The 140,097-nt window shown below is 50.3% G+C and overlaps 4 protein-coding genes across 10 annotated transcripts; 1 reads left to right on the forward strand and 3 right to left on the reverse strand.

Moving 5' to 3' along the window:
• Positions 1–16,131: 16,131 nt before the first annotated feature.
• RYK (receptor like tyrosine kinase) lies at positions 16,132–62,451 on the reverse strand. 2 transcript variants are annotated; one of them, XM_005529590.3, is made up of 15 exons: positions 62,172–62,451; positions 49,109–49,230; positions 47,300–47,399; positions 46,833–46,967; positions 46,198–46,254; positions 45,398–45,542; positions 41,503–41,603; positions 40,258–40,383; positions 37,717–37,803; positions 26,102–26,171; positions 24,498–24,630; positions 23,606–23,715; positions 21,538–21,697; positions 18,044–18,180; positions 16,132–17,165 (listed from the first exon to the last, which is right to left on the reverse strand). In XM_005529590.3, exons 1-15 carry the CDS (start codon positions 62,449–62,451, stop codon positions 17,054–17,056), a joined length of 1,875 nt encoding a protein of 624 aa, XP_005529647.3. In that variant the 3' UTR covers positions 16,132–17,053. The 2 variants fall into 2 exon arrangements, with proteins under 2 accessions (XP_005529647.3, XP_087917399.1); XM_088061273.1 differs by having other exon boundaries at positions 40,258–40,391; positions 41,502–41,603.
• Positions 62,452–81,603: 19,152 nt separating this feature from the next.
• On the reverse strand, positions 81,604–89,213 carry AMOTL2 (angiomotin like 2). 3 transcript variants are annotated; one of them, XM_014258351.2, is made up of 10 exons: positions 89,139–89,213; positions 87,315–88,105; positions 85,820–86,042; positions 85,197–85,341; positions 84,967–85,059; positions 84,126–84,421; positions 83,732–84,024; positions 83,394–83,605; positions 82,969–83,109; positions 81,604–82,788 (listed from the first exon to the last, which is right to left on the reverse strand). In XM_014258351.2, the coding sequence occupies exons 2-10, from the start codon at positions 88,016–88,018 to the stop codon at positions 82,730–82,732; spliced, it is 2,166 nt and encodes a 721-aa protein (XP_014113826.2). In that variant the 5' UTR covers positions 88,019–88,105; positions 89,139–89,213; the 3' UTR covers positions 81,604–82,729. The 3 variants fall into 3 exon arrangements, with proteins under 3 accessions (XP_014113826.2, XP_087917295.1, XP_014113825.2); XM_088061169.1 differs by having other exon boundaries at positions 82,969–83,112; XM_014258350.2 differs by having other exon boundaries at positions 82,969–83,124.
• Positions 89,214–102,157: 12,944 nt separating this feature from the next.
• Positions 102,158–111,589, forward strand: SENP2 (SUMO specific peptidase 2). 2 transcript variants are annotated; one of them, XM_088061334.1, is made up of 17 exons: positions 102,158–102,285; positions 103,482–103,537; positions 104,226–104,353; positions 104,576–104,642; positions 104,909–104,987; positions 105,628–105,757; positions 105,884–105,987; positions 106,397–106,485; positions 107,107–107,164; positions 108,205–108,268; positions 108,625–108,768; positions 108,930–109,061; positions 109,410–109,613; positions 109,718–109,797; positions 110,472–110,556; positions 110,805–110,900; positions 111,373–111,589. In XM_088061334.1, exons 1-17 carry the CDS (start codon positions 102,158–102,160, stop codon positions 111,448–111,450), a joined length of 1,722 nt encoding a protein of 573 aa, XP_087917460.1. In that variant the 3' UTR covers positions 111,451–111,589. The 2 variants fall into 2 exon arrangements, with proteins under 2 accessions (XP_087917460.1, XP_087917459.1); XM_088061333.1 differs by lacking the exon at positions 102,158–102,285 and adding an exon at positions 102,492–102,736.
• A 763-nt stretch (positions 111,590–112,352) lies between these two features.
• IGF2BP2 (insulin like growth factor 2 mRNA binding protein 2) lies at positions 112,353–134,517 on the reverse strand. Of its 3 annotated transcripts, XM_005529520.3 has the most exons (18): positions 134,213–134,517; positions 133,666–133,726; positions 124,355–124,403; positions 123,971–124,022; positions 123,390–123,453; positions 121,999–122,071; positions 121,799–121,866; positions 118,185–118,319; positions 117,913–118,035; positions 117,404–117,539; positions 117,102–117,230; positions 116,328–116,351; positions 115,711–115,779; positions 115,317–115,433; positions 115,011–115,085; positions 114,670–114,801; positions 114,289–114,402; positions 112,353–113,854 (listed from the first exon to the last, which is right to left on the reverse strand). In XM_005529520.3, exons 1-18 carry the CDS (start codon positions 134,400–134,402, stop codon positions 113,759–113,761), a joined length of 1,707 nt encoding a protein of 568 aa, XP_005529577.3. In that variant the 5' UTR covers positions 134,403–134,517; the 3' UTR covers positions 112,353–113,758. The 3 variants fall into 3 exon arrangements, with proteins under 3 accessions (XP_005529577.3, XP_014113810.2, XP_087917033.1); XM_014258335.2 differs by having other exon boundaries at positions 116,328–116,348; positions 121,799–122,071; XM_088060907.1 differs by having other exon boundaries at positions 121,799–122,071.
• Positions 134,518–140,097: the final 5,580 nt, after the last annotated feature.

Below are 140,097 nucleotides of genomic sequence, written 5' to 3' on the forward strand. Positions count from 1 at the left end.
TCTTCATCTCTTCCCTCCATTTCCTGGGAATTGAATTATCCCAGAGCCCTTTGCAATTCACTCAAGGGGATCTCTCCATAAACATATCCCAGGCTGCCCAGAGCAGCTGTGGCTGCCCCATCCCTGGAATGTCTAAGGCCATGTGGATGGAGCTTGGTGCAACCTGGGCAAGGTGCCTCTGCCCATGGCAGGGGGTGGAATGAGACGAACTTGAAGGTTCTGTCCAAGCTAAACCAGTCTGGGATTCTGTTCCACCTCTGGGATTCAGTGTTCCACCTCTGGAACCTTACCAACACACAGGCAAATGTGGCAAGGTGGGGTCAGTGCTGGTGGCTCAGGCACAGGAGGGGACACTGCCTGCCCTGGAGCTGTCTGAAATGGAAGAAGCCATGAGGAGAAAGGCTGGGCTGAGTTCTCAGCATCAGCTGCGCTCTTCCCAGAGCTGAAAGAACAAGAGAAAGGAATTGTGTGTTGCAAAACAATTGGAGTTCGCAAGGACATGGCCAAGACTGACCCAGCCTGACCCAGGCTTTGCTCAGAGGGAGCCCTGTGACCAAGGTGGGTGGCAGCAGAACCACAGCTCCTGCATTCTCAGATGTCAGCTTTTCAGAACCTTTCTTCCATGGAAAATATTTGATTTTTGATTGGAAAGAGCCCAAAGGAGCCAGCTCTCAGGCAGACAATCCCTGGCTCCTGGGGCCAGTGAAACAATGGGAGCTCTTTAGGAAGCAGATGTGCCAATGGTTTTTGGGCTGTCAGTGATTCAAAGAGGGGTTTGGGACCCCTGGTCCTTCACCACCAGGGAGGTGGCATCTGCCCCTGTGGCTCAGAGAGAAAGCCAGATGCTGATGGTGCTATTCAGCCGTGGAAGCGATTAGGTGACTCTCCCTCCACAGTGATCCAGCCAAGGCTGGCAGCCCCTCCTGGGGAAGGTGTAGGCTCAGCCCAAACCCCACCTGGGGGTGTTTTGGAGAGGGAACAGTCCAGGATCCCCTCAACCTCTGCAAACCCAGCTGCACCAGCAGCAACCTGACCCCCACACCACTCACAGGGGTTACCAAGATGAGCCCAAAAGCAAAGCTGAAGCACAGATCCCACTTTTTACTGGACAAAGGGGTTCAGGGATTCCGGAGAAGACCATGCCCCCCTCTGACCCCTCACCCTTGTGCCACCAGGCTGCATCTTTTCCATGCAATTGCTCAGTTCCCTGTCTCAGCTTCCCTGATGCTTCAGGTGAACACAAATTTTGTAAGTCATGGCTGAAGTCATAGTATGTGCCAAGGCTGTGGTCATTGGAGCAGTAGGTTGGGTCTGTAGGAGAAAGCAGCACCTTTTATTGGTATTTTAACCAAAACATCACATCTCCTCCTCAACCTCATCTTGCTAAAAGTGTGCACAAAACTTCTCCTAAGTCTTCCCAGCTGAGTTTCTAGGGAAGCTTCTGGTAATTTCCTCTGATTTGTCCATTATTTTGATATTCAAACTGCCTTTGGCATGGTCAGAACTGATGATGGGTCTCCAAAGCCTGGGCTGGGCTGCAGAGCATGTCCTACACACCCAGCTACAGAAACGTGCACACATGAAGTCTTGGCTGGAATATTAGACAGAAAATATCTGTTGGGATATCAGCTGGAAAATAGTGGGATTTGCCACTGCTCCCTGGGGAAAGGTGGACAAGAAGACAAGGTCATACACAGAGGGTGCTCGTTTAAGAAAAGTGATCACAGGAGGCTTTTTGGGCAATCAGGTGCAATTTTTATCTCTGCGAAGGAAAACTTGAGTTATACAGGCCAAATGTGCCCTCTGGAGCAGAATTTCAAGGAAGAGAAACTCCCTGCATACTTTTGGATGCCTCACTTACCGAGAGAGGGCTGAATCACAGTATTTGACTAATCACAGCGAGGAATCCAGCTTTCTCCAGAAAAACTTACCGTGGCACAACTTGGGCTACTTCCCCTCTCTGGACCCAGCCACAGATGATGTTTTCCCAAAGATCTGAAAACTGAGACACTTTGCTAAAACCCTTGCCTGGTGGATATCATCCAACTTTCAGTTTCCAAGGCCTCAAAAATATGTGCTCAGGAAGCAGCACAGCCCCATGCCAGTGGTGCAAACATAACCAAAGGCAACCTAAGGCAAGATGTCGAGTAATTTACTCCAGGGTTACTCAGGTTCTTTTGTGCTGACAGGGGTGTGGGGCAGAAGAAAACAACTTACATGCAAGAAGTGGATTATTTACAGGGTTCTTTGACCCTCCTGGCTTCCAGCTCAGGACCTGGAATGGCTTCCAGGGTTTTCCACTTCCCAGGTATGACCCAGGTTGAGCTTCAGCAGAGTTGCCACCAAGTAGCTTTCTAAGCCAGGAAAAAACAAAATCCCTTCGGAGGTACTTGTGGTAACTCCTGACTTCCTCTTCTTTTGTCTCCTCACTCCCTGAGTTGCTGCTGCCTTTTTTTTTATTATTATTAATATAAAATACTTTTAAGGATGTTAAAGCAGAGCAGCCCAGCCCAGGGAGTGGAGCAGCCCGTGCCAGGGGTGGCTGCCCCGTGCCACAGGACAAGAGTGATTTCCCTGCAGGAAGGGTTGACTGCCTTGGCCAAAGACCTCGAGCTGCTTGGGGAGCGCGAGCCCTGTGGCAGAGCAGACAGGATTTCCAGCTTGGAGAACAATTGCCATCAGGATGTGTTGCTAAGGTCACAAGTGGAAGCAGCAATGATTTCCATGCCAAGACTCTCCAGAGAGCTTTATCCAGGCTCCAAAGATAAGTGGGGCTCTGCAAGACTGACACAAGGAAGCTGGACCTAGACTGTTCCTGCCAGGAGAAGCAATGGATGCTCAGTGTTCCCCAGACCAGTGAGTACCACATGGATCACCCTGGATACCTGTGGATTAGTGGAGGAAGGATCAGCCCATAGGAGACACAGGGTCTTGTTTCCATAACCTATTCACAGGACACTTTTCCTTCATGAGGAGAGCAGCAGAGCTGAGTTGACCAAAGCCAAAAGTGATGTGGGCATGGCTTGCAAGGAGCATCCTGAAATGTTCCCTTGAGGCAGGACAGTAATGCCCAAAGCTGGTGCAATCCAGAGCAGCTTCTTTGATGACATAGAGTGAAGGGAGGGACAGATCCACACCTGTTCCCTGAGCCTTGAGACAAGGATGAGAGGAGAGCAGCTATCACCCAGCAGTATAGACAACATCCAGCTTCCCACAGCAGTGGTCCCAGCTGGCCCCATGGGATCAGGAGGGCAGGCCAGAGGCTTCCAGGGCACATACAGACCCTCAGCATGGGTGGGGAAGGGAATCCAGCAGTGATTCCTAGCAAGCTGGACACACAGGGTAGCGTTTTCCTGCATCAGTGATGGTGCCCAGCCAGGCAGAGCTGGCTGTGAGTCAGCAGAGGAGCGGCGTCCCTTGGCACTGCACCCCATGTCCTTTCTCCAGCTCCTCCTTCTCCATCTCCTCACTCTCCCGCTGTGGTTTCAGTGTGATATTTTCCTGCTAAGCCCACGTGTGCGGAGACTTGCCCATTCTTCCCCCAAAGCCCCCTGAGCCATGGCATTGACGTCAGCAGCGCTCCAGCTGTCAAACAATGGAGATTAAGGCTTGGCAGGCGGTGCCAAGCCATGGAGTGCGTGTGCCTCCCCGGGCAGGTGAGCAACATTCCCTGCCGAGCAGGAACAGGCACATTGCATTAACTCATCTGCTGCACCTGGACACCTGACCCAGCCTGATCCCCAGCCTGATCCCTGGCAGGGCTGGGTCCTGCCCAGGAGCCCCCAGGGCTCGCTGGTCCCTGTGCTCACCCAGCAGGACCCACCGTGGCCAGGGCACAGGGCTGGAGGAGGCACAGCCCTGGCAGGGGCTGCTCGTGGCTCCAGCCCATGGGAGGGTTATCCTACGTGCCAGGAGATGTGCGGTGCCGGGAACAGGCCCTCCCTGTTCTGCCCAGCACAGGGACAGAGAGCCACGACGTGCTGCCTCTTGCAGAGGAGTGGCACAGCCAAGGCCTCGCTCCCTGCTCGGGAGGCTCAGCCATGGAGTTTTTCCTGGAGCAGACAAACATTTTCAGGACACAGTCCCAACCCACAGCAAGAGCCTGGGCAACAGGGAATGTCTGGGACACGGCCAGGCTGGCACTGACTTGAAGGAGCAGCCGGAAAGACTCCTGGAAAACAGGAAGGGAGCTGCTTCCGGTCATCATGCTTGACCATCCCATTGTCCTGGCTTTGCATGCCAACCTTCCCATTCCTGATGCAGGCACAAGGTACCCCACTGCCAGCAGGGATGCCAGGACCTGTCTTTTCCCAAAATAAAGGTGGGAGAACTGCGAACATCAAGGTCACCCAGCACTGCCAATGTAACTCAGCTCCCAGGCTGGGCTCAACAGGGAGCTGGGGGTCCTCAGGGCCAGAGCAGAGACACAAACATTCCTTGTTTCAGCAGAGCAGAACTTGAGCCACCAGCAGGACACCAGCCTCCCTCCCGACCTTCACTCCTCACCAGAAAAGCAGAGCCAGGAGGGCACCTGAGGTCAGAGAAACGTGATCTACAACACCCAGAGACAGGAACCCACAAGGGTGTGACAGCTCCAGCACAAGCTACAAACCCTGTGGGGCTCATGCCCTGCTTTCTGGGAAGGTCTCCCGACTTGGTGTGCCCCTCCAGCTGCAGGATCCCAGCAGCAAACTGGGTCTTGCCAGGTGCAGGAGGGAAGCACGTGGCTCACCCAGGTGGGACAGACAGGGGACAAGGGCACAGCACACCCATGCACATGGCCAGTGTCCAGGTCCTGCCCGCTCCCTCCACACCAGACCCCAGGCACCAACAGGAGAGTCAGGCCCTGGCATCTCCTTGCACCAGGGCTCCTGTAACTCACCCTCCCCATGGGAATACCTGTTGGTGAGGTCCTGCCTCTAACCAAGACACCAGGGGATGCTCCCTCTCCCAGGCTTCCTTTCTCCAGGTCCAAGGACCAGGTCAGGCCCAGCCCAAGCTGTGTTTGCTGGAGTCCCTGCTCTACAGCCCAGCCAGGGCTCAGAGCAGAAGACAGAGGTGCCCAGGGCAGGAGGTGCAGCAGGCTGGCAGGGACAGCACTTTTTCATGGGCTCTGTTAACTCCTCCCAAGTGGTCCCTGGTGTGGTGGGATTCAAGGGGCCCCTGTGTGCTGCCCCCTCTCACGCCCTTCACACCAACCCTCCCAGGCAAACCTCGCCTTCCACCCACCCTTATCAAGGGCCCGGCCCAGCATGGCCGGATGGGAGGGGAGCACACGGCCTGTTTGAGTCCTTCCCATTTGTTCTCCCTCAAGAGACCCTCAAAGGAAAACCCTGGAAGTCATTGTTCTATTTTGGTCCAGCAAGGGCATCCAGCATGGCTCACGTCAGGAGGGGCTGTGCTGGAGGAAACGGCTCCAGGAGAAGGCTCCGACCAGAGGGGCCCAGGGGGAACCTCCAGCACGAGGCCCAGACAACCACAATGTGCCCACCTTCCTGGAGCACCTGCCCAGGGCTGACAAGACACTTCAAACACTTCACCTCACCCCCACAAAGAAGGTTCCCTCCAGGAGCTGGGATGGCAAGAGGGATGAACAGTGCCATGACTCAAGAGCCAACATGAGCCAGGCCTTTTCCTCACTGCAGGGACACCACCAGGGCTGCTGGACACCCATTCCTGGAGGGGACAAGAGCAGAGGAACAGAGCACTGGGAAGAGCAGCAGCTGCCACCAACAAGCTGAGAGAGCTGGGGGTGTTCACCTGGAGAAAAAAGTTTGGGGACACCTTTTTGCAGCCTTTTGGTTCTTACAGGGGTTTACAAAAGAGAGAGAATGTATTTTTACACAAGAAAATAGTCATAGGATAAGGGGAAAGGGTTTTAAACTAAAAGAGGAGAGATTTAGTTTGGATAGTGGGAAAAAAATTGTTTCCTGTGAGTGAGGTGAGGCCCTGGCACACATTGTCCAGAGCAGCTGTGGCTGCCCCATCCCTGGAAGCATCCAAAGCCAGGCTGGACAGGGCTTGGAGCAGCCTGGGATAGTGGAAGTTGTCCCTGCCTCTGACAGGGGGTGGAATGAAAGGGGCTTTAAGGTCCCTTTAAAGCAAACCATTCTGATTCTACAAAAAGCCCAGGGTGAGATTCTTCACAGAATCCTACACCCTACCAAGACACCCTGCAAGGAACACCCACTGTGCCCACAGAGCCACAGTGTGACACCCAGCTCTGCCCTTCTGGCTGGGCTCTGGGTCACTGCAAGATCCTCACAGTGCAGGAGACCATTTTCCAGCACCACCTCTGCTGCTGAGGCCCTTTTCCTGCCCCCATGGCTTCCTGGATGGAGATCACTTACTGCAAGGACACAGACTAGGATAGGACAGGCTGACCCATCCTGACACAGCAGCTCAGCAAACACCTGGCTCCATCCTGGGGTGTGGTGGGGACAGGTGACAGGCAGCCACCCCACCCTGGCACTGTGTCACTCAGCTCTGACAGTCACTGCTCCTCAGCTCTCCCTGCATATCCTCAGTGGTATCTGAATTTCTCCCAGGTCCAACTCCCTGCTCACACCAGGAGGGTTGGTCTGGATGCCCTTTAAATGTCCCTTACAACATAAACCATTCCATGATTCCCTCGTGTGTTCCCCGCTGGGTTTGTGATCTTCAAAATATGCAAGCGTTTTGGTCTCATCCAAGTTCTCCGCCACCTTCCAGGATGAAGTTTTCCTGCTGGCCCCAGGAGATGGCCCTGTTTCAGCCCTGGTCAGTGCATCCCACCACCCCTGAAGCACCTGCACAGAGCCCCAAGTCTTCTCTGGGCGCTCCTCCTCTTCTGCAGCAGAGCTTTCCAGGAAAAAGCTTAACCGAAAATCTGCGGCAATGTGGACTTCAGCCAGAAGGAAAGCAACAAACAAACATAAAAATACCAACCAGGCCCATCAGCATTTCCACTAAACGCCAGGGGTGAAGGAAAGAGGAAGGACTAAGGTTTGTTTTCATTCTCATGGGGTTGTGCAAGAGCCGCAGCCCCACGTGCGGCCAAGCCTTTATCTCCGTCAGCAAGCAAACCACCAAGTGACTCCACGGGGAGGATGTTCCACAGCTCTGCCTTATCCTGGAGCACACAGAACCACCCCACTGACGTGAGCCCAGCCTGGAGCCAGGGATGCCAGCAGGGCACGGCCTCTCGAGGTTCTGTGGCACCAGGGAGGTCCCCAGGGATGGCCCGGCCGTGCAGGTGGCACGTGCCTGCTCTTGCCAGCCCAGTGTGACTGTCCCTTGTGCTGCTGGGCTGGAGGATCACTCTGCCAGAGGCAAGCTGATGACCTCTGCGTGATGGGGGAGCATCCTTACTGCCCTGCTCCCAGCAGTCACGGAATCCTCAAGGTTGGGAAAGTCCTTTGAGATCACCAAGTCCAACCATCAACCAGCACCAGAGGGTTCACCACTAACCCATGGCCTCAAGTGCCACATCCATGTGTTTTGGGAACACTTCCAGGGATGGTGACTCCACCACTTCCCTGGGCAGCACATTCCAATACCTGACAACCCTTTCTGTGAAGAAATTTTTCATGATTTCTAGCCTACTTTCTTCTTCTGGAACAGCCTTGGACACAGCAGCAGGGACAGGTGACCCAATGTTGTGCTGGAATCCTGGGGTACATTCAGGAAGCAAAGCCAGCTCATTCCTGGGGACACCACACCTTGCTGGGGTCAGAGGGTAATGCACACATGTTTTGCTTTGGGTTCTGACATTCCTGGGAGCTTAGAAAAGGTGCCTTAGAAACCTGCCAGCCCTTTTGACCCCTTGCTGCCTCCAACCAGTGTTGGCTCACCTTCCACTACCCCAGGTTGCTCCAAACTCCGTCCAACCTGGCCTTGGACACTTCCAGGGATCCAGGGGCAGCCACAGCTTCTCTGGGCACCCTGTGCCAGGGCCTCAGAACCTTCACAGGGAAGAATTGCTTTCTAACATTTAATCTAAACCCACTCTCTTTCAGTTTGAAGCCATTCCCCCTTGTCCAAAGACCTTCTCTGGCTGTCAGATAGTGAAAGACCACAACCACCTTCTCTTCTCCAGGCTGAACAATCCCAACTCTCCCAGCCTTTCCTCCCAGCAGAGCTGCTCCATCCCTCTGCTCATCCTGGTGCCCCCTCTGGACTCTCTCCAGCAGCTCCACGTCCTCCCTGTGCTGGGCCCCAGGGCTGGGGCAGCTCTGCAGGTGGGGTCTCACCTGAGCACAGGGGCACAGGGGCAGAATCCCAATCCCTTTCCTGCTGCCCATGCTGGGGATCAGCCCAGCACTGGGGGGTTTCTGGGCTGCACAGGGAAAGAATGAAAACTTGAGATTAGGAAATTAAAAGCAAACTCTGAGCAATTAATCAACACTTAGAACTGCTTCCTCCACCAAATGGCCTCCCAGATTACTGTATTTTTGCAGTCAAACACAAACAATTTTCCTCTTTCCTGTGCTGGGGGTGTCCAAGCTCCGGGTGATGCTCAAGGACTGACACGTTACTGGCTTCTGTGCCACACACGGGGGAAAATAGTTTTCCTCCAACATGGAAAAAAACTCCAAAACTAATTAAATCTTTTTTATAAAATGACATTCATGAAGGCATTTTCTCTATTAGAGCCCATTTGTTTTCCAGGTTTTGGTTCTTCAGGGCTGGCAACTTGCTGCAGCACCTCGATGAGGTGTTCACATAAGGACAGGACTCCACACCGTGACATTTTTAAGGGAGAAAATTAAAGCAATGCTACAAAAGCCCCATTTGGAAGTTTTCTGTGGCTCTGACATCCAATCTGTGGCGGCTACCATAGGCAGCAACATCAGCTCATCAAACCTGGGCTCTGGCCTTGCAGCCACCTCACCCCACAGGGACAGGAAATCCAGGAAACCCTCAGGTTTTGGAACCCTAAGGACCTGCCCAGCACCAATATCAGATGAAAGAAGCCCATAGGAACTTTGGAAGTGGTACAAGATGTTGTTCCTGGATGAGGAATGTACCTGGGGGGGCCAAGTTCTAGATGGGGGTCTGACCACCAAGGCCCTTGGAACCACGACTTGACTGCCAGCAGCGAAGGGAAGGGAGAGTTTGTGCTCCAGGGAACTGAAGGAAAACACAAACCTGTCCCAAATTACTCTCAGATGAACTCTGCCAGGACACAGGAAGGAGATAAAAAGAAGTGGCAGCACTAAAGCTTCCTGCAAATCCAGAGCATCTCATCAACGACTTGCTAGGAGGAAATATATTCGTGGGAGTGGTGGCTGCTTAACGTGCTCTCCCACCCACCTCCCCTTCCTATGGCTCCCAATTTCCCCCCTGGGATTTGGCGTCTATTGAGCAGACACGTTGAGAAATAGGATATTAATTCCCTAAACACCAGAGTTTCAAACTGCTCTGGTCCAAATTAAGCAGATCTTGGGAGGGGATAATGGTAAGAGATTCCTGTGTTTCAGTGATCGTGGATCCAGGCAGTCTGGTCCCACACTCAGAAGCACCGCCTGACAATACATGTAAAAACTGCTTTAATTAACTTCATTTTTTCCTTAAAGCTCATAGATTTCAAGATTAGAGACACACACCCAGCATGGCTCGGGCTACCCAAAGGAACAAAGGAGCTTTGAGAGAATTATGTGTTTCTGTAGACTCGGAGACAATATCCACAAGTCTCTTCTTGCAGCAAACCCCTGTGTGTACAACTTAGGGCATTAAGCTTTTCATTATTAAAGTACTTTTTCCCTTGTTTGGGAGTCATGATGAAGCTTCCCAGTATGGATAATTGTCCACAGTGTGGGGCACTCCTCATTACACCAGCGTTACACAAGGGAAAATGACAAATCTAACACCTGGGTCAGGACCTGCATTAATTTTAATTTATCCCTAAAGACTTACTGTAATTCCAATGCTCCATGACCATGTCAGTCACTCCTCACTAAGGAGCTGAATGTGAGGTGCTGTGTGGAATGGAAAGGAAAAGGGAATGGAGGGGAAAAGAGAAAAATTTTCATTGCAGTGATAGGTAAATCCGGAGTTTAATTCCCACACCAGGAATTGCATGGATGTTTATGGCTCCCTCACCCTTTCTGTGAAGAAATGTTCTCCTAATATCCAACCCAAACATCCCCCAGTGCAACATGAGGCCATTTCCCTGGGAGCAGAGACCAAACTCCCCCAGCCCCACCCTCCTGTCAGGGAGTTGGACAGAGTGAGAAGGTCCCCCCGAGCCTTCTTTTCTCCAGTCTGAGCCACCCCAGCTGCTCCTCATCACACTTTTGCTCCAAAAATTACTTGGACACTAATTTTTAACATCCAAGGGAATGGGATTATATCTGGTAAGTCAAGTCAGAACGAGGAGCAGAACAACAGAATCTCCTTTGCAGGACCAGGAACCACACCAGGGTTAAGGAGGAGAAGCCACCCCGGAGGTGACCCCAGCCTGGGTCACCACGAGACTCCAGACCTGCTGCAGCAATGCAAGGGTGGCTGTTTCTATCCCAGGAAGTCTTCCTGTTTCTTGGAAGCAGCATTCCTGCTGCTGCCATGTTCAGCTTTCTGGCTGAGAGTCATTGGAGAATGCATCCCAAAAGCCAAGACTCTGATGTTCCACAGCGCTGGCACCACAGCGGGATTGGGGAGCAGCCAACACCGTCCCAGGGCACCGGCACCGAGGATCCAGCACAGATCCCCCAGGGCACAACAACTCCCTGCAGACACCCAAACCCAGCTCTGACGTGTGATCCTGTTTTCCCAAAAGCTGAGCAGAGCTGGAACTCACAGCTCTTCCCAGAATCCATGCTCTTTGCTATATCCCAAAACAAAAAGCTGGGTGCCAAAACAAAGTTAGGAATGGCCTCTGCAGGTAGGACCAAGATATCCTGAGGTAACATAACATCAGAAAAGGAAGGACTGACGTGGCATCACTTGAAGCTTCACTTGTCTTCCAAGAGCAACAACTAAGATTTCTGCTGGACACTGGCACTGGAAACACCTTTTTTATGGAGATGGCCCTGATTTCCCACCTGAGTTGCTGCAATCACCCAGGCTACAAAGGGCATTTGTAGACCAGCTCAGCCCACAACTCAGCTGCCAGCACCATCCTTCTGCAGAAAAGGATCAGGCCAGCAAACTTTTCAGTGGGTTTTCACCATCCCTTCATGGTTTTGTAAGAATTCAAGGCCAACTGTCTTCTCAGTTCCTCAGTAAACCACTCCTTTGCTTCAGAAGTAAAATCTGGCAGTTTATCTACAATGGCACCCCAGCTCCTGATGAAGAGTCCCTCTCTGGCTTCCCTGCAGTACCCTCAGATCCTGGAAGGCTGTTCTAAGATCTCCACACCTTTTTCTCCTCCAGGCTGAAGCCCCAACCTCCTCAGCCTGACTCCAAAGGGGAGGTTTACACTCCAAAGGGGAGGTTACACTAGCCCTGGCCTTCTCCTGGCTCAGAAACAAGGCTTGGAGGGAGCTCTACTTACAAGTGCCACCAGCTCTGCTCCATTTGGAAAGGAAGGGTTGAGAACAGCTGGATTCTCTGTGGGTAAGGGGCTTCAAGAACCAAGACATGCTCACAGCAGGTGACTGACCCAAGGCTGCCTGGAATGAGGTGGGACACAGAGGGCTGAGCAGTCTCAGTTCCAGGTAAGCTTGAAAACAGCTTTATATGTTGGCTGCAGCACTTGATTTGCATCCTGCACAGGCTATGGCATCTCAGGCACATCTCAGACTGGCTTTCATCCCAGTTTTGTAGCAGAAATGCACTCAGCACTCACAGCTTCAGCTTCCAGCCTTCTCCAACTCCAGTCCTCTTCCAGAGGCTGAAGCATCATAAATACATTGGAGCCACCTCGTCCAACTTCCACCCTTAGAGCAACTGGCTTTTACAGGGCAGGCAAGCCTGGGACCTGCACAGAACTGGGATTTCAGACCCATTCCAACAGTGAAAATGCCTCGTTTGAAGGTGTTGGACAGCTCCAAGAGCAAGCCTCAAGTGCCAGCCTCTGCTCTGGGTCTCTCCCACATCAGGACAGGTCCCAGACATCTTGTCATCTCCAGGGTGATGTGAGCAGAACCACACAGATCATTCTCTTACCATCTGGTTCCAGTCTGATCCCATGAGCCAAATTCCTTGGGCTGGGGGACTCCTTGCAGCCCAGCCAGGGTTTCTGGCTGCTTACTCTGTGTTTCCGCTCCACACGGATGCAAGGCAAGGCAAGAGTTCTTGGATCCCAGAGGGTTTCTCCCAGACATAACCCAGCTCACCAGGTCCAAAGCTATGGGATTGGTGACACAAATGAACAGCCTGAGATAAAACTTCCCAAGCAAAAAAAAAGAGCTGGAGTAAAGTAAGTCATCCTGTTTAAGAAACCCAAGCTGAGAGTTTGGAGCTGCAGAAGGGGCTGGGGGCAAAAAGGAGGGAAAGGAGAAGACAGGTTGATGATTCAGCCTCTCCCACCCTAGGTATGCACAGAAGCTGGCATATAGATCAAAAACACACTTGGGGATGTTATTTTGTTTAACTACGTCTAACTCTTGGATTTCGTGGTGGAAGAATGTTTTCATTGGAAGCTTCTGGAAAGCCACTGTGTCTGGCAGCAGGACATCAACATCAGCCACGTGAGAACATGCCAAGCTCTGCTGAGTCCAACACTCAGTGCCAAATCAGGCCAGAAACTGACCTAAAACTCCTCCCAAAACTTCCAGCCAAACTTTGCCTCCCGCTCAGAGCTGCTAGACAGCAACACAAGCCCCTTCTCAGCAGCACTTATATGTTGCTCCAAGCAAGACCCAGCCTGAGGTCAGGACAGGCACAGCACACTCCCTGCAGGAAGGGGTGAGCCATCAGGAATAAAGCACATTCCCTCCACCCCAAAACACTCCCTCTCTGCAATGCCACTTCCATCTGGTATTTGCAAGGCACTCCCAGAGCAAAGATAGGTTCTCCACATCCTCACCTGTGAGGAAGCAGCAATTACCAGGAGCATCACTGTGTGGAACCCATGGATGGCTGCAGGAATGTCCTTACCCGGTTGGAAGAATCTGGATGTGCCAGGTCATTGAGTGCCTCACTCCACCAGCAGCAGCTTGACAGATTCCAGCTGCCAGGCTGGCTCCTTATTGGGCATTCTGTGGCTCCAGTGGAGCTACTTGGATCCCTCACACCAGTTCTCAGAGCTCTTTCACATATTTTAAACACAGTTCTTTAATTTCCTCCGATGGCTCCTCACTGAAATTCCAGTGCTGAGCTCAAACAGCATCCTGTGATAATCCACTGGCACCACCAGGAATTCACCTGACAGACAGGGATTTCTCAAGCTGAGTTACCACAGCCTCAAGCACACAAATCCATGGGTCATTTGCACATGGGTTGTGCTGAAAAAATACCTGATGTGAGGCACAAAACACTTCAAGGGTGATGCTTCCCAATGGGATTGCATGGACACCCTTCATCTGCCAGGTGAGAGTTTTAAGACTGGCATTTGGATTGGTGACTTTTTCTCCTTATTTTTTTTTAATCTTCCTTGTCTTTGAAATGATTCCCATCCATCAGCTACCACAAAAAATGTTTAAACTCAATGCCCCGACAGGAGTTCCACCGTTTTGGCAGTATTTCCACTTGCCTCTGACAAGCACCAGCTGACCTTTCCACGCTGCACTTTAGAGCACACAACACATGAGTCTTTCCAGACAAAATAGCTGGAAGCCTTCTCAGGTCCCAGTACAAAGGTTATTGAACACTCTGGGGTGGTGATTCCAAGTGTTGAACTCCAGGGAAGAAAATAAATTAAATAAAACAAGGTCACCTCTTCATTCCCATCTTCTTTTGCCGTGTCAGCCTCATTCTTTGCTGCCAATCTGGACACAGCTACAGTGGGAAACAAAGGACTTGAGGCTGAACAAGGAAAGTGTTTTGATCCTCCAAGGTGTCTTGACAAACATGGAAAAACCACAGAGCAGCCATTCTCCGAGTGCTGTTCTCCAGGTGCCCTTCATCTCCCTGAACATCTCCACAGCTCTCAACACATCACTTATGAAGCCCTGTCTGCTCTCAGCCTTCTCCTCTCCCCATAGTTTGATCCTTCACTCCCGAGTGATCACTCCTCCATCTGATTCCACCCAAGAACTCTGCCCTCTGTCCTCAAAGGGACTCCCATCCTACCCTGCCCTTCAGCCAGCTTCCCACCTAAGCCACCAACTTAATTAATGCTCAACCCCTGTTGCCTTTTACTCCTTCATGCTTCATTTTTACTTCTGGCATTACCCTCCCAAGAAAAAACCTGGGAGCCTAAATCTTCCTCATTTCTTCTTTTCTGTAACCACAGATTTCCATTCTTAATAGCTTTGCCTCACTTCCCATCCACGCTCTATCCAGCTCTCCCCAGGGTCACACTGAGACTTTTCCACGTACTTTAGGACTAGAAGTTACCAACAATGTTCTTCTTCCAGGAAGTCTGTCTTTCCAATCTTCTGCCCAAGTGACCTGCTCCTCAAGAGTTTCCCCAAAAGCCCATGGAGCTAAGGTACAGCACATGCAGCAAAATCCCTGCAGGAAAGCTATTTGGTAAAACAGGTACAACAAATTCCTGAAAGGATTCTACTCAAGGTAGCTTTGCTACCAGCAGAATGCCAATTGTAGAATCACTGAATCATTAGGGTCAGAAAAGACCTCCAAGATCACTGAGTCCAACCTTTGACCACAGCCCACTGCGCCTAACAAACTGTATCAAGAAGGGCCACATCCACCTGTTTTCTGAACACTTCCAGGGATGGGACTTCACCACTACCCTGGGTGGAGCAGGTGTCAGCCTCATCCCTGTAAATGAACCCTGATTAAATGAAAGCAGATTTCCACAATTAAGAGTTGTATCTGTACCTTAAACTGCACTGAACCACTTCTCAGTCTCTGAGGATGAAAGCAGGGGAGAAGCAGCCTAGGGAAGGGAAAGTTGACGCATTTCCCATTCCCACAGCTCTGAGCAGAGCAGGTTCACGTGCACCACATCCCTAAGCCATGTCCAGCCCACTGTGGTCAGATGTCACCTGTGACACCCCTGGGGTGTGAGCAGAGCTTGCACAATGCACATCCTGTGTGCACATGACTCTGCCCTGGGCACATGCAACAGGTGGATCGTTTTCACCCTGGGCTGGTCTCCAATCTCACTTTTAGAGCTGTGATCTCCGCAGATCCTGTTGGAACACCCACCTGGATGTCAGGGACTGCCACTGCTGACTTCAACACCCACGTCACCATCAAGTCCTGCTGCTGGTACCAGCTGCCCAGGTCAGAATGGAAAGACCAGACACCCAAAGCCCTGCTGCTGTCCCCAGACTCAGCCACTCCAAACTCAACCAAACAAAACCAGTTCCAATTCTGTCAGGCAAGCACAGACCATCACTACATGCCCAAACTTGAGCCAGCAGGAAAACTTCCTGCCAGGATAATGCAAGGCTTGGGTCACTGGCCACAGGTAACAAACCCTGGAGCAGAGACAGGAAAGCTCTGGCAGTTTGAGGGACACAGACCGCACAAGGCTCTGCCTCATATGACACTAATTAGAGAGGATTAATTGTCTTCAGCAAGGTTCACAACTCTGGAAAGAACAGAAGCTGCACATCTGCATGACCCAGCCAAATCCAGCTGCTCGTACTTGCACAGCAGTCTCCTAAAGCACTCTGATGGCTCCAGAGCCTGTCAGGGCAATGTCCCACCCCTGCAGTTGCACAAACACTCGAAGCAGCGGGTGCTCAGCTGCAGATGGTGAGAGACAAAAGGCAACTTTTCATGTCCCACATTGTGCTGAAGCACAACCCCCCTCGTGGTGCCACCAGGCAGAGGATGCAGCCTACAGCTCACCAGGAGAACTGGGAGCTATCCTGTTACTTTGTTACATATAGAAAAAGCCTAAATCTATCACACATTTTGCTGAAAACACGTTTAGCCCTCTAATGTTCAACTCAAAACAATCCGGGGTGGAATGAGTCTCTGGGTTAAGGAAGACAGCAGGGTAATACCTGAAGTCTCAGGGAGCAGTTCCATAATCCACCTTCCCTTCCTGCCAACTCAAACCTAACCACCACCATCCTGCACAATCCACACACAGGGCAAGGTGAGGGACCAAGCTTTCACATTAGGTGTAATAGAAAAACATTCTTTACTCTGAAAGTGTCTTTACAAATATATATTTATATATTTAAGCCCATTTCAGGCCATAAAAGCCCATAAAAAACAACCAGTACCTTTCTGAAGAAGAGAAACTGTGAGGCAGAAGCCTGAGATGACAGACTCCCACCCAGGGGCTGCTCTGGCGCTTCTCTGAAGGCCTTTAGTTAGCACACAAAACCATCTCAAAAATCCTTTGTTGTGAAAGGAGGGGCACCATTCTTACCCCACTTTCACCACTCTCTATATGAGGTAAACTGGGATCACTTTCACATCATTGCTTTAGAAAGGAGATGTTGTATCCTGAAGACCAGCTTTTCCAAAGAACATTTGTGAATGGGTTAAAAAGGTAAGATGTGTGGATCCAACCACAATGTGCTGTTGTCTCAAAATAGAAGAAGTTGATACTAAAAAGCTATTCCAGATACATACAAGTACAAACACTAGAGCTGGTCAGAAAAATTCAGTTTCAACATTTTTTTAAAAGCAGGGAAAATTTTCTGCAGTGTGGCTTTTCATTTCCCCTCTCCTCACTTTTCTACCAGTTCCATAAACCCTTCTGAAAAAAATCACGTGTCTGTTGTCAGAGTGCAAAGTCCATCCAAATCTCGTGTTTCAGTTCACTATCTCTACACTTTACAAATCCTGATGGCAAACCAAAAGGTCTCAATTTAACTTAGCAAAAGTGATATCTAGAAAATATTCAACACCAAGAGGTCTTACAAAAAAACTTGAGACTACTAAGGCATTCTAAGGCACAGTGTTTTGGAAGAAGTGCTTTCTCCCTGTAGTGTTGCTTTATACACATCATGTGTGCGAGTCCGAGGGATGCATGGAGCTGCAGACGGATGCCGTGGCTCCTCCCAAGTGGGGAATTCCATCTTCTGCTGCTGTTTCAAACGTAGGCTCCCAATGCTGCGTGAAATTCAGTGAGACATTGCACCAGCTGCTGAAACTTGGGTCTCTCCTCAGGATCCAGGGCCCAACAGCAGGCCATCACAGCAAACCTGCAACAGAGAGGCACATGGAGCACAAGGGAATGTCAGCCAGACAACCACAGCCCCAGCCTGAAAGGCAAAACAGCATTTGCCACTGGGAAACTGAGAGAGACAAGGAGCCCTGGATCTTATGGTTCATAATGCTGAACAGCTCCTTCCAAGGATGGACACCTGGAATGATGAGCAAAGAGGCTGTCACCAGAGGTCCTGGCATGATTTAGGGTATGACCTATGGCAATCCAGGAAGGAGCAGTACATAGTTCACTGGAAATTGCTCAAATGCTATAAAAGCATGGAATGGTTTGGGTTGGAAGGGACCTTGAAGATTATCCAGTCCCACCCCCTGCCAGGGGCAGGGACACCTTCCACTATCCCAGGTTGCTCCAAGCCCTGTTCAGCCTGGTCTGGAACACTTCCAGGGATGGGGCAGCCACAGCTTCTCTGGGCAACCTGTGCCAGGGCCTCACTGCCCTCACAGGGAGGAATTCCTTCCCAATATCCCACCTAACCCTGCCCCCTGGCAGTGGGAAGCCATTCCCCCTTGTCCTGTCACTCCACCCCTTGTCCCAAGTCCCTTTCCAGCTCTCTTGGAGCCTGTTTAGGCCATGGAAGGGGCTCTAAGGTCTCTCTGGAGCTTTCTCTGGTCCAGGCTGAGCACTCCCAGACTGTCTCCAGAGCAGAAAGGGCTCCAGCCATCAGAGTATCTCCATGGCCTCCTCTGGACTCACTCCACATCCCTCTGACGCTGTGGACCCTAGAGCCAGAGGCATTGCTCCATGAGCAATGTTTAGCCCAGGGTTTGTCTGACAGGCAGAACAAACAGGCAGGGAAAGGCAACCCTGGCTCTCAATTTAACACACCAAACACAAACCAGCAGAGGCACTCACAGTTCATCGGGGCAGTTGATGGGCTGAGCTATTCGATAGCCATCCTTTAAATAAGCTGCCATCTCGAAGGGGTCGATGTCCACGTAGGGGGTCTGTCCCAGGGTCATCAGCTCCCACAGTGTCACCCCAAAGGCCCACTGCAAAGGAACAGTGCAGGCATTAACACAACATGCTGAACCCCCAGAGCTCCTCCAGCCAGGGCACAAAATCAGCTGTAAGAAGATTACACACAGTAAGAAAGCTTTACATAAATGCTCCATATAACCAAATTCAACATGTCTTGAACTGGATTAATTAAGAATCACAGAACTGGTGTTAAATTGCCCAGGGAAGCTGTGGCTGCCCCATCCCTGGAAGTGTCCATAGTCAGGCTGGACAGGGCTTGGAGCAACCTGGGTTAGAGGAAAGTGTCCCTGTCCCTGGCAGGGAGTAGGATCCAGATAGTCTTAAAGTCTCTCCCAACCCAAACCAACCTGTGATTCTATGAAGTCAAACTGAACTTAAAATCTTACTGCACTAAGATATTAGTGCTAAAAATCAAGCCTTTTTAAACATGACATTACAGAACACCTAAATCTAAACAATACTGAGCACTGAATAACTGCTTAGTATAAAACTGTTACTTATTTTTTTACATTTTACTTCCTCAAAAGTCCTCAAAAAAGTCTGAGGATCAGAAAAGCAAACTGAATGAAATTACAATTGTTTGATTCCAAATAATCTGTATATTTGGAGAGTATGCTCAGGAATAGGACTCAGGAAAAAAAAGAGATTTCATCTCAGTAAACCTGACACCTGGATCAGCATTCAATACATTCAGCCAGCAACCCTTGCCAGAAGGAGCTTAAAGTGATTAAAAATTCCTCAATTAATCCACACACAAACCGAACACAAGGAAAATGATTTATTATCTGTTATCCAGAGATCCAGGAGACCAAACAGAGATGGGGCTGATACTGCACGCTAGTGACTCACTACTCAAGTTACACATCATCATTCATTAAAAAGGGGCAGAGTCCTGCAAGGCTCACACAATTCCTGTTTTAATCTAGAGGAATCCCACCACTACCTTGATCCAAGCCTTAGGGGGAAGGGATTTTTTCAGGTGGGAAGGGTAGAGAAGGGCAAGAGCACAGATGTAAATAACCTGTAATGGAGAAGAGTGCTGAAGGACAAGGGGTAGTCATGAAGATGAGATAGAGAGTGATTCAAGCAAAACCACTCTGGAAATACAGCTGTTCTAATTCCATAGGTAGCTTCATAAAAATGGCACAAAGAGATGCAGAGCTTCATGTCCAACAGCAGGAAAACCATGGAATTAAGATTCAGCAGGAATCATGGTTTGTTTTCCTACACTCTGGCTGACCGATAGAGCTGTTGGCAGGGGAGCAACACATCATTGGGAAAGTTTCAAGCCAGCAAACAAATTTGAAAGAAAGTAATCCAAAAAAGCAAGCCTGGAACAGATCCCATGGCATCTCGGCAGACACAGATGCTGTTTGTACCACACTTCATCACCCGTTCCCTATTACATGCAACGGATCACTGGGTTTGTTCCTACCAAACCCAGAAAAACATCTGACATCAGCTTTTTGTGAAAGGAGTCCAGGTAGATGTAAAACTGATATTTAGGGCACATGGTGTTTCCTACACCCAGAAAAACTCACTTTTGAACTCCACAGAACTCAGATGGCCACATGTCTGCAGTTAGAACTGTGTGTTAAAAGGTGGGTGGCATTTATCCCTAAGCAATGAAAAAAGGACTTCTGGATTAAAATGGGTTGGAAGAGATGCTGAATTGCACTGGAGTTTTCAAAAATGGTTACAATACTGAGATTTACTCATCCTAATAAAATTCCACATCCCACTGCCACTGTTACATAAGCTTGGATTTCCCAGTCCTCACAAACAGCAAATCACATTCCAGATTTTTTTAAAAAAGTAAAAATAAAAACAAAACCCACCATTTGACTGAGTTCATTTAGCTCTCTAAAAACATGCTTTTACAGGCAACTTCCGTTTCCTCTTCTGTCTTGAAGCTTGGTGTAACACAAATTCCCATGTGTTTTGCAATGAATACACGTGTGGAATACAACTGGCACCATCCCTTCCTTCCTTTTCTTGTTGTTTAAATGGCTGCAGCACTGGTACAGAGACCATGGTGGAAAAAAAACCAACCAGAACATCCCTAAAGTTTCCCAAACTGGCACCAGAACACCATCCTAGATGGGATGCATCTGAGGGCATCAAAGGAACAGGCTGAGGTCGCTGCAATACTGCTCTTATCTCTGAACTGGGAGAGGTTCCTGACCACTGGAATGAAGGCATTCTCTGGAAGAGCTGGGATTCAGGGGACTATGGGCCACACAGTCAAACACCAGCTCCTGTGAGTGTTAGGGAGCTCATTATCCTGGAACTCACTCCCATGTGTATGAAGCACAGGGGTGTCTGGGAACAGGCAGTGTGGGTTTATGAAGGGAAGCTGTGCCTGACCAGATCGCTGCTGAGCAGAGAGAGCAGAGAGTGAGCAGAGGGTGGTGGGACACTGAACAGGATACCCAGAAAATGGGCACAGCCCCGAGGCTGCCAGAGCTCCAGGAGCATTTGGACAATGCCACCAGGGACAGAGTGAGATTGTTGGGGTGTCTGTGCAGGGCCAGGAGTTAGACTGGATGATCCTTGTGGGTCCCTTCCAACTTGGGATACTTTACAAAAAGCAGACCAGTCCCAGTGCAGCTCTCTGGATTTGACTGTGTTCCCTGGCAGCGTTCTCAAGGGAACGGGGGCACTTTTGCTATGACAAAGGGCCTGATTGACCCCTGAACCATCTGTCACAAGCAGTTGATGCAGGAGTGGGAGTAGGGATGCTGCTCTAAACAAGCCACTGGTACCTATTCAGTGCCATGATCCCCCGCCTTCAGCTCTGGGGTCATAAACATCAGAAAGATGCTGGAGGTGCTGGAGCAAGTCCAGAGGAAGCCACAGAAATGCTCCAAGGGCTGGAGCACCTCTGCTTTGGAGCCAGGCTGGGAGAACTGGGGGTGTTCACCTGGAGAAGAGAAGGTCCAGGGAGACATCACACCACTTTCAAGTGCCTAAAGGGGCTCCAGGAGAGCTGGAGAGGGGTTACGGACCAGGGATGGAAGGATAGGATAAGGGGGAATGGCTTCCCATTGCCAAAGGGCAGCATTAGATGGAATACTGGGGAGAAATTCTTCCCTATGAGGGCGGTGATGTCCTGGCACAGTTGCCCAGAAGCAGCTGTGGTTTCCCCATCCCTGGAAGTGTTCCAGTCAGGCTGTACAGGGCTTGGTGCAACCTGGGACAGTGGAACATGTCCTAGTCCCATGGCAGGGGGTGGAATTAAATGGGTTTTAAGGTTTCTCCCAACTCAAACCATTCTAGGATTCTGGGATTCTCCAACAGCTGAAAAAAGAGAAAAATGTCAACAAAACACATTTCCAAAGTGTAAGAGGGAGGGAAAAAAGCCTCACCACATCACTAGCACTGGAAAATTCATTGTTCACCAGGCTTTCCAGAGCCATCCAGCGGACTGGTCTGTTCTCGTTGTCCCCCAGGCAGTGGTAGTCCATGGGGAACAGGTCCCGGGACAGCGCGTTGTCCGTGATCTTCACCTGCAGCGCGTCGTCGATGCTGGGGCACAGAGAACAGCAGCGCTCAGCGACTGCAGCAGCACAGCCCCGCAGCAAACAGCTCTGCTCAGCCCTAAGGCACACACTCAGCATCTATCTAACTGGGGACTGCTAATCCCCACCTCAAGCACTGGCACTCCTGCATCAAGACACACTCCGTGATTAGCAAATATTATCACAGCACCAATTTATTCTGTGCCAACTGATAAGCACTAGAAAATCAGCAGGCTTGATTAAATAAAACTAAACATTTACAAGTGCAAAAAAATACTGTTAAAGCAAACAAGTAACCTCAAGTTACTCCTGCTCTATAGGAGATCCCCTATCAGAGCAATTAAACATCTTGTAGCTCTAGTACCTGTGTGGTAATAAGGCAAAGATCTAAGCAAAGCAAGAACCAGTAATATCTTTAAGCAACCAGTACTCTGTGGTCCAAAAGCATGTCTCCAATCAAAGCATCTGCTGAAAAACTGTTTACTCCCTCCACAAGAGATGCTGATGCTTGTCAGAAATAGGGTACTAAGGGAACTTATTTTAATTGAGAAAAGGTGACTCAAAGTAGTACTGAGAATTTTCCCCCTCTGGGATGTGATTCAAACTCTTTGAACTTAAAACTGTGTGTAACAAAGTTCAATGTTCTCATAAACAGCTGACTTCAGAATATGGCAAAGATACTGGCTTCAACATTGTATGACAAAAATACAGAAGGAACTTTGGGTTGGGGGTGTTGTAACAAATTGGTTTTTGTTGTCTTTTCATCTTGCCAATTATTTCTTTATTTTGATGAGAAAAATGAAATATAAATGCTCTATGTCTGTGCTTCCCCCTCTTTACTATCTCAAATACCTTTTAATTTATTTTATTTCTATACACTTTCAGGCCACTTCATTATCCTCAAAATTTACAGACCAGGCAATTTCCTATCTAGTAATTTCTAAGAATTCAGAGAAATTCCTAGAAGACCCATTTGAAAACAAATTCAGTACAAAGGGCAATTCCTCAGTGATTATAGCCCTGACTTGTGTAATCCTCATGTCCACTGTAAGTGGACCTGGCTGTGCCATGGGCACGTGAGACTAAAAGCATTTCCTCCCTTAAACCTGCCAAGATCACTGGAATCCTGGCTCCCTTCCCAAAATTAGGACACGGGTCTGATGCACTTCCTAGCCTTTCACCACCCAGAGCAAACCTGGGGAACAAATAGGGGCAGGTGGTCCTCCAGGGGACCTTGACTACTGGCACCTCTTTCTCTTTCCAGATATAAAGCTCCAGGTGATTTCTGTCTCCTGTAGTCCCACTTCCTCCTCAGTGTGCTCACCAGTGAGGAAAAGCAACAGAAATTAGGAACAGAATCTGTCAGGAACCCTGTCACACTGCGCATCCTTACAGGGCACAAGAACAGAGGTGGTGGTCACTGAGTGATTGAGTTCCCAGAAACCCACCAAACACCTCCATCTCTACATTTTGGAGTGTATTCCAGCCTGAAGATGGTCTCAAACCCCTCTCTGGCATTCCTACCATTCCAGAGCACATATGTATCTATCCATCACTGGCAACTAAGAAATCTACCAATGAACAAAGTCTTTAACTCAGTTTTTAAGAAGAAAAAAACGAAGAAAACCAACTTTTAAAAAAAAACCTATCCATTGATAATCTGTCAAAGATATTCCAAGTTTTTATTAAAGTTGAAGGGAAGCTTTAATTCTTTTCAAGCCTTTGAAAAAGTGATAGACAAACGCAGCTGAAGCACTTACAGAGAGGATGTTCTGCGTCCTTTGGAAACACGATTCCTGGCTCCCTTTGCTTTGAAGGAAAACCACTGTCTACACCAGTGACCCCAAACCCACATGTTGCAGGAGAGCTCAGGCTGAGTGCAGGGAGCTGCAGCTGCAGAGGGGTCAGTACTTACACACAGTTCCTTGCAGCCAGGTCTTTGTGGATGACCTCCCGTCTGGCCAGGTAGCTCATCCCACAGGCGATCTGGATGGCCATATGTACTAGATCCTGCTGGGAAATCGCCTGCAAGAGCCCAGAGCAGCACCATCAGCCCCTTCAGCCCAGTACCTGCAGGGTTATTGGGACTGCTGTGTTCCAGTGCCCCCTCCCCTTCCAGTCCTCACAGACACAACCACCTATTGACACTCATGATGGTGCCTTACTCTAAATTTTAACTTATTTTTTTGACGTGCTGAGGGAAAATACTTCTATCTTTCAAGTACCTCACTCTTTGTACCTACTTTTCCTTTGACTGGAAGTGGACATAGGCAAAAATGGTCCATTTTACCCCTCTTCCCACACCTTTTTCACTTTGTTTCCCTGGAAACCAGCTAATTTCCAGGCAGCAGCAGCACAGTCAAAATCCTTGTTGCTCTCCAAAACCAGTATCAAAGGCTGTTCCTTCAGCTCCTTCTGCAACTTTGCAGTTCCATCATAATGAAAAACTTGCACGTATTTATAGCTTGGGATACCAAAAGTAGTGTCAGTAAATATGAAATTTCTTCATACACTATTTCCCTTAACTTAATCCACAATTTTCCCTATTTGTTGATATATTTTAGGATGCATTGATTGAGTTTCTACCCTAATGAGAGGTGACTCAGCTTCCTGCCCTCTGAACACCCAGGATAAACAGCCAGGAATGCTTTCCTGGTGGGAATCACTCACTGGGGAGCCACCTCTGCAGTTCTCCTGCCATCACACTGAACAGGAGAGTGCCACAGCCACTCCTCTGGTGGCACAAAGTCAGGTGCCAGAGCAAATGGAGGTTTAATGGGCACAGAGTCCCACATGCCCGAGTGTACCTGAGGATTGTTGGCCTCCACCAATTTGCACTGTCGCAGGAAGAGCTTAAGGTTCCCCCAGTTCATGTAGGGCAGCAGCACCATTGGTTTCTCTCCCTCCTCTATACAGACATGAGTGATAGGCAGCAGATTCCTGGAAGACAGACAAATTCCTAATGTTATGGAACTAAAATTTGATAAAAGTACTTTTGATTCCTAAATACAGCAATAAAATTAATTCAACATGGAAGAAAAGCATTTAATCTTGTATTAGGAATTGCACAGCACATCATCTCCAAATAACTCAAGCCCTAGACACTACTTCTTTTAATAAATTAAATATTTGACTACTTTCTCATCATGAAGAACCCTCTCCAAATGTTTTCACTTGGTCCAAGAGGGCTGACAAACTGTTGTGAATGCAGGTTACCGTTTGTACACAGAAGTGCTATATCCTAATCTGGGAGATTTAGGATAAAATTTTAAAATAACTATATTAACTACATTCTAAATCAACTACAGATATAAAACATATACTTCCATCACAGCAGTTTAACAAAAAAAAAGTCAGAACATCATGTTAGATCTGCTGCAAAGTGACAGAACAGAAAATTTTAATTCTGAATCAACCACTTTAAGGGCCTTTCCAAGCCTTTTGTGGCTCAGGCAACCCTCACGCTGCTGCATCTCTGCACATCTTCCTCAGAAGAAATATAATCTACAGTATTTGCATATATCAATATGCAAATTCATAGAAACTCAAATCATACTGGATACAGTTTCAATTTCCATTAATCATTATTTTAAATACCTGTATTTTCCACTGAAAACCATTAGTAGAAGTCACCAATTACTTACAATTGTTTTTAATTTTGAATTTTCTTACTCCTTCCTGAAAATTTCTCACAGCCAGGTGTCACATCCATGAGCTCTTAAGACCCATGAAGGTCCCAGCTTTATGGGCAGTGTAGGGAAGAAAAGTTTTTTTGACTGTTTTTTAGAAGTTTGACTTATAAATGGGAGGAGAACAGCTCATTTGGAATGATAAGAGCAGGGCAGGTTGATTTTGTTTCTATTTTAGGTATCTTTCACCAACAAACTGCTACTCCTGTATTTTAGGCAAGGCCTGTATTATATAAAGCTGGAAGAGTGGGGAACGTCCAGCCTGGAGAAGGATTCAGGGAGACCTCAGAGCCCTTTCCAATGCCTAAAGGGGCTCCAGGAGAGCTGGAGAGGGACTTGGGACAAGGGATGGAGTGACAGCACAAGGGGGAATGGCTTCCACCTGCCAGATAGGGATAGATGGGATCTTGGGAAGAAATTCTTCCCTGTGAGGGTGGGGAGGCCCTGGCACAGGTTGTCCAAAGAAGCTGTGGCTGCTCCATCCCTGGAAGTGTCCAAGGGTTGGATGGGGCTTGGAGCAACCTGGGCTAGTGGAAGGTGTCCCTGCCCAGGGCAGCGATGAGCTTTAAGGTTCCTTCCCACCCAAACCAACCTGGCATTCCATGATTCTACACAAGTGTTGCTGAATTCCCAACAAAGAGCTCCCTCTGTCCAGGGAGCTTTAGCCCAGGTACTTTCACCTCACAGTGACATGGATTTGTCACCAGCCCTGCCTGCCCTACCTGTGGTGAAGCCCTCTGAGTTTACAGCTTTCCGTCAGCATCATTGTCACCTGCACCTCTGAGGCTTGATCTGAGGGAAAAAGGAACCACAGATAAACTTTGGAAACAAATCAACATATTAATTAAAATTCAGTCCAGATTTGCAAGTCACTTGAGGTCATTTGAGCATGAACAGAACTTGTTTGCCTCCTTTCTTAAAATGGCACTTTACAAAAAGCCCCGAAGTTCAAGGCCAAGTTCTGAGGCTCATTTCTGCTTAAAGGAGTGGGGTGAAGCTCAGAAAGGAAATCAAGCACATTCCAGGTGCTGACAGGCTGTGCTTCTGCACTTCCTGACAGCTTCTGGGCAGGCACAAGCTGGCTGCACTGGGCAGTGTGGTCTCATCCTGCACAGGACCAGTGCCCGTGGAAGCAGTGGGATGTGCCAAGTGCTTCCCAAGCACAAATGTGCTTTAAGGACACTGCTTTACTGCTGAGTTACCGCTCCAGGTACAGTTGTGTTTACTGCCACATGGCGGGAGGCTGTTTATGTCTAGATTTACTTATTTCCTTGCTCTCTGCTTGACACACTTGACTCTTGGTAACTTTAGAACTGTCTGCTGTTCTCTACCCCACCTTTAAAAATGAATAAATAAATAAAACCACTGCTGACAGATAAAATTCAGGCACCTGTGGCAACTCCAGTAACCCACAGCAATCAGAGCATCCACTGGGAAGAAGCACAAGTGGTGCCTGCAACCCCTTTCCCACCACTATTTGTGAATTTGGGGTTCTTTTCCCCCTTTAGTGGCAAGAACCTCCAGGGAAGCTTAAGGATACGTTAACGAGAGCTCTCCCAATCCCACCCTCCTCACACCTGGGAGCATTTTCCGTGTCTCCCTCGTGCTGAGACTAGTTCTGGCAGGGAGCTGGCACAGGAGAGCCTAGCACAGCCCAAGGAGCTCTCCTTGCTGCACTAAGGGGAATTTACATGTTGTGGATGAGTCAAGCCAAGGTTTTACTGCCCTGGGAGGAAGAACAGGCAAGAAATCATCTGTTCTTCTCCCTCCTCCAAGGTCTGATCCTGCTCCCTGTGCAGCCCTGACATCCTCTCCTAACTGAGCCTGAGCCCTGCAAAAGAAATCGTGACTCTGGCTGAGTGAAGAGTGATGGGAGCACTCTGAAGAAGCTCAGAGGTGCCACTAAATTAGTGACAATTATGGCTTTGGTATATTATGGGATGCATCAGCCAGTGCTTTTGGGCCCATCACTACAAGGAAATCAAGGGGCTGGAGCTTCTCCAGGGAAGGGAATGGAGCTGGGAAAGGGGCTGGAGCACCAGGAGAGGCTGAGGAAACTGGGAAAGGGGCTCAGCCTAGAAAAAAAGATTCTAAAAGCCAGTATTAAAAATGGAGGTGGAAATGCAGATTCTGAGAAGTCAGACGAGTAGGTTAGCTGTAGAGAGTTTCAGGTGTAAAAACAGTAATTACAGGGCCCAAAGACCTCAATATCTTCACCCAGCAAATGACGAAGGGAAGAAAGAGATTCCTGGGTGTGAGTTTAAGCTGATTAACTCCTCACACACTCTCTGGCCCTGCGCTTGCTGAACTGGTTTGCTTTTAATTATAAGAGCCACCAAGCAATAATTTGAAGCTTTAAATCAGAGACTGTTTAAGAGTGGATTTAAAATCTACAGAACAAGTCAGGCTGGTTTGGACAATGCACCCACTCATCTCATGGTGACTCTTCTGCCGATGCCTTTCCTTTTCCAGCAGGTCACTGTGACGTTCTGTTGTTTTCTCCCCACGTTACAGTGGTTGAGCACCCAAAAGGATGATTGACTCCCAGGCAAGTATATACGGAAACTGAAATCTTATCTTGTGAAACAGTCCCACCATCCATATTGTATTTGCTTATCAATATTATTTCCTTGTTTTCTGCATGGAAAAAAGCTTACCCAACACCAACAAATTCAACAGACTCAGAACAAACAATAGTGTTCGAGGCTAATCCTCCCCTAGTTGAGACCAGTGCCAATTTAGAACCACCACACAATTTGATTATTGTGAGTTTGTACTAGATGTAATTCAAAACAGTATTAATCACCACTTTTCGGAGTGATTCTTGTCAAAAAGAGGAAAATAACACCAAAATACTGCTACTCCAACAGTCCCCACTGCAATCAGGCCTTTTAAGGCCATTTTCATCAGTTACAAAGTAAAAAGTTCAATTAAACAAACTCTGTCACATTTAGTAGACTATAACCACTTTTGAGCAACCAATACACACATTCTTCAGAGACCAGGACAAAGGTGATCTTGGCAATATTACACTTTATGTTGTGAGGGCCTAGTGAATCTGACCATCCTGTACTGAAAATCCTTAAAACCAATCCAGCAAACCCACCATTTCTAGTCTGGATAAGAGAAACAGAGCCCCAGAGCCAAGCCAGTGAGTGTCAGAGCAATCCCAGAGATGTTTTTCCAAGGACATACTGAGATGAATCCTACAGATTTCATCTTCCTGCCTGGGCCAATGTATAACCCCAAATTCCCCAAACTGTGTCAATCCCTGAGTGCTACACTTAAGCACATACACTTTGTTTTCTTCTCAGAGCTGTCTGTGCAGTCAATCAAACAAAACAAGGGAAGGATCCTGTCAAACCCAGGGGATGCCCACGGGCTTTTGCGGCTCCTTTTGTCTGCCCTGAATCTGTGAAAATGTCGGATAGGAGCACAGCCACACAGCTACAGAGGGGAGAGAGCCTCCCACAGAGCCAGAAACCTCTGACATTGCAACAGCTACTTGGAGACACAACTGAGGAGGTCACAGTCTCCCATTTATTAAATCTGGGCACCAGGAACAGCCTGTTGATTTAAGTTGAATGCTCCAGGGCAAGGCAACAACAGCTCATTATAAAACTTCCTCAAAGCCCTGCAAAAAGCTAAACTGAGGTAGTACCATTATTTGTGATTAAGAACATGTCAGTGCTCAGCCATGAATGGAGTTGCAGCTGGACAGTCATGAGGAGCAGCCAGGTTTCCATAAGGTGATCATGCACCAACAACTGAGAAACCAAAAAGCAGCAACTTCAGGTAAGTTCAGAAGAATATTTAACACCCAGTAATATTCCAGATGCTCAGTTAGGACCAAAAAGGTCCAACTTTTAGAAGGTGCTTAAAACCAAGACTGAGATAGATGTAAATGCAGTCCAGAAAGCAAGATGCTCTCCAAGCCCTAGTTTTACCCAAAAGTCTGGCTGTGAAAGCCTGCCCTGAGGCCCAGGGCAAGAACAAGGCAGGATTCCAAGCTCTGATGGAGCTGCAGGTTTATCTCCTGATATCATAGGATTTGTATGCAGCCAGGCACAATGGGGGTCCTGAAACTGCTGATTTTACAGAAGAGGCTGATCTCTGTGTGCTGGGATGTGCTGGGGCCCTGCCTGGTTCATGGGGAGAAAAAACACCTATTCCATTTTTACTGACTTCTTAAAATCCAGCTGTAAAAATTTATTTAAAAATCTTTGTATGTTACCATTCATTGATCAAATGAATCATCAAGTGAAAATATCTTGGGGAAGTTCTGTGATGACACTAAATTGAAGGAAATTACCTGCTCTGAGACCAGGTACTCATCAGCTGCAGGGCACCAGGCTCTGCTTCACCGGGAAAAGTCACTCCACACCCCAAAGGACGTAGCAGGGATAAAAAGTGGCAATTACCTGGATGAGCTGCACGCTTTTATGAGTCACTTTTTAAGTCAGACCTCCCAGAACCTCAAAATAGCAAAGCACAGCTTAAGTAGATCACAGAATTCTTTAGGCTGGAAAAGCCCTCCAAGATCATCAAGTCCAGTCATTTCCCCAGTGCTGCCAAAGCCTTGTCCCCAAGTGCCACATGCACACATCTGTGAAATCCCTCCAGGGATGGGGACTCCACCATTGCCCTGGGCAGCTGTGCCAGGGCTCAACAGCCCTTTCTGGGAAGAATTTTTCCCTAATATCCACCCAAAACTTCCCCTGGGGCAAACTTGAGGCAATTCCTTCTTGTCCTGTCTGTTGTTCCCTGGGAGAACAGACTGACACCCACCTCACCACAATCCCCTCTCAGGCAGCATTACAATTTAAAAGACTTCTGACTGTAGAATGGTCACTGAAATCTGTTTCTTCAGAAGACAAAGCAGAACCTGAAAATCCATGTAACCACAGGTTTCAAAACTGAACTGCGTCATATTTTAACCCTCTCACAGCCTGCTACAAGTAGTAACAGTAGATTCTCTCAGCACTGCTGTCAGAAGCAGCTCTGCAAATGCTACAGCCAGGAGCTCCAAGGCTTCTGATGAATGTTTCCAACAGCAATATTTAAGATGTTTTACCTGCAGCTTTTCTCATCTTTGGACTATTTGTAATGGCTTGTTCCCCTATGAACTTCCTCCTGTTTCATACTGCAAGGTAATACTCCCCCACATCACACACAGCCCACTTCCTACATACCTGCTTTTTTTCACAGCCTTTTATTACCTTTATAATTTTTCAGCCTTGTGAACTTTGCTAAATATCCTCTGACAAAGCACACAGGCTCTAGTTATTTAAGGGTGACAGGCACAGAGGCAGGCACAGTGGTCACAGAGTGTGGCCACAGGAACTGAGAGTGCAGGGCTAGAGCAGCTCCAGGTGATAAATGCTCCCAAGTATCAACAAATCCTTGTTAATTACTGCTGCTTCTGCATGGCAATTAATTAGGTAAAACTGCTCCCAAGGCAGAATTCCACCCCAGTTCAAAGAGAATGCATGCCTGAGTATTGCTTTAACTCTTCTACACGAGTCTTTGGAAGAAATTCAATGCCCGTGCTCACATCTGTTGCACAGGACATTTTTTAATGCTCCTAGCAGGTAACTTTCACAACTTTCCTTCACTAGAAGGATGCTAAAGGAATGCAAGAAGTCATGATCCAACCTGCTCTTTCATAGGCAGAAAGCATATAAAAAATATTTCAGCTTTAAAATTTCAAGGCCCCAGGAGTCAGACAGGGCCAAGTGGAGCCAATGGAGCATCCGATGATTCCTCCTGCCATGGACTGAGCACAGCACACTGCGCTCCTGTTTGCAGCTTGGCGCTGCAGGAGGTGTTCAGGTCATCACTTCCATAAATCAACATCCCCCTGCTTTCCAAGGCAGCCCTGCATCCTACAGAATTCCACTCTCCTGTAAAGGTTAAGACATGCACACCAAACCACAGCAGGAGGAGGTTACAGCATGGGACACCGCACTTAGTCCTGGTAACATTTCCAGAGAGCAGGATTTCTCTTCCAGTCCTGGTATCCAGGCATCAAGTATCAACCACATGAGTTTATTTTGCAAAGCAAGCCAGCTCACACTGACAAAATCAAGCCTCATTTAAATAAATCCTGGGATTGAGTCAACATGACACTGCTAAAATAGGGAATGTTATTCTGATTTTCCTACATTACAAATGCACATGCAGTTTTAAACCACAGAAAAGGGCAGAGAAAAGCAGGATTTGGGGACAGTCTTAGTTCCCCGTGTAACAGTAACACCAGAATCCAAGAAGCAGCAGCAAAGAGGAGAAAGTAAAAGGCTCTTTGGTCAACAATCCATTTAACTCAAAATGAACCTAGAAGTGTTAAGTAAATGCAAAGTGAAACTGGGAAAGAGAGACATGACAGATGTCATGGTCCAAAGGTCAAGGGGCAGAACATAATTAAACTAATGTACAAGCAGAGATTTTAACTGTATGTAAATTGAAGTGTCCTGCAGGTGAATATCTTTAAATGATGTAGTACAGTATTTTGGAAATCATCCCCTCAGTATTTTCTGAAGCATAATTTACTGCTTTAGGTGTCTCAGGGTATTCTCTTAAAGATCTAGGATTAAATGACAAATCGAGTGCATTTTCAGGGTGATATTGAGAAATCTGCTACTTATCCTGATTTCTTTAAATTCAAGTATCATCCTTTATAAAGACACTCAAGAATTTAGCTCAGATGAGCAGTAACTCTTGATTTGTTTTTTTGGCATAAACTATATTCTTCAGAAACAGGATCCTGCACTCTGATTTTGGAAGGTTAAATACTTTTGAACAATTAGTTCAAATACTGTATGTTTAAAGTATGAACTTAAACTCAGAACTATTTTCACAAGGCTGCGCTTTTAAGAATGAACTGCCCAGAATAGCAAATTTCATCAATTTAAAGATGACTGCTTGAGAACAACTATGGATGCTCCAAGTTCTGGTATCTGTTTAGTGTGAACAAGAAACCTTCACCTTGGTTAAGTGTGGACAAGCAGCTCTGTGACAAATCCCCTAAATGTGCCCACTGCTTTTTCGTGTTTGGCACAGCCTGATTTCTCAGGATTTCTATTCGTACACTTCTCAACTGCATGAAGTTCTACAGGGTCACCAATCTTGCAATGGTTTGGGTTGGAAGGGACCTTAAAGCTCATCTCACTCCACCTCCTGCCACGGGCAGGGACACCTCACACTAGACCACAATGTTCCAAGCCCTGTCCAGCCTGGCCTGAACACTTCCAGGGATGGGGCATCTCCTCCTAACTAGACCAGCAATAAATTTAAAAAAAATCTAAACTGTAAAATGTCAGAGATAGCCAAGAATGCTGTAAGTCTTTTAGTTACCTAAGATGACAGAACTCAAAGCTTTGTTAAAAGTTGGTAAAACAATATAGTTTAAAGAGCTGACCTTTGTCAACACTGACTTTTTTTTCCAGTGCTTTCCATGGGTGGTTTGTTTCCAAACACTCCTTCCTTGTACATCAGAAAAATGTTAAGTGGTTAGAACATGAAATGGGAGCAGCCGGGTTATCTTGAACAGCACACTGGGTTGTTTTTACCAAAAGTGTACCTTGGCCAGAACATCCTAAATGAGTCAGGGCTCTGCACAGCTCACCCTCACTTCATATGTTCCTGGAATAATACAATTCCATTTGTTTTGCTAAGCATTTTCTCCTTCACAGGAAAAGCACCATTAAACAATGTGTTCTTTAAATCAAAGGTGAAACTTGTGTGTTTTTTTTAATGATTTAAGATTCCCCAGAAAGGCTGAAGGGATCTATTAAACCCTGGTAAGAGATTAAACGCCTGCTTGGAGAAACATGCCATCAGAGACACTTCCAAAACTGAGAGGGATTGGAAACTGCTGATTGGAAAGTGAAGCATTACACCCTCATAACAGAATTTTTCTGTAAAACAAAAAACACATCAAAGAAAGCAAATGCCAGCAAAGTCTCATCTTTCTAACTAAGAACTTAGTCAGGTTGTGTTGATCCAAAGATTCCAAAATCCCAAATATTCTAGATAACATATCCTTGTTCTTGCTGGCAATGACACACATCCTCAATCTTCATCAGTGTCTGTTTGAAGACAGAATGAAGGCAAATTTTCCACTGAAATGTCTAAGTGTGAAAGTAACTATGACGTTGAGCACCTTGCCTAGCAAATGAACAGAGTGGAAGTATAAAGTGCAGACAACACAACTGTATGGCCAACATGAAGGATGTAGGACAGTCTGAACAAGTCACAGCTTTTCCCCAGAACATGGGATCGTTGTAGTCTGAAGTTATTAGAGTTTCCTGAACGCCAAGAGAGATCCATTTTCCTTTTAAGCTCTGGCACGAGGCACTGCACATATCAGAAGGCTCAGGTACCCAGACACAGATGATACAGCATTAAAAAAAACTTAAAAACTCATCTATTTCATGAACATGCATGTAAAAACTCTGTCACTGCCATGGGTATGTTACAACTTTCTCTCTGTAGTGAACTGAAGTTCCATTAAAGAAAAAACTCCTTTAAGGATCTGGAGTGAAACCCAGGGATGAATCCTCCTTCAGCCTGTCTTTGTAAGAGATGTGGTGTTGAGACTTCAAGAGAAGCATCTCCAACTTTTTATCAATTTTTTCCCATCAATTTAAGAGCTACAGAACAAATCACTTCAAAAGTACTTCAATAACTTCAAGTGTTCAAATGAAAGACCCCAAATTGTGCAGCAGATGAGAAACCAGTCAGATCATGCTGAACAAGCACACTCCAAACTATTCAACCCCTGCACTGATATTGCTTAATCAGGTTCAAACTTGCTTTTTGAGAGTCTGACCTAATCTGCTCCAGCTTGAGACAACAGGGAATACAGAATATCCCAGGAAACTCTCTGGATGGTCTCTTCCACCTCTCAGGCAGGTCCTTGGTTTTCATGTATTACTGACTCCTTTAAGAGCAGATCACTTCAGAAGGGGAACAAGTACAATGTTCAGAGAAATCCAGGGATCCTGTTTTCACTGAGCACTCTCCTGGCTTATAGCAATGCTCTGCATCTCAGTAAAGCTCTGGAAAACATTGGGGAAGGAAAGTGGGAAGGGCTGCTGCAATTACTGCAGTCAACTACCTGTGCTTTTGATCCTTTGGGGGCAACAATCTATCATGGGGAAAGAATACAGGGAAGGCTGTATTCACTCTCCCTCCAGGGCAGGAAATACCCACAGATGTAAGTATTGCCTGATGAGCTCAACAGCCACAACATTCACCTTCCCCAGCACAGGAAATGAGAAAACTGACAGCACATTCCCTCTGTCCATATTACTGGAAATAGCCCCTCTTGAAAGGGTATTGATGCTGTAATACACTGACAGCTGAAGGAGGGAGACATGAAAAGAGATCCATTGTAACAGGCACTTAGGGCACAACTTTTCTTCATGTATTTTCATCACAGCTTGCAGGGACAGGACAAGGGGCAACAGTTTTAAATGGGAAAAGGGTAGATTTACATTTGACATAAGGAAAACAACTTTTAAAAAATTATTTATTTACTTTTCCCTGTGAGGTCAGACACTGGCACAGGTTGCCTGGAGATACCGTGGCTGCCTCATCCACAGAAGTATCCCAGGCCAGGTTGGATGGGGCTTGGAGCAACCTGGTCCATGGAAGGTGTCCCTGCCCATGGCAGGGGTGGGAGTGGATGGCTTTAAGGTCCCTTCCAACCCAAATCATTCTGGAATTCTAGGATTCTCTTGAAATTCCAGGTTTAAAGCCATAACAACTCTCCTAATGTCAGAACAGTGTCTTCAGTTTCTCAAGCTCTGATCCTGGTGAGAAAAAAAGAGGTGTTTTTTCTCTCAAGGAAGTTATTATTCCTCATGGTACCTACTAAAAGAACTTCAGCTCACATTTTTTAAAGATCTGGAACACTCCACCCTCCCTCCTCATTGTTTCCTGACATTTCGGGTAATACTGAACTTCATTTTATCACTTTCAGAGTGCACCTCTGGGTAAAACAAGACAGTTCTGGAGCAGCTCGTACTTGGAAGGGATAATTTAACTCCACAGACAAAGCCTTTATTCCTCGTCTGCCTTCCATGACCCTCAGGCTTTATTGCCTTCAGCAAAGAGATACTTAAGTCAGTTTAATGGTTCTCATACCCATCAAGCTTTTATGGTCCTGCCCTGCTCCTGCTCGTGCCAGAACAGCAGTGTGTGTGTGGCCACACTGAGTGAGATCAAGGAAAAACTGTGATTACATGAGAATTTTTGCAGGTTTTTTCTTCCAACCAGATCAAATTCCCAACTCATTACATGTCCCAGCTGCACACACAGCAATCACAGCCAGGGTGTGAAAATGAAGCTGCTGTGAGGAGAGGGGATATTACATGTTTTTTTCCTTGCAAACTTGTGCTGCCTAAGCCCAAGTATCAGCAAAACCTACTCTACACTTTTTACATACAGATCCTTTTTAATGCTGTGAAATTCTCTACAGTGATCCTATGAATGCCATCACTCCCTGAAGACCATGCTCCAGTTCACTGCACTGAATCCTTCCCTCCAAAGGGAAGAGCTTTATTGTCCCTGTAGGACACTGCTGTGTTACAGACACAAAGCACTGTAAGGGAGAATTAGAAATTTGGGAGTGCTCTGGAAGTCCCATTTTGGGAAAGAAATTTAGTAAGAGGTCATGGGAGGCAGCTAAATTAAGATCACTTTTGACAAATGCTGTTATGTTGTTTAATCCAATGCTATAAAAAGTAGCTCATGTGCCAAGGGCTAAGTTTTTGAGAACTATATTAAATAACAGCCAAGAAAAAAAAAAGACAGAACTGTTTGGCAGGGAAAGCAAACAGAAGAAGCCAGAATTCAGAAAATGTTCCCAAAATACTGGAAAGAAGCATATTTTTTTGGTTTTTAAATAAGAGAAACCAGGCTGAGTGCTGGGGCTGTTCACCTGCAGAAGAGAAGGCTCCAGGGAGAACTTAGATCCCCTTCCTGTGCCTACAGGGGCTCTAGGAGAGCTGGAGAGGGACTTGGGATAAGGGATGGAGGGACAGGACAAGCTTTAAGCTGCTAGAGGGCAGGGTTAGATAGGATACTGGGGAGAAATTCTTCTCTGTGAGGGTGGTGGAGCTCTGGCTCAGGTTGCCCAGAGAAGCTGTGGCTGTCCCATCCCTGGAAGTGTTCCAGGCCAGGTTGGACAGAGCTTGGAGCAATCTGGGCTAGTGGAAGTGTCCCTGCCCATGGAAGGGGGTGGAGATTTAAGCTCCCCCCCACCCCAAACTATTCCATGATTTGTTCCATGATTCTCTGTCATGTGAGAGAAAAGAGCACCACAAGCATCTGATTGTGTCAGAAACAGACCCAAGGTTGCTGCTTTCTTTAAGTAAGGTATTTTTCTTAAAGGTGGCAGAGAATAAATGGGTAGCAGAAAGATTCAACAACAAAATTCAGCAGCTTCATCATTTCCCAATCAGTACCTTCAAAAATTAATAGCCAGGCAAAAAAAAAAAAAAAAGTAGAATGAGTTGAAATTCTTACAGATGCTTTTTTTTTTTCCAAGAAAGAATTAAAGAAGTTGTCAAATGAAAAACCAAAGGCAACAAGACACCCAACTGAAATGACAAAAATAAGTGGTGAAACAACCACTGCACTGGGAATTGGCAAAAATCTTGTGTGCTACCAAAGAACTAGTGATGATTGCAGAGGAAGGAATAGATGCAGGATACATGTAACACAGGGATACACTTAGGATAATGTAATATACACGTAGGATACATGTGACAGACATGTAGGACATTTTCCAGTATTTTCATCTACACCTACCTTGTTCCTTTAGTCTACCTATCCCCATCTGAATCACTCCAAGATGTTTCCTGAACACAGGTGCTGTATTTGGATAAATTCAGTTCTAAATGCCAATTCTCACGCTTCAGTTGCAAAGCTTAAGGAGGGCAGAAACTATGTCCTGTCTTTTGTACAGTCATGCATTTTAGAAAGATCTTTAAGATGCATTTCAGGTGTTTTTCAGCAATTTTCAAGGGACAAGGCTGTGACTGGGAAGACAATGACATGCTAGGGAAAAAAAATAATTTTTACTTAGAATAATAATAAACAAAAGTATTCAAGGGCAATGACTGAAGGCACTGGTGAAGAATACATGCATTTTTCTTCCATATAAGATTGCTGTTCTCTGTGGCTGAAGGAAGCATCCAAATTGCTTTTGCTCTTCATCATATGTGTATTTTGGAGAGAAGGGGGATTGTTGTAAAGCCAGGTTTGGCACCCTCAGCCTGCAGCATAATTCACATATCTGCATACAAACTGCTCCTTTATGCCAACATACCTTTAACAGTTTTGACAAAAACTTGTTTCTCTTTACTGGGGTCTTTTTCTTCTATTAGAATTCCATGGAAAATGCGCCCAAACGTGCCTAGGAACAGAACAACCAGTTAGTAATGTGTGGTTGAGAAACACTGATAACATTAGGAGTATCTTAAGCAAACAGTACCTTTCACAGCAGAAAGCGAGGAACACCTGAAGTTAAAGTGTCTCTAAACCCTATAAAGGCACCAAGAGAGAAGCAAACCCCTCTCTAGCATGAGGGGGATTCATAACTATAGGCAGTAAATGCCGAAGTTTTAAGTAAATAAAAATTAAGGGCACAAGCATGAGAGTGAACTAGTGATAACAGTGGAGCCCAGTGAAATTAAATATCAATATGATGATGGTTTATTTGTGGCACTGCAGTCAACTCCCTGCACTAAGAACTCCAGGCTCCCTTTTCTCACCCACCCAGTCTGTAACTCTAAGCCAAGGCACTTCTCACAAGGACCAAGTTTTTTTGGAAACCTTCACAAGGAAACAGCAATTTTGACCAGCCAGCACACACAGAACACTTTGAAATAGCCAATGTCACATTATTCACAAGTTTCACCTCAACTGGAAAATGCTGGGTTTGTTTGGGGGGGTCTTTCAGACTCTCCAGCATGTTTCCATTCACAGGATGTTACTGATGCTACTGCAGGAAGAGAAGCAACTCTGAGGAGCTGGGCTGAGAACTGGCAACACACAGAGAATTAATTGGCTTTTACTGCTCAGCTTGGCAACACTTTTCTGCACCAAGGTGTGCATCATCTCCACACAGTCTACTCCAGACTACAGCCCCTTCCCAGGGATTCCTCCTGCCAGACTAGGTTGAAAGACCTTTGATAGTATGAAATACAGGTCTTTATTTGTTTCTAAATACCTTAAACAGGGGCAGTGCAACATTTCTGTCACCTGGGGCTGCAAGGGAACCCTGCATGACAGGGTCTTCAGTCTCACTAAGCAGCAGCTGAACTCGGCAGACTCTCAGGCAATCACAACACCATGAATTACTTAACAGCAAGCAAAATCCTCCTGTCCTGGTTCTTCAAGACTTTGAGAAAGTGCCTGAATATGTATTTCCAAAATGTTAAAGCAGGTGAAGATGGAAGCAATGTGAAGCTATGGAAGTGATGTGAAGTTTATAATGAACCTGTGGCCAAGACCAGTAAAAAAGTTCCATGCATGCATTTACTTTATCCCCTTCTTCCCCTCTGAAGCTCTTTTGCTCTTTAGTGGCAGAGACTCAACACCACTACAATTCTGAACTAAAACTGGTCAGGTCTTCTAAGTCCTCTGATATGTGGATGTGGCACTTGGGAACATGGGTGAAACTGGCAGCGCTGGGGGAGTGTTTGGACTCAATGACCTTAAAGGGCTTTTCTAACCTTAATGACTCTGTGATTAACTTTTGAAGGTTCTGACTCAAATTAACAGCTGGAGGCTAAGAAACGAAATCTCAGGATTGACTGGGTCCAAGCTGCATTCAACAGCTCCTTATGCCTCAACTGGCAGAACAGGGCAGCTCTGCCACCAAACATCTGAAAGCATTGCTGGGGCACTGAGTCACTTCTAGTCATGGATGATTCCCAACATCCCAGCTCCAGGCAGCCCAGAGGAACATGAAGCACATCCCACAAGGAAGGTTTTTTGCAGAGCCCACACTTTAAGTGAGCACAGAGCTGCCTCCTCAGAGGCACACACTGAATGAGAATGGGAACATCCTCCACCGATGCTCAGACTAACACAATGCATTCTGCCTCCAAAGGATGATTAACTCCAATCTCCAGCTTCAGGAAGTTTGATTTCTCAGGGAACAGACTTGAAATTGCAGCAGTAAAGGTGAATGACAAAGAAAACAAAATATTTAAGCCTATTTTTCAAATTCAGTATCAACAAGAATCAATTCATGTTGTGCATGAACACTTTCAAAGTGCACATTAAACAAAGAGTGAACAATTCAGGAATTAGATGATCTTTGTGGGTCCTTCCAACTCAGGATATTCCATGAAAACAATCAGGTAATCTCTGAATCTTTTATATCAGAGCTGTAAATGTTGCATCTGCTGATTAGATTTCCAAATCAGTTATCAAACTGAGACACCAAATTTGGACAACTGAAGTTTTCCTGGGCTTTGGGCTGGTTTTGCTTTGATTTCCATGTTGTTCAGAGCAGCTCTCCTGTAGGAACTCCCAGTAGTGAATTACCTTGGCACTAAGAGCCCTGACTGATTACCTCTCTCCTCAGCCACCCTTCATTTCAGGGAGCAGGTTATTAAGACAGACAAGCTGAATGATTTACTGAGCATGCCTGGTTGCTCCCCCATCCTAATGAATTCTAGAAGTTGCTTTCCCCACACCCCAAATGCAAACATAAGTCATCATTCCTCCCCTCCACCAAAGCTATGAAGATCAGAAACATCACCCGTGAATGATTTCAGAAAAACCTGTAAATAAATATTTATATATTTATATATCTACACCATGCTATAGGAATGAAGTGTCTGAGTGCTGTAAATACCTTCCTGGAGCACGTCTTTGAGGGTGATCCTCTCCCTGGAGATGGCTATGTCCTTCACTTTAGCTTTGGCCTCCATGAGAGTGACACTTTTCAGATCATTCTTCTCTATCCGTAATGTGGGATAACCTGAGGAGCCAGCAGAGCCAAACAATCCAACATAAACACCCTTGGAATGAGAACAGGCATGGAGCTTCACCTCTGACACCTACAGCTCCACACACCATGGAGCAGCACAATCTTAAATATATTATATATTAATTTTAAAAAGATTACAGTATTTAGTGACAAAAACCACAATAATCATCTGTAGGGAAAGAAATCACACAGGAATTCTCTGTAGTGTCATGCCAACAAGTTTCATTATTAACTCTAGGTAAAGGAAACTCCTGTATTGATGGCAATCAACACTGCACTGCCCTCAGGAGGAGGAAACAGACTGCTGGAAAACTTGGAGCTGGGAAGATGCCTTACCCCAGCAGGACATTAACAAACTACCAGTGCCCTCTTCTGGCTATTCCAGACATCTGGATACACCAGCAGAGACAGAAAGGCCAGAATATTTTTGTACACATGTATGAATTATTAGAGAAATCTTAAGAATTACTCTGAAAACACTTTCTTCCAAATTTAAATTTTACTGAAAACAAAATTATGCAACTGTGAGATGACCAAGAACGTCAATCCTGCTTTTTTCACACATCCAACCTTTTTCTCTTCTTCTCCTAATTTTCACCATTTCCATTGCTACTGGGAGTGTCCCAAAGCAGGTAAGAGACACTGCTGCCACCCTTCCTGTCCACTGACTGCTCTCTTCACCGATTTTATATCATTTCAAGCAAAGCTGTAAGCAACAGGTGATGACAAGAATAAAACATCAGGATTCATGTACACAGCATCTGATCCCAGGGCTGGGTGGATACATCCTGCTCTCTCTCCTCTGCTTGGACTGCACAAGGCAGGCTCTTCCCAGTGTTAAAACACAGATGCTTCACAGCTACTGGTGAAGTCTGGCTGGCTGCTCTGGGTGCAGGGAGAACAACCCAAGGGACAAACATGCTCATACTCATATGACCACTCACATGCCCCTGAACTCACTCCTGACTATGGTGTGGCTGAATAAAACCCACACACATTGTGTGAATTCAAGAGGCAAAGTGACAGAGCCAGACAATTATTCATGTTCTTCTCTAGCACTTGGCAGCAAAGCAGCGTGGCAGGATTGTCTGTGCTTAGATTAACACTTACTGGTTACTGGTGTGGCGTTGTTGGGCGTGTCAGCTCGTAGGTACTGCGTCGTCTGCGTGGAGGGCTGTGACAGCCCCTGTGAGCTGCTGCTGTCACTGATGCTGTGAGGAAACAAAGATGCACATCAACATCACTGCCTGCCACTCCAACACATTCCAAATTAACTTGTTGAGGTCAAAACCAGGAAATTTTCCAGGCAAGACTTTGAAAGAGCAGAGTTTTTGAAGTCTCTCACACATGAAAATGTATTTCAGGTAACTCAAAAATCTTGGCACTAAGCATGAACAGGTTCCTCCTATTTGCTATCCAGAATTCTCTCTATCTTCTAGTACTTCTCTCCACTTTTGAATAATCAAAGGGACAAAACATGCCTTGCCAGAACCATCCTGTCATACCAAGAACAACTATTATACTCCAGGGAGGATTTGCACGCATTTCTCTCATGGCACTGATGTCAGACATGGGCTCTATTTTACAGCCCAAACTGCTCTACCCTACTTTGTCACTCCCCTCCCTAAGAGTACCTGTTGCCCCTTCCAGCACCACCTAAAATGTGCTTTTTGAGATGCTTTCCTTGGGCAGAAGGACATGGGGTCCACAGAGTATCCATGAAACAGGTAAACCACAGCCTAAACCACAGCAGGCTGACTTCTCTTTTACTTTCACAGTCAAAACCCTACAAAAAGGCCTGTTGAAGCTGTAATGGACCAAAACCTTGTTAGCAGGTCAGATGGCAGGGCTGGAAGCTTTTCTGATGTTCTCCCCCTCCCAACACACACAAACATCCCTCCCTTTAAACCAACTTCAAAGCTTCTCCACTGCTGACTGTATTGGGAGGACAAAGAGCAAAGTGGTTTGCCTGCCCCTGCTTTGCCAAATAATCAGCATTTAAGGTTTCTTGAGCTGCTGCTGAACACTGACCAAGCAGTGCCAAGCCACCTCTGTAGGATTGTCAGACACTGCTGGTGATGCCCTCCAGGCCCACTGCTACCTTTATAGCCAGGCTTTCTTTATAAACCAGAAATCCAAGTCCACTCTTCCCCATTATACCACTACCATGGGTGCACACACTGAATTTTTTCTTTGGAACAGAATCTACTGAATCTCACAATACAAACTTACTCTAGCTGGACTCAATCTCCCCGTGGAACCCTTTTTTTTACAGTTATTCCCACATTCCCTGTCTTGCAGGGTTCCAGCACAGTATTTAGCACAAGTCTAAAAGCCACAGACACTGGTCTAACTCCTCCCCTTTAACTTCCTTCAGAGTTTTTGAAAGAATATTCTTTGGTGCTGGCAACTTATCACTGCTTATTTAAACTGTTTCCACTATTGCATCCACAAACTGTTTCAGCGTGATCCACTCTGCAGCGAGCTGCCCAGGAAGGAGAGTCTTGGCATGGTCACAACATCAAACACCAAGGCACAACTTGCATTTCCTTTTCTTCTTGTAACCTGATCGCCCACTAGCCCTGCGGATTCCTTTGGCTGGAGGCAAGTGTGAGGAAGGAATTATTCTTTTAATGCCTGTTGTAAGACTGAAAAACTCCCTTTTGGGTTGGCTTCATTCTGGTTTTTAGGTTTAACTCGCTTCCTGAGCTTCCTTGCTTGCATATTCTGTCAGCTATTTGAACGATGCCTTCATGCTTTAATGGCTCCCATTATCCTGCTGTTTAAGCCATGCCAGCTTTCCTTGGCACTTTTCCAGTGCCTTTGCTCCGAGGTTTGCAGCATTTCTGTGGACTTCCAATACAATATTTCTAAATAATCCATGTACAGCCTGTAAACTTGGCTGCCTGGCTTAAGCTCCCAGTTAACAACCCTCCTCAGTTTTATTTAGTTCTGGGGGTTGAAATTAAGAGCACCAGTGGTTTTCCAGGCTCTGTTGCTCCTGGGAGGTCGTTAACCCTAATGACATTGTCATATTCTGTTCAGGAACCTTTTACAGAAACAGTTTGAGATTATCATTCACAACCAAATCAGAAGTTCTTGCTTCCCTCAGTGAGTTTGTTCAAAACACACCCCACAGCTCCTGATTTTGAGGCACATTTTGCTTCTGTTACAGCTTTGCTCTGGCACTGCCTACAGAACAGCTTTTACACAGCAGCTCATCCACAGCTCTGCCAGGCCAGGCACCTTCAGGCTCAAAAAACAAGTCATCACACGACATTTGAAAAGCTAAACCCCAGGAGCTGCACAAACTTCATAAAATTACACAATGGTCTGGGTTGGATGGGACCTTGAAGATTATCTTGTTCCAATCCTCTTCCACGGACAGGGAAAGCCCCCTGAATTTATCAGTAGCATATATTGTGATTCGGAGCAAATTATTAACACCTGCAAACCACAGAGGACTCAGATTTTTAGCTTTATCTCCACAGAAATCCAGTGCAATGGTGTAGATGGAAGGTTATCTGATCACTCTGCTGGGCTAGACACCTCAATACCTCATGGATGACACTATCCCACACTATAAATGCAATTATTTTCCCTTCTGAATTAATGCAAACTGCACATCCTTTAACACCTTCAGCTGATTAAGACCCCTCAATCAGACAATCAGGCACAAAAAAATTGAGAGAAGCTGACAAGTTCCTTTGGTTACAATCAGCTGAGAAACCACAACTGCTCAATGCAGTGGCACCACGGAAGCCACATGGGCTTGGGACACCAGGGGAGGGAATGGCAGGGAGAAAACTGAAAAGAACAGATGAATGGATAAAGAGGAGAATGAAAAGATAAAGCTACTCCACAAAGCCACAGGCAGCACAGAACCAGTTCAAGACATCCTTTAGTTCAAGCTATCCTTTCACATGGGTGACCACCCACAGGCTGACTTTCCAAAGGATCCAGTTTCACACTGCCTGCTCCTGAACAGCTGCATCTGATGCAGGCTTTTCACACAGCCTCAGTCCACCTGCTTTTCCAGCCTTCCTTCTCCTCGGTGTTTAATCCCCACTCCAATGCCCTTGGACTCATGTTACAAGTCCCTTTTCCATGCATGTGCTACGGTTTTTCCGGATTGGAAATATACTTGGGAGAGGCCAACATTGCCAGTTTTATAACCAAGCAGTTGGAATGCTCAGACTGTACCCTAAGGCCAAAGCGAATACTGGAAAATCTATCAAACTAGGGAAAACTGAGATTCAGTCTCCCACAGATGTCAGTAAAAACCAAATGTTTTCATCCAATCATGTATGATGGAATGGGTTGGGTGGGAAGGGACCTTAGAGCTCATCCTGTTCCACCCCCTGCCATGGGCAGGGACACCTTCCACTAGCCCAAGTTGCTCCAAGCCCTGTCCAACTTGGCCTGGAACACTTCCAGGGATGGGGCAGCCACAGCTTCTCTGGGCACCCTGTGCCAGGGCCTCACCTCACTCACAGGGAAGAATTTCTTACCAATATCCCATCTAAGGTAAAATAAATGTATAAACTCTCTGGCAGTGATAAGCCATTCCCCCTTGTCTTGGCATTCCAGGCTCTTGTCCAGGAGCCCCCTCAGGCACTGAAAGGGGCTCTAAGGTCTCCCTGAAGCCTTCTCCAGTATGAACATCTCCAGCTCTCTCACCCTGCCTTTCCAGTGTGCCCATGTCAATTTTTCCTTCAATCCTGACAATCCCTGCAGATCTGATTCTGTCTGAATCTTCCCACTCCACAGAAATATTCTGGCAAAACCTGAACAACCCTTCAACCTCATAAACAGCAGAGCACCTGCAACTGCTGCCTTTCTGCAGCACAGCTCTCACCACAACCCCACACAGGCAGTATCTACTACAGCTTGCCATCGAGAGCAGGAATTGCAAACTACCACAGAGTACTCATTTTGAGACCAAACTCCCACAAATCTGAGTAAGTATGTCCCAAAGCCACAGTGGGAAAGCTTGAACACATACCTGTCATCCAACTCTATCCTTTTCATGCTGTGGAGGTGCAAGACAGCCAGGATTATTGCCACCAGGAATATCACAGCACAGCACACGCCCACACTGATATAGAACACCCGGGTCGAAGTGGTGGGAGCTGCGTTTACAGGATCGACTGCAAAGATGTGGAAAGTTACTGAACCCTTCTCAAAAAGGAGAAAAAACAACAAAAAAACCCAAACAAAACCCCCATGAAATGACATTTTGTTAGTTTGCTAATGGCAACGCAAGATGAGGGGCTGGAGGCAGGGAGAGGTAACAGCCTCAGCCATCCCAAATGTTCAATAAAGCATCGTGGAGAACAACTACCCTGGAAGAGACAGTGGGAGGCAAAGAGAGAACTGAGCACTCTTTCCCACTCCTTTCCAACAGCATTCTGGCAAAAACGCTCACATTTTGGGTATTGTGGAGCCACAGTCAGCCAGTGACATTTCCAGCTAGAAGGGGAGGGAAGGAAACTACCTCATTCTATTCCTTCAATAGTGATAAATTAAAACAGCAAGCCAGACAGGCCCTAAGGTCAGGAAAACAGATTGGAGTCATGTATGGAAACCAGAGCCCCTAAGATGTGATGCAAAAGTTGTTACAAGATTTGGAATAAGGTTTTTTCCTCCTCACCACTTAAAACAAATCATTACCAAAAATTACTGCAATACTGGGTGTAGAACAGACTGCCTGGGGACTGTTTTCAGAGGGAAAGCTGTGGAATCAAAGCATATATTAAGTTTTTCAGTTTTTACACCCCAAGTTGTACATTCAGGATTACTTACAGATAGCCTTGCTGCTGTTTTTATCAGCTGTTGGAGATTTGACTTCTGGTTCGAGCTCTAAAGAGATGAGGGAAAGCCATTAAGTTCTAGGGAGCAGCAACAGTGAGCAGGAACAATTCAAGAATAAATTATGCTTGCAGATTCCCAAGTGGTAACACAGAAGAGTCAATGTAGGATTTTGAAAGTCTGGATTATCTCCCAAGATCATTTTGTATTTCACATCTAACAACAGACTAACACCTCCTACACTCACTAAATGGCCAATTTTACCACAATTTATCAAGTGAGTCGATTTTCTTGGTAATTCTTAGAAAAAATTTGAATTCTCATAATGTTTCAGTTTTGAGGGAACTGTTTTTTTCTTTCCAACCAGAGAGAAAATGCTTTTTGTTATCTATCTATAAAAAGGCCAGTCAGTGCAGCAGAGCTCTTGGGAAAAGTTGCTCATTCATCAGCTTCTGCTTTAACCAAAAGTCCCCATTCCTCTCTGAAAAGCAGAATTTTACCTGGTTCCTTCTGATTCTCCCCAAAATTCACTCTATTACTCTTGTCCTGGATCATACACCATCCCACTCCCTTTTCCTATTGTACTTAAACAGTAAAAACTTTTAAATATCTGAAACTTAATCTCTTACTTTTGTAGCACATTTTCCTTCGTTTGAAATTTAAAACTGTGATGTTTTTTGATGAATTTATTGTTAAGTTGAGCTGCATCAGTATTGTGACATCGGAGTCGAGTCTGCCGGTGCAGGAGAGTTCAACACGGAACACTGTGAACACAACACAGGGGTTACAGGGCAGTGGGACATTCTCAGACACTGGGATGAGAGAATATTTAAATAAGGTCCTTCTGAGATTCTATTTATGAATTACATCATAAACATCATAAATTATCACATTATAAAGAACTCAATACTAAGAAATGCTATTTTAGTCTTCATGCCTCAACACTTCAGCTATTAGAGCATTAAAGGACACAGAGTTTAAATTGATTTTTGTCAATTTTGTTAAGCATTCACAGATCACTAAAGATTACTAAAACTGTATTTGTGGCTAAATGACCATTATTCATCCATGAGCTGGATGGGGGTGGGGAGTTTACCTGAGAGGGTGCGAGGAACTTCTCCTTGAAGAGAAATGTTGGCCTGGGGCAGAGCCATAGCCATGGGATCATGGACCTGAAATCCCAGTTTATACTCAACCTGTAACAACAGTTGGGAGAAAGAAAACACATCTGAAATCTGTCTAGGAGTATGAAGAAATGCAACATCATTTTTCATAATTCTTCTTGAAAATAAAAAAAACATACATTATTTTCAAGGAGTGTTGGTAATTTTAAGTGTCCATATACCAAGTCTTTTATATGACATTTTAGTATCAAGACTCTTGTGGCAATTCAAATTAAGAAAGCCAAAACAGAAGTTACTCTTGAAATCATGCTTTAAAATCCAGGGCAGAATTCAGAGTGCTTGTATTAAAAAAAAATCCTCCACAAACCTCACTTGATGATACTTTTAAACTTACTTGTTCAAAAGCCAGTTTGTTAAAGCTGCTAGAATTTAAAAATTCCCCCTCTCATAGTCAGTTTTACAAACAAGATTGCTTAGAAATAGTTTATTCAACTATATTCAAGATTTTGTTTCTACTTAAGAAGCTGACTCTGCAAACATTCATTCAAAAAAAAAAGTACAGGACCTAATCTAAGTCACAAGCTCCTCTTGGAAATTCATCCTACATCCCCACTCTCAGCTGAATTAATTTTACTTTCTCCCAGTAGTTAGTTCCGCCCCGCCTCTAAAACATAATATGGTTCATTTCTGTTATCAATTTATTTTCCAGTCAAGATGCCAAGGGAAGAGGAATAACCCATTTTCTGAGCTCCTTCAAGTCACACTACACCAAGTTAGAATGAAAGATGCCAAGGGGTGGAATCACAGCAATAGGAAGCAAGGCTACACAAGCTCCAAAATTCCTCCTCAGAATTCATAGCCAGGCCCAAGGAAACATGAGGCAGGGCCAGCAATGCAGGGAGCCTCAGCTGAAGCTGTGACAATGGAACTCCTACTCAAATGACAAGTGACTGAACTGTCACTGTGCATGTGGAGCTTGGGATCAGGGCTGCCTGGCACTCAACACAACTCCACTGCAGGCCAAAATTCATTCCTCTTAACAAGTTACACCTCAAAGGGAAGAACAAGGGCAGGAGGAATCTTCAGGACCTGCACTAGTGGAGTTGCTTAATGCTACTGCTCCTACTGCAGCCTTTCCTACTTAAGGGCAGAAGAACAACCATCACTCAAGTTTAAAAAAAAAACAGAATGAACATCTGGCAGAGACTAAACAGATCATTTCATATATGAAAATAAATTGTTAACTGGAAATGCTTCAGAATGTAAGAGCATACGCAATCTCTCTGACAGCTGCTGCTACATGCTCCAGGCACGGAGATTAAGTGACATAAAGACCCTTTCCATTTAATCAGGGTTCAGTAATAACATACTGGATGCTGCTTTTATAGACTCTCCTTGGCTCCAGGCACATGTTTCTAGAAATCTCTACAACAATTGCTCCACATATGATTTCCAGAGGCTTCAGTTCATGGCTGGACTTCTGTGTGTCCAATGCACCAAGGGAAGAGATTCCACAGCCAGTGGCTTGCATGCATACACAGACCTTGCCAGGAGCAAGAAGTATGAAATACTTTGAAATAAGTGATTCAACTTTCTAAAATAAGGAACAGCTTGGACATATGCCATCTTAACTTACTGCCTGTAGTCATATAAATAAATATTTTGCACCTTGCATATGCTAATTTTTGCAAAGAAAAAAGACATTAAATGATAGCAGTGGGTATTACCGAGCAGAACAGCTCGTGTCTCAAGTACCCAGAGCAAAAGTCATGCCTGCTCACCTTGGATTTGGCATGCCAGGTGAAGTGGAGATTGTTGGTCTCACTGGGTATTAGGAGATTGAAGGACAAGGCATAGTGATTAACCACATCATTCCTCACGTAAGACAGCTCTGCATCCAGACCTGTAAGAAAGAGAAAAGTAAAACAGAGAACAGGACCAAACACGTTGGAACCGGCAACTTTCAGGACCACCAGCTCCACCTATATCTGCATGTTTAAGCAAACACTTCCCCCAGTCCATAAATTCTGAGGCAGGTGGCTGCCCCATCGCTGAAAGTGTCCCAAGGCCAGGCTGGATAAGGCTTGGAGCAGCCTGGGGTAGTGGAAGGTGTCCCTGCCCCTGGCAGGGGGTGGGACTGGATGGGCTTTAAGGTCTCTTCCAACCTAAACCTTTCCATGATTTCATGATTAAATTCACAGGCAGTATCTCCCAACTGCTTCACACTAGATATTTTTTCTTCTAGGAATCTGAGTCAATGTTTTCTCCAAACCAGGAAACCGATGGATACACTCTTGGGGAAATGTCAGTGTTCCAATACTGTAGAGTAATTCCCCCTTTTAAGCTTATCAACAATTAAAACATTTCCTCTCTAGCACATCTTTTCCCATCAGCGAACTACTGACAAAATTCCATTTCCCATACACAGCTAAGAACCAGGGTCCTCCTCAGGCAAGCAAGCTCCAATCTCCCCACCTCCAATCCACCACAGGACAGATCTGCTTCCAGACCATCCTTCCATTCCTAATTGTTCATCCCCTCACTACCTCTCCAACTCAATCCTGAACTTGCAGCTGAACTTGCCAGTGTGAGAAAAAGCCCCAGCCTGTGCAGGCAAGCAGCCAGGCATGCAAGTGTGTTCTGCAGCCACAGGGGAGCTCAGTGCTGACACCAGGAGCTCCGCCACATTCCAGCCATAAGGGAAGGCATGGCCAGGTAAAAACAGCAATAGGAAATGGGCAGGTTCTCAATCATTTTCTAAGCAAAGTGGCAAAACATAAAGAAAGGGTTGGAGAGGCTCACAAAGAAATACCACAAAATGCAGAGGAGGAAAAGCAGCTCCTGTTGGTTTAAGCAGAATATTGGTGATCGATGCTGGCCAGTTGGAAAAGCTGGGCTGCAGCTTTGCTTTGGCAAAGCTCCCTAAAAAAGCCCGTATGCAGACAAGGCACAGCACGGAAGGATCTGGTTTCTCCTTACTTGGACTTGACTAACTAACCTACACCAACACACATAAAATCAGTTCAGAAATCTACTGGATTTCGAGGCAAAACCACCAACCTTTCACCCAGCCAACCTCTAAATCTCATTATTAACTTCCCCATCTTTGTACCTTGGGCACAGACTCGAAAGAATGAATTAAAGTTGAAGGCAAACAAAAAGGTAAATCTAAGCAGCACAGAGAAAGTCTGTCATTCTTTGCACTGTTTAACATAACAAAGAATCTGAAGAAGCTCACAAAGGAAGGGGAGAGGCCAACTTTCATTCCCAGATGTCAAGGATGCTGGGTAGCCCTTGTGTTCATGACAACACTGAGTCATGTCAGTCTAGCAGCCTAACAAAACACTTATTTTCAAATATCCATGTGCAAATGCAGTCTAGTTTCAACTCTTTTTTTTTTTTTTTAATTTTAAGCACAATATACAAAAGAAACTTGCCTCTGTCACCATGAGAAAATTGGATTTTACTTTCATCAAGCAAATCTATCCTGCAGTGTGCACCAGTACTAACATGTTCTTCTCAAAGATGACAGCAGTGTTTAGAAGTCTCTTACCTGGTGTTTCATTTCACTACTAAATCACTTCAAATCTCCATAACATAATTCTGGAAGATTTTGTCTTAAATGGGAGATCCAAAATGAGTGTGTAGTACAAGAGCTTCCTATTAGACTAGGGCTAGAATATTGCAAAAAAGCAGCATTTCATTAAAAGCAGTCTGGTAACAATAACTGACAATTATCTGTCCAGTGTCTCCCCAGCAGAGAAATTACCGAAATTGAAGGTTGTTTTCTTAATGCTCTAGTCTGTAATTTAATAGAGTTTCTTCATCAGCAGCTGAGACATCTCTGCAGTGACATCAAACCACCACAGCCGATGCAGAGCAGAGCCACTCCTGATCCTGACTCACAGCCACTGAAACCAATAGGGAAGATTTACCCAGTTCACTGAGTTATGATCTGTATATAAATATTTTATTTGTTCTATTATGTACTCCAGAGGATGAGGCCTCTGCCCCTGAGCAGCTCATCTGGGTTAGTCCTGTGGCCAGACCACAAATCTCCACACCAGGATGAACACTCATGTGAGAGAGTACAAACCTCAAGGTTCAACACCCCTCCAACATCACCCTCCTCCCTAGCCTGCTCATTCCACTCCATAAACACACTGGATTCTCCCACCACTTGACAACTGATCTTGCTGAAGAAAGATAGCTTCTTCTTAATTCCATTTTTTCTTTCACTTAAAGTGCACCCTAAGTCTGAAACACTGACTTTAAATGCTAAACTTTGCTAATTTTGCAACAGGTTCTGCAAATGTCCACTGGAAAATACAGCCCAAACCCAAGGAATGTGACTGCAGAATTAAAAATCAGCTCTTGACTACTGAAACTTCCTTTTTTTTTACAGGGTAGAAAGAACACATTTCCCAGAGCAAGCCTTATTAGTTTGAATGTACTTAATTAATTCAACAAGCAGCTTGCCCAGGGCTGAAACCACAGCTGGGAGTTCAAAGATACAAGGAAATAAATGCAAACTGATCCACATGGATCGATTTAGTTTAGAAAATAGCAAGCTATTGGGAATGCAATACTAAGCCTCTGAAAATACAGAGGCACAAAAAGCTACTTACATCATATTTGTGCATATCCAGCATATACAACAACAAAGTGAACTTTGCTTTAATAAAACAGGTAACTGACCACAGCCTTCCACCTGCATTTTTACTTAAGCTTTCCACAAAGCTACAGTCTTCCAGTTAGAGTTGTTGGTCAGGATTTTGGGCTGAAATACTTGTTTTTAAACACCTTACACGCTGGGAGTCTCTAGAAAAGATGAGTGATGAAAAATAAAACAGGCCAGAACCAAGTTAAACCTTCAGAAACATGGAGATGATGAAGCAGCATAAACCCAGGAACAGCAATACTCACAGCTCTGCGAGCTCACCCATCTCCCAGGAGCAGCAGCAGAGGGAACATGGGCTGTGGTAATTTGTTATCTGTGCAGAGTTAACTTCTCATGAGCTGGAGTGGGGAATGTAATGTGCAAGGCATTCAGTTTGAGGAAATATCCAACATAACTTCAAGGCAATTAATGCACCGCTGAAAACCGACCGAGACTTCCCAGCAGGAAATCTTGGCAGGAAGCTTCCCAACATCCAGCAAAGGGGAGAAAAACTCTTAGCTGAGAGCTCTCATTAAGTCCTTGTGAATCTTCACAGGCAGTTCACCCCAATTCACCTCTCCTTGATACTGTTAAATACAATTTGCAAATTCAACACCGCAAGCAAATGGGGTTTTTTCCACTGAAAGGCTTCTTGGAAAGTCAGAGGGAGGACTTCTTCACTTCCACAGGAAGAAGCTCCTCTAGGAGATGCCACCTGCTGAAGTACAATCGATATTTAACTCAATCCATACTAAACAGAAGATATTTATTGTTTCTACAACCCACCTGCATACCCTTTGTCTCTGAACAACAACAATTACATTTCAGCCACCTGCTTGTTTTTCTCTCCTACACCTACAGAAAAAAACCCCTCCACTTTTCTGCTGGGTAGGATATAAAGATCCCTTCATAATGGGATGGCACTTGGGGGGGGTGGGGGCAGGAAACCCAAACCAAAACCGTACATTTCACCTCAGAGCAAAATGCAACTGAACTCTGCTCCTGAGAACATATTTCTAAATGAAATTCAGCCATTTCAAGAAAAAAAAGAAAACCTAGAAAACTCACCAAAACCAGCTGCCATGTTGCTGTTAATAGGCAGGATGGTGCACATGAATTACCTGAAGCACCAATTCCAAAGGAAAAATGCAGTAGAGATGCATAAAATGGATACTTGAAGGCAGAGGAAAATTAGTGGTACGGACCTACACACAGGACAAGGGGAAATGGGACAAGTGGGAATAGGAATGGCACAGATACAGGGTTGGAAAAAACTGAAAGGAAACACTGTAATACAAAAAAATAAATCTAACTTTAGGGAAAAATATAAAATAACTTTATTCTTAGGTGTACTTATGAAATATAAATTTAACTTAGCAGCTAGGGCAAATCTCACTGTTACTGTAATATGAAGTTTGAAGCTTTTAAATTAGAATGAAAGCAAATACTGAGAATAAAAACCCAAAATATTCCCTCCTCATGATCTGTAATTGCTGAGAGCATAGCTCTCAAAATAAAACAACCTCTAATGAAATGCTCAGTAGTGCCCCAAAGTTTTGGAAGGGAGCTGCTGTCATCTTCCCAGCTAAAACACCACCACCTCACAGAGTTATGCTAGGTGTCATCTGGGCTTGTGAATAACGTGTGTTTGTGATGTTTCAGTGTCACCTAGCCAGAGAAGTTGTCCCATTTTATTTTTATTTCACTTATAGCAATGCACCCACATGTTGATTTAGTTATCTCTTCAGAAAAGACCCTAAGTCACCTCCAGAACAGTGTCCTGGCCAGTGCCATGGCTATTCCAGTAATGAGCACAAGCCCGACAGAGTACAAATAAATTTAATATTAATTAGGAAGAACAAACACACACCCTCCCTCAGTGCTTCAGATCTCTCAGCCTTGAAGCCCATACCAGGTTCTGTGCCTAACAGGATTGCTGAAGGGATAATGGACTGTCCACATCTTTTGAGGTGTTCTGAACACTTTCATCAGAGTGACACAGATTGTTTAATCCAAAACCAAGCTCTAAACAAACTATGCCAAGTCTGTTCGCTCCTGTGGTCATCTCTAAACTCAAAGAGCTTAGTGTTTTTTTCTTTTATTAGGAATTACTCTACAAGGCCATCAACTTATTTCAAAAGGTCCAAAAAACTGGAAAGGATAACCATCATTATTTTACCAGCCTGCTCTAGCTTTCCAAGCTTCACATGCAGCAGCTCCCATGCCTGTGTTCCCACTCTGCTCTTTCCCAAGCAGCGTGCTGAAATCAATATACTGGTTAATTTAATTACAGCTATTCAACACCCAGTAAGTGGCAGGGAAATTCTAAAGCATCACATTAGTTTCATGCTGTTGCTTCTGTTCCCAGCTCTCCGGAGCAGTCAGTGCAAATATGTGAGTTATCCGCTTGAAAGAAGGACAAAGGCAGCGATGGAAGAGGAATAATGCGTTTGAAGCCTCTGCCATCGCGCCCTTTGTGCCACCACAAGGCGTTTGCAGAGAGTGTTAGCCACGTTATCCTGATGTGGGAGCTGCTGGTGCTGCTGCCATTCTGGGGGAAAAAGGGAAAAGAACTCAATTCAACAGGCATAACTCATTAAATGCACTTAAGCCTGTACTCCCTGCTCTCACGGCTGAGACCCCAAGTACGATTCAATCCTGCACACTAAAGTACAGAGGAGTAACTCTGACTTAACACCTGTCCACTGCAAGGAAAGTAGGAGACTCTGTGATCCCGATCTGGATAGTTTCAGGTAGGAATTAGTCATCAAGTCATTTCACTAGAGCTCAGCACAACCATGAATCAACACATCTGGAATTTGTCTCATTAATTCAGCTTTTCCAGTATCCAAACACAACTCTGAATAGCAGAAGGGGAGTAGAAAAACAAGGCTTCATCCTTTAAAAAACCCAGAGTGTACAGTACAGCTGCCTCCACAGCTCCCACTCGGGAAAACACCACCCTGGGATTTTTCATGCCTGTGAATATGATCCCTATCTCCTGTATTTCCCTCTGTGCAGGTGGTGTTTAGGAGCCGTTAAGGTCCTTCCTCCCAGTATCCTGAGCCCTTCTTACTGACTTTTCTCATGCATGCAGGGAGCTGTGCCTCCATTTCCTCTCTTTCACACCCATTCCATCTGTGCACTGGAGGGAGAAAGACGCCAATCAATCAGCAGTGATAAATAGGATGCTGCCAAACAGAATGCAGGTGTAAAGTGTAAAGTCGAAGGAGTGAGGAATGCAGTTTTGGGTATTTTTCCCCTCACCACCACCAGGACAAGCCTCAGAGGTCAGGTTTCTTCCAAGTCCTTGACACACAAATGCTACAAGAACCACAAACACTTATCACTAGACAGACCTTGGCCTCTGGGAAGCTGAAATGGCTGTTTCCTCCCAGGCCTGAGCACAGACACTGCATGAAGCAGACCAGCTGCGCTCTGCCTGTGCAATCCCGCCTGAGCACCGATCTGCAGAAGTTAAGAGCCTTCTCCAGGCAGGATCCAGAGCCCCCAGCAGCGTAAATCCCAACACATCAGCTGATGTGGTAAAGCAGGCTTCAGAAATCAACCACCCACCTCAGCAATGCTGAGCAGATCAACACACTCAAGGAGTAAAGTCTATTTCACAGACTTCCTGCCTTAGTGGCATCACAGAATATGGTTTCAAAGCAATCCTAATCCAGGCCAGAGGCTGCCTCCTCTAGGAAGAATGCCTTCCACTGGCTATTTCAAGCTTCTAGAAGCTTCTTCTGCAGGTTTACAAGCATTACCAATAATGCAGTGGATTATGCAATTTTGCACATCTCCAAAGAAATGGTGGTGCACCGTTATTAGAACTACTCAAGTGGAAGGGGAGGTAACAGAATGGAAAGGGACAGAGGAACCCCAACTACAACACGTTCTCAGAAGCCTCAATATGGATGTGAACCATGGCACTGGGTCAATCTGATCAACAGACACTCAGGCACAATGGGAGACTCCAGAATGGACACAGGTAAATCAGACAGACAGACAGACAGGCACAATGGGAGGCTCCAGAACGGACACAGGTAAATCAGACAGACACACAGGCACACTGGGAGGCTCCAGAATGGACACAGGTAAGTCAGACAGACAGACATCCAGGCACAATGGGAGGCTCCAGAACAGACACATGTAAATCAGACAGACAGACATCCAGGCACAATGGCAGGCTCCAGAAGGAACACAGGCTGCTGCAGGAAACTTGTCACGACCTGCTGCTGCTGCTGAACAGCCCCAAACATCTGCCTGTCCCCAGCCCCACTGCTCCAGAGCAGGCTGGGTAACATCCACCCCCAATCTCACCGGCACCCATCACAGACTATCAGTGGGCTAAAGGGCTTTACAGAGCCAAATAACAGAATTATTATCCTAAAAACAGTACTTGCACTTCACTGGATATATCAGAACATTTTCAGCAGTTCAGTTTTGTTTCAGTGTGTGGTGTCTTTCAGGATTAGAAGTATGCACATCCAGGTGTGCACCTATGTAAATCTTCCCTTTCTACTGGTGCCATGAAGTGGGATTTTGTACTCCTGCAAAGACAGACATGTGGAACACTGCAAAAGTACAGCCTGCAAAAAGCTTCTGTTCTTCAGAGCCCAGCACTTAAAAGCTATGAAATTAAGATTTCAGAACACATACTCAAGACAACCTGATCTTGAACTGTAAGTCACACACGCATCTGCTTCCACATCTTGGGGTACTCAAATGTCTGCTCCTTGGGGACACCTCCTTCATATTCATGCAACCTTAGAGGCTCTTTGATGCATTTTTTACAGTGCCTGTGAGTTCCCTAACTCCCATGGAAAATGATCTTGGGTGCTGCTAACAACCCTCACTCAGAGCACACCACTCTGGCTGGCTGGTGGCGCTCCAGGCTGTGATGCTATCCAAGGCAGGCTGAGTAGGATTTTAACAAGGCACTCAAGCTTTTCAAGAATCACAAAGAATACACACTTTCAGCTCCCTTTCATAACAATCAGGCAACAAAGGAACAAGAGGGTTTCCAGCCACTACAGACACAGTGCAAATAGCATAAAGCACTTTAGTTAGGAACTCCTGTGGCCAACACCCCAACACAGCGACATCAACAAAGATATTTCACAGTATAAAATGAAGACAATTAACATCATCTGCTGCAATAAGATGGTGTTTAGACTCCATTTCTAACATACAAAATTGCATTTGGCCTGTAACTTCCCAGGACTTCACCCTGGTGCCCTGGTGAAGGCACAACTGGAGCACTGGGCTCCCCAATAGAAGAACCACAGAGCTACAGGAGAGGGTTCAGTGACGTACCATAAAGAGGATTAAAGGAACTGCAATACCTCTACCATGAGAAGACACTGAGAAAGCTGGAACTGTTCAGCCTGGAGAAGAGATGGCTCAGGGGGATCTCATAAATGTATATAAATATTCAAAGGTGTGTGCAGAGAGGATGGAAGCAGGTTCCCACTGGTGCCCAGTGACAAAATCCAAAAAACAGGCACAAACTGGAACACAGGAGGGTCTGCCTGAACAGCAAGAAAAACTCATACAGCAGAGGTGACTGAGCACTGGCACAGGCTGCCCGCAGAGGTGGTGAAGTCTCCATCCTCTGCGATGTTCAAAAGCTCCAGGATGCGGTGCTGGACAAGCAGTTCTGGGTGGCCCAGCTTGTGCAGGGGGTGGGACCAGATGACCTCCAAAGATCCTTGCCAACCTCAGTCACCCTGTGAGTCACCACCTCAATTTAAAAACCAAACAAACAACCCTCTGCTGTAATAGATTTTGCATCAATGTTGCATCTTAGAGCCAGACAAGACATTTTAGTAAACTGCACAATCGCTCTTAATGAAATTCCAGAACAGGTAAGTACAAGTCACGTAAGTGAAATTAATTTAATTCTGTAACTGAGTGAGTGCAAATATAAAACTAAGAGACAGCATTCAGTGATTGCTCAGAAGAAACTAGGCCACAGAACACTAAACTTGGAAACTCAATGAAAACATTGTAGGACTTCTGACTTTAAAATTCCCCTGCAAGACTAATTTAGCCCCATATATATATGTATGTATATCCATTATGATACCACGTAGTTACACGATAATGTGGTGGTATTTTCCCCCCATGGGACTAAAGTCTCAGTTAACATCCAGACCACACTCCTAAAAAGACCCACAGCCATGTGACAGGAGGACTATCCACAAGACCAATTTCACGGCTGAAAGTCATGTAGTCTCCAGAAAAAACCCCTGCAGGGACAGAAAGGGTTGTCCTCACTGCTTAAGCACCTTATTGCTGTCATATGAATGCTGCAAAAGAACAGCCTGCAATGCCAGGAGAACTGCTTAAGCCGAGTTTTCACAGGCAGCTATTGATTCTGGTCCTCAGAATCAGGTGGTAGAACCTGTGAGGCTGAGCTCAGAACTGCTGGGAATTCACAATCAGTGTCTAAGAGACAGAACAGGAATGCACAAAGTGCCAAATAACACCATATACTGAAGCAGAGTAAATCAAATCCTTAATTATTAAAGCAAGCTATCTAATAATAATGAGTATTTTCTACCTTATTCTCTAAACCTTAGACTGCTACCTGCAAAACAGGGATGTAACAGCCTTCACATCCCAGGATCCTGTGAAAAGCAGAACAATGGAGTATTTCAACATGAGGCAAATGCCACATTTTGATTTCATGGGAAAACTGGAATGAAAGTCACTAAGTCAAGTAGAGACTTCCTACTGAATAACTCATCACTAACTTCACACCACCTGTGTGTTCAGCACCACAAGGGGGTCACTGGAAAAAAGGGACAGGATCAGGTGTTCTCACACCTGTACAGTCACTACGTAAGACGTTAGTCACTACTAACAAAACTTCCTTCAGGTCTAAGCACAGGCCCAAAAAAGATTCACCAGATGAACCAGCTCCAAAAAGCTACAGATGATGGTGCCAAGAGAGTTCACAGACACCCCTAAAATGGTTGTGGTGCTCTGGGTATCTCTCCCCAAAAGCAGCACTTCCTCCTCCCCAACTCCCCATCACCCTGTACCTCATCACTGCTCTCTCCTTGACACCTCTGGCTCCTGCTGCCCTCGCCAGAGACATCTCAGCCAAGTCCCCTCCATCCTACTCCATCCCCTCTGTTGCCGAATCCTGTCTGGTGCAAGCGGAATCTGACACATTCAGCTATGTGAAAACCAGATTATTTTTCCCAAAGGCTTATAGTCTGGATGGCTGGGAATATTTTCCATAGGAATGGCAAGAGATATTTCTGACAGAGACACCATATGCCTGCCATGTAGCAAGTCCTGCTTTCAGACCCTGCGAACTCTGCAGCATTTTGAAACAAAAATCCACCTTGCACAACAAGATGAGCCAGTTTACTCTAGTTTTCTTTTACATAAAGTCCTGAAGAGTACAAAACAATTCCTCCTAAGGCAGACACATGGTCAGAATTCCACAGCCTGATGGTGGAAATCTGGCGTGAGCATACAGGAAAGGAGCAGTTTTCACTGTAAATCACCCTATCTGTCCTTCCTCCACACCACAAAGAACAGCAGCTACAAATAATTTGCAACAAGTTCCTATTTCACTTACAAGAGCCACAACCTGATTAAAACACAACCCATGGTTCTGCAAGACACCAAACCCCAGGTTCAGGGAAAGCAGCAGCACCAGACACTCCACTGAACCGTGTCAGTCTGGCTGATGGAGAGACCACGTGAGGATATGGCCTCACAGAGCTTCCACCAGACCCTGGGGATGTTCCAGCTCTGCATCACTGTCTGCAACTGATTCAGCAGCCACATGTGTGCTTACGCTTATTCCTAATCAAATTTGTCACCTAAAGATGTATAGGGATGATATTTAGAAGCATGAAAACAGCACGAGCTGTAGTAACTCCTGCAACATTTGGGTTTATGAGCACTTCAGAAAGTCAGAGAGTTTCTGTTCAGCCACAGCAAGACAGTAACAGAGACAAGAGTTTGTTGAGAGACAAAAGGTGAAAGAATCCGGTTTCTATTAGCAGCTTCACTGAACTTCACACTTCACAAGCAACCTCATTTTCCTATCCCCCCGTGGCTGACTATCCCAGCATTTGCTGAACCATGGCTTTTCTCAGGGAAGATCCAGAAGCTGAACCCCCATTGCTGCTCTCTGCAAGTTCACACATCAGTATGAGGCCTTAAACCATGAACCTGACTGTATGTAAACCTCAATCATATACTGCAAAACGGAACATATGAAAAGCTGGGTTTGTTTTCAGAATCTACACCTCACCTATAGCAGAGAGCACATGTAGAGATACCCCTAAAATTAAATCTGCTTATGCAAACAACAACAATTTAGATCCCAGAAGTTTAGTTTGCAACAGATTTCTAGTGATCTGAATCCCACTAACTGAAAGGAGTCCCAGTTTACCTCCACATTAGATTCCAATTTATCCAAGTCTCTGGGGTCACAGAGGCAGAACAGATCGTTCATGTCAGATACTTAAAGTGATATAAACCAGCTACAGACAGCTGAGTATTAAGTGCCTTCAGCCATGTAGTAGTAAGGTAGGCTACAGGAAGAAATTAAGCCTAAAAACCAGTATCAGCACATCTTGCCTCCTCAGTTGCTACTTCATGATGAATAATTATGCCAGTGGGCCACAGAAGCCTGAAAAAATCCAACTAACAGAGATTTCAGGCACTAGACAGACAAGAGCTCAACCTTACCATTCAGTACTCCCAAGATAAACTACTTATTTAGAATCCCAGCTCGCCATCAAGGCAGACATTTTCACCTTGTATCTATACTGGAGCATCTGGCAGCAAGCACATGCCACACACAAGTGACAACAGCAGGACACTGATCACCAGGACAAATCATGAGGGAAAAATGTTTACAGTGTTCTTCAGTCCCCAGATCCCCTGACTTGGGTCAGCTGTGTGCTCAGAGAGTGCCAATTAACTGGAGATCTTTTTATTTTGTCCATTTGACAAAAATAAAGTCCTGCACTGCCAGTTTTCCAGCTTGCAGAGATACAGGGCACTTGGGAAAAACAAATCACTGGGGTCACCAACAGATTTGTTTTAAGACTCCAGCCACCAACTCTAAACAAGAGCCTATGCAAGCCAAAGCCTACAGAAAACAAATCTTTGTTTAAGTCAGACTCTCCAAGCACAGAACTCCTGTGAAAGCCTTCCACAGCAGGCCAGATGGGGGACTTCAGGAACTGCCTCCAAGTCCTTGCGCAGCAATTGTCAGCCTGCCTAGAAATTAAGATTCCTTTCACACACACACCCAATTATTGCCAGGTCTCCGCTCTGCCCTCTCCTTGTCGCTTGCCTGGCTAATTAAATCATGGACCTGAGCTCGCCTCTTCCAGGGCTTACCCTGCTCCCACAGGACACCACCCTGGGTTGCTCCAATCTGGGGAGCCCCTCACCATAAGGGTGAAAGCCCTGTGCTCTTTTCTTCTCCCAACCACACAGACACAAGGCAGCACACAGACCCCTTTGACTTGTCCGCTCTCACCATGACCCCAGTCCTACAAAACCCACAGATCCCTGGGATCACCCATCCCCCCCCAGTCCCATAGTCCCCTCCTGAGCTGCAGGTCCTTCATCCCCACTTATGACCCTTTCTATCCTCCCCTGCACCCCCAAATCTGCATCCCTTGCAGGAATCCCACAGACATCCCTCATCTCCTGGACCCCACAGCAAATCCCTGGTCCTGCTGACACCCCCCATCCCCACCCCAGTGCCTCAGCCCCCCACCCTCCCGAGCCCCAGGTCCTTCATGCCCACTCGCAGCCACTCCCACAGAAGCCACACAAATCTCTGGATTCACCCATTCCCACCCCAGACCCACAGATCCCCATTCTCTCATAAGCTGGAGGTCCTTCATCCCCAGTCACAGCCCTTTCCACCCTCCTCTGCATCCGAGATCTGCTTCCCTCCCAACATTTCCACAGATACCCCCAATTCCCTGCTGGACCCCACGGCCACCTCCGGTCCTGCTGACGCCCATCATTTCCAGCCATGTCCCACAGCGCCCCATCCTTCTCCAGGCCCCCAAACTTCCACCCCGGCCCACAGAACTCCCCTAAGTCCCTCCTGAGCGGCCGGACGCCCCCCACCTCAGCCTCGCGCGGCCCCCGGGCCCCGTGTCGCCCCCGGGCGCACTCACCGATAAGCTGCCGCACCTCCTCCTCACTCAGGTAGATGCTGAGGCTGGGCCCGGGGCCGCCGGGGGGCCAGTCCGGAGCGTGCGAGCCGGGGCCGAGCTGGCCCTGGACGCCGACGGGCAGCACCAGCAGCAGCAGCAACGGCGGCGGCAGGAGGCGGAGGAGAGGGCGGCGCGGCCCCCGCACCCGGCGCCCCCCCCGGGCCCCCGCCCCCGCCTCCCCCGCGGCCTCCTGGGGCCGGCCCCGCCGCCCCCCGCCGGGCTCCCGGCGCCGCGGCACCATCGCTCCGCGGGGACGGAGGGACGGACGCAGGGCCGGGGGGAAGCGGGCAGAACCCCCCGCCCCGCCGGACCCTCGCACGGCGCGGCCGCCGCCAGGCCCCGCCCCGCGCACGCGCCGCTCCCGCCGCCGCGGGCGCCCCCTCAGCGCGGGCGGGAGGGGCGGGATCCCCCTCACGGCTCTTCCCGCCTCTTCCCGCATCCCGCCCGGCGCCGGGAGGAAGAGGAGGAGGGAGAACATTATCCCCGGTCCCTGCGTAGTGCCGGTCACAGCGTGACAAAGTCACTGAAGTCGGAGAAGACTTCGAAGACCATCAGGTCCAACCTGTGCCGCATCCCACCTCGTCACCCAACCCAGAGCGCTGAGTGCCACGTCCGGCCCTTCCTTGAACACCTCCAGGGATGAGGACTCCAAACCTCCCTGGGCAGCCCCTTCTAACGCCTGGCCACCCTTTACATGATATCCAATATGAACTTCCCCTGGAACAACTTGAGGCCGTTTCCTCTCCTCCTGTCCCTGTTTCCTGGGAACAGAGCCTGATCCTCCTCAGCGGCCCCCTCCTGTCAGGGAGTTGTGCAGAGCCAGAAGGTCCCACCTGAGCCTCCTTTTCTCCAGGCTGAGCCCCTTTCCCAGCTCCCTCAGCCTCTCCTGGTGCTCCAGCCCCTTCCCAAGCTCTGTTCCCTTCCCTGGACGCACTCCAGCTCCTCAATGTCCTTCTTGTGAGGGCCAGAACTGGACTCGGGACTTGAGGGGCCTCAGTGTCCAGTCACTGCCCTGGTCTTGCTGGACCCATAGGCCTCTTGCTCACATGGGCACACCCGGGCTCATCCAGCCACTGTTGACCAGCATCTCCAGACCCTCGTCCAGGTCCTTTACAGCATCTGATCCCATCCTGGAGGTCACCCACTGAATCACCTCATGCTCACCCTGAGGCCCTGGACATCCCCGTGCTCCCACTTAGCTGTGGTTGTCTCCATCCCCAAACCCTTCCAGCCTGCCCCAGCCATCCATCCAGGTTAGGCCAGGGGGTCATGGCCACAACTGGAAATGCTCTGCCAAAATACCTCCAAAAAAAGATAATCCCAGAGTGACAGACTGTTGGATTCCTGGTGCCCAGCAAAGCTGCTCCATCAGTTGGACACAGGAGAGAAAATATAATGCTCCTAAGTTGAGATAAAAACAGGGAGAGACCACTCAGCAATTACTGTCACGGGTAGAACAGAGTCAGTTTGAGGAAATTTATGGAATTTATTACCAATCAGATTGGTAGGATAATGAGAAGTCTGTTTTGGAGCTGGCCAGCATCAGCTCCATCAGACACAGGGGAAGCTTCTGGCAGCTTCTCAAAGAAGCCACTCCTATAGCTCCCCCACTATCCAAAACCCAACACACTGCTCAGAAGCTTTCCCTACTGGAAATACTGCTGGAATACCAGTGTTTTAGTTTAAGAGAATCTCCTTTTTTTGGAATTTTTTTTAAACAAAAAATGTTTTTTTAAATGCTTTGTTTATAAGTATATAAAACATACTGATGTTATATTTAATGTTTTAATCTGCTTTTATATCTTACGGTCCTTTCAGAGCTAAGAAGCAGCAGCATTTCATTTCACTGTAACAAAGGGACTTTGGCCCACAGAGGATGGGGATTTCAGCTCCAGCCAAGCCACTGCTGCCTGTAACGATCCTGAAGTAAAATCCAAACTGTAAACACATCTCCTGTTCTGTTACAGTATGGAATGCCAGCAGCAGGGCTGCTTGACAGCTGATATATTTTAAAAGAATGCAATAATAATCAAGTCCAATGACGCAAACAGCACTAAATTCCAGTGTGAGTCTTTGAATCTCCTATACAAACATTCCTGACCTTTTCCCAAAATCCTCTGCTGTGCAGAATTTCAAAAGTAAGGATTTCTGTGGCAGTTTGGTGCAAAACCCTTTTTCAAGGTCCATCTTTTCCCTGAAACACAAAAGCTCTGCTCCAATTGGCTTAGGAGGGGGATTTTGTTTTTCTAAGCTGGCTACTGCCCTAAACCTTGTTCCTCACTCGTCCATGCTGAAGAGACACCTGCATTGTCACCTTCCTACCTGCTGTCACACCTGGCTGCTCTCCAGCTCCTCTGGAATCCCCAGAGCAGTGACAGCTTCACTTTTAGCAAATCCATCACTGGGAGCTGCCTGCTTGCTTGAGATTTTCAGCAGAAGCATCACAATATTCACTTATGACCATTAAATCCCTTAATGGCTTTGAATTCTATGCTCCCTCCTGATCTGCTGGGAGGAATTTTTTCCTACAGGACACTGTGACAGGCTAATTGACCGTGGTGGGGTTTAATCATTGAGTCTTTCAGTTCATAATCGTAAGAGTGGAAAGTGTGTAGGAAGTTCTGCTCTTCTAATCGCTGAGGTGAAAGAGAAATTGCTCACACTCCTCCCCACAGTATCCATCACTTACTTAAACAGTGTGAGGCGTAAAAAAAAAATTAAAAATTACCAAACTGGAATGGAACTGGAAATGACATGCAGGTCTGTAGTTGGGGGTTGTGGATCAGGCTGCACAGCACTGGTTGCTGAGAGAGCCCTCCACACCACAGCTTCCCCACAGTCCATTTCCTCAGCCTGGAAACCTGGCGCCTGGGCATCTGTGTTTATTTGCCCTGCAGATGTAGCCTAAATCCGAGACTCCACGTGGTTTCTGATGCACCTCACTTAGGGACTCGTGGACAGACAGATAACGTGTGGTATCTGATGTGATCAAAACCAAGACTGAGGCTCACCAGGCAGAGACCAAGGAAAATTTTGATGCCCTTTTCTGGTGACATTAGCAGGCAGCTTATGTGGGAAGACACTGCCAAAGCCACCCGAGTGTTGGCATGGATTTATCACTTGGAGAGAACCCTGCTTCACTCACAGTGAGTGTGAAGGAACAGCAGAAATTGCTGCTGCTCTCTGGAGGTTGGACGAGCCCAGCGAGGTAGAAAACGTGGTATAGGCACCAGGCTGGAGACAAACAGGTCTTTTTATCCGTGAGTTTGTCAAAGAGTCGGAAGAAGAGACAGGAAAACACAGACAATCCTTAACTGTAACACCCTGTAATGGTGGCAGGACCCACAGGAACCCCAGTATGGGGGTCCATTTTGCATTTTCCACTGCGCCCCATTTTACCCAGACTTATTTCTGGGCTGTCCTTCTTCACAAGGACCAAGAGGACAATAATTCATGCCGCCACCATGGATAATAAATGTGACTTTAACCTTAGCCACCCCTGCCTTGGGCATAAGGACATGATATTCAGCACAAATGTGACATTCAGCAGAAGGCCCCAGCGGGGATATTTCCCTGCATTTCTTTTCAGTGAGTATGTAACTTTGCCTCCTGGAAGCCACTGGCTGATTTTAACAAAAGGTCACCAAAACCACATAAACCAAACACAAATAAACACATTCTTGTGCTGCAGCTGCCAGCCTGTGCATGGCCGCTCACAAGGCTACAGGCCTGGCTGGGCCCCTCTTGCCCATGAAGCCAATTGCTTGCTGGGCTCTGATGTTGTAATTAAAATGCAGGCTGCAAGGATAATTGGGGGTATTAGAAGCCAAATGAAGGTTTCACGGATGTCAAGAAACATCTCATTGGAAAAAGGTGAAAAATGCAACTCACAGGCCAGCTCAAACACTGAAGATCTTGTGTTGATTTTTTTTGGCTGCACAGACTATTTTTGGCAGGATCGAGTTCACGGTCTTTCAAAACCATTTTGGGGAAGATTATATTGCAAGAGGATACACAAAGTCTGTCCGTGGCAAGCTGCTAGCAATAGCTGTGAACTCGCAGCGCTGACATGGAAAAGTTTTGCTTGGATAGGCACTGGGATGCCTCACTGCGTGTGCTCCCAGCCTGATTGTATCAGCACTTCCCACCGCCAGGTCCCGAGAGGCATGGAAGAGCTGGGATTCATTTCTGGATGTCAAACAAATCTGTAAAAGCAAATAGCTGACAATTAATGGCACTGATAGGAATTTGATACATGAGGGTCTGATGGAAGACACGTGATATAGGGATGTTTACCTGGGTGCTGGAAGATGGGAGACAGGGCTTTGGGAATGACTGCTCCATGTCCAGACTCGCTCACACACGCTGCTGTGATAGGGGGTGGCTTTTCTCACCTCCTCTTCGTGATTGCAAGTGACTGTACAGCATTCCCTGGAGAAGAGAGCTGGCCCCTTCACACAGACACAGGAATGAAGTCCTGCTGCCTCTTCCAATCAGCCTTCCAACATTTTTCCCTTCAAACAGCTTCTCTCTTTTACGAGTTCCAGGTGACCTCAGTGCTTGGATGGCTTCCAACACAACTGCACCTTGGTTCTGTGGCCTAGGAATCTTCAGTTTGTCATTTACACAAGGACCTCTGCCTGCAAGGTTTCTCTGCAGAAATTATCTGGAGCTTTGGCTTTGCTCGTGGATGGGCATTAGAAACGGGCAAGAGGGGCTTCAGATTTAGGAGTGCTAGGAAAAGATGGCACAGCTGAGCTTATGCAAGCAGAAGGCTTCCTAAGCTATTTAGTATTCACTGACTTCATTATTATTTAGCATTCCCCTTTATTTAGCATTTATTTACCCCTTTCCATGAGCAAGGATTCGTCCATACACCTCTGAGTAGGGATAAACCTATTTATTTGCTCTGCTTCACTTCCTCCTGTTTCCTGAGGAGTTTCTCACTTCTGTTTTTCTCAGAGCACAGTGCCCCAGGATTTCCAGTTCTCCTTGCTCATCAGGGTGGAACAAACTGGGGGCTTGCTGCTCGTTTTCTCCCACATCTCTGAATTTGCCATGCCTTTTCCCTAAGCATGAGGAGAACTGAGAATGAGGGAATGGACAACATATTGAGTAATATAAATAGACAGATGGCTTTACTCAAATCAGCACTGACCCGTGGAGTCTTCCAGGGAAGGGAAGAGCTGAAATCTCAAAGTTTAAAATGTACAGACCTTCTCACAAACTCTTTTTGTCCCGTTACATCAACTATAAACAGGCAGCACTGGGAAGGCTGGTGTCCTGTTTTTGGAATAGCACTGAGGCCAAGTCAAAAGCCTTCAGACTTCCAACCTGCTCCCCTTTGCACCAGACCTCTATTTTTCCTTTATTTATTTCCTATTGTGCACGTGGGTCCATAAAGCTGCCCTGGAGAAGGAAGGACTGGCTCTCCATTGCTGCAGTCGGACTGCCCAGGCTGGGATATAGAGAGAGGAAAAGTCACTCACACAGCAGCACAGGGAAATGTGTGTACAAGTTCCTGGAAATGTAGCATTTAATGGAAAAACATCCTGGGAGCATGAGGCTGCCTGGAGCTGCTGTGGCATTAAGCAAGGGGGTCTAGGGGAGAGCAGAGCCTCAGAGTACGGTTTCAGCATGTGGTTGGGAAGGCACATGCCATTCCTGTGTTTGCGTTATAAGGGGAGTGCACATGCCATGATATTGCTAAATATGAAATAAATGTTTGTGTTTGGGGGCTGGCTGTCTCACCTCTTCCCTCCCCAGGACACCCAGCGGTTGCTGGCTGATGTGTGTGTCATTGGGAGTGTTTTGCTTGCCGGTGGATGCCAGGATTTTGAGGCTGTGGATGTTGCACAACAAGGCTTATAATGCTGTTACAATTTGTTCTGCACTCGATCAGAGCTTGATGCTCAGGTAAGAGCTGGTATTGGGACAGAAAATTACAAATCAAACCATTTTCGATGGAAAAATTGAGGGAAAATTGGATGAGTATCTGTCAGAGGGAGAAGAGAAGGAAAGCAGGCACCTCAACCTGCTCCTGCTTGGTCTTTTCTTGGCTTTTCAGTGCAAATCCTTCAGAATTTGTCTTCAGGGATTTTATTATGTCTCTGCTCAAACAACAGACCTTTCATTGTAGTTCAGCACATGACTCCAAACGCAGCACCCATCCTCAGAGAGCTCAGTCTTCTCCATGACTTCCCCTTTTCCCTTGGGAAGCCAAGAGAGCAGCAGTTATAAGCTGATGTGGTTGTGTTTTACAGGTGTTTTACAGGTCACTTATGCAAGTGTTTCCCTTTGCTCTGGCAGTTGGAGCTGGTTTATGGTTTCAGAGCACACACACAATACAGGAATGGAGATAATTAATTGTAGGAGTCACTATATCCCATCCCTCTTTTACAAAAGCACAATTGGAGCATTTGCCCAGCAAGTGGAAAATATTTATGTGACTTTCTTTCTGAGAAAGTATTTCAATCCCATTTTCACTGGGATAAATGAGAAGCAGAAAGAAGTACTGAGCAAATCCCACACCCTCTACAGAAGAGGTTGTGGAGCCCCTGGATCCATCAAAACTGTAAGCAGGAAAGAGCAGGACTCTCCCACTCCTCTCAGGGCTTAGATTGCTCTGGGCAGCAGCAAGCCTAAATTTCTTTAGGTTGCAGAGATCTAACTCTTCTTTCCCACTTTCTGTGCAAGTGGCATTACAATTCTTGGAATGTCATCAGCACCAGCCAACAAAGTGGCTGGGAAGCTGCAAACCCAGGCACTTTTCTCTCTTCCCAATACTGGGCAAAGCTCAGTTACACGGTGAGCTCACCTGGACGCTTTTATTGATGACAAATATATTTTGCTTCTGAAAAAAACAGACTCCTCTGGCTGATATATTCTCATGTGGGTAAAAATAGATGGATTTTAATCATGCTTACATTGCACATCCCACAAGCCAACTATTTTAATAGATTTGGAGTCCTTTTCTTTGGGCTTGGAACAGGCTCAACACCAATAAACTAAAAGACTTAGCAGGATGTTTTTGCCTCATTAAAATGCTTTGTGCCTTTGGCTCTATTTTATTCTTTCAGTGCTGATGTGTTTTCATAGATCCTCATCTTGAAATTGTGGGAAGAGTCAGGAAAAAGGCTTTGGAAAGGCAACCAGTCCTACTCCCATCCAACCATTCCTGGGTGATTTCAGAATCCTGGCCAGACCATTTGCCCTCCAGCAGCTCCCACCACATGAAGCCCTGTATACCTTAAATTCAATGAAAACGTCTTTCAAAAAAATAAAAAAAAATCAAAAACATTTTTAGATGCTTCTCATAAAACCAACAGTATTCCCATGTTGATTTCTGTGCTAGGAAATCTTTTAAAGCCCCAGAGACAGTGAGAAGGTATCCTGGAAGCATGAAGGGATCCTGGAAGCAGGAACTTGCACTGCCCAGGTCTTGCCCTAGTTTGGATGACAGCTGCAGGATCCTCACATGTTTTCACCAGCTGATTAAAATTTTGTCTCCATTGTGGCAAAAATCCCTGGGCATTTTCTTGCTTTGCAATCACTGTGCTTAGCTGTTTTGCTTGCATGAGTAAAATAACTACATTTCCTTGGGTTTTCCCTGTGAAGCAGAAGTCTGACCTTGAACCACTTCCATCGGTCTTATTTCAGCATTTTCTTGAGCTGCGGGTGACAGGGCTGGACACTGATGGGTCACAGCAATTAATTCTGTTCCCTGTTTCCTACTGAAGGCATCTCCTTGTGGGGCAGGGTGAGAGTTAGGTCACCTGGAAAGGAACTTTTCTGCTGCTTAATATCTCTTGAATGCCACAAAAAGCAAAAGGCAGGTCTTGGAAAACCATCCACAGGCATTTTTATGGGATGAAATCTGTATGGACAGTTTACAGCCATGCATTTCACTTTCAAAATTGCTTTTACATTGGTGATATTTGCATCTCAACACTCATGCTCATAATCCCTCCTGGACAGGGCAACAGATTCCCTATTTCTCATTTCTAAGCTTTGTCCTGAACATGCAACAGGGTTGTCATTAAAGACTCATTACTGTGAGCAGAATGAAACCAGCCAGGGAGAAATGATCCTGAATGAATCACAGGGAAAAGCCCTTGGCTGGAAAACACCACTGCCACACTCTGCTGTGGGGAATGGGTGACTAAATGCAATATAAAGATGGACTCATAGAACGATTTAAGTTAGAAAAGCCCTCTAATACCACAGGGTCCAACTGTTCCCCCAGCACTGCCAAGGCTTCCACTGACCCGTGTCCCCAAGTGCCACATCCACACGGCTTTTAAATCCCTCCAGGAGTGGGGACTTCACCAGCTGGGCAGCTGTGCTAGGGCTGAACAGCCCTTTCCATGAAGAAATTTTCCTTCATATCCAATCTAAACTTCCCCTGGCACAACTCGAGGCTGTTTCCTCCCATCCTGTCCCTGTTCCCTGGGAGCAGAGCCCGATCCTCCCCGCCTGTCCCCTCCTGTCAGGGAGTTGTGCAGAGCCAGAAGGTCCCACCTGAGCCTCCTTTTCTCCAGGCTGAGCCCCTTTCCCAGCTCCCTCAGCCTCTCCTGGTGCTCCAGCCCCTTCCCCAGCTCTGTTCCCTTCCCTGGACACGCTCCAGCCCCCGGGATTTGCGGGCTCCTTGCGGGGGTGCAGGGGCGGCGCGGGCCGCCAGGTGCCGCTGTCGGCACGGGAGAGGGAAGGGGAAGGGGAAGGGGAAGGGGAAGGGGAAGGGGAAGGGGAAGGGGAAGGGGAAGGGGAAGGGGAAGGGGAAGGGGAAGGGGAAGGGGAAGGGGAAGGGGAAGGGGAAGGGGAAGGGGAAGGGGAAGGGGAAGGGGAAGGGGAAGGGGAAGGGGAAGGGAAGGGAAGGGAAGGGTCCAGGATCACCTCACTGCACCTTCCAGAGCTAAGGGGGCTCCGGGACAGCTGTAGAGGGACTGGAACAAGGGCCTGGAGTGGCAAGACAAGACAAATGGGTTTCCCACTGCCAGAGGGAAGCGTTATATGGGATGTTGGGAAGAAATTCTTTCCTTTAAGGGTGGAGAGCCGCTGACACAGGTTGCCCAGAGAAGCTGTGGCTGCTCTATCCTTGGAAGTGTTCCAGGCCAGGTTGGACAGGGCTTGGACCTGGGATAGTGGAAAGTGTCTCTGCCTGTCACAGGGGGTGAAGATGGATGATCTTTAAGGTCCCTTCCCACCCAAACCTGATTCTCTGATTTCATCACTTGGGAAATTGTTCCTGTTCACATCCTGCTCCAGACCAGCTCTTGCATGTGGTCAGACAACCCTGGCACTCCTGGCATGGAGCAGAGACCATGGCACCACTGTTTCATATCATGTAATTAAGAGCGGGAATCCCAGGAGTGAATAAACATTGCTGCAGATCCAGATTTCTCCATGAGATACAGGAGCCAGAGGTGCCAGGTCATCACAGGCTTTTAAATCCAGCTGGATTCTGGCATGTCTGTGGCTCCCCTACAAACTCCAATTGGTAGACACAGGGGTACGAGCCAGACTTGCATTGCCCTGGCCAGAGTGGGAACTCCAGGCTCCTGATGATGTGCACTGCCTCTGCATGAGAAAGAGATTCTTTTCCAGATTGTCATGGACACAAAGCACAGGGAGAAACCCATTGCCTGATCTGATCATAAAAAACTGACCACAGAGTGACTTTAAATACCCAGTGCACTGATAGCAACAAATCCCTCGGGTCAGAGGAGCCAGGATACCTTCCTGCCTGCAGGTGTGCATCTTACCCTCTCTCAGGCTCAGCTCGCTGCTCGGCTCAGCTCCATTCTCACACTGGAGCCAGCCCTTGCCTGTCCTTGCTCAGCCTCTCCAAGGATTTGATCCTATAACTTAGGAGTTTATATCCCACACTGCTGTTTGCCAGCTCCTCACTGGGTCCTGCTCTTAGGATCTGGCCCTGCTGCCATCCTGCCAGCAGCTCATCTGGAGCAGGCTGCCTTCTGCAGCCAGCAGGGATGTTTTGTTTCCAGCCCCTCTCAAGCGCTCCTGGAGCCCAGGACCAACTTTTAATGCTCCTGAGCAGTGCACAGTGCTACAGAGCCCCAGCTGGTGCCAGGAGTCATGGTTAAATAACACACAGTAAATATTGGAACAGCCTGAGCTGCGGAGAACTCCTCAGACACCAGTTTCTAAGGATGATCTAATACATTTCTTGCACTCGCTCGTCCTCCTCATTACTCTTCTGCATTTTTCCCCTCCTATTTTTCTTCTCTCCCATTGAAATGTTTTGGTTTGCTTCTTTTATTTTTTTCACTGCTTGAGTCTCTGAAATATGCAGCCATGGCAACAGGCTGGAGGAGCAAATTCCCCTGGTCCGCCTGCAAGTCCTTGGGGTCTGGTGGGGAGAGAGGGGGTGAATTCCAGCCATTCCCTCTCGCCGGGAGCAGTGTTTAGCAAACACACGGCAGCACACATGTGCTAACCCCTGCCCGGCTCTGCCAGCTCGGGCTTTTCTGCGGGTTGAGCACATCTCCCCTCATCCCCCCGGAGCGAGCAGCACCCTCTCCCTGGCACCCTCTGGGCTGGCATTCTTTGGGAGCAGCATTGAGGAGGAATGCAAGTCCCTGGCGTCAGGACAGGAGCTGACATTCCCGGCCCTGGGCTGAAGAATGTGGACATAGTGTCCGCTCCAAACTCCAGCACTGGAGTTCATTCACCCTGGAGAAGGGGGATGCTGGGATCTGAGCAAGACTCAGCCCTTGGTGACCAGGCTGCTGTAACCTGGGGGTGATGGGCTCCCCTGTCACTTCCAAGGATCTCCCCACGTCAGGCCATGGCATCTGGGGACTCGTTTGTCCTTGTTTTGGTGGCTCTGTGGCCTCTGTCCCTCAATCTGCAGCTGCGTCAGCTTTTTCTTGGAAAAGCTGGGAGAACATGAGGATGCTGCTAGCTGAGGAGTTGGATACAGGGAGACAGGCAGGTCTAGCTTTGGAGAAGCCAAACCCATCCTCAGTGAGCTGCTGGCAAGGAAGGAGAGCAGCAGTTAGGGACCAGCACCCCAGTTTGACGGGTGTTACTTAAAGACCCGGAAAAGGCAGTGCAGGCTGAAGGTATTAAGCAAAGCCAACTTGTTTTAGTGTCTGTAACTTGGCAGGAACCAGATCTGAGTGTGAATTCAAGCCCCAGGCCCATAGCTGGTTTTCAGCTCATCTTTCCAAGGCAAACAGGGCTGCTCCAATTCCCCCTGCCCTTCGGACACACCCGGTGAGGGCTATTTATACCCTTTACAATGTTACACACTGCTTGGATTACTGCATGGCATCCAGTCTGTTTGGAGCAGGGTCCCATGAACCAGAATAGTTTTGCATTAATACAGTTCTCACCAGTTCCTAGGTTTGAAACTGGATACAGTGAGGTTACTCGCCATTTACTCCGGCTGGATTGTGTGGGGCTTTGTGGATTAAAACAGCAAAACTTCAGCACTAGCAGCAATACAACATGGTTCGGGCAGAAAGATCCCCACTGATTCACCACCCTGTTACATCAGCATTTCAACACCAGGAAATGCTGCTCATTCCGCAGATTTTGGAGGCCGGTGAAGCCCTGAGATTGCAGCAAAGCTGAAAAAGTTGGGGAGTTTTGAAAGAATTTGTGGAATTTTTGCACAAAACCTGAATACAAGATTAGAGTTTTCCCCAGCCCATGGGTAACTTTGAGAACGGAATAAAATAAAAGAAGGTATCACAAAATCTGCCTTGGTTCTGCTCCTGGTGAGGGGGTGAGTGCAGCAGCATTCCCAACCTGCTGTGCCAGGAACGGGGCTCCGCAGCAACCTCGCGGTGCGGGACCACAGGCTGACCTGGCAGCATTCCTGGCACAGGCTCCCATACCTCCCTACCTGCAGAGCCTCTGGAAAGACTCCAGGTGTTGCACAAAAGCAAAGAAGCAGCAGTTTGTTGCAGAACTGCAGGAAGAGGCAGTGCTTGCCTGGGCACGTTGGAGCCAGACAGCTCTTTCTAGTCATGCCCTGAAAGTCAAGCTTGGGGAGCACACAGGGTTACCCAGCAAATTCTTGTCTCCAGGAGGGAATCATTGAATCCCAGGTAGGTTTGGGTTGGAAGGGACCTTAAAGCTCATTTTTCCCCCCACACTATGTGCAGGGACACCTTCCAATATCCCATGTTGCTCCAAGCCCCATCCAACCTGGTCTGTAGCACTTCCAAGGATGGGGCAGCCACAGCTCCTCTGGGCACCCTGTGCCAGGGCCTCAGCACCCTCACAGGGAAGAATTTTTCCCCCAATATCCCACCTAACGCTGCCCTCTGTCAGGAGGAAGCCATTCCTCCTTGTTCTGTCCCTCCATGCCCTTGTTCAAACTCCCTTTTCAGCTCTCTCAGAGCCCCTGTAGACACTGGAAGGCTGCAGTTGGGTAACCCCAAAGCTCTCTCTTCTCCAGGCTGTTTCACGGCGGTAGAACTCACCCTGGAATTCTCCTGCTTTGGCATCCCAGGATTTTTGTGAGATGTGAGAGTCTGGGACACGCACAGCTGTGCCTCGGTTGTGCAGCACATGACTCTGTGTGTGCAGGCAGCCAGAGGGATCCACAGCACAACAGGAGCCTGTATGCTCAGGATTCCATCCCTAAGTGGTTGTGCTGTGGTCACCCCAAGGATCTCTAGTTCTATCCCCAAGGATCCCTGGTGCTGAGGCCAGCAGAGGTTGTAGAGCTGGAAATGTTCCAGCTTTGGGGTTGTTTTCAGTGTTCTCCCACCTGGCAGGGCACCAGCCTCCAAGGAGCGCTGGGAGTGGAGATGGACCATGGACTGGAGACGGTCTTTGGACCACGGTAGTGGGGATGGTGTTTGGTGGAGCATGAAGAGCATGTGGTTTGGAAGGGCTGGGACTGGTTCTCCTGCAGGAAGCAGGCAGATGCTGAGAGGGGGGATGTGATGGGATGACTGGCTTGCCTCACCACAGGATGACACTTTCTCCAAGCTCTCTCCAAGCCTCCCAAGCCAGCCCATGGTGCAGCAGTCTCAAGGGAGATGTCCATTCCCATTCACCCCTGACCACAAAGCCATAAGCTGCCCCCCTGAGCTCTGCTGCAGCCGTGGCACACATCCCTCTTTCCCATGGGTTTTCTCCTCCCTTACAGCTCTTTTGGACCTTGCAAAGCCAGAGTGGATTTTCCTGCACTGTCTGCCCAGCTTCCCTCACACTCTCCTGGATGCAGCTCTGTGGCAGGGCAGGGAACCACTGCCAACAAATGCCTGGCATAGAAGAGGAGGACTGCAGGGATTACACCCTGCAAGCAGCCGTAAACAAGAGAGCAGAGTGCAAAAAATTCCTGGGATTTGCAATCCAGTCTTCCTGATTTGCTGGTGAGCCCTGTGCTGGGGTGCTGGGCAATGCTGAGCATTCATCCCCACTGATCCATGGGCATTCCCAAACCATGATGGCTCCAGGACCTGCTCAGCCTTGGAGCCAGCTGAACATGGGGAAGGAAAGCAAGGCTGCTGATTAAACAGACACAAAGCTGAGGGAGATGGAGAGGAAAAGGGAGGGAAGTTGAAGGAGCAAGGACCAAAATATTGGGGCTTTTGGGCAAGACAAGCTGTGTTTGGGCCACAGGGACTGAGCCTCCCAGGTGCTGGAGACACATTTAACTCTGCAAGGACACAACCCAAAATAGCTGCCATGGGGTAACGTCTCCATAGGGGCTCTATTCCGGGATGGAGCCGCTCCTGGTCTGGGCATGGGGCAGCAGCTCAGGAATAGCCTTGGCTGGCAAGGGCAGCCCTGGTGTGCCTAGAGACAACCACGAGCATCTTCCCTGCTTGTATGCATCCAGCATGCCTCAGGGAGGGCCAGGGAGAGGAACCAGCCTGCCAGTTTTCCAACTGATTTAATTTTCTTAGAATTTCCTCTGATGGTTCAATTTTTTTTCTCTAATTCCAGTTGTTTTTTTTTTTTTTGGCAGCTGGAAAAAATAATGTTTTGGTTGCCTTGGAAACATGCTCCTAAACTTTTGGTAGATCCAAGACATGCCTGGAGTTCCAGGATGGCCAGTCAGGGCGGTGAGGACTCACCCTCCCTTCCCAAAAGTGGCAGGAGCTGCTCTCCAGTGGCTCTGGATACACATGGCCCTGACCTACCCTCTGTCCCGACCCCTGTTTACTCGGCAAATACAACATTGCTTACAAATTCCTGGGACATGCCATGGGATCTCTAGGCTGGGTAGTGTTACTTCATGCTGGACCCTGTGCAAGAGGGAAAAAAATAACAGGATCGCACTTTAAGGCTGTAAAAATGCGGGTGGGAATATTTTCCAGCCTGTGTCATTTTCCATCGAGGCCAAAATTCACATTCTGTCTTTCTCTGTTTGTGTTTTTCTCCCTGAGACTTGGATATTTTTTTTATTCTCCAGCTTTCTCAAATGAAAAATGAGGAAATTCAAGGAAAGTGATTCTCCCCCCCACCATGTTTCAAGGAAATTTTGTACATATACAGTTTCAAGTGTCAGGAGTTAAAACTTTCCTTTGGCCTGAAGCCAAATGTTTTCCAAAAAAATCAGTATTTCTGTGATTTTCTGGGAAAGTGGGATATGGGCCCCTTCTCTTTTATTAACCAACTCAGATTCTTAAATGCTTGTTTATTCAGAAGAGTTTCAACCCCAAAGTGGGGAGGAAAGGAAAGGAAAATCACAATGAAATGTTTCCCCTGCAGTGGGCAGAGAGGCTAAACATCCAATTTTTCCTGGAAGGAAGAAGACAAGTTTTTTAAATTAAAAACAAAAACATAAAACCAAAAACAAACCAAGGCACTTCTGTATGGGAAAACAGTTGAAGCTGAAGTTTCACTTGAAATGGCTTGAGAAGCATTAGTGTGCAGTGACTCTGTACTGGGAGAGAGAGACCTGGGAAATGAAGCTGGGTGGGTTTTAAAGGCTTTCCCTGCCTGGAGCGATGGCTCCATCCATCTCCTGCAGCTGGATGTCGTTTACCCCTCCAGCCGAGGAAGTGCCCTTTCCAAGCCCCTTTGCTTCCAAATAAGCTTCTAATGACCACAGTTTTTCTCCATCCAGTTAATTAATCCCTGGTTCCCTCCAGATGCTATTCCAGAGCATGTTACAGCACCCTGTGGTGGGAGGTGGCCCATCACCTCAGGGACTTGCCCTTCGTGCTGGATTCAGCCCTGTGTGCCAGGACCTGCCACAAACCTCTCAAATTTTCCTGCTGCTGCCAACCTCAGCAAGCAATCAAAAAAACCCTCATCAGATTTAGCAGGATGCCCCTTCCCCTTCCCTTTCCCCTTCCCCTTCCCCTTCCCCTTCCCCTTCCCCTTCCCTTTCTCCCCTTCCCCTTCCCCTTCCCTTTCTCCCCTTCCCCTTCCCCTTCCCTTTCTCCCCTTCCCCTTCCCCTTCCCCTTCCCTTTCTTCCCTTCCCCTTCCCTTTCTCCCCATCCCATGCCATCTCATGCCATGCTCTGTCTGGCCCCTGCCCTGCTCTGCCAAAGGTCCTGGTCCAGGGAAAGCTTTCCAAGGGAGGATGAGGAGGCAGGAAAGGCAAGGAAGGAGTCTCAGCCCTGTCAGGGGACCTGTGGAGGGAACCAGGGAATACCTGCTGTGTGCAGGGGCTGGATGGTCAGGCTGTTCTCATGTCCCTCTCAACTCCCAGCTGCCCACATCATTCCTGGACACACCTTCCAGCCCTTGGGGATGCAAAGTGAGGAGCATCCCATGCCCCCACCCCAGACATCCGTGTGAGCTGCACCCTCTGGAGCCCCCTCAGTGGCTTCAGCATCCCTGCCCACGTCCAGAATCCCCAGCACCTCAGTGATCCCCAGAACCACAAGGATCCCCAACATCTTGGAGCATCCCAAACCTCCTCCAGCATCCCCAGCACCTCCAGCATCCCCAGCCTCCTTGGGCATCCGCAGCACCTCGAGCATCCTGGGTGCCCCAACATCCCCAGCACCTCCAGCATCCCCCAGCACCTCCAGCATCCCCAGTGCCTTCAGCATCCCCATCCTCCTCTGGTACCCCTAACACCTTGAGCATCCCTTGCTCCTCATCCAGGAGAGATGAGCAAGATGCCCAGCAGCAGGCCGGGTCCTGCCACGCCAGTACTGCGCCACCACCAGGCTCAGCCCGAATTCCATCATTGCCGGCCACGGGGAGCAGCGGGAGCAGCGGCCGGAGCACGGCCGGGGAGCGGGTGCGAGCAGAGACAGCCAGGGAGCTCATCCGCCTGGTTTTTCAAGGTCACAGAGGTGGTGGGAAGGAAAGAAGAGAGAACGAGGAAAAAAAAAAGTTGACTCAGAAACCGCAGGGAATTTTTTGCCTTTTTAGAATACTGGGAAGAGAAAAAAATAGCCACAGTTATTCAAAGCATCCAGGATAATAACAGCCTGTTTACTGTTTGCATGCAAAGATGGCAGGCAGGCAGCACAGCGCACGGAGGAGGAATGAGGAGTTCGCCGAGCTCGCACCGCGGGTCCGACCGCTTTGCTGAGCCCAGCAAAGCCCGGGTGGTGATCCTGGCTGTGAGAGCAGGAGCTGGGCAGCCCCACCATGATACCTGGACACCCCCCAAGGGTCCTGGAGGAAGGGCTGCAGGTGGCCCTGGGGCTGGCAACGATGGGGAGGGAGCTCCCAAGCTGGAACATGCTCCAAGGCTGAGTGGATGGAGCATCCTGGAGGGTGTCATGGCCAACCCCTAAATAACAACCCCCATCCTGTGATCCCATCCCTGCCACAGAGGCATCTCCAGCCACCCCCTCGCAGGGGCACAGGAAACCAGGGGGACAGGGATGCAAGGACTGAGGATGCAGGGATACACAGATCGAGGACAGAGGGGTGCAGGGTGGTGGGAATGCAAAAATCAAGACGTTCTGAAGGGAGAGGACACCTTGGGGTGGCTCGCTCTACTATGGAATGCAAATCCCAATGAAAGGAATTCGGGAAGGGAGCGTTGACCCCCTGGCAGAAGAAAGCCCGGAGGGCACCCCCCAACAAGTGTGGACACAGAGAGGAGCCTGGAGGCTTGGGATACCTCCGGGAAAGGGCTGGGATGAGAGAGGGAGGGAGGGGGAAGGGAAGGGTTCGGCAGGACCAGCGGGGAGAGCTTCATTCCTGCCGGTCCGTCAAGCAAGCTGGGACTTGAGGCGAGAGAAAGCACCCGGTTTGCCTGACTGGTTTGCTGGGAAGCGGCTGCAGGGCTGGCCCACAGCCTTGCCAGACTTCCCCCATGAGGATTGGCATTATTTGGAAGGGGGGTGAAATTCCCTTTCTCCCAAATTCTGGTGAGGATTTTTTTTGTTTTTAAAACAATTTTCCGTACAAAGGAGACTGTGGTGAGCTTGTCTTTCCCTATTCAGCTCTAACATTCAGCAAGTGGAAAAGGATTGGGGATGCACGAGGAGATGAGAAGGAGGAGCAAGGGCCCACAAAGGATGCTCCAAGGACCAAGTTCCAATGTTCTCCAAAGAGAAATGAGGGAAAGCAGGAACCAAAGCTGCAGAGAGGCTGCTGTGGTATGGCATCAAGGGAATGAGGTGTTCCTGGCTGGGAATGGGGCTTGGTGGACAGCCAGAGAGCCCCAAGGAGATCCTTGGCCTCTCCCCAGCCCACTGTGACCACAGAGGGACCAGAACTCCCCAGACAGCCCTGGAGCAGCAGAGTTGTCTCCCTGTCACCCACAAGAGCTGCTGCCCCGGGATAGGGCATCCCACCCAAAGCCACCAGGGTGACACTGGTGGCGCTTGGAGCAGAACCTGTTGGCCCTTTCCCGTCTCTTCAGGTGCCAGCCCAGCCAGAAGCTCTGCAGGCATCTCCAGCACCCCCTTCCAGAGCATGGGAGCCCTGTGCTCTAGACAGGGATGCAAGGATTGAGGAAATAGGGATGCAGGGATACCGGTATGTAGAGATTAAGGACGCAGAAACAGAAGGACACAGGGATGCAGGGACACAGGGATGCAAGGGTCACGGACACAGAGATCAAAGGCACAGGGATGGGAGCAGGAAGTTTGGCTCCCACATGGTATTTCAGCCATGCTGTGGTGACAGGGACATGGGATAAAGGACAGTGGGTCCAGGCAATGCCGATGGGGAAATCCAGGGAGACTGTGTGGGAAGGGAGGACGGAAATGCCTGTGAGGACAGAACAGGTGATAACACACCCCCACAGCAGCTTCCATGGCCAAGGTGTGCAGCTCCTTTGGGATGTTGCTCTGACTGAACAGCATCCCTGTCAAAGCACACAGCTCCTTGAGAAGTTTGCTCTACCTGCTGGATTTAGGAATACTCCTCTCCCTACAGCCCAATTCCTGTATCCACAGGTGGGCTTTGTACTTTTTTTTGACTGTCAGAGACCGAGAGCCTTGGGGGTCAATGGGCAAAGCTCTCAACAGGAGCCCATTCCCTGAATCCCTTGTCCCAGAAAGCTCCCTGCAAACAGCCAGACCTGCAGCCAGGCCACTCTGCATCCGGATTCTGGTAAATAAAGCGTGGGGTGTGAGAGCTGCGGTATGCCAGGAATGCTGCCGGCCTTCCCGGCCTCTGGAGCGGCAGGAGCTGGGGGAGGTAGGGCAGGTACAGCCCTGGCTGGAGGCAGCCAGGATCCCCCAGACATATTCCCAACCTCAGCAGTTCCCTGTAAGCTTCCCACCCTGTTCTTCCCATCCCTGGCCCCGTTTCAGGGTCCTCTTCAGCCTTCTGCATGGGCGGAGCTGATTTCCCTGCTTGCAACACCCAGAAGCCATAGGTGCCAGGAGGATCCCAGCTCCAGGCTTTGCATTGCTCCAAGTCTCCTTAACCTGCTCCTCAGGGATGGAGACCTGTCCCACAGCCATAGAAATGCCCAAATTTTCATTTTTTAGCCATACTTCTTCCAGATTCCTGAGCAGGAAGGTTGGGGCTCAGCTGGGATTCAGCATCACTGTCCCACCCAGTACCAGATCCTCAGTGGAGTCCTAAGGCATCCTGCCCAGGGAAGGGCTGGAATCAACATCCTTGGAAATGCTGAAAAACATGTAGATGTGGTACTTGGGGACATGGTTTAGTGGTGGCTTTGGCAGTGCTGGGTTAACAGTCAGAGTTAACAGAGGAGTTATGGATGCAGAGATCAAGGACACAGGGATGCAGGAATGCCAGAGCAGGAAGGAAACTACATCAAAACTTTTAGGCAACTCCATCCTTTTCCCCCATGAAGGTGAGGGGAATGGGATCCCAATGGGATTTTGGGGAATGCAGAAATGCTCATGAGCATTTTTCTCCTCTCCCATGTAGCTGCACCCCAAATCTCTGCCCTGGGGAGCTGGGAAGGATATGTAAACCAGGGGGTCCAGCACTCCCAGACCTTCATTCCCTGGTGGCACCTCCATCTCTCCACATTGCATGGAAAAAAAGAGAATCCATGGATCAATATTTGGGGTTTTTTTATTAAAATATTGTTATACCAAGTGGAATGCTACAGCAATCTCGGTATAGGGCGGCGTAACGAAACAGCCAGTTTTATGTTTAAATACTTAAAGATAACTTAAAATGCACAAACGAGAACTTGTCATCTTTGGCAGGAAAAAAAGTTCACAGCACGAAAAAAATACTTAAAAAGAAATACCAATATTAATATAAAATATATTAAGTCATGGGGTTTGGGTTTTTTTTTCCTCTTTCATAATTTTTTGTTTCTTTTCCATTTTGTAAACAATGCACGAGAACCGAACGCATTTTTTACGTGTCTGGGGAGAGAAAAATAAAAAATGCAGTTGGCCAGCAAATGCACACATTGAAAGGGGAAAGAAATAGAGAAAAATATATATATTTACATGAAGGGCAAGGATGGGAAGCTCTGAGGAGCGGGATGTCAGCGCTGGCTATGGGCAGAAGCCAGCTGCCAGTAGCCGGGGGATGCAGCCAGGAGAAGGGCAGCACATCCCACCGCCTCCATCAGCATCCTCAGAGCCTTTCACTTCCACTTTTCCTCCACCATTCATCCCCTCCACTGTCACTTTTGTTTCACTGTTGGCCCATCACAAAGCCCTCGCCCTCCTGTGATGCAAACCCAGAGGCAGGATGCAGGTGGTGGAAGTTTGGTGCTCCTAGTGCTTGGCTTGGCCATGTGGATCTGGGTGGTCGATGGGACCCACAGAGGATCCCTCCCAGCTCTGCCCTCGTGCACAGACTTCAGCTTCTGGGTACAGTTCGGGTGATCAGAGAGGGATTTTCCAGTCAGAAGCCAAGCACATGGGTGGGTACAGATGGCCATGACCCAGAGGTGGGAGCTGGGATGGGGATGGAGTTGGGATGGAGTCGGGATGGGGATGGAGCCACCACAGAGTCCCCGGGCTCCAGCGCGCCCTGCGCAGCCAGGGCCCCATGTGGGCACGGAGGGGGACGGTGACCCTCCCGTACTCTGGAGTCACTTCTGAGACCAGCTGAGGGGACACTGCTGAGCTCCCAGCTCGGTCCCTCCTTCCCAGATGCTTCTCCATCCCGACACGCTGGCAGGAAGGGTGGAGGGGCCACCGTGCAGCCCTGGGTGGTCTTAAATCAGAATCTCCACCATGTCAGACAGGTCCGGGGCTCTGGCAGTGGCCAAGCTCTCTGCAGAGAAAGAAGGGATTTACAGGGATTTGCAGGGATTCTATCCCACCCAACTCAACTGCTGCCTTAAAAATGCATTTAAAAAATTGCTGATGTTTGTGCAAAGACCCTTCCAGGGATGCTAAGCCCACGTGCTGGGGCATCCCAACTCCCTGCCCCGTGCCATCTGGGGGGACTCACCCAGCACTCCGGTACCCTCGCCTTGCCCACTGCTCCCGGCTGCTCCGTCCGTCTGCGTGCTGCCGTCCTTGCTGCCGTGCTTTGAGTGGGATGGCAAGGGAAGGGCAGTGGACACTGCTGTCCCTTCAGTGATGGCTTTGCCTGCTGGAGGAGACTCTGTTAGGGATTGAAAGCAAGGGATTCAAGTTTTCAAGGTCAGGCTGGACAGGGCTTGACGCAACCTGGTCTAGTGGGAGATATCCCTGCCCATGGCAGGGGGTGGAACAGGATGAGCTTTAAGGTCCCTTCCAACCCAAACCATTCTGGGATTCTGTGATTGCTGGCTGGTCCTGGAGGAATCAGCCCTCCCCAAGCTCTCTAACTCCAAAACCACAGGTCCCCACCACCAAGTGAAGGTAGGGAGCGGGGCAGGTGTCCCTATTTACCTGCGCTGCCACGGCAGCTGCCCTCGGATGACCGGTCACTCTGGCCAGCCCCTGGCCAGCTTGGGGCGGCGGAGGCAGCGAAGATGGAGGGCACGGATTTGGCCGGCCGCAGGGAGCCCTGAAGGGCTTTGCTGGGGTCCCTCCGCGAGCGCTGCTGCAGGACCTTGATGACAGCATCCTTCTCCAGGATTTGGGCGTGAAGGGCTTTTAACCTGGAGAGGAGGACAGGCAGACGCTGGAAGAGGAGCTGGATGGGGAGAGGAGGATCCAGACACTGCCCAAACAGACCGCAGAAAATGTTTAATGGGGGCCAAATGCCTCTGGCAAGGTGGGACTACCTGTTCTCCATCTCCTGGTGCTTGTGGCTGGCCAGGAGAAGGTCCTCGTTGAAGCTGCTGTTGGGGGAGTGTCGTGGGGAGTGGCTGATGAGGGTGGTGTCGCGCTGGGCGGCCGCCGTGGCCGCGGCATCCATGGCGAACTGGCGCATGGTGCACTCCTCCAGGTACTTCTGCTCCCACTTGGTCATGTCGGCCTCCAGCGCCAGGATCTTCTCCTCCCTCTCCCTCAGCTGCTCCGACAGCGTGTGGGCGCTCAGCTCCGGTGTCCCCCCGCTCGCGGTGCCCGCCTGCCTCTGTAGCGGCCAAAACAAAGCCCCAGTGAGAAGGAGGAGGTGCTGGGAGGACGCAGCGCCCACCGTGCCTCGCCGGAGCCACCGTGGCTCGCAGCACCCACCTGCTGAGCCCGCAGCATCTTCAGCTCCTGCTCCAGGCGGGTGCGGAGCCGCAGCTCCAGCTGCTCCCGCTTCTCGCAGGCGGCCTGGAGCTGCCCCAGGGCCGCCTGCAGCCGCTCCACCTTCTCCACGTAGGCTCGTTTCTTCCGGAGCTCGGCCTCTGCCTTGGCCGCCCGCGCCTGGGCGCTGCCCAGCGCCTGCTCCAGGAGCTCTGCCCGCCGCCGCTGGTCCTCGTTGGCGCTGCGCAGCAGGGACACCTCCCGCTCCAGCTTCTCCTTCTCCTGCTGGTGCTCGTAGCCTGCAAGGGAACCCCACAAATCTCAGATATTTGGCTTCCCTAAGGCTGGGCCATGAAACCCAGCGGGGATTCTTTACTTCCCGATATCTGGATATCAAAAAGCCTCCACGTGCCACATTCCAGCCTAAATTTTAACTCGGGAAGGGTGAATCCAGCCACCTTAGGGAAGGGGATGCAATTCTTCCTACTAACACAAATATCGCGTCTCCCTGCTAAAATTTAAGTACATTTTCCCCCCAGAAATCCCAGGCTGGCGTGGCTGTGAAGTGCAGGAGGGAGGAGGGAGAGAACGGCCGGGCTGGCATGGGGCGGGAGTGCGGGCTTGGTGCTGGAAGAGCCGGAGCTGCGGCTGGAATGTGGGGAATGCGGGTCACGCCGCCGGCCGGCCGCCGGGATTAATGGCTCGAGTCCAGCGCCAAGAGCTGCTCCATCCTCCCTGGGGAAGGGCGAGAGCTGCCGCCCGACACCCGCCGCCTCCTCCAGCCGAGCTCCGCTCGCAGATGCTACGGGGAGCCGGGCAAGGACGGGTGTCCCCCGGGACTTACTCTGCGCCAGGAGTTTGGCCACGCTGCCCTGGTTGCTCTCCTGGTTTTCCTGTGTCTTGCTGGCCAGCTGTTTGTTCGCCGATTCCAACCGCTCTGGTCCAAAACAATCAAACCCAATTAAGATTTAAATACAAGACTTTAGCTGGAGGAAGTGGGAAAAGCCTGGTTTCCCATGGAAACAGCTGGGGGACACAGGGCACACACAGATGGGGACACAGAGGGTCCCTCACCTTTCAGGTCCCGGTTGAAATCCTGGAGCCGTCGCATCTCACAATCTCTCTTGTTCCTCATGGCTTTCTCCAAGGCTTCCCGCTTGGAAGACGCCTTAACGAGGTTTTCATAATCCTCTGAGATTCGCTGGATCTCGCTCTCCAGCTGGAGTGGAGGAAGGGACAGGCCAGGGTTAGATATTCATGGAATGAGGAAAGGGAGATGCTGGCCAAAGTTCAGCTGGGTGCTCAGCCCAACCTGAGCTGCTGGAGGACCTCAGTGCACCCCAAATTGACCCCAGTACATTTTTCAGAGGGAAAAACTGATTTTTTCAGGCTTTTTTCTTACGGAAGAGTCTCTCCAGATTTTGGCTCTGCCATAGCCCGGCCACAGGGAACAGCCACCCCTTGTGCACGGCCACACAAAGGGCTTTCTGTGGCTGCCGGGATGGGGGGACAGGCGGAGCAAGAGAGCCACTGGAGAATGGGCTCCTTCTCCCCAGTCCCGCAGCTGCTCCGAGGGGAACGAGCCGCAGGAGGGAGGAGGAGAAAGGATTAAATCACTAAAGGGGGTGAATTTTCACAGCAGCTGGTCGAGCATGCCCCCGGGCAGGGAGGACACGGGGCTGCCACCATTCCCTCACCTTCTGGATGCGGCTCGCCTTCTCGGCACAACTCTCCAGCTCCCGCCGCAGCTTCTCGCTCTCCCGCTGGAGCCTCTCGTTCTCCCGCAGGACGGCATCTGCCCGGGCCAGGCGGCTGCCGGCCGACACCGCCTGGGCGCTGACCAGGGCCTCCACGCCAGCCGGACCCAGCGCGCCCGGACACAGCGGCAGGAACGCGGCTGGCACCGGGGTGGGCAGCACCCTGCAGGGAGCGAGGAGAGGGTGTCACGGTTTGGGAGGGTGGGAGAGCTGGCTGCAACTCCAGCATCCCATCAGGCACGTGCTAGTGCCTCCAAGTCAGCTCGAAGGAGGTGGAAGTGCCTATCCTGCTTTTTAGAACTGGCAAGCGCTTGTTCTCTGACCACAAATCCCATCTTGCAGGGATGCCATGACCTGACCCCTCCAGGACCTGGCCAGTGGGTCTGGATAGGCTCCCAGCCCCTCAGGCCCCTCTCTTCCTGCCTGGCATGGGATGCACCCTGGAAGCCGGCATTTCCCTTGTATTCTGGGCAAAGCCAGGGCTCCTGACATAGGTCCTCACTGCCAAAACTATGGATACGTCCCTTTTATATTCGGAGGAGTCAGGCCAGCCTGGCTGCCCTTTGTGCCACTGCTCCAGCATGCCACCCCAACATCCCACCTGGAATACCCTGCCTAGGGTGGCTGTGCACGGCCCGGCCCCGCTGTGCTCCCCTGCAGGCTGCCCGCCAAGGGCCTGCATTCCTGCGGGATGATATAGGAGCAAGGAAGAATAAATACATCTTCCTCACAGCTCCCCTTCCCCTCTTTGTTCCCTGGAAGGAGAAGGTTTTCCTGCTGGAGATGCTATCGCGCTCTGCCTGGATAGATCAGCAGGGCTAGGAGCAGAGTGTCCTCCCATTGAGCCACCAATTTCCTTCTTGCCATCATTTTCCCCACTGGAAGAGGTTGTTTCCAAATTCCAGGCAATGCCTGGGTCCTCAGATGTCCATCTCATGGTCAGCCTGGGGCTTTGCCAGATGCACTGAGCTGCCAAAGGGCCCACAGACCACCTGGCACCAACCCAGGCTCTGCTCGGCAGCAATTCCAAGTTACATGGATGTTCCCAGCTTAGGACCATAGGGTGGGTTTCTGTGGAGCAGGGAGCATATTTGTCTTCCACCCTGCGCTATACCTATCCCACATTTAGCTGTTTCCTAGGCTGCATCCAGCTCCCCTAAGTTACCCCCAGATTCCTCCTGGTGCTCGGGGAGGGGGCAGGGTCTGCTGTGGGAATGGGATTTCCATCATTGGTTGGCAAAGCCCAGCCCTGCTGAGGGAACTGGGAACAGGAGCAGAGTGGGGTTCCCCCAGCAGACCCCCATGGCCTGAGCCAGTGAGGACAGGAGCAGCTGCCCTGGGCCCCCACCGCCCTTCACATCCTGCAAGTTCCAAACATCCATCCTGGACATTCCTGGGAGGCATCCAAAAGCAGAGCCCAGGGGCCACAGTTTACCTGATGTCAGGATGCTGAAATCCAGGACCTTCCCGGGAGCAGGGTCGGGGCTCAGCCAGGTAGGGGTCCTGGGAAGGGATAACGTAGGGATACTCCGGGGGCGGTCCTCGCGGCTCCGTGCCCTCGGGGTGCTGCCCGCGCAGGGGGACGAGCTGGCGAGAGAGCTGTGGGAAGCTGTGAGAAGCGCTGATGGGGCTCTGCGCCTTGGCCCCGTTCCTCTCCAGCGACATCCGCATGAGCCGCTCGCTCAGCGACCGCACGTGGCCGTGCTTCAGGTCCTTGAGCCCCTCGTCGGGGCGCCGGGCCCCGCTCTCTGCCCCTCGCGGGGCGGTTTCGGGCCGGATCCCCGCACCGGCCGCTCCCCGCTGCGAGGCGAAGAACTGGGAATGAGCCTTGGCCTCCTCGTAGCTGGGGAGCTCCTCGCCCTTGGGCGGGCAGAGCCGATAGACGCTGTTCTCCAAGTAGACGTGGTCGGAGTGATGCTCCTGGCCCTGCGGCTCCTGCCGCGTGGATTGCTGCACCATCTGGCTCTCCTCTGGGCTGAGGCTCTCCAGGGAGGAGCGGGGGCTCCCGGCGCCGCCGCCGCGCAGGGCTTGCTGCTGGATGGCCAGCAGAGTGCGGTTCTCCGTGAGGTTCCCATAGCGCAGCTGCTCCTGGATCAGGCGGTGCAGCACCGTCCCGTTCGAGTCCTCCGCCGTCCTCATGTCCGTCCGTGCCGGCGGCAGAGCCACGATTCCACCCGAGAAGGGCGTCCCGGGGGACCTCAACAGCAACCGGCCACGCCGAGACACCTGCAAGAGGGAAAAAGGGATGGTTGGGAAGCAGTCGGGGCAGGACAGTGCGGATCCTGATGGACGCGGGATTGTTTGCCAGGAATCTGGCCGGGACGTGCCGGAGGGGAGGGAGCCCGTGGCGGCAGCGGGAGAACGGAGCAGCCTCCGCAGAGGGGTGGCCGAGCACCGGCACCCTCAGCGCACCCGGGGCCGGGGCTGGGACCTGGGGCTGGCTCCATGGACCCGGGACTGGCACTGGCCCGGGAATGGGGGATGAAGCGGCCCCACGGGACCGGGCACACAGCCACCGGGAGATGGATGGGACCCTCCATCCCGGGACACGGAGGTCCTGGACTTGCAGAGGTGTCCCAGTCCCGGTGAGGGTCCTGGGATGTTTTCCGAGGGGGGCTCTAGGTGCCGTGGGGATGTTCCGGTCCCGGCTGGGAGAGTGCCGGGACGGTTCCCAGTCCCTGGAGTGGGATCCGGCAGGGGAGAGGGTCTTTTCTCCGGGAGGGTCCAGATGCTGGGGGAGAGCGAGTCCCAGTCCCAGGGAGAAGGGACCCGGTTCCCGGGGGCGTCCTTTTCCCGTGGAGGGATCCCAATCCCGGCTGGGGGCTTCCCTGGGCCAGGGGGGTTCGAGACCCAGTCCCACGGGGGTGTCCCAGTCCCGGCCGGGAGGAGGACGGTTCAGGGGGGTCCCGGTCCCCGGGTTGCTGGTCCGGGTGAGTCTCGGTGCCGAGGGAGGTCCCGATCCCTGCTGAGGGGTTCCTGGTGCCGGGGGGGCGTTCTTCCCCCCAGGGACATCCCCGTGTCGGGGGGGTCTCGGTGCCGGTCGAGGGTCCCGGTGCCGGTCGGGGCCGTCCCAGTGCTAGGGGGTTCCCTGTGCCGGGGGGGAGGGGGTGGAAAGCCAGCGCCGAGGGATTCCCGGTGCTGGGGGGTCCCGATGCCGGTCGGGGGGTCCCGGTGCCTATCGAGGGAGTCCCAGTGCTGGGGAATTCCCGGTGCCGAAGGGCCCCCGGTGCCGGTCAGGGGTCTCGGCGGCGGAACTCACCGGGGCATGGCGGAGCGGAGCGGTGCTGCGGCAGCTCTGAGCGTCCCGGGGCCGCGGGGGCCGGGCCGGGCTTTGCTATGCCCGGAATGTGGGCCCGCCCCCCCCCCCCCCCGCCCCGGGGCCGCCGCCGGCGCAGGAGCGCGGCCGGGAGCGGGAGCGGCAGCTGCGGGCGGGGGGGCGCCTCTGCCCGCCAGCTGTCCCGGGCCGTAAATCTGCCCCAGCCTTTGTCTGCGGGGCCAGGGCAACCCCGAGCCTGACGGCCCCATCTGCTATGCCCCCGCGGGCCCCCCTTCTCGCATCCCCCTCCTTACATTCCCCCTCTTCGCATCCCCTCGCATTCTCCGTCCTCGCGTCTCCCCTGCTCTCTGCCCCCCTCCCTCTCATTCCCCTTCCTCGTGTCCCTCTTCTTACATCCTCCTTCTCACATCCCCCTCTTCACATACCTCCCCTCACACCCCTATCCTCTCATTCCCCATCTCACATTCCTCCTCGCATCCCCCTCCTCGCATCCCCCTCCTCGCATCCCCCTCCTTATTTCCCCTCTTTGTATTTCACATCCCACTTCTTTCATCCCCCATCTCGCATCCCCCCTCCTCACCTTCCCCCTCCTCACATCCCCCCTTCACATCCCTCTCCTTGCATTCCTCCCTCTTGCATCACCTCCTTGTGTTCCCCATCCTCACACCCCCTTCCTCACAGCCCCTCTTTCACATCCCCCCTCGCATCCCCCAGCCTGGGGATGCCAGCTCCCCGTGGATGCAATAATTCCTGCCAGCTCATGTCTGCCTTGGGCACCTTTGGGTGTTCCCTGCTGCTTTCCCAGCCTCAGTTTTCCCTTTTGGGCTCTACCTCCCTGGGGGGACACAGGGATGGAGGAAGCCATCGGGGGCCAAACTCTCCCTTCAAAGCACCCGGCTCATCTCTGGGGGGACACTGAGCACCCCCAGCCCCAAAGCAGTGAAACACCAGCCCTGTCTCAGCCCCAGGCTGTCGGTGCAGCCTCCAGAGGCCCCGAGACAGCAGATGGCTGGAGGGGAGGCAGTGGGGAGAGGCAGGTGCAGGGGGAAATTGCTTATTAGCTCCAGGACATTAAGCTCCCATTCTTTTGAGGGAACTCGGCATCTTCTGACTGGCACAGAGCCGGGAGGCTGATCTGCAGAGGGGGACACGGGGGTCTCCAGCCTCATCTCCTTGTTTTTCTGCTCCATCACACTCTGGTATCACCCCAGGGTGCAATAGCAGGCACAGGGCTGCAGGCACAGTTCACTGCCTCTGGGTTATCTCCCAAAAAATGGGGGGAAAAAGAATCTCCAACATGTAGCAGGTACCAGACTCAAAGGCAGGAGAGCATGGAAAGAAAATGCAGAGAGATAGAGTTAGGGCTTGGAGGAAGAGGAGCACCTGGAAGCTCAAGAAACAGGTTTTCCAGCCCAGTTTTCCCAGTGACAAGTCAAATGCTCATGGATGAAGGTTGAAATGTGGGAATTGGCACCGACCCTGAAGCCTGTGAGGGTCTAGTTTTGTGTGAGGAGGAGACAAGAGAACAACACTTGTCCCTGTGTCCCCAGGCACATGCAGAGTCTGGAAACCCTGGTCCAGGCTCAGCACCACAGGGAGTGATGGATGGATGGATGGATGGATGGATGGATGGATGGATGGATGGATGACGGATGGATGGATGGATGATGGATGATGGATGGATGGATGGATGGATGGATGGATGGATGATGGATGGATGGATGACGGATGGATGGATGGATGGATGATGGATGGATGGATGGATGGATGGATGATGGATGGATGGATGGATGGATGGATGGATGGATGGATGATGGATGATGGATGGATGGATGGATGGATGATGGATGATGGATGGATGGATGGATGGATGATGGATGGATGGATGGATGGATGGATGGATGGATGGATGGATGGATGGATGGATGGATGGATGGATGGATGATGGATGGATGGATGGATGGATGATGGATGGATGGATGGATGGATGGATGGATGGATGGATGGATGGATGGATGATGGATGGATGGATGGATGGATGGATGGATGGATGATGGATGGATGATGGATGGATGGATGGATGGATGGATGGATGGATGATGGATGGATGGATGGATGGATGGATGGATGGATTATGGATGTTGCACCACTCCAATACACCAAGCCCAGCAGCAGCATCCCTGAAAGGCCCCAGCTGTGGCCCTGCCCTGCTCTTTCCCAGGTGGATGGGGCTCCCACCCGAGCTCCAAGGGAGCCAGCCCAGCTCCCCCAGCAGCCAGGGTTCCTCTCCTGGCTCGTCCCCCTTTCCTTATCTATGCCTGTGTCATCCTGCTTCCCTTCCTATCTTAACCCTGCTCTATTTTTGGCAGCAGGAAACCCTTCCTGGGCTGATAACACCCCTTTGGAAAGTGATCTGAAGAGTTTCCTCTCCTTCTTTCTCATGCTGGAGGTAAGGAAAGCCTCAGCCTTTTTGTTTTCCCCAGGAGAAGGTGAAATAGCAGCTGGACTTGTGGGCAGAGGTTGAGGGCACCTTTGGCTGCCTGCACGGAGCCTCTTCCCAGCTGGAGCATCCTGGCAGATAGGCAGGGCTCGGGGATCTGGCTGGAGCCAGGGAAGTGCAGGTGCCGTGTCCCAGGCTCCGTGGGGTGACACACGGCTCCGCAATGCCAAACCCTCCCACTGACCTCAGCCCAGCCTTATCGCCGAGGCGTTGGAGCGAGGAGAGTGAGCCAAGAAAATACTCGTGGGATGAGATCACCTCGGCTGTCTTCAGGCTCCCAAAATGCCTCAGCCCTCAGCCCTGCTGAGCCCGGAAAACTGGGGCATTGTGGGCAGAGGAAGGTGCTGGGATGGAGAGGAGGTTTGCAGCCTCAGCACATCTCCAGGGTGATGGTGACAGCGGTGACAGCGTCCTGTGACCAGCGAGCCCCAGTGACAGTGCCCCACGACCATGCTGAACCCCTCAAACCTCTCCATGGCAATCTTCCTGATAAAGCTTCCTCCAGGTGCCTGCTTCTGTCCCAAACTCTGGATTCAAAGCGCAGCCAGATGGGAAGGAGAGCTGGGGTTCGAGGAATCACAAAAGTTTCCCAGTTCCAGGATTACCCAGGCTGCCCCCAAAGGGAGCTGCATCCCCATGGACAGGCAGCCAAGGCACTACCCCAGCCCTTCCCCTGCCCCCACCATCCCAGCCAGAGGGTTCCTATCCTCCTGGAGATACCCCCTCAAGCTGCCAGGCCTGAGGCCAACTTGTCTTCCCTGTCCTCTCTCTGAAATCTGCATCATTTTGAGGTGTCCCTGGTCTGATCTCTGCTTCCCCTGCCCTGGGAATGTGTGGCCTGGGATGTTCCTGTGCAGAGGGTGAATTCCAGTCCCAAAACTCCAACAGGGAACACACCTCAATGTGACTGGGGAGGGTGTGGGGGGGACTGGGATGCTCCTGGTTGTACTAAATCCCCTCACTCCTGTTGCTGCTTTGTGAGCTGGTGACTGACTTGGCTCTTCCTCAGCAGAGGAAGGAATGGAAAGATCCCTCCCCCCCAGGGGAAAACCCCAGTAGCCTTGGTGGAGACACAGCTGGAGCAATGAGGGGACCAGGATTGATCCCATCTGAAAGAGGCTGATGGGGACATGAATCCAGCACTATTCTCACCTGTGCCATCACTCTGGGGACAGCCAGCTCCTCCATGCCTCAGGTGTCTGTCCCAGAGTCAGACATTCCCCTTTTTCAGGGGGATGCTGGATCTGCCCCAGGTAAGGATCACAGAAAGCTGGAGTGCTCCTGCTCCCCTCACCCCCCACCTTCTCCTGGCTTCTCTCCTCTTCTATACCTGACCTATGGATCCCACATCTGTCACTTGGATAACCCAGGGCACATCCCCACTCCCAGGAACTCCTGCCACATTTCTTCATCAATCAAACACTCAGGGAGCTGGTGCCACAGGCACCTTCACAAAGCCCTGTCTTAGGAATTTTGAGAGGGGGAAAATGTGGCTGAAAACAGAGCCAGGACACTCCTCTTTCTCATCTTCCCTGCATTTTAATCTCCCTGAGTAATTTCCATTCCTGGATGTTAAATTGTTCTTTTCTGCTTTCCTTTCTTTCCCTGTTTCCTGCTGCAAGGGGATTGTTCCTGACCTGCCAGCACCAGTGGGACCCAGTCCAGGGAATTGCCAAGGAGATTCCAGCAGGGTCAAAGGTGGAGCCCAGTGAGACCCTGGGAGCCACCAGCCCCAGGGGACACAGCTCCACATTTCCATAGCAAAGCCCCTCACTGTTGTTTTGCCACCTTTGAGGAATTTTCTCTTTTTCCTGAGAAATTCAAAGTGCTGGTTGTGATTTCCTGCCCACCTGGCAAGGAGCCCCCATGGCTCTGGGAGAGGGGAGGCTCCACACCCTGCCCCAGAGCTCGGTGGCAATGTGGGGTGACACAGAGACACTGGGCAAGTGTCACTGGCAGGTGGCCACCAGCAGCACCTCCTCACTGACCACATTTTCCCACTTGACTCTGGAGCACATCCAGGTGGATGGATGGGTCTGTGTCCCCTCCCCAGGGCCATGTGGGCCATCTGCACCCCAGTCTGGAGCCACCACTTGCAAAAGGAGGGGGGCAGAACCCAGAGGGGCAGGGGGACGTCAGACACCCCGGTCCGCATTGGATGTAAACAAGCACACACATCTGGACCCCTAAGGAATTTCACATCTTCCTGGCTATGAGGAAAACCTGACAGGGATGCAGCCAGGGGGCAAAATCAGCTCAGCCTTGTGCTCCCAAACACAGAATAAGTGAGAACTGTCCAGGCTGGAAGAGGAGAGGTTGAGGAGGGAGAAAAGGGCTGTTCACTCCAGTGCCCAGTGATGACACAGGAAGGCAGGCTGTCCCCAGTGCAGGGATGGGCTGAGTGAAACAGGAAAGGGGAAGGACAGCATTGGGCAGGGGTTCTTCATCCCAGAGCCCCAAAGGCAGCAGGAATTGTCACTGTCTTGCTGCTTCACCCACCCTGCTGCCTTTGGGCTCCTACCAGAGCTGGGCCCTTCCAGGCACCCTGTGGTAATGAATTAGAGGTGGCTGGGAGGCCACGCAGAGGGGGACAGAGTGGGACAGAGTGGGACAGAGTGGGACAGAGCAGCTCTGTGTCACCTCTGGGATCGTTGCCAGCTGCATCTGAACACCGCAGCCATGCTGGGAGCTGTGTGGTGCTGACACCACAATGTGCCAGGCATGGAGGTGACCTTGATGGCACTGAACATCCCCTGGCACCATGGCAGTGAGGCTGCCACCAGGATGGTCACAGCTAACGGGGCTGGATGGCTCCAGGACTCACTGCCTGGGGTCACAAAATGCCTGGAAAACACCCCCGACCCTCTTGCCATGAGTTTTTGAGCTGCTGTTGATGATGGTTGGGAGAGAGGCTGGAGTGGCCTTGGGAGAGGTGTGGAGAGGGGACAGCGAAGAGCATCCCCCAGCAGGTGCATGGAGGGAGCACAGATGATGTAAGGGTGGAGGGTGGAGCAGCACCTCCAAACCCAGCACTGCCAGGGAAAGATGGAGCAGGGATGAATTTGCAGATGTGCAGAGACGTGCTCCAGGGGGACCCATCACCAGCACCTCTGATACCAGCAGGATAAACAGGCAGGGCCTCGGGAGCAGCTTGTGCAAGAGCAGGGAGAGGCTGCAGGGCTCTGCCCACACTGTCATCACCATGTGGGGATGAAATGCTCTTTTACAGAATCACAGAATGCCTTGGGTTGGAAGGGACCTTAAAGATCATCTTCCTATGGCCCAGGGAGCAGCCAGCGTGCATGTCCTGAGTGATCCTGTGTGTCCTGAGTGATCCTCTTTGTGTCCTGAGTGATCCTGTGTGTCCTGAGTGATCCTGTGTGTCCTGAGTGATCCTGTGTGTCCTGAGTGATCCTGTGTGTCCTGAGTGCTCCTGTGTGTGTCCTGAGTGATCCTCTTTGTGTCCTGAGTGATCCTGTGTGTCCTGAGTGATCCTCTTTGTGTCCTGAGTGATCCTGTGTGTGTCCTGAGTGATCCTCTGTGTGTCCTGAGTGCTCCTCTGTGTGTCCTGAGTGATCCTGTGTGTCCTGAGTGCTCCTGTGTGTCCTGAGTGATCCTCTTTGTGTCCTGAGTGATCCTGTGTGTCCTGAGTGCTCCTCTGTGTGTCCTGAGTGATCCTGTGTGTCCTGAGTGATCCTGTGTGTCCTGAGTGATCCTGTGTGTGTCCTGAGTGATCCTCTGTGTGTCCTGAGTGATCCTCTGTGTGTCCTGAGTGATCCTGTGTGTCCTGAGTGCTCCTGTGTGTCCTGAGTGATCCTCTTTGTGTCCTGAGTGATCCTGTGTGTCCTGAGTGATCCTCTTTGTGTCCTGAGTGATCCTGTGTGTCCTGAGTGATCCTCTGTGTGTCCTGAGTGATCCTCTGTGTGTCCTGAGTGTTCCTCTGTGTGTCCTGAGTGATCCTGTGTGTCCTGAGTGATCCTCTGTGTGTCCTGAGTGATCCTCTGTGTGTCCTGAGTGTTCCTCTGTGTGTCCTGAGTGATCCTGTGTGTCCTGAGTGATCCTGTGTGTGTCCTGAGTGTTCCTCTGTGTGTCCTGAGTGATCCTGTGTGTCCTGAGTGCTCCTCTGTGTGTCCTGAGTGATCCTGTGTGTCCTGAGTGCTCCTCTGTGTGTCCTGAGTGCTCCTGTGTGTCCTGAGTGCTCCTCTGCTCCACCTGTCCCTCCTCCCACAGCTCAGCTGGGGCAGACCCCCAGACCCTCCTTGGCTGCCAGCTCACAGAGCTCTGCTCCTGGAGCTCTCCATCCTGGCTCTGGCCCTGTCCTGGCACAGATCCTGCCTCGAGCAGTGGGCAAAAGCCAAGGAAAAAAGTGGGACGAGCAGAACTTGAAAATCACAGAACGTTTTGGGTTGGAAGGGACCTCTAAGGGTCATCCAATCCAACTCTCTGCCATGGGCAGGGTCACCTTCCACTAGCCCAGGCTGCTCCAAGCTCCATCCAGCCCTGCCTGGAGCACTTCCAGGGAATGGGGCAGCCACAACTTCTCTGGACAAGCCGTGCCAGTGTTTTAACACCCTTATTGTAAAAAACTTCCTGCTAAATCTCACCATTTCCTTTAAAATGCTGAGTACTGACCTCTCCCATGGCAAGTTTCCACCAGGCTCTCATGCTGAAGGTCTCCTTGCTTACATGAACAAGTTTGGGGTTGGCCCTAGGGCTGACAGCCTGCAGCTCTGCCAGCTTTTTTCCCAAGCTGAGACCCTTCTGGGACCATGGGGACATGGGGACAGGCCCACGTGTGGCCTGCACAACACAACACCAGTCCAGGATCCCACAGCCAGCTCCAGGCAGGCTCAGGGTTGGAACAGCAGTAGCTGTGCTAGTTGGGACAAATTAGAGCCCTTTGGCCAAGATGCTGGAGCTGGTTTTGCTGTTCCAGGGGTTAGAGCTAACTCAGAACCCCTGTTCCACATCCAGGAAGAGCCTGTGACATCCAAAGGGAACATGAAGAAACCCAGCAACACCTACAAGGTGGATCTTTGCGCTCTCCCCTGTCCTGTGTCCATCTCCTGGAGAAACCTTTATCTATGCACGGGGTGAACTTCCCCCTTCCCAGCCCAGCCAAGGTGGGAAGGTTTGGTTGGAATAAACCTTCTCCTTCCCAGCCCCACCAAGAGGAGCCGCATGTTTTATCCCAATGATACAATAGAAAATGCCTCTGAAGTCCCGGCCCTCTGGAGCATTTCCTTAGCTCTCTGGAATTTCCGTTTAGTCCTTCCTCTCCCAGGCTCTTACTGAAAAGCCATGTCACCACACGGCCCTGGAGAGCCGCCAGCTCCCGGGGTCCCTTCCCAGCTCTCCCACCACCGTGCCGGGGATTTGCAAGGAGAGAGCTCCTGGAGGGTGTCACCTCCATCGTGCCCCTTGATTAATCACCAAAGGCCACTCTGCCAATCAAGGAAAGATTTACAAGGCAGGCAGGAAGCTCTTGTTTTTACAGGAGTTCCTCAAACACACGCACACAGTAGGAAAAGCAAACATTCCAGGCATACCAAGGGATCCACGGGATAAAAATTCCCCAAACAGCCCAGATTAAGATACTTGGCTGCACATGGAAACACTAAAACCTGGGCTCAAGGATTTAATTGTCTCATTTAGCAGTGAGCCCTGTGGAACAACCTGAGTGGCCTGGGAACAGCCACCCCAGGGGGCAGGGAGAGGGTCAGCGGCGCTGCCCTCCCTACAATAAAGGTCAGGGCTGGCCCCCACCCCTCTCCCAACTCCATGTGGTTGCCAGAGTCTTGTGGCAGAGCTTAATGCGAGTTTTCCTTTGGAAAGGCTCAGCCCTGCTCCTGGGTGAGTCAGGGAGGGTCGCTCTGAATCAAGGGAGTGCTGAATCCCAACCCAGGGGAGCGGAGAGAGCCTCTGCTCCAGCTCCAGCCCCGAGACCCCCGGGCTCAGGGTGCTGCCCATTGTGCGGTGTCGATTCCTGCCAGCTCCCATCCTGCCCTGAAGGCTCTGGAGAGAGTGGGAACACTCACAGCCTCTCCAGTCCCATGTCCCAGCCCAGGAAAAGCCACAGCTTTGCTGTCTGACAGCAACATTTTGGTTTGTGTATTTTACAGGGACCATGAGAAAGGCAGGAGGGAGCTGCTATCCCTGGAAGTGTCCAAGGCCAGGCTGGATGTGGCTCTGGACAGCCTCTTCTGGGGCATGGTGTCCTGTCCCTGAAGGGTGAGAAAGCAAGAGGGCTCAGAAATAGTTGTGAGCTGGAAATTTCCTCCCTCTGAAAGGGTTGAGGGCTGTGTAAAGGTTCCTGTCTCATCTTTCTGCAAACCACACCACAGAGAGTGGAACTGGACCTCACCTGTTACATCTAGTTTGTCCACTTCTGCTCTGAATCCACCTGCCAGTGGCTTGTCCCAGCAGGATGCTCTGGCTTTCACTCATGGATGGTTTCTGGAAGAGCAGAGGGACTGATAGGGAAATAAATCACCTGGTAAAAGTGAGAGTTAAAGGGAAGCTTGTGCTTGAGATCACAGAATCATGGAGAGGTTGGGGTTGGAAGGGACCTTAAAGTTCATCCAGCTTCACCCCCTGCCGTGAGCAGGGACACCTTCCACTATCCCAGGTTGCTCCAAGCCCTGTCCAACCTGGCCTTGGACACTTCCAGGGATGGGACAGCCACAAGTTCCCCAGGCAATCTGTTCCTTATCCCGAAGTGCAGCCCATGCTCAGGCACAAGTGGAGCTGCCTGCCCCAAAATGTCACCCAGCCCTTCTCCTGCAGCCCAAGCTTTCCCAGAGTTCCCCACAGCTGTGGGGATGCTCCATGGGATACAGATGTGGGATGATGGCTTGCACGATCTAGGGTTTGCATCTCAGCACATCATATCATTCCTGCAAGCAGTTCCTTGTGCTCCCCTCTCTCACCCCACCAGCAGCAGTCCAGAACCTTCCAAAAGGCAGCTGGTGGCTGGGACATGGATGCAACCTTCAGGAGTTGGTTTTGTCCCAGTAAACCCTGGCTTTAATGTGGATGGTTTCAGCATTCTCTGAACACTGCCAGGGCTGTTTTGAATGTGCAGCCCTTTCCCAGAAGTCAGCACCTTCCCTTTCCAGGGCTTTTCCAAGTGCTTTGAGGCTTCCAGCTTGGCAACTCCCATTTGAAGTCACTGGAGAAGGCATCCCAAGGGAGATGAGCACCACACACCACCCAGGGACCAGAGGGCCCAGGGATCCAGCAGCTGCTGGTGAAACAGGATAAAGAGTGGTGTGTCTGGAAGGAAGTGGTCAAGGATAATCCCTTGCTCACACTGTAGAGGGTTAGGGATAAACTCACTGGGGTGTGGGGTTCAGGAGACCTGGTGTTGGAAGGGCCAGACACTGGGCAGGCTGGAGGACTCTGTCTTCACACCAGGAGAATTCCCAAGGTCTCTCAAGCTCAGAGTGGAGATGCCTTCAGGCTCTTCCAGGAGACCTCTGGCATCAGGCTGCTCATCCTGGGCATCTGCTGCCCACCGTGGGCTCATCTCCTGGCTGGGAGGGCCTGGAAGTGGGAGGTGGGGAAATACTAGGGCAGGTGGAACTTCCCATCCTGTCCTCAGAATGGGGTTGGGAAACCTGCCCAGGCTGCTTCAGCTGCCCTCTGTCCTTCCTTGGCTTTCTTTACTTTGCCCTCCCATCCCTCCCCATCCCCTGCCTTTCTTTCCCTTGTTTTCCACTCTCTTCCCTTGCCTTACCTTCCCATCCCTCCCCCTTCCCTTGTTTTGCCTTCCCATCACTTCCTTTGCCTTCTTTACCTTCCCATCCCTTCCTTTTCTTCCTCTTTCCTTCTTTTCCTCCCCTTCCCTCCCCTCCATCCAGATAAACCACTTGCCCTGCAGGCACAGCTCTTCCACCTGGCATCCTGCACTCATATAAAGAAAAGGGGTTTAAATGACAGATTAAGCCTGTCTGGCTTTATATCACTAAAATCACGTGTGTGCCTAGAATCGCCCATCACTTCCCAAATTAACTGCTCAGTTGAGTTACTTTGTTATCCCAATAATTCGGAACACCAGGTATTGGAACCCCGCTGCTGGAGTTGCTTGGAAGCTGCATTAAAGTTAGAGACACTTTGAGCAATGCATAAATAATGAGCCATCATTAATAATTATTTATGGAAATTCTCTGCTCTCCCTCTGTTGTCGGAGATTGCACAGATGTGATCCAGGTCTGTTTAACCAGGAACAGCCAGGAACTGGATTTTGGTTTGCGTGCATCGAATATCATCACTTTGAGTCACAACACGTCAGTGCTCCGAGCAAGATGCTTGGGCAGAATAAGGATGAAGTCATGGAAGGAACAAGCAGCTGCGAAAATACAGGGATTGGGAAATGCAGCCAACGTCAAACTGCTCTGTGAAGGCATGGCAGGAGTTACAACACAGACACTCGTTGGTATGTGTTTTGGGGAAAAAAAAAAAAAGGAAACTTTTGCTGCATGGAAAGCAGTACAAGAAGAAAGTTTGCTCAGTCTACTGGTGGCAGTATTTTTATTAAAGTTTAATTGATTAATATATTTGGTTATTGATGTTTCAGAGCTCGTGGTAGTCTGCATATCAATGCAGTGGAAAAGAGAACCAGCTCGTGTAATTCCGTGTTAGCCATCCTGTGTTTGGGATAAACTCTTCCAGCTGCACAGGTAACAGGGACCTGGATGTGCAGTGATCACTCCCACCCCACAGACACGGTCAGGAACGTCCCCAGCTCACAAAAATCATTGGACAGCCCTAAAATCCTTCTCCTTCCACTGTCCCGGGAGGATGAGGAAGGGATTGACGGGTGGCTCTGCAGATCCTGCGTGGGGCTGCCGTGCCCTCTGCTGGGCTCTGCATCCAGGCTCAGGCTCCTTCCTTGAGGCCTGAAGCCTGGACATTTTTTTAGGAAAAATAACCAGGAAGGTAATTGTAATTAAAGCAGACCCCACCATCCCTTAGATTCCCTGCGGGACCTCCTGCTGGGAGAGCTGCCCCAAAACGCTTTAATCTGCCCATTTTCCTCCCTGCTTTCCTTTAAAAATCCTTTTTGCTCCTGAGTAAAATGCTGGAGTCAGCTTGGAACAAGCAGATGGAAAGCAACAGGAAAAGCATTCAAAAGCCACTGAAATTCGTCACCAATGCAATATTAAGGAGCAGGCGTTACTTTATTCCAGCGCTGGATGCTCGAGGGATAACTCTGCCTTTACGTGCCCGCCTGCCTCAAATTGCTACAGGTTTTATTACCAGGAGATTCCAATTTATCAGGAAAGTGTTACATGTTCCTGGGCAATTTATTACTTCAGGCGGCCGCAGCGCTCCTGAACTGGCTGGGGTTCCTTCAGCTGCTCCCGTGCTCCCAGGAAAGTTCCTTCTCGTGATGTGCAACAGATTTAGGAGGGAGCGGGGCATTCCCGGGGCTCCGGGAGCGCGCAGCGGGCGAGCCCCGCGGCACCGTCCGCGCCTCGCGCTGGAACCCCCGGCTCGAGCCCCGCGGCCGCGCTCGGTCAGTCGCGGTTCGGTCGCGGTTCAGTCGCGGTTCAGTCGCGGTTCGGTCGCGGTTCAGTCGCGGTTCGGTCGCGGTTCGGTCGCTACAGCAGCAGGCTAGCGCCATGCCGAGAAGGAGAAAACGCCGACGTGCGCCCCAGGCGGCTCGGTGAGCGCCGGGGAGGGGATGCCGCACCGGTGGCACGGGGAGGGCGGGCAGGGAGACAGAGGGACCAGTCGCTGCTTTTCCTGGGATGCCGGGGGTTCTGTCCCCCGGAGTTCGGGAAAGCACCAGAGCCCCCGGGAAATGCCCAGTAAGTCCCACCGCCTCGCAGGGACCCCCGGCAAGCTCCCCACGCCAGGTCCCCATCAAAGCCCGACGACCGAGTCCTGGAGTAGGGAAAGCTGACTCTCTGCGAGGGCAAAAGCTCCTGACCCTCCAAGGGGACAAAGGTCCTGACTCCTGGAGTAGGGAAAGCTCCTGGCTCTAGGAGAGGGCACAGCTCCTGACCCAGCCGTGGTAGCGCTGTTAGGGCCGGCTGGGGTGGGGAGGGGAAGAAAACGGGACGGGACAGGAGCAAAATGGGCAGAAATAGCCCAAATTTTGTGCTGGGAATGTTGCAAAACGCACGCGCGCATCGCTCCAGCCCGCGCGGGGCGCGCTCCGGGAACGGGCGCGGGAGGGGCGGGGCGAGGAGTTCGGGGGCGGGGCCTGTGCGGTGGGGCGGGGCCTACAGGGCTGCGGGGCTCGCGGGGCTGTGGGCGGGGCTATGGGGTGTTTGTGGCTGTGGGCGGGGCTATGGGGTGTTTGTGGCTGTGGGCGGGGCTATGGGGTGTTTGTGGCTGTGGGCGGGGCTATGGGGTGTTTGTGGCTGTGGGCGGGGCTATGGGGGAGTTTGTGGCTGTGGGCGGGGCTATGGGGGAGTTTGTGGCTGTGGGCGGGGCGTTCCCGCCGTTGGCGGCGCTGGGCGGGGCCTGGCGCCGGAAGTGCGCGCGGTCCATGTACCAATGGCTGCTCGCGGTCCTCCGCGCCCTCCGCGACGCCGCCCGCCAGGCCCCGGCCCCGGCCCCGGCCCTCAGCCCGGCCCCGCGCCCGGACCCGCCGCCCCGAAAGAAGCCGCTCTCCAGGTCAGCCCTTCCCGCCGCGCCTCCGGCCTGCGCCCCGTCTGCTGCCCCGCCGCTCGGCCCGGCCGGCGTCCGCACGCCCCCGGGGCTCCCCGTGTGGGTCTCGGAAATTGCTGATAAATCCCAGGTGTTCACGTGGTCGTGGGTCCCGGGTATTCCCCTTAAGCCTGTCCGCAGGCCCAGGTGTGCAGGTGGTTGTGGGTCCCAGGTGTTCCAAATGAACCCCTCGGCCCATCTTTCCACCTGCCTGGTGCGGGTTTGGGAAGGAGGAGCGGCGTGCAGCTTTAGGGTGGATGTGCTGGAGGAGCAGGGACGGCCACACCCGCCTGTGGGGATGCCTTGGCTGCAGGGGACTGATGGAATATGGATGTGAAGTGGATAAAAGAAGGATGCCTTCCCAGGCATTCAGCATTTTGCTGCCGGTGATGGCCGAAGCACCTCCATGCCTTGGAATGTATGAGTTACACGCTGTGCTCTGGGGGAGCGCGGCTGCTCCCTCCGGGAGAAACTTGCTCCGGGAGGCTTTGCTTAGTGTCCCATTCCTGAGTGAGAGAGACGAGGGAATGTCTCTGGAAAGAGCCGCGTGGTGCACGAGTGATTTTCACTGAGGAGCAGCTCAGAAGGAATTAGCCTTTGGTGGGGGGGGCGAGAATTGAAATAGGAACGTTCTTTGTGCTCTGTTCCTAAAGGAGACGTTTTTACCGGCCTTAATGATGGTGTCAACTGATAAAAATCCCCGCGTTTAGGCTTCTGAGAAAGGGTGAGGCTGCTAATTGTTTCAAGGATTTGTTCCCAAGCGCTGACTCAGCAGGAAGTGGCTGGAGTGGATGTAATCAGGAATGGCTTTCCCACCTTTTGTTTCCTCTTCTGCTTAAACTTTCCTTTGCAGCTCAGCGTAGTGACATGAGCTTGGGTGGCTTAGTGTCCTCTGGAGTGTTTCTTTCCTGGAGGAAAGAGGAAAGTATTACATATTAAGCCATATTTTGGTGGTAGGAAGGAACATAAAACAGGAGGAAGCATTAACAGAAGGAGAAAAGGAGGCCTGATCTGCTTTAGTGGGATGATCAACTCTCTGGGAGATGATCTTAGGGAAATAGGAAAGCCACCTTTGGAAGTTTGGGCCCTGTGAAGAAGGGAAATCAGCCTGCTGGAAGCTGAATTGTGGTTGCAAAACATTGTTCTGTCTGTTCTTCCCTCAGTGTTCTGTCACCTGTGGAAGATCCTGAGGAGATTCCCGCAAAGAGGCTGAAAACAGGTATTTCCCCTCATGGAGAGGTGTAATATGCCTGGTTTTCCTTGGGTTTGGGGTACCTAGGGGAACCCTGGATTTGGTACTTCAGAATTGCTGCTGAAACTGAGGATTTTTGAGCCATTCTTGTGGCTGGAGGGGGTCTCGTGGGGCCTGGGCCTATTGATGATGTGTCCCATTGTTCATGGATGTGGCACTTGGGCACGTGGGTCTATGGTGGCCTTGGGAACAGTTGGACTTGATGACCTCATGGGGTTTTTCCAACGTTAATGATTCTGTGATCTTTAAACCAAGTGGAAGATCAGAGATCCTGGTCAGATGAAGGCAGGAAGAGAAGCAGGGAACAACTTTTTCCCTCCTGTGAGGGCTGTGTATTTACACCAAGGATAAATCCTGGCTGGGGCAGGGCATGGGATATCCCAGCTCTCTTCTGGCACTGAGCCCTGCAGGGCAGCACAAAGTGCATTTTCAATCAAGGCTGTTGCTGTTCCATGGGGGATGTGGAGCTTCCTGATTTCTATTTGGGAGCAAGATCCCCAGTGATGGGGTGGGGGTGCTTCTGGGCTGTTGTTGACTTGTTGAAATGAGTTACTTGCTCCATGTGGGATTGAGGGGCAGGGCTTCAGTGGAAGCAGAAATCCCAACCCCTGTTTTCAGTCCTATTCTTTATGGCCTGGTGATGTGGTTTTTCCAGAATGTGTCTCTGGGGCTAGCAAGGAGCCCGAAGAGGTTTCTGTGGCTGCCAAGTTGCCACCTGAGGCCACAAGTAGAAGCCAGGAGACTAAAGAGAGAGAAGACTTCTTCTCTGATTCTGAAGATGAGGTGAGCAAGGATTTTGAGGGGAGCTCAGGGATCAGCTCCCACAATCCCTGCATGTGTGAGAGCCTGTGTTACAGAAGTGGTGCCATCAGTGCCCCTGCCTTCTGCTGCAACCCAAGCAAAAACACAGGCTCTGAGCACAGCTGGCTGAATTTCAGGAAGGGGAGGTGTCTGCTTGGATTCACCTTGAGGTTATGCTCACTCTGGTACTTGTTTTTATTTCAGGTAGTGTACGTTTCTTCTGACTCTTCAGTTGTAGCATCTGCAGAGGATGAGGACACAACAGAACCTGGTAGGGCTGACAGCAAGTCTTTCATTCATTTATTTCTTTCTCCTGCTGCTCTGACTCTGAGCAGCTCTGCCCAGGCTGGGGGCTGGTTGCTGAAGTCAAAATATATGTAGTTGCCAATATGAAAATACCCTGAAGCAACATAGCACAAATAATATTAGAACATGAGGGATAAAATGAAAGTAATTTGTCTTTGGTGAAGCTTTTTAAACTCATAAAACTCCCGTTTTCTTGACTGGTAGCTGATGGCTTGTGCTCTTCTCTCACAGACAAAATGCCTTGTGACACCAACCCATGCTTGACTGAGGAAACACCATGCTCTCTTGCTGAGAGATTTCCCTATGTGAGGTAAAAACCCTTGTTTTCCTTCACTTCTGCTTTGAGGGGTTTCTTGCCTTTCACTTTCATCTGTGAACTTCTTGTGTTGCCCAACATTTGTTTTTGTGTCCACAGAGCAGCATTTTTCCAGGGTGTTCTGGGGCTCTTCCTGGCTGCCATACTGAGGGAGGTCTCCAGCTGTGGAGAGACAGCTGTGTTCTTGTCTTTGACCAGTTTTAAACTTTCTCTTTAAATCCAGATAATTGATAGACTCAAGAGATGAGAGAAATATTAACAAGTTCGACACTCTCACCTCCTGTGGTAGGAGGAAGTGTTGTACTTGGGAAGAGGCTGAGACCAGGAATGCAAACAGAAAAATCCTAGAACCACCAAACAAAAGCAAAAAAAATCCCAAAAAGCCCCCAGAGAATTTCCATTTCCCCAGAGGAATTTTTTTTTTCCCCTTCTGAGGTTGTTCAGCTACTGCCACAGGTCACCTAGAGAGGTTTTGGAGTCTGTCCATGGAGATATTGGAAAACCCTCCTGGACATGGTTCTGGGCAGCTTGCTGTGCCTCCTTGAATCAGGAGATGCTAATTAAAACCTAATTAATAAATCAGGAGATTGGAATGTTCTTTTAGTAGTGTTTGTTCTGCCTTTGATGCTTTCAGCTCGAGCAGGAATAACGACATCCAAGCTGCTCCAGAGAGCCCTGTCACACCCAGGCCCCCCATTAAGGAGCCAGGTCCCAACTCTCTGGGAGTCAGTGGCACCAGGAGGCCTTTGTGTGCTGCTGAAGAGGTAAACTGGGGAGAAGGGAATTGTTTTGGGATGAAACAGCTGTGGAGTTCCTGTACAGTTAGACTGAGACAAAAGGAAGGGCTGGGAATGCCTCTCAAAATCTCTTTTTTCCTTCCCTTCTGCAAGGATGTTCAGCAAGCAGAAAATAAGAAATACAAAGAGCTCCTGCGTCTGTTCAAGGAAAAATATTCTGGAAGACTTCATTCTCCACGTCCAGGAAGACTTAACAAGTAATTATGAGCAAAATAACCCTTAACTTTCTGGTGATGAGCTCCTTGTATGTGGAAGGGGAGGAGAATTGATCTTTCCTACTCTGAGTTCTGGACAGCGTCAAATGTAATAATTGAGTCTTTTTTGGAATAGTGGAGGCAGAAAATTTGACACTTGTATATTCACTGTGCCTGAGTTGAAGGTGGCCAAACTTCTGGATGTCAACTCAAAATGCCCTTTGCATCTGGTCATGGAACCAGTGACAGCATGGTTCTGTTAAGGATTAAACAGCCTAATTTTACTTCATATATTTCTGTTGCTTTCATTTAGCCAGTTGTGTACAAATAGCCATGTCCTCTGCAGTGAATAATGTGCACTGGTAACAAATCAGCTGTAAAAACTCTGTCCTTTTCTTCTGCTGCACCAAAGAGTTCAAACCAAGGAACCAAGGATGACTGGGAGTCCCCTGAAAGAACAAAAATCCAGAGGTGCCTCTCCACCTGTGCCAGAGAGAACCAGTGAGTATCCCCTGGTCCACTCTGTAGGTAGATGTCCAGCTCAAACAGGGCATTTCCTCAAATGGAAATTACTGGCTAAACTGGGTTTCTGAGGATTTTACTGAAGGGGAAGAAGTGGTTTTAAATGGTATTTGAGAGCTGGAACTGTAGCAGTGCAGTTTGTGCAGCTGGATGTGACCCCACTGCACAGGAGAAGGTTGTAGAATCTGTTTACCAATATTTTTTTTGGTTTTTTTTTTTGTACCAGGGGAGGGTGATATTTGACTCTGCACCCTCAGAGCTGCACTTTAATCCCTTTTTAATGCTAGACAGGACTATTTCCATAAAAGCAGACCAAACCAAGTAAACTAATTAAATAAATGCTTAATATTGTCCCAGGATTTTTTTTTTCCCCTGTTCATTACTTAAATACTTTTTCATCACTTGCTCTTTTATATCTTGAACTATATGACATGATTACATGGGGATTGAAATGATTTCTGAGCAAGTGCCAGAGTTTGAACTTCTAAGTTGGAAATGCTGATGCAATGTCTGTGGTGTCACCCAGAAACTGAGAGCTCTGTGCAGCTGCTGGAATGGGAAATCACCTCCTTGTTCTCATATTGCTGCTTTTCCCTGCAGGTGTCAATCATAGGGATGTTTTCAGCCCCCAGCTGCCTCAGAGAGGTGTCATGATCAGGTAAGAGTCTCTTTTAACCACGGCTCTTGTTTCTTTTGGCTCTGTCAGTCTCCAGAATACAAATCCTGTCCAGTGTCTCAGTGCTGGGGGAGAGGAGCACCTGGTTTGAGGAATTGCTGACAGCCAGTTGTCCCTCACATGCAGCTCCCCTGTCGCAGCTGGGCAGCTGTGGGATGTGCTGGGTGATTTTTGGGAGAAGGAAGTAGGGGTGACAGTGGTGACCACACCAGGTTGTCCTTGGGTTTGCAGTGTCTCAGTGCCACACCATTAATGGGCTGACTTTGCATTTCCTGTGGATCCTTGAGCAAAAGGAGTAAGGAGCTGGTAAAGCCTGGAGGGGCTGAGGCAGTTTTTGAGGCTTGCAGGATGCCTTGGGTTGGGATAGGAGACCAAAAAGGAAGTGTTGCTGTCCCTCTTCAGGGGCCAGTGGACTCTGTGGTGGCAGGATGGGGGTGCAGGAGGCTCCTTGTGGAGGGAAAAGGGCTTTTGGCTGCAGCTCTAGGGAGGGGTTTTGGTGTGGCAGTTTGGTGTCCTCTTCTTCCTCCCCTCAGGCAAGAGAGGAAAGCGCAGATTGGAGCAGAGAGAGGTTTGGTTGTGGCAGGTCTGGTTTGGGGTGATTTGGTCCCTGTTCTCTTTCCCTGTTAGACACGAGCACTGTATTGAGCTATGCATTTGTCCTGAGTTAAATTGTCGCTGTCCTCTAAGCTCAAGGGAAGAGAGGGATTAACTGGTGGAGTGGCACCTGTCACCAGGAGATCACAAAGCACTTGATAGAGGAAGTGCAGGTAGCTTCCCTGTTTTCCAAAGATTAAAACTGAAGAACAAAAGGAGTTTGGCACCTGACATTGGAAGAAAGTTTGTGAAGCTTCCAGCTCTTCATCTGTCCTGGTCTCACTGCTACAAAAGGAATGGGGAAGGAAACAGATGTTGTTATGTGTCAGAATGAGCCTTGAAAAAGTGTTTCTTATTGCAGAAGGTGAATTCTGGGGAATTTCATGGGGCAGTGTGGATATCCAGCTCACTTCTCTTTCTCCTGACAGCTACTACACACCACCAGAAGACTCTCGTGGACAGGGAAAACGAGACAAACAAGCTGCTTCAGTGGTAAGCTTGAGTTAGTCATTGCTTCACTTTGTTTTCTGGAAAATATAACTCATCTCTGCTCAGGATTGAGATCCAAAATAAAATTTGAAGTGTAGAAATCAGAAATACTTACCTTGGTCTCACCTTGATACCTGCATGTGGAGGCTTTGCTGGGGTCCTGGATGTTAATCCAAGCCCAAGGAAAGTCCTGCCTCTCTGGACACACTTGGAATGCAGTCACCACTCAAAGGTGACTTTGGGGTTTGCTGCTGGGATGTGTTTCCACAACCCCTCCCAGTTTCTTGCAGGATTCTCTGCCCTGTCCCCCAGCAAACCCCTTGTGCTTCTCTCTGACTTCCTGTCCTTGTCCCTGGCAGGGCCAGCGTGAAGCCAAAGTCCTCCAAGGAAAGTTATTCCAGTTCCATGTGACGCCTGTGCTGTCCAAAGACCTCTTTTTTGTGGACAGCGAGCCACTGCCGTGCCCAGGAAAGCCAGTAGATGACCTGGCTCCACTGACAGAGGTACCTGTGCTCAGCAGCAAGCCAGTGCTGTGCCTGGTCCAGCAAAGGCCTTGCAAGGCTCCTTGCTCTGGCACTGGAGCTGCACTTGGCCTTCTGGGGGGCTGTTGCTGTGCTGTGGGGGCTGTTCCATGAGCCCTTCCCCACTGAATGCTTTGTTGCAGGCCATGGAGAGCGAGATCTCTGCTGCCTTTGACAGCGGTGAGCCCGATGATATCCTGAGCAGAGCCTTCAAGCTCAGTGTCACCCGTGAGGACATCTGCACCCTGCAGCCCCTGGGCTGGCTCAATGACAGGGTATGGCATCCTGCACTTGCAGGGAAATCTCACCTCCCTGGGCACAGGAGTCTTCCAGGAGCTCCACTGCAGAGCCCAGAAATAGCTGTAGACTCATTTTGGGTACTGTGTGGGCTGGTGTTTCTGGAAGCTTTCACTTGGATGATGCAGCTCCCAGGAGTCAGTCTGGGTTATCAGAGTGGGTGTGGGGGCTTTAACCAGCAGCACAAGTCTCCCAGTGTAAAATTCTGGGAGCAAAAGCTGCCAAGCTGGACTTCTCTTAGCTCAAGGGTGACCAGCAAAGACATGTTGCTGTCTTTTTAATTTAGTGTCTTATTTCACATCTCACTTTTCCTCTCTCTGCTCCAGATCATGAATTTCTACATGAGTCTTCTGGTGGAAAGAAGCAAGAAGGAAGGATATCCAGCAGTCTATGCTTTTAATACCTTCTTTTATTCCAAGCTAAGCTCTACAAGCCACAAGGGAGTAAAGAAATGGACCAAAGGTGTGGATATCTTTGAGCACGATGTCATCTTGGTGCCTGTTCACCTCAGAACTCACTGGACACTGCTGGTAAGTCAAACTAGCTTTTTATTTAGGGATGGGGAGAACTAAACTAGCAAGCAAAGTCCTTTAGTGTTTGGGGTGTGCTTTGTCTAAGTCAGCTTTTATCCCAGGTCGTAGACCTCCGAGAGAAAACCATCAAATACTTTGACTCCTTGGGACAGAAAGGAGACCACATTTGTAAAACTGTCTTGTGAGTAGCTGCTTTTTTATCCCTTTTGGTGGTTTTTGAGGCCTTTTCCCCTCCCTTCATGAAGTGTTTTTGCCCCTGTCCCATGGTGCTCCTCACTTCATACCTCTTCTGTTCTGCTCAGTGTTTTGAATCCTCTGGAGTGTCAGAGCTGCAGGTTTTCACATGTGCTGTACATCCTGACATGTCTTTGTCAGTAAAAGCCCCTCATCCAGCAGCTTTGTAGGGTGAGAGCAGGAGAGCAGCCCCACAGAGACATTTCCCAGAATCACTGAGGTTGGAAAAGCTCTCCAGGATCATTGAGTCCAACCCATGACCGATCCTCACCTTTTGACCAGCCTAGAGCACTGACCAGAGCCCTGTGCAGAGTCTTTCTGCCCTCCACCCAACTTGGTGTCACCTACAGAGGCCCTTAGGGCGCCAAATCCCCTCGTCCAGCTCATGGGTAAAGATATTACCCAGGGCTGGGCCCCACACTGGGCCCTGGGGAGCTCTGCTCACAGCCTCTCACTGTGTTTCTAAGATTGGGATTTTTATTCCATGTTCCTTAAACCCACTGCTGTGAGGATCCTCTGGCATTTCACTGTGATTTATTTTCCTGTCACCTTTCAACAGCTTCTTGTTGTTGCCCTAAACTGGGGAGATGAAAAGTGTGATTTTTGTGTTGTTTTCACCAGAAAATACCTGGAAGAGGAAAGCAGGGAAAAAAGAAACATTGAATTGACTGCTTCTGAGTGGACCCTTCACAGCATGGGCACAGAGGTATGGGAGCAATGCCTGGATTTGGAATGGGAGCTAGAACTCCTTGTCACAGAGGGTGGTTTAACAGTTTCCAGGCAAGCAGAGGAGGGAGATGATGTTCAGTTAACTGGGGCTATTCCTTGAGTTTGGGAGTGGTAAATGGATTATGGAAATAGGTTTTCAGGAGTAGGTGTGGGTAATGTGTGCTATGACCAAATCGCTGCTCTTTCAAGACAGATAAAAATTCTCCATGTTTTTGTATTCCTCAGGAAATCCCTCAACAAAATAATGGAAGTGACTGTGGAGTTTTTGTTTGCAAATTTGCTGATTTCATCTCCAGAGACAAACCCATCATCTTCACCCCGGTGAGAGGAGGTGTAAACAACTCCAGCCTTTCCCAGAGCCAGGGAAGCTGCACAGCAGCTGGGGCAGGGGCTGAGGGTTTGTTCCTCGTGTCTGGTGTCTGCTTCTTGGGCAAGAGCACAGAAGTGTGGGGTCCCAGGGTGATTTGGGTTGGAATGAACCTTAAAGACCATCTCATTCCATCCAGCCAGGCTGCTGCAGCCAGTGGCCTTTGTATCTCTTGGTGAAACAGGTTTCACCCTTCAGCTCAGCCCCTGGTTACTTTCTGATGCAGTGACTTTAATAAATGTCCCTGTAAAGAGATGTGGTTTTGTTGGGTGGTTGTGTCATCCTCATGTGAAACCCACCTTGTACCCAAATGGCAGGTGCTCAGAAGCAGCTTCCCATTCAAGAATTCCCTGGGTTTTAATGGAGATTTCCTGCCTCTTTCTCCCCTGGCTTTCTGTGTGATGGATTTTTCCTGTTTCTTTTCAGGAGCACATGCCTTATTTCCGCAGGAAGATGGTGTGGGAAATAATCCATCAGCAGCTGCTGGGAGACATGCACTGTTAGGAAAACACTGTTCTGCAAAAGAGTAGTATTTATTTCTTATTGTTTAGGTAATATGAGATAATATTAACTTATGTAAGAGCCTTACTGTATGGGAATGTGACTTGTTAATAGAGTAATTTATTTTTTAATTGAAAACTGATTTGGTGTCTCTGTGTGGTTTCTAACTTGCTCCCCATCTGAAGAAGAACAGGGGCTGTCTCCTCTCCTGCTGGCTGTGGGGACAGACAGCCCTGTGCTGCTCCTGACCCAAAGACCCACAAGATCCCAGCCAAGCTGCAGAGGAGCTGTCTGTCTCTGCTTTCAGTGATTGGTTCAATCTGTCACAAACTCAGGGTAGATTCTCCAAAGGATGAACAATTCCAAAGAAACTCATGTTTAATCCTTACAAATAATTAATCAGGGATAATTAATCATCCCTGAGCAGGTAGAAGATCTGAGCATGAGGATGCAGCAGCTGGGAATGTTTTAGGTGTCCTTTACCCTGTCTCTTGGGTTCTCACTGTTTGGGGCTGCAGTTTTGACTATCCCAGGTGCCACCAGAGCCACTCTCCTGTGCTGGAGGGCTGGGAGGGAAGAGCCCAGCTCTGGGGCTCATGGAAGGGATGGTCCCTCAGGGTGGCACCTGGCAGCAGCATCCCTCGCCCTGCCCCCAGAGGCCATCCCAACCCCAGTGGGCACCTTTCCCCACTGGCTCTTCCGCCCAGGGATGTGCAGGGAGGGAGAGGTGGCTGCATGATGGCAACACTTCCCAGGTCCCAGGGTAAAACCACACCTGGCAATGCCTACAGCCCCACATGCAGCCCTTCCCTCCCTGGCAGCAGGGAATTGGGCACCAGGGAGGAACTCCCAGCCACGACCACCAGAAGGGACTCCAAAGAAGACAACAGAGAGCAGGCTCAGGCTCTGGTTAGCTGGATATATTTCTCTTTTTTGTCGGTTGGTTTTCACAGAACACTTTGCAGTAGAGGAAAACACGGATTCGCAGCCCACAGGAGCGGTGCTGGCACCGGCACCTCTGCTCCCACCCCTGCTCTTGCCTATCGGCTTTCACCACTTCCATCCACCACTTGGATTTCATTAAACCCTTTTATTTTTGTGTTTGGCTTTTTAATTTTTCCCTTTTTTTTTGTTTTTTTTTTTTTTTCTTTTTAACCATTTCTCAAGCTTTCTCCGAAGGAATAGCCACTGGGTCTCGGTTTGCAGGAGACTATGGAAGAGCTCTGGGACACGGGGAATGGTTTCCTTCTTCCACCTCGCAGCTGACTTGGTCGAGATCATTTTTCCAACTCGTTTTTTTTTTATTACAAAAATAAAAAAATGCTCCAACTATCAGTTTTACAAGGCATACAAAAATCTCTAAAAGGGCAACACAAGCGCAAGGTGCTGAGGTATGAAAACCTGAGGTAGTTTTTCTCTGTGTGTGTGTGTGTGTTGGGAGGGTTATTTGGGTTATTTTTCATTTGAAGCCAATTTTGCTGGTTGGGTTTTCCAGCCCTGGGCTGACAACCTCTTGTAAATCCATTTTTTTTCACCCATTTCCCCCTCCTCTCCCTGCAACAGGGATCTTTCCCCAAAGATCCCAGTCCAAAGCGGGCAGGGCTGGTGCTGCCCTTAATTTTCCAGGGATGTCAGTGCTGGGCAGTGATGGAGAGAGGACAGACAGAACAGATGCGAATCCCGCTTTTGGAGTCAAAAGCAAAGAGGAAAAGGTGTGTGAAGGAGAGGAACAATGAACATGAGGAATCTTCTTGGCTCCTACAGGCCCTGCTATTCTCAAAGCCCTTCAGAAATTGCTTTTTAACGGTTATTTAGTATTTTTTTTCCCTGCTGGCGATCCTACAGCTCTGCTCTACGGTGCATTAGAGAACCAATGAACCAGCTCCTGCCATTAAACCTCTAGAAAAGCCTGCTTTTGCTAAAATCAAACAGCCCCCTCCCCCCAAAAAATTTAAAAAGTGAGTTAAAAAATAAAATCTTACAAAACTTAAAAATCGGCGTTAGTTTTGTTACTGATATATTAATTCTAAATTAACGAGCGCCACGGCCCCCTAGGCTGGGCGAGCTCCTCCGGGGTGGAATGGGCAGGTTTGGGGAGAATTCCAAAACAAAAACCACCTCTCTCTACCTGTGTTAGTCCAACTGCCGGGGGGAGGCGATGGAGTAAGGCGGAAGCTGCGGGATGGAGAGAGCCCCCCGTGCCCCGGTTCTGCGCAGCCGGGGGGCACGGGGGTCTTTGGTTTGTCCCCTAACCTGCGGGGCTCCGGCAGTGGCGGGGGGTTACATTCATCAGGCGGTGCTGGCGGGAGCCTCACTTGCTGTGCTGCGAGGCCGCGGCTCCCTCAGCGTGTTTGTGCTCCTGCTGCTTCACCTGCTGCACGATTTCCCTGATCTTGCGCTGGGCAGTCTGGAGAGGGGGGCAAGAAACGGGGGTGGTCTCACCAGAGCTGAGCCCCCGCCCACCACAGCAGCATCACAACCCCACAGCTTTTAACGTCGGGACAAACACGTGATTCTGTGATAAATGAGGGTGTGCTAAAGCAAAGGTTTGGCTTGTTCTTCCATCACTCAAGAGCCTCGATTTTGGGGTGTCACCGTGCCCTCGCAGCCAGGAACACAGCCTGGTTAGATGTACTGAGGTGGGATGCAGGAGACAATTCCCATCCCGTGTCCAAGGCACAGATTTTGGTTGAATCGAGCCAATCCTTAATTTTAATGCAGCCAAAAACCCATTCAGTGCATCCAGGGTGCACAGAAACTGCTCAGAGCAGCTCAGGGGATGCTGTGCTTGGTGGCTTCCCTTAAACTGAGAATTTTGGGAGAGCTATGGCCAAACCTTACCTGACTGGCAAAGAAATGCCCAATGATTTTGACGATGACCTCCTCGTTCTCGTCTGGAGTTTGGTCTCTGGGCACAATGACTTCTGCGCTCGTTAAGTTCTGCAGTTCGTTCACCTGGAGCAAATGACAAAGATCCAGGTTTTGCTGTGGAAGAGCCAAAATCCTCCGCTGCTGGTGCCACCCCAGCTCTGAGCCAGGACGTGGCACCAGGCTGCCGTGGCTCACACCCTGTCCCCTTGGCACGCTTGCCACCCCCAGGACACAGGGCTGGGACCGAGATATCACTGATATCACAGAGCACTGGGACAGAGGTGATGGGAGGTAGGGGATGTCCAGCTCTCTATTCCCAGGGCAGGTGGGAGCCCACACACCCCCACCTACCGTCTTGCCACCTTTGCCGATGACACGGCCGGCGGCGAAGGAAGGCACCTTGATGTGGGCTTCGAGCTTCACTTCTTCTTTCGGGTTAAAGAAGTTTTCCTCTTTCAGCTTCCCAAATATTCGCCCCTGGGCCTGGAGAGGACACAAAAGGGACATAGCGGTGGTGGGCAGCATCCTGGAGGTGGCCTGATGTGCCCTTCATTCCCGCAGGCAATGATGGGCCATGGTCTGGCAGCACTAAAAACGTGGTCCCGAGCTGAGAAGCCCCCTGGCACGGTGGGGACCAAAGAGATGCTCTCACCCATGTCCCCAAGGCAGCCCCCACCCTGTGGCCACTGCACCTTGAACTGAGCCTCAGGTGGCCCCGTGATGATCACCATGCGCTCGCTGGCATCCGGACCTTCTGCCGGGGCGATCTGCGGAGGGACGGGGAAGGAGCGTGAGTGTGACTCTCCTCAGGCAAGACCTCCCGTGTGTGGGATGTGCCCCCATGCAGGGACACCCCCCGTGCAGAGACACCCCCCTACCCAGCAGTGGTGACGATCAGGAAACTGCAGGACTGGGCTTCTACTAATCTGGGGAGCAGAACCATTCACCAAGGGCCTCAGCAGTGGGAAGGGGAAACTGAGGCCCTCTTTCCTGCTCACCTTGATGGAGGCACCAGCAAACCGTGCTAGCTGCTTGATGTGCTGCCCCTTCTTCCCGATGATGGCCCCCACTGCCTGTGTTGGGATGAACAAGTTCACAACCTCCTGCTCCGGCAGCTGGAAAGGGCACGGAAGAGCCAGAGGGTCAGGGGAACAGCTGGATCAGGGGGTTCCTTCCCACTGCCAGCATTCCAGGCTTGAAGAGGTGGTGGGGTAGGTTGGGCTGGGTTGGGTTGGGCTGAGTTGGGCTGGGTTGGGCTGGGTTGGGTTCTGTTGGGTCAGGCTGTGGTCCTGGCACACATTCCCTGCTTTTTTGACTGCCCTCCCACAAGATGCCCAAGGAAAGACCTCATGGCAGGAGGTACCAGGGCACTTCTGGGGAAGGGAAACTTACAGGGTGTTGATGGGGGAAGGCGCTGGCTGGGGGGGCTCCGTACAGACTCGACAGATAGGCTGAGGAGCCCTGTGGTGGGAGAGAAAATGAGGATCAGTGACATTGATGACGTCCTCAAGGTGCCAGCCCCTTCCCAGGCACCCCCAATCTGACACAGGGAGTATCACCACCATGAGTGACACAAGGGACACAGTGACCACCCCTCATCCCCTGAAACCCCTCCAGAATGAGCTGCAGCCCAGATCCTGTGCCTATGGCACAGCATGAGGCTGGGACGTGGATAGGAACTCCCAGTTAACCCCAGTCCCTCCCCACTGCTGGTTTTTTGGCTTTGTCTTGCTAATGTTTGTATCAGAAAAAAGATCCCCTTCTGGCCTCACCAGGGGGGCTTAAAAAAGGCCACACAAAGCTCTGGGGTGAAGGACCCCACACCAAACACCGCTCCTCAGGAGACCTGTCCTCTCCTTCACACCCATAAATAATTCCCACAGCTGTCTCCCAAAGGCTGTGATACAGGCACAGCACCCTCCCTCCACCGGCTGAGAGTGACCAACCAACCCTCCTGGAGCCCTCCAGAACCACCACATCCCACCTCCCACATCCTCCCAGGCACTCACCGTCCTCCTCCTGCTGCTCTGCTGCTGGCATTCCAGAGAAAGAAAACAGCACAGGTAAATTAACCCACAGCTTGGAATAAATCATTTAGGGACTAACAGAGACAGACCACAGTGCCTGGGTGACCTGGAATGGACCTTCTCCACCAGCACCTTGGCCATCCTGTTCTCCCGGCACTGCACCATCCCTGCCCACCGTCACCTCAGGGGTTGTGAACATCCTTGCCCAGGTTTCAGCACCCCAAGAACAAGGAGAACCCTCCCCTGTGAGGTGGGGTGGAGACTGGCTCCCCACAAGCACAGCCCCTCGGGTGCCAAGGCAGGGATCCAAGCTGCTGGTAGAGGATGCACAGGGTGGGCTGCTCGCCCCCTGCACGCCCCTGTGGCCACACCAAGGGGCTCTGGTGGCAACCAAGACTAGACCCACAGGGCACAACCCAGTCCATTCCATCACGATGCAGTGGTGGACCCAGGGTCAGAACTGAAGATCTCATACATGGTTTTTCCATGCTCTACAGAGAGCAGCGCCCTTGGGACACAGCCAGTCCTCAAACACTGGGGAAACCCAGCTCAGCACAACACAGGGATGCAGCTGATCATCCCAGGGGGCTGCCAGTTTCATTCTCTGTCCTCTCCACTTTGCTGCTGCCATGAGCATCCTCCCCAAATGGCTGAGAGTCAGGGCTCCCCATGAGGTGGATCCCACAGCTACAGTGTCCACCCAAACCCAACAGCTCCAGCAGGACACTCCAGACAGCAGGAACATCTCACACTTACTGCAAAGGGGTGGTACGGGGTGGCAGCTGCAGCCCCTCGGGCCCCTGGGGTGGACGGGAGCATGGACAGCCCTGTGGAGAAGATGCCCAAAGCACTGAGGTTCAGTCCTGGGATCAGGTTGGCCTGTTGCTGGGAAAGGAAAGACACGGAGAAGGGTGTGAAAGGTGGAGTACTGAGCTTCTCAACACAGTGTGGATGTGATGGGTGTGGCCCAACCCTTGCTGTAACACCTTGACCTCCACTCTGAATTTTTGTCAGGCCACCCGCAGCAGGAGCAGGCACAGTGGGAGGGCTGAGCTTACGTTGACGGCCACCATGTCATTCTCGTAGGCCTCGCGCAGCTTCTTCATGATCTCCACCTCAGCGTTGGAGCAGGCCTCCGTGCTGCCCTTCACCGTGATGGTGCGCTCAGGGTTGTAGATGGTCAAATCCTGCAAACTGCCCCACGGGAAAATCCAGAGACATGGTTACATTCCTTCTTCAAATCAAGACAAATCCCAGGAGAATTCAAATCACAGCTGAGGGCTTCCCCTGAGACAGCGTGAGAGCCACAGGCCCTCTTTGGGTTGGAAGGGACATGAAAGCACATCCAGTCCCACCCCTGCCATGGGCAGGGCCACCTCCCACTATCCCAGGGTGCTTCAAGCCCTGTCCAACCTGGCCTGGAACACTTCCAGGGATCCTGGGGCAGCCACAGCTTCTCTGGGCAATCTACCACCCTCACAGGGAACAATTCCTTTCCACTATCCCATCTAACCCTGCCATCTGACCATGGGAAGCCATTTCCCCTGGTCCTGTCACAGAAACTTACGGGGAGATGGTGATCTTTGTGCCCGTGTCCTGCTCAATCTTCTTGAGGTTGCGGCCCTCCTTGCCAATCAACCTCCCCACCAGGCTGTTGTGTGCCAGGATTTTCAAAGGAATCTCTTCTGCTCTAAAATAGATTAAAAAAAATAAAATCTAAAGGTCCAGCCAGTCAGGAAACAGAAATTGCCAGCCGCAGGTACTAAGGGTGCGTTGGAAAGGAGCAGGACCACCATCACCATTTCCCACCACGATTTTGGCTGAGCCAGGAGCACTCACGATTTAGTTTCATCAGCCTCCCTCTTCATGATATCCAGGATCATGCGGCACGCTTCCGAGCACCCCTCCGGGGTGGCGTGGATGGTGATGGGCTTCTCGGCAGCGCCGGTGTTCTCCTTCCGATGGATGTCAACCCTGCGGCAAAACAACCAGCAGAGAGGAGCCCCTGAGATGGGTCTGGTGTCACACAGAGGCTTTTGAGAGCTCAGGAGCTGAGAAAAACTCATTTCAACACTTGCTCAAGCTTTGGGGTGAACCTGGGTTCAGGTCCATCTACCACCACCTGGCTCACGCAAGCCCAGGCAGTGTTTGGTTTTGGGTGGTTTGGGTCAGGTTTGGGCCACGTCCGCCTGTAGGACCCGAGGTTCTGGAAGCTGAGGGGTATCACAACACCAACCAATGCATCGAGGGGGCAGAACAAATCCTCAACTGGACAAAGCCCTGAGCAACCTGGTCTATCGTCTCTGACGCCAGTCCCGCTTGGAGCAGGAGACCGGATTAGAGGCCCTTCCAAGCTCTGCCTCTCTCTGTGCAACACCCGAGGCTGTCCAGCGACCACGTCCTTCGGGACAGAGAGCACTTACCCGTGGGCAGCGTCTGTCACGACACGGAGGCACCCGGCAACAACAGCGCTGGTACTCACGCCCTTCCAGGGGAGACCAGAAAGCTCCCATGCGCACCGGCAGGGACCGTGCTCTACTCCTCTGGTCTTCCCTCAGCTCATGGCGGGAGGAGGCACGGCCTCCAGCTCGCTCCTCAACCGTACCTGGCAAAGCCCTGAGAGAGAGGGAGAGAGGAAAGCAGGGTAGGAGACTCCCGCACCTCAACCACGTGCCTTGGACAACAGGGGGAAGAACTTTTCCGTCTTCTCCGCGCGAGTCCATGCGCTCTTCCCACCGGAGGGTGATGCCGTGCGGCCGTCCTGCCATCGGCCACCACCTTGGTGTCCCTGTCACTGCTGCAGCCGGGGCCAGATCTTCCGAGCAGGTGCGGTAGTGGCAGCTCAGCCGCTCCGGAACGCTGCCAGTGCTCAGCTCTGACACGGTGCGTTCCCTCCGGCCACGTCTCCGAGGTCCTGTCCCGACGGGATCATCCAGGGTGCTGCTGCACGTGCCAGCCCGAGGGCTGCGGGGCAGCCACCACACAGTGCCACACTGGGATGCTGCGGGATCCAGGTGGGTTTGCACAGGTCAACTCTTCCAGGAGCTCAGGAGCACGGACAGTGGAAGGGGAGCAGCTGGGTGAGAGAAGGGCAGGGCCAACCCCACCCGCTCCAAAGGGAACCCCGCAGTGGTTCCATCCAAGCACTGAATAGGGAATTAACATGGTGTGATTCCCTTCGTAGGCTCCATCTCTCCAGATCTCCCATGGCTTCAGTTGGTGCTCCCAGCCATGGAGCTCCCTCAGCTTGGCCTGGAGGATCCATTCCCAGCAGGTACAGGGACACTTGCTGCCACCCCTTCACTGGGGACAGGGTGAACACGTCATGGCGGCCACATGAGGTGATGACAGACCAGGCTGATGCTCCCAAGGTAGAGGGAATCAATGAGGAATCCCAACAAACACCATGGATGGGAGCTACGCAGCTCCTTGGACCCACGAGCAGCTGAGGAGATGAGGACACAGCTGAGCCTTCGCACCAGAGAGGGACCGAGTGCCACAGAAGAGCTGAATGGAGGCACCGAGGCGATGAGGACCTTGGAGGAGCCTTAGAAAGGGGCACAAGCCAGGTTCCTGGCTGACCAACCCATCCCACGTTGGGATGTGTGGGCACGAGCTCACTTGCCAGAGAGAAGAAGGGATTCCAGGAAGGGGCAACTGCTTTCAGGCACATCCCACCCCAGACAGCTGGAGAGGGAGAGCTCTGGAGCTCCCAGCACATCCCAGTGCCACTGCTGAACTGCTCCATTCCAACAGGAGGATGGAGAAGGGGACCTTCAATAGCTTCACCTCATCACCAGGTGCTGCAGGGAGGGATGTCCAGGGCTGGGGACAGGGTTTGCCTACAGTGCAGCAGGAAAAGCCTCCAAGAGACCTTATGGGGAGCTGGGAATGCTTCAGGGAGTGGTTGCCATGAGGGACAGCCCTCTCCAGGTGGACAATAGAGTGTGCCTGTAGGGTTATCCCAGTCCCATGGCTGCTGGGATCCTCTCGATCCTCTCCTCATGGAGTTCCAAGGGCTGTGGAAAATCTCCTGGTGCGATGGGCTCTTGCTCTGGGTTTCTTCATGGAAAAAGATGGCTCAGCCTGGGGACACTTTTGCCTCCTGGGGTTCACAAGCATCTTTGGGATCTCTGTGTGTGGAACCAGGGGTGAAATCCAACGTGACCAGAGGAATCCAGAACTCAACGTCGCTCTGGGGAGGAGCAGGGGTCAGGCAACAGGATGTCACCCTCAGATCATCACACCAGTGGATGAGGGTGGCCTGGGCAGGGACAGAATGTGGGATGACACCCAAAGTGAAGGACAGGGGCTCCTGTGACTCCATGGCACCAGTCTTCAGGGCAGGCACAGGGAGCCACTCCACAAGCAGGGACAATTCAGTGGCAGAAACTGCTCCAAGCAACAGCATTTGGTTTCATGGTTGGGAGAAAGTGGCACTTTCCCACCTTCCTTGCTAGGCTCAGGGCTTGGAAAGGACAAATTCCATTCTTGGGTGGCGAGGGCACAGCTACACCTGCTGCTCATCCCACCAGGACTCACCTGGAGAAGAGCTTGCAGCCTACCAGGATCTGCTCAGGGCTACCAGGTGGCCACGCCCTGGGGCGAGCCGGGCTCCAAGAGCTCCTCTCCCTACTCCTCTGCCCCCTTTCCGTACAAACCTCTTCCTGCCAACCCACTGCCGGGGTTTGGCTCGTCTTTCTACCTACATCCACACTACTACCAAAGATTTGCCTCTAAAAACTCCTCTGAGAAGTAGGATGCTCTGGGACAGGAGTCCTACGTCCCATGGGATCACCAGGTTCAGGATGATGAGCACAGGAGAAGACAGCTTTGAGTTAAACACAAACACACCTGGGCAGAAACAAACCATGCAGGAAAACCATGCAGAGAATGAGCGGTGAGATCAGGAGAACAGTAACAAGGGAAACATGGAAAACTTTGGCAAGACAACCCCACTTTTGGTTTTTTTTTCCTTTTTTAGTTCAAAAATAAGCATGTTAATAGCTAAAAAAGGCTTCAAATAGTTACAAAAGCCCATCCTTCTCGTGGCAGTGCTCCCACAGTGTCCCTTTCCCTTCATTGGCTCTAGCCCATACAGGATGCTGCAAGATGAGCAAATCCCAAGAACAAAGACCACTGCACTGAGGATTCACCCTTAGGATTTTATCCCCAAACTTGCCATTTCTCCCTAAAGCCTCATCCCCAGCTGTTCTCATGAGGCTTTAGGAACTCATTCCAGGCCTTTTCCAGTGTGCATCCCCCTCTTGCAGCACCCAGACCACCCTGGCCAGCAGGAATGGTTCAGGACCTGAGCTCTGCCACCAGCCCCTGAAGGCTGCACCCCAAGAAATCAGCAGTGGCTGGCACTCCAAAGCCCCCAGTGCAGGGAGAGCCCGAGCTGGGACCTACAGCACCCTAGGGAAGGAAACAAAACCATTGGAAGTACTTACTTGGACTGGGTTTGCTTAGTAAGGTTCTTTATGGTCAAGCCCTCCTTTCCTATGATCGCACCAACAAACTGCGTGGGCACCAGCATCCGCAGTGGGAAATCGAGCTGTTTGGGCTGCGAGGAGCCCCCCGGGGAGGAGCCCCGCTCCCTGGAAGAGTGGCCCCCACGGCGGGATCGCTGCGGGGGCGGAGGGGAGCTCACCTCTTCATCCGGGATGTAGGAAATCTTGAAGGAATAGTTCTCAAACTGGTGGTCGCTCAGCTTCTCTATTGCTCTGCAAGGCAGGGAGATGCAGGAGGTGGTGAGGGGCTCCCCGGGGATGGGCTCCACTCCAGCATCTCCTCCACATGTAGAACATGGGACTTTCCCAACTTTCATCTTCCTCCCTGCCCAGTCTGGGTAAAGTGGCCACAGGAAGCCAGAGCCCCACACTTTTCCCACGAAGAGCAAGTCCCTGTGACCTGGTGGGACATCATCCCCTTCCACATGGGTCATGCCAAAGCTGGCACATGACTTTTCCCCCCAGCAGAGGTGGGATGGCAGCCTTCACCTGGGCAAGTCCTGCCAGAAGCTACCACACAGCATGGGAATGGTCTCACAGGCTTCTTGGACATGGAAAAGGTGGCAGAGTGGCTCTGAGCCAGACAGAAGGATGCAGCATGTGGTGGCCCCTCTGCTGGGAACCCCAACTCCCTTCCCAGCTGGATGAGGCTGGCTGGCAGCACCTGGACTCTTCATCCCCCAAGCCCCTCCTCAGCAGTGACATTTGGCCAGGCTGGCATCTGCCATGCTTGGCTTCCCTGCTCCTACCACAATCCCACTTCAGCTACTGACAAATCACAAGCAGCTCCTTGCCAGGCCTGAATTCCACATCTTCTGAGGACTTCTGCAGCTTCACTTTCCCTTTCCTAAGTCCAAAAAAGCCTCTTATCCCAAAGCATTAAGCATTGCTATGTTGGGGAAACTCTTTGTCTTCCTTTGCTGCCACACCTCCCGAGACCATGGTGGGATTTTTGGGGCTGTCCTGTGCAGTACCAGGATTTGGACTCATTGTGGGTCCCTTCCAGATCAAGGGACTCCATGATTCTAAGACACTCATGTCATGTTTATCTGCGATCCACAACACATCCAGCCGAGGCTGGAGGCACAAGAAGGATTCTCCTCTGCCCTCCTGGACCAGCAAATCACTGTCCCCATCTCTGTCCTCACTTATCCAGCACCATGAGGGGTCAGCTCAGATGGGAAACTGGTGGAACATCCATCCACAAATGGACTCACAAAATCTCTTTGTGGCCTGGGATCTGCTCTTGATCATATAAAAAATACCCTGGCCACTAACAATAATAAGCTCACTGGTCTCCAACACAGGGCTGAAGTCTGTACAAGACTGGAAGAAAACATTTTGCTTGGAACCATGTTTCCACATCTGAAATAACCCCTAATTTGTACTACCTCATCTCCCATGCCAGGGGAGAAGGCAGAAGACAGCCCTGTGGTGGGGCAGCTTAGAGAAGCCTGGAAGGTGCCTGGGATTCCTTGGGAAAGCTGGCATGGCGTGAAATTATGGGAAAACCGAAACAAACCCCACTCACACTTTTGCCTCCTCCTTCGTCGCGTAAGTCACGTTGACAACGGCAGTTTCTGTGTCTGTGTTCACTGCAGGGAGCAAGAGAAGCAGGGTTGGAGCGGGGATGGGAGAGGTGTCCTGCTGCTCTCGGCATTCTCCAGAGGGGGATACAGCTGGGACGGGGGGAGGGAGGTGCCTGTCCCACGGCACGCCCGGGCACCGCTGTGTTTCCCCTCAGCTCAAGGACTGGGATGGATCCAAGGGTGGATCCAAGCAGAATGCAAGGCTGGATATCCCCAACCCACCAGTGAATCCCAAGCTGCACTCAGCTCATTTTTTGCTTGCAGGGGTAATAGTTTTTTTCAATTTTTCAGGGACCAGGAGCATTCCTGGGGATGGTGGATGGATGGTCCACATCATCCCACCACTGGACAGGAGGCCCCACCTTCACCAGCAAGGTTTGTGTCCAAAACCCATTTCAGACCAGTGCTGCTGGTCTGGTTATCCAACTAGGCTTCATCCCAGTGGGCTTCCTGCAGCCTGGGTGGAACTGGGGAGCAGTGCCGGGAATTTTGCAGGGATGAGGACCGTGCTGGACCATCTCACCTTGCTCTACGTTCTCCACCGTGCCGTACTGAGCTAAGAGGCCATCCAGCACCTGGGGACAGAGCAGCAAACCGGGCATGTGAGCCCCCAGGCAGACAGGGCAAGAGCCCACTCCAGCCACAAACACCCTCCAGCACCACCCAGCTGCTCTAGTCCCTCCACCCACCTGCATCCCATCATCCCAAAGCTGACCCAGTGCTCAAAGCTGGCCCACAGCTCTGCTACCCAGAAGCAGGCAGGAGCTGGAGCCCAGTTCATGCTCCCTCCTGTGGTCACTGGGAAGTTAAAGGGTGGCCCACGTGCAGACCACGTGCTCCAGCAGCACAGCTCACGCTGCTGGAAAAGGAGATGAACGGGATGTTTTTGGGATCAGCCACTTCTTACCTCCCACTGTAGGTGGGGGGGGATGTTTCGGATCTGGATCTTCCTGCTCCTGCAAAGACAAAGCCCTGGGTTAGGGTCTGTAGGCACCTCACAGCAGAGGGAAAAGCCTCTCTGGGAATCAGACAGCTGTTGTTGACAGCTTTCCAAAGCATCCCACTTCCCCAAGCCAGGGCAGCTCATCCCCAGGAAAAGCCATTTCTCCCAGCTTTGCCCTGGTCATCCCGGGGCTGACGCTCTCTCTGGAATGCTCCCTCCTCATACTGGCTGTCAGGTTTCCAAGGAAACCTCCTGAAAGGAGCCTCTGCAGAGCTGTGACCGTACAGGGATGCATGGACAGCCCTGCCCACGCTGCTCTGGGCTGGATGGCTGGGTGGGAACAGCAGCCCCAGCCCTGTCATGGCCAGCCCTACTATACCTGAGGGGAGCTCTCCAAAAGTACATCCAGCTGAGGACCACCACTTCCCAACAACATGGGGCTGCTTTCCTTGGGGAAACCCAAATAAATATCCTCAGAGGCCTGAGCTTGAAGATGGCCAACACGTCCAACCTTGTCCAGTGGCACTTCCAAACTCACATGACAATATGGCTCATTCCCAGCCTGGCTGTGGTTCCATTCCCACCCTTGTTATGGTTGCATTCCCAAACTGTGGTTGCATTCCCAAGCCAACCATGGCTTCATTGGCAACCTGGCTGTGGCTGCACAGGAAGCATTGCCAAGGCTTCCCAAGGGTAAGAGCCCCTCAACATCTCCCCAGCCTGAGTGTGAGATGTGCTTGGGAGCTCTCACAGGAGGATCCAGCCAAGCCATGAGCTCATTCACGAGCCACCCAGATCAGCATTCCCAATCCTGCCTGGAACCAGTCAGCTCTGACCACAGCACTGTCCCATGTTCTCACCTGCTCAAGCAGCAATGCCCTCAGCAGAGCACAGCTGGACCACCCCTGCCAACACCAGGGATGGCTTTCCTGACCAAGCCACCCCATGCCCACACACAGAGCCAAGTTTCAGGAGCTGAGCAGAAGCTGGAAGCTGATTTTGTTAAGTTTTCCTTTTCCCTGGGATGAGTTCAAGGAGGACGCTTGGAAGGACAGGTCCCACCAACCTGGGAGTTCCATGGGAACACAGAAGCAGCCCCAGCTGATGGCCACCAACACCCAGGGACTTTGGGCCAAATCCTGCAGGACAAGGAGGACAACCTGATCCCACCAGGAATCTTCAGCCACTGGGAAACAAGACCTTCCAGCCCTGGTCCCTGCTCTCACAACTCATTGCACAGACAAACCCTGAGCCCCTGACAGCAGCTTTGGCAGCTAAAATGTTCCTTGAGCAGCTTGGGGCCAGACACCGGGGCCAGCAAGGAAAAGGCAGGGAAAAGGATGTTTTTTGACATGCGAGCTCTCAGGGCAAGACAAACCCCACAGCTCATGGCATGAGAAGGACCATGGACAAGCAGGTGGAACCACTGGAGAGCCTGGTATCTCCTGGGGCTGCTCAGCCACAGTCAGTGGGACAATAAACCCTGTGCTGGCATCCAGCTGAGCAGGTGTGCTCAGGAAAAGGCTCCTGTCCCCAGCTGCCACTGGGGATGTCACAGCTGGGAATCCCAGAATCCCTGTGAGGGAAGGAGCAGGATTTGTCCTATCCCACCCCCAGCCATGCCCACCCACAGCAGGAAGGAGGCAGGAAGGAAGGCCTGGCCCAAGGCAGACCCTGGCAATGATGATCCTGCTCTGTTCACCAACAGCTCAAACCCTTCTCCTGCCTTTGTCACCCGTCCATGGCTGACACTGCTCGCAGTATAAATATCCCACGGGGACCACTCCAGAAAATGGGATCTGTTTTATTTGTTAAAACCCAGCAGCATTTCCCAGAGGGTCTATTTTAAGATGCCCAGGTCCTGCCCAGATACTCAGCTCCTGGGAGACTGCTCCTGCCCGCTCCAAGTGACACATGTCACTCCTGAGATGATGGGTGCCACACTGCGAGCCCAGAGTGTCTGAACAAATCCCAGCGAGTCTCAAACCATCGGAGAGAGCCGGACACGCTGCCCAGTCACTCCCACCACCTCCCAGACCCAAACCAAGGGGGGTGGTACCTTCATCCCAAATGCCACTGCTCAGCTCCAAGCCAAAACATCACCACAGCCACCCTCCTCTCTGTGTGGGAGCCATCGGGATGCCCCAGGCTGGACCACAGAGGAGCCACTCTCCATTTGGGGTTCATTTGGCTCAGCCCACCTGGCACCAAAGCCCAGGAGCCCGGGGAACACAGGGCACTTGGAAGGGGCACATCCAAGAGAAACCAGCACAGGAGCTGGACACGCTCCCTTCGCCACTCCTGGAAAAGCTCAGCCTAGAATTTAATTGCTCCAGGGCCGTAATTTCCCTACTCCTCTGCCAAGAGAGATGCCAGGGGAGATGCCAAAGCAGTCCTGGTCTCCCTAGGTGCTGCCTCACCCCTCCTGGCCCACCTCCCAGAACACCCAAACAGAAGGATCACAGCAAGCTGCCACATAACCCCAGCTCCCAACGGGACACGACAGCATATCCCCACTCCCAACATCCATCCAAACCAGTGCAGAGCATCTAAAGACACCCAAAGGCACTCAGGCTTCAGCTCCCATGGGCAGGATTCCCAGCAGCTCATCACCCCTCAGCATTTAAGATAAAGTTATTATTCCTACTGGGTGTGCTGATAGCTCTTGTAACTCCACACCTGGTTGAAGCAGTGCTGGACCACACACAGCCATCACTGATGGAGCCATGGATGTACATCTGGAGCCATGACAGATGGATGAGTTATTCCCAGAGCTGGGGCATGGGCTGTTATTCTCCAACACCACTCCCAGGACTTTGTGGCAGAAACCCCCTTTCTTTTGATTTTTGTTTTTATTTTAGTTACATTTTCACCACTCTCCCAAACCCCAGAGACTGACTCCAGGGCACGCACAGAACACTGGCACAGGAGCTCCTGATGGCCACATTTCACCCACCCTGTTTTGCAGCAGACTGGTGGGGATTTGAAGAATGAAATAACTCATAATAACCAGCTAGGGGAAAAACACTCAACTGTGTGTGATGCAACTGGCCCTGCTGTAGCGAGTGCCCTCGGATAACCTGGAAAGCTGCATCCCTCTGGTTCTTCCCTACCTGCACACACCCATACTGCTGCCTCAGCAGCTTCAAGGGCTGAAGGACACCAGGATCACTTGTTTTTTTCCCTTCTAAACTGATCCCAAACTAGTCCTGCTCACCAGCAGCTCAAGGAGGAAGCATCTCCTCCATCCCAGAGCAGGGTTTGGGTACCGGGAGCTGCCAGCAGCACAGGGAGGATGAAGCAGTGAGTGAGGAGGTGAAGTGGGCTCATGAAATAATCCAGGATGGAGCTGTGTGCTGTTTCATGCATCCATTAGAGCAGAATCATGGGGCTGGCATCACAATCCTGCAGGGAAAGGGGATGGAAAACCCCCAGCCATCCACGCCCTGCCAGCATCACCACTGCCATGTGCCTGCTACCTGCACTTGCTGAAATCATGCAGTAAAACAGAAAAGCCTTAAAACTTGGGGTTTATTCCCCAGAATGAGGAAGATCGAGGGGGTTTTGGCACATCCCCCACATTTTCCAGCATGGCTTCCTGCCCTCCTGTAACTTCCAGGGAAATAGTGGGTAACAAGCCCCTCGAAATCCAGGGACACAGAAGGACAAGAATAAAAATGAAGTTGTGAAGTGAGAATGAGACACCAGCTCCCTGCCCAACATCCACCAGCCCTTCCTGGATTTTCCCTGTTGGCCCCATGGAAAACCCACCCATCCCTTAGTCAAGGTGAAGCTCCAGAGGGGCTTTGTCTCCCAGAAGAATTTGGGAACTAGAAACAAGCTGGCTTAAATATAAACTCTAATATAATAATAAAACCTCAGCAAAAATAATACAACAATAAAATAATACAGTAATGTAATACTATATAGTAATATCATACAATAATATAGAGAAATAATATATAATGGCATATAATTAATATAGTGGAATACAAGGCATGGCTTCACCACTCTCTGCCCTAAAAAGCACAGATTTTTTTTTCCTACTCACACTTTGTAATATCTTACTATAATAAAGCTTAAAGGGATTTTATCACCTTCCACCTCAGATCAGCGCTGAGGGCAGAGAAAACATCCTCTGCCACTCCCTGTTTCCCATAAAAATCAGATTTCAAGAGAACTGGAGAAAGAAAGCAAAGGGAAAACATGCTGAAAAACCGGTGGGGGCTCTGCCTGCCTCATGAAATGTTTGTCCCAGGCAAGAAAACATCTAGAAAAAAAATGATTCCCATCATCAGGCAGGGACCAAACTCTGTCCCAGCTGAATTTTCCAGACCCAGCAGCTCGCAGCCTGAGCCAGCCACAGCCCCCTGACCGGGCAGGGAAGGAAGTGGCTGCTGGATTTGGGATCGTTCATTATTACATTTATTTTCTGGGTCTGCCGGGGCTGTCCTGGAGGAGTTTTGCTGCCAGCCAAGCCCACCCAGCAGCGGATCCAGCGGAGGGGCAGCAGCATTAAAGAGCTGCCCCAGTTTCCAGCAGTTGCAAGGAGCGTGGAGCTGCTCCAGTTCCCCCTCCCGGCCCGGGGGCTTTGCCCTGACGCTCTTAAGGAATTAAAATCCCCGGTTGGAAAAGCCCCGGGCTGGTCCTGCCGGGGCTGGGGAGCAGCTCCAGCCTGGATCAACAATAGGGATGGATGGGAATCGCAGCCCATCTGTCACCGCCCAGATTGAGGGGGAAAACAAAAGAGGGAATGGGGGGGGGAAAGAAGAAGGTAGGAAAAAGGAGGGGAAAAAAAAAAAGACAGGAAAATAGATAAATGGGAGGGACAGAAAGAAGGGGGAAAGAAGAGGAAAAGAAAAAAAGGGAAAGGAAAAAGGGGATAAAAGATAAGGGGGAAAAGGAAGGAAAGGAAGGTGGGGGAAAAGGGGGAGGGAGGAAAAAAGAAGGGGGAAGAGTGGGAAAGAAGAGAGGTGAAAAAAGGGGGGAAACAAGAGGGAGAAGAAAAATGAAAGGGGAAAAGAAGAGGGAGAAAAAGGGGGGAGAAGAAAGGGGAAAAAAGAAATAAGGGGGAAAAGAAGGGGGAAAAGAAGGTGAGGGAAAAAGGGGGAAGGGAAGGGAAAAGAAAGGGGAAACGGAGGAGGGAAAGAAAGGGCAAAAAGAAAAGCAGAGAAGAAGGAAAAAAGGGGAAAATAATGGGGAGGAAAGAAAAAGGGGGGATAGGGGAAAGAAGAGGGGAGGAAGAAATGGGAAGAAAAGAATGGAGGAAAAGAAGGAAGAAAGAAAGAGGTGGAAAAGAAGGGGGGAGGAATGAGAGGAAAAAGAAAGGGGAAAAAGAAAGCAGGGAAAGGAAACGAGAAAATAAATGGGGGGAAAGAAGGGACAAAAAATTCATGGAAGCAAAGACCCATGTGGAAAGGAATCTAAAGAAAACCAAAACTCAAACACCACCAACTCCCAGTCCTCCCACACCTGCAAACAGAAATAAAATAAAAAATAAATAAAATTAAAAACAAATAAAATAAAATAAAATAAAATAAAATAAAAAATAAAATAAAATAAAATAAAATAAAATAAAATAAAATAAATAAAATAAAATAAAATAAAATAAAATAAAATAAAATAAAATAAAATAAAATAAAATAAAATAAAATAAAATAAAACTGGTGACACCCCTCTCCAGAGCCAGCACTGGAGTCTGGGAAAAGATCAGCTCCAAGGGGATCCTGGCCAGCTCCATTGGGAGCAGCATCCCAGACCTATGGAAAACTGGGCACACATCCAGTGGGCAGCAGGAGGGGGTTTTACCATCCTGGATGTGACCAATATTGCCCTAGCAACTTCAAATGTATGTCTATATATAAATATATATACATAAAGTCTCTTTTTCTATATAAATATGTCTTATAAAATTTTATATATTATACAGGAATATTTTGTGTATTTTATGTTGTTTGATATATTCACATAAATGTTTCATATAAACACACATAAATATAGAATCATAGAATAGTTTGGGTTGGAACTTTAGAACTCATCTAGTCCATATATCTCACAGAAAAATATATATTATAAGTATTTTTTAAATACATATAAAAAATATATAAGTACCTTTTATACAGTGTCTTTATACATGTAATATGTTTTATTTATATCTCCATAAAAGATACCAAATACTTTAAACACACCACCATACATTATTAATTTGTATCAATATGTGACATACTCTAAGTTTTAAAATATATCTGGTTTAGGATACAGGACTAGGACTGATTTTTCTGCTCCCCGTGTGCATTTCCAGACACACATGGGGAAGTTCCAGGAGCTTTTCCTGCCAAAGCAACGGGAATTCCTCTCTGCTAATTAAGCAGCTCACTAATGACAAGCAATTATTGATAAGGAAAGCAAAGGTGGGGTGTCCAGAGGAAGAACAAAGGGCCTGGATGTTTATCCCAAGCATTAACATCATCAGAATTTCTGGGTTGAAAACCAGAGGGAAATGAGTAAATAATCAATAAAGCAAAACCACGCAGAAATGAGAAGGGAATTGATGCTCAAAAGAGAATTATTTACGGGTAATTCCTTTTGAAACAGGAGAAAGTGCCATAAAAACACCCTCAGCAAAGCCACTCGGGCAGGCACCGGCACCACTCCCCCTCCAGCCACCTTTATCTGGGGCAAAAGCACCCGAGTTTGACGCAATGAGGTATTTCTATATAATCATTTAATATTACAGTGATCTCCAGGCTCCCCTCACTGCTCTTCACACCTCCCTTGGGCTTTCCTTTCTCATTTCTGAAAATTATGGCAGAAGCAGAAATTAAAAGGCACCTCCACAACCAAAACCCCCCAAAATTTGACTGGTCTGGGGACAATAACTGGAGCTCTGCTACTTTTTTAAACTCCTCATTTTTAATTCAGTTCTTGTATAAAGGTCAGCACTGGGCTAGCTGAGTTTTGCTTCCTATTTTTCACATTTTAATTTTTTTAAAATGCTCTTTCTTTATATACCTTTGTATGTTCTTTCTTTTCTTTCTTTTCCATTAACATGATTTTTTAAAGATTTTAGGAATACACAACCAATCCTTAAGGGGGAAGATGCTGCTGCTTCTTCCCCCATGGCCACAAAAACAAAATACTCTTGGAGTGGGAATGCTTCAAGCAAATAAAAGTATTCCCTGCTCCTGCTGAGTTTAAAATCAATTTAAAAAGAACTTAAAAATTGAAAATGTTGATAAAAATATAAAGTGATTTTTTTTTTTCCTTTAATTCCCCAAGGCACAAACAAACATTTACAAGGGAAAAAAACAATTGTGATTTGTTGGATAAGTGTTGGATATTTCCTACAATATCCCAGATCATTGGGAAAGCAGCAGAAGGGCTGATTTTATATTTGTGGGAGGTGAATTGATGGACTGGGCAGGATTCAGGCTCCTTCCCACCACTGTCACATTTAATTTCTGCCTTCGGAGAAACAGAAACAACCCCTCTGCCAGCACCTCCCCTCGAGGAATTCCCTTCCCTACTTCACGTGGCCAAATGTCCCAGGGGTTTTCCAGCCACTTCCTTATCCAAACCTATTTATATGGACACAAATAGATTGATAGCATAGATCTGGATTCGATTTTAATATAAAAATTAAGCATTCCAGGTGTAGTCGGGCACGGAGGGAAGCTCCGGGCACCGGCACCTCCTCACATCCCCGTGACGCAGGAATGCCAAGGGATGAGAGCCAACCCAGCTCAGGTTCTCCAAGCCGAATAACCCCAAATTCATCTCAGCAACAGCGGGGTTTTCACTGTTTCACTCCCTGAAATCGCAGTGTCTCTCCGGGACTCAGCCGCGACCATAAAAATTGGATTTTCTACAAATTTAAAGGGAGGGGGGGGGAAATAAACACGACCACGTGAGGTTCCGTCCCCTGCCAAAAATCACATTACAAAAATAAAATCTATAATCGACCGAGACAAGGCACAGCCCCCCCAAACTGGGGATATTAATATGAAGCAAGGTAGATTTTTTTTGAGCTGGGCAAAAGAAGATACCGGCTTAAATTAGATCTCGATAATCGGAAGAAATTTGGGAATAGAAAACTTCGAGCCAGCTGAACACAGAGCGATGTATAATAAATCAGTATTTATTTCTGGGCTGCTTAAATGGCTTTTTTTCTAATTTTAAAACTTGGGAGGAAGAGCAGGCGCACCCCAGCCCTGACGGAGAACTTAAAGATGAATTCCTTGTTTACATCCCCTGCTTCACGGTAAAGGTCGAGCCCTGGCTCCATACTATCGCCCCAAACTCTTAATTTCTGGCTCCATCCCTCTTCCAAAGCCACCAGCAGCCCAACGTGAGGTTTAGTTTAGAAGAATCCCACCTGGGCATTTCTGGGTGGGCTCGTTCGGATGGTTTTTTTTTTGAAGGTAAGGGAGCGTGTGATCCCTGCCGAAGACGAAATCCCACTCCGGCACACGTGATGCCGGGCACGAGCCATTCCCCCCCCGTAAGCCTCAATTACACAACAGCATTTCCAACCCCCCCGTCATTTCCAAATTAATACCCCGGCAGCAATCCCGGACCAAATCCGTATCCCACCTCCCAGCCCAGGCCAAGCCTCCGCGCCAAGAGCCACCAAATTACTCGCCCGGAGCAGCCGATGGGGGTCTTTTTTGTTCCCTTTTATCCCGACACATAACGGGGGGAGGGAATAAACCCCGGGATGAGGCTGCGCCACTGGGTGCCGGGGTTTGTTTTCCCTGTGGAACGCGTGTGTCCATCAGCCCGGCCTCGGGCACCTAATGGAAATGAGAGGGCGCGCTCGCCGCGATGCCTTAAATACAAAACGCTTCGGGTTTGGGGGTTCTCCGGCAGGATAAAGGGAGGGTGAGGTGTTTGGAGAGGGAAAACTGATTAATTAGTGACTAAAAATAATATCCCTAAAGGTGCGGGTGGCTCCGCTGCTGGGAAAACCTCCGTCCGCGCCGCGGAGAGCGGGAGGAAAGGGGTTTTCTCGTGTTTTCCTGCTAAATAGGCGGCTGTTTTCGCCGGGAGCGGTGGGGAGCGTGGAGCGGGGGGGCATCACGGGGGTGCCCACCCGTGGGAACGCGGCCGTGGGCCGGCAGCTCCTTCCCCCCCGCGCCGCGCTCGGGAGCGAAAGTAAAACCGACGGGGCTCCGCCGCCCCCCCATCCCCCGCATCCCGGCTCCAGGAGCGCCCCCCGTCCTGCTGGGATGGCCACACGGATCGGGGGGAGTCCGGGGGTGATGGCGCGGGGTTACCTGAGCTTTTTGGGCACGGAATAATCCACTTCCATCACTTTGCCGTGCAGCTCCACTTTCCCTGCGGAGACAGCGGGGCGCTCAGCATCCCCCCGGGATGGGGCAGGGCGGCATCCCCCCACCAAATCCCGTCCCCCTCCCCATCCCACCCCATCGGATCCCACCGCATCCCACCCTCCCGGCCCCACCGGGCTGTCCCCGCGTCCCCCGCCCCCCCCGGCCCCCCGATCCCCCCCGCTCGGCGCCCCCGGGGAGTTGGGGTTGGGCACCTCGTAATCGGGTCCCCGGGGAGCCGCGGGGGGCGGCGGGGCGGCGGGGCGGGGGGCGCCGCGCCCCGGGGGCTCCCAATAAAATCGGAGAAAAAAATCAGCGAAAAATAGAGGCGAGGTCGGGAAGAGCCGGGGCGGGAGGAGGGAGGGAAGGAGGGAAAGGAGGGAGGGAAGAGGGGGAACCGGGAGATGCCCGGGGAGGGGGCGGCGGGGAGGGTGATGAGGGGGTCGCGGGGGGGATGCGGGGGGCGCGGGGGGGGCGGGGGGGGGTCGCTCACCCGAGAGGGTCTCGATGGCCCGGATGGCCCAGTTTTGGTCCGGGTAGTCCACGAAGGCGTAGCCGGACTTGAGGAGGACCTGGCCGGGCAGAGGCAGCTGCCGCTCCCCGAAGAGCTGCCGGAGGTCCTGGGCGGTGGCGGCGGGGCTGAGGTTGCCGATGTACAGCTGGTTCATCCTCCGGCGCCTCATCGGGAGCCCCCCGGGCTCCTCCCCGGGAGCCCCCCCGGCTCCTCCCCTCCCGGGAGCGGGACGGACGCGGGCTCGGGAGGGTCCCGCTCTGCGCCACCGGCCCCGGCCCGGCGGAGCCTCCGACAGCGGCGGGCGGAGCCCGGCCCGGCCCGGCCCCGGGGCCGCCCAGCGGGGGGGCAGGTGGAGCAGCCAGACCCCCGCGGGGACGGGATGGGCCGGGGGGATCCGGCCCTGTACCCCCCCACCCTTCTGGACCCCACCGCATCCCAGCACCTCGATCCCTCCCGTCCGGGACCCCCCTGCATCCGGCACCCCGATCCCGATCCCTCCGTCCTGGAACCTCCCGCACCCAGCATCCCCATCCTTCTGCCCTGGAACCCATGGAATCCCATTCCCCCTAACCCCCCACACTCTGTCATCACCTCCGAGACCTCTGCCCTTGCACCCCACCGTACCCCATCACCCCAAACCCCTCCCTCTGTCCTGAACCTACTGCCCCCCACCATTCCAACCCCTTTGCCCTGGAAACCACCACAGCCCAGCACCCCCAAACCCGACTCTGCCCTGGAACCCACTGCACCCATCACCCCTGACTCCATCACCCCCAATCCCATTACCACGACCCCAGCACCCCCAAACTCTGCCCCAGAATCCACCACAGCCCAGCACCCCCAACCCTTCAGGAGTTCCTTCAGGGAGAGGAAAACCATTTTGCTCAGGAACCCAAGAAAATAAATAAGAAATACATGTTTATATCTATTTATTTATCTACATAATTACTTAATACAGTTAAAACAAATAAACAAGCATGATAAATAATATTAACAATAATTTTTTTACAATGGTTCTCTCGGAAAATAAGAATGTATGAACTCTTCCCAGCCCAGATCCAACCAGCCATCACTGCCTGTGATCCCATCATCGGGAAGGCTCCAGGAGATGCCAAACTGGTGCCAGACACTCCAGCCACGAGCTGTGCACGTTCTCTGCCTGTTGGTAGGTGGCTCCTGCAGCCTCTGGGGCTCTGCTGAACGGTGTCCTCAGGTCACCAGGAGTTGGTATCACCACCTGCCTGCAGGCAAAGTGACATTTTTCTCCCCTTTTGAGAATAAAAGCCTAATCCTTGTAGAAGCACATCGAAGACATGATTGGAGACGGAAATAAGGTGCAGAATAATCCTGTCTGGGTGGGTGACAAGTGGCTTTGTGCTCTTGGAACAAAGCGTTGTGTCCAGGGCCAGGCATCCCTTCCTGCGCTGGGTGGGTGAAGGGCAGTATTCTGAATTCCCCAGATTTTAAGGCAATTAAGGACACAAACCACCGCTCCCCCTGCTGCTCCATCCCATTGCCAGTCTTCCCTGGCATACAGAGATGGATGGAGTAGGAATAGCGGTGACGGGTGCTCGATGCCATGCCTACAGCAAAAATAGATGTGGTTGGGCTGCGATGATGCAAAGCCAGAAGAATCCTTCTCCAATTTCTCTGGCTTTGCTTTCAGTGTGGCTCCTGCCTGGCTGTCATTTGTCACCGGTGCTCGTGGCTCCTGCATCCCCAGCACATTTTTGGGGTGATTTTAGGCTGAAATTGGTTGATAAAGTCCTTTTCAAAGATCTTACCCTTTCCCTTTTTCAGGTCATTCCTGCCCCCTCAGGGATGAGCTATCAATGGGAATGGGGCAGAAGCTGCTGGTTCATTGTGTGAGGCCGCTGCCACTGGGAAGGAGTGGGAGAAACATAAGGTTTTGGCATTAATAAAACTCATTTACTACTCAAAACAGCCTTCTGCCCGAGCTGGATGCAGCAGAGGAGTCTCCTGCAGTTACCTGCATGAGCTCATCCCTCCTGCCCCTGATTTTTGGCTTTGCAGAAAGAGCTCAACAAACTTCTGCAGGTGATTTCCCAATCCTATGGAGCTGGTAACTGTTTCCCAGTTTTGGTGGATCTGTCGTGGTCCACATGTGATGCTCAAGGGAAGTCTGTGCTTTGGGGAGGAAGATTTCAGAGCAGTGGTACAAAACAGCTGGAGAGGCAGCAACTAGATGGAAAAAAGGTCCTAAAAGCGGTGCAGGATCCAGCAGGAAAGGGAAAGCATCTCCCAAGGGCAGCCTTGCAAACAAGATCATTTCTCCCTGGAAAGAGATGCCGGCATGGAATGAGTTTGGAATGCGGCAGCAAGACTGATAAAATGAGCAAAAGGCCATGAGAGGTTGAAGGAGGGTTTGTTTAGTCTGGAAAACGACAAGATAACCTGCTGTGTCTGAAGGGCTGCCTTGAAAAAACAGGACAAACTAGGAAAAAAAACAGTGTTTGGTCGATGGGAAGAAGAGGAGATGCTGTTCCTCAGCTGGAGGTTTTGGGAGGAGATTGGGCAAACATCTGGGACTACCAAATCCATGTTGAGGCCAGCCTGGGGTCATTCCAGAGTCTCCTCAAAGCTCAGGATAAACAGTCTGGTCCACAACTCCATTTTATCCCAAGCCTTTGGAAAGCCTGTCTCGGAGAAGGCAGGTTGGGATCCACGAGGTTTCATCACCCTGTTCTGGCAGACCGGTCTTACTGGGATTTGCACTCAGGGCACTGGTTGGGCTCCTGCTAACGAAGCAGGCTGTGTTGGGATCTCTCCTTGGATCCCATGTCCCCAGAGGGTGTTTGGAACAGGACAGAGGAAAGACAGTGGGGTGAGGGAGCCAGCAGGGCTACAGAAGTTACCCCAGGAGGCTGCAGTAATCCAGCAGGAAAAGCCCAGTGACCTGGCCCAGGAGGAACCTGCCTCACCTCTCTGACCTGCAAGTTTTCCCTGAATCCTCAAGGATATTTTCCACTATTCATCATGCAGAGAATCTCAGGAGAGCTTCATCCCACCCCTTCACTGTTAGGACTGGGAACAAGGTGGGAATGCAGCTCCTCATTGCTCCATGGGGACACCTCTGGCTGCAGAGACTGCACAGGCGAGGCAGTGCCCAAACAAAGCCCCGAGTAAACCCTGTCCTAAAAAAGAACCCATTTCCCTCATGGAAGGACTTGGTTTGTTCTCCCAGTCTGGTGGCAGAGGTGACTCTGTGCCACGATGCAGCACAGTGGGATCAGGATGTGCTGCCAGAGCAGCTCCCACCTGCCCCTCACCACTCTGAGCAAACCACGAGGCAGCTCCAGGCTGGGCCGATCCCAGATTTCCCTCATACAGAGGTGATGAACCATCTGAAATGTGGTTTTTGGCTTTTAGAAACCTCCCAGTCAGAGAATGGCACAGATGCTACGGCAGTGAGGGAAGAGCATCAAGGATTGGCGTGGAAGCAGCCCATCTTGGGAGGTGGGATTATCCCTCAGGAAGAGCAGAGCTGAGAAAATAATTCACAATTTGGCTGGAAAAATGCTTCCATGCTTTTCAATTGTTTTGCTCACCCTTTGCTGGGACACGAGTGAAAATCTACCCACTACTCACTGGATTCCAGAAGTTTCCAAGTCTGTAACAGTCAGGAATGCTGAGGTGGAGGCACTGACATGGCTGGGTAACAAAATTAGTGTCTGTGCTAATTACACCTGCACTGGGGTCGACCACGAGACATTAATGATGGGAATGGTGGATATGGCCCAGTAGCTCCTTCCCAACTAAGTTTTGCTGGCTTTCCCAAGGTGATGTCAAAGGTACAGATCTGTGGGAACAGTAGTGCAGAGGAAAGGCAGGTGGCAGAGACAGGCACCAAGGAGGGTCCTGTGGAGTTGCACACTTCCTACCCAAGCAGGAAAACAAAAGGATCAGCTTCTCCCAGCTGCAGAGCAGCTCCATCGGGATGGGAACACCTGCTTTGTGTGTGATCAATCTACTGGAGCTGGAGTGAACTGCAAAATAAATCGTTTGAACCCCAATAAAGGAGTTGCAAGGAAAACCAGGATTTTTAGGAGCTCCTGGAATTCCAAGAGGAGCAGAGAGCTACTGCACTACTCGTGCAAGAGGTGCCTGAATGTACTGAACCCACAACTGCCTTGACACTGCACAGCTCACTCGAGCTCCACAATCCCTCCAGGCCCCGCTCATGCCCAGGCAAAGTCAGGAGATGCCAAAGGGACAGGAGCATCTCCTGTGCAGGGAGACTCAAACTGCCCCAGAGGAAATTCCACCTGCATGTGTGGGGAGAGGACAGCCATACAAACAGCTCCTGGTTTCCTTTTTGCCCTCCACATGCTTCCAAGGTTTTTATTTGTCCTGTGTTGACGGGAAAGCAGGTCAGAAAAGGGCACAGCCTGTCACATCCAGCCAGCAGATGCTGCTCTGGCACAGGATTCCTTGCTGCCCTGGTGGGATCCATGCTGGGGGTCAGGGTAGGCTTCCTCCTCCTGCCATGGGTAATTCCTGCCTCACTGCTGCAGGACACCAGGCCAGGCAGCTGTGGGTTCCAGCACTCCACATCCCACAGCCGTGCCACGGGGCAGTGCTACACCCTGGGAGCACCGGGCCCCTTCCTGGACTGAGAGCCCTTGAATGATTCAGCAGCAGCAAGTGCTGGGCTCTCCCCACAGCAGCTGCCTCCCCAGACCCCAGGGATGGCTTTAACGTGGATTGTGGGGTGCACCCCAGCAAGCTGCCACTCACAGACAACATGCATTCACTCGGGCTCTCTTGGTGGAATTGACATCTGTGTCTGAGCCTTACCAGCACCAGAGAAGTGAACAGAGCTGGGGAAGGGGCTGGAGCACCAGGAGAGGCTGAGGGAGCTGGGAAAGGGGCTCAGCCTGGAGAAAAGGAGGCTCAGGTGGGACCTTCTGGCTCTGCACAACTCCCCGACAGGAGGAGACAGCCAGGGGAGTCGGGCTCTGCTCCCAGGGAACAGGGACAGGAGGAGAGGGAACAGCCTCAGGCTGTGCCAGGGGAGGTTCAGGTTTGACATCAGGAGGGATTTCTTCATGGAAAGGGTGGGCAGGCAGCAGGAGCTGGTGAAGGTGGTACAGTCCCCATCCCTGCAGGGATCTGAAAGCCCTGTGGATGTGGCTCTTGGGGACATGGACAAGTGGTCACCTTTGAGTGTTGCGGAATGGCTGGAGTCCATCTTAGAGGGTTTTTCCAAACTGAGTTATTCCATGATGCATGGAATATGAGCCTTGCAATGCTCATACCAAGCACAGACCTGGCACAGGGATTTGGGACACACTCAGCACAGGAGCCATATGACACATTCCAAAAAATTTGTCACCAAAAAATGTGCCCACTCAGCCCTGAATGGGCTGGTACTGCTCAAACAATTTAAAATAATTACTGCCATTGTCCATTCTGGACAATAAAAACAGGGAAATTTTAACAAATACCTGGATAATTTGCAAATACCTAAGACACCTGGTGTACTGCTGTTGGCCATCTCCTCTCCAGGCAGCTGAAGCAGGTAGGGCCTTCTCCCTCAGTCCCTTCCTTTGCACCACAGCAGACCATTCCTCAAACTTTGTTCCCTACATTCATAGAAATCATCAGTTTTGAGTCTAGAAATTTCCATTATTTCCACAAAACCACACATTCTCACCACAAACCAATGTGGAAAGCTCCTCCAACACAAGATTAAAAAATAACTGGCTCACAGATCAAAGTGCAAATTCATTATGTAGTATGACAGATAAACAGTCAAGTGTTGGCCTAAAATCTTTTAAACACAAGAAGCAACAGCTGAACACTCAAATGAGGGATTCAGTGCCGATTTCACAAGAGAGAAA

This window comes from Pseudopodoces humilis, chromosome 11 (assembly GCF_049639895.1).
Source record: "Pseudopodoces humilis isolate 2021_Gansu_Grassland_sample_001 chromosome 11, ASM4963989v1, whole genome shotgun sequence".
Classification (NCBI taxonomy): Eukaryota; Metazoa; Chordata; class Aves; order Passeriformes; family Paridae; genus Pseudopodoces; species Pseudopodoces humilis.

Excerpts from the sequence above, each read along its gene's own strand:
- RYK (XM_088061273.1), bottom strand. The coding sequence starts at position 62,451 with ATGGTGCCGCGGCGCCGGGAGCCCGGCGGGGGGCGGCGGGGCCGGCCC. Across the intron at positions 24,631-26,101 it reads CTCAGAGGGCTTCACCACAG|GAATCTGCTGCCTATCACTC; the intron begins GTAGGGCAGGCA and ends TCTGTCTTCCAG. Across the intron at positions 18,181-21,537 it reads TTTCCAGTGCTAGTGATGTG|TGGGCCTTTGGGGTGACACT; the intron begins GTGAGGCTTTTT and ends GTTCCTTTGCAG.
- AMOTL2 (XM_014258350.2), bottom strand. The coding sequence starts at position 88,018 with ATGAGGACGGCGGAGGACTCGAACGGGACGGTGCTGCACCGCCTGATC. Across the intron at positions 83,125-83,393 it reads CAGCTGCCGTGGCAGCGCAG|AGTCTCCTCCAGCAGGCAAA; the intron begins GTAAATAGGGAC and ends AATCCCTAACAG. Across the intron at positions 82,789-82,968 it reads CGAGGGTACCGGAGTGCTGG|AGAGCTTGGCCACTGCCAGA; the intron begins GTGAGTCCCCCC and ends CTTTCTCTGCAG.
- SENP2 (XM_088061333.1), top strand. The coding sequence starts at position 102,576 with ATGTGCTGGAGGAGCAGGGACGGCCACACCCGCCTGTGGGGATGCCTT. Across the intron at positions 104,354-104,575 it reads TCTCTGATTCTGAAGATGAG|GTAGTGTACGTTTCTTCTGA; the intron begins GTGAGCAAGGAT and ends TTTTTATTTCAG. Across the intron at positions 108,269-108,624 it reads ACAAACAAGCTGCTTCAGTG|GGCCAGCGTGAAGCCAAAGT; the intron begins GTAAGCTTGAGT and ends TGTCCCTGGCAG.
- IGF2BP2 (XM_088060907.1), bottom strand. The coding sequence starts at position 134,402 with ATGAGGCGCCGGAGGATGAACCAGCTGTACATCGGCAACCTCAGCCCC. Across the intron at positions 114,802-115,010 it reads CACCTGAGGCTCAGTTCAAG|GCCCAGGGGCGAATATTTGG; the intron begins GTGCAGTGGCCA and ends TGTCCTCTCCAG. Across the intron at positions 113,855-114,288 it reads GGCATTTCTTTGCCAGTCAG|ACTGCCCAGCGCAAGATCAG; the intron begins GTAAGGTTTGGC and ends CCCCCTCTCCAG.